The 144,179-nt window shown below is 40.9% G+C and overlaps 2 protein-coding genes across 2 annotated transcripts in view; both read left to right on the top strand.

Moving 5' to 3' along the window:
* The window catches only part of CAV1 (caveolin 1), a 17,250-nt gene extending 14,570 nt beyond the window's left edge, over positions 1-2,680 (top strand). The window contains exon 3 of the mRNA XM_032197234.1: positions 299-2,680. Coding sequence (XP_032053125.1) covers positions 299-640 — 342 coding nt within the window. The 3' untranslated portion in view covers positions 641-2,680. The remainder of the gene's footprint in view (positions 1-298) is intronic.
* Positions 2,681-71,865: 69,185 nt separating this feature from the next.
* On the top strand, positions 71,866-143,324 carry MET (MET proto-oncogene, receptor tyrosine kinase). Its single transcript, XM_032182387.1, has 20 exons — positions 71,866-73,065; positions 87,266-87,457; positions 99,119-99,253; positions 100,664-100,837; positions 106,048-106,208; positions 107,444-107,546; positions 107,768-107,904; positions 110,390-110,554; positions 111,415-111,514; positions 120,314-120,532; positions 127,419-127,565; positions 129,596-129,752; positions 130,554-130,694; positions 132,589-132,819; positions 135,240-135,320; positions 135,982-136,163; positions 137,737-137,846; positions 140,404-140,569; positions 141,459-141,595; positions 141,773-143,324. The coding sequence occupies exons 1-20, from the start codon at positions 71,866-71,868 to the stop codon at positions 141,981-141,983; spliced, it is 4,149 nt and encodes a 1,382-aa protein (XP_032038278.1). The 3' UTR covers positions 141,984-143,324.
* The last annotated feature ends 855 nt before the right edge of the window (positions 143,325-144,179 follow it).

The raw sequence follows: 144,179 nt of genomic DNA, 5'->3' as shown, positions 1-144,179 counted from the left end.
AAAAGTTATTCAGTTTTGTGGGCAGTGCAGTTTTGTGGACAGTATCTAAAAGTTAGGTGTCTGGTTTTGAGCTAGTCATTGAGGCTTCCTGATAATCACTAGGGAAAAAAAAAATGCAAGCCTTATTCATATCATTATCATAGATGATATGTTAAGATGGGTTGAATCATGTTGGGATGTAGGGATTACATGTTTCAGAGTTTTGTGCAGGGGACCATTGCTTTCCAGGTGAGGGGTTTCTAGAATCCACACTTAATGGGGACACCTGACTGACCTGCTTTTGTGTTCTTTGATGCAGATTGATTTTGAAGATGTGATTGCTGAGCCAGAGGGAACACACAGCTTTGATGGGATTTGGAAGGCCAGTTTTACCACCTTCACTGTAACGAAATACTGGTTTTATCGTTTACTGTCAGCAATCTTTGGCATTCCTATGGCTCTCATCTGGGGCATCTACTTTGCCATCTTGTCATTCCTGCACATCTGGGCGGTGGTGCCATGCATAAGGAGCTACCTGATTGAGATCCAGTGCATTAGCCGTGTCTATTCCATCTGCATCCACACGTTCTGCGACCCACTCTTTGAGGCTATAGGCAAAGTGTTCAGCAGCATCCGAGCCACAGTACGGAAAGAGATTTGAGGGACATTTGAAGAAAAGCCATCAGCCTAGAGAGTGGGTGGGGGTTTTGTGTTGGTTGGGGTGTTTTGGTGCCAGTTTCGTTTTCCAAAGCAACATAACAGCAACTGGTGGATTTACTGGCCCAAAACAAAGAATCACTTGCTCAGTTTCTTTTTCTACTGTGTATTCCTACTGGACTACTTGCTTTTTTATTATTATTATTATTATTTTTCCCTCTCTTTTCAGCCTGCATTTCAAACTAACCATCAATGGCTATTTTTCCATGCCAGTTGCATATCATTTTGCTGGCTGTTCAATTCAGAGACAGAAGTGTTACATTGGGTGCCTTTTTATCTCACTGTTCATTCCTTGTAAGATAAATCCGTAGAGATACCAAAGAATGACAAAAATGTTTTCCAACACTGTAATGCCATTCATGTTATTGTGGCCAAAGAGTGTAGAGCTACTGTAGCAGAATGAACGTGACAAGCTGGCAGGTTTTAGCAGAATGTTCTTTTTCAATTGTATCGTCAGTTGACTACAGCTATTTGCAGTCGTGGTCAGGTATGGTGTACTATGAATACATTGGTTAAGTAAACAAATTACTTAATTAATACATGACCTGAAAAGCTAACGCTTCATCAGGCTGGAAACATAGACACGTGAAAGCTTTTCACGTCCATAAAAAAAGCTTCTGTCTGTGCCTTTTGCTCTCTCTCTTGGAAGTTTGCAGCCAGTTGTTTCTCAGCCTTCTGTGGAATTGTAGAAGCAAACTGCAGTTGAAAACTAAAACTGGTCATTATAGAAATGTTTTCCTAACTGTGACTTATGACACATCTCTTAGCTAGCATTTAGGTGCTTATCTCATAGGCTTCATTTTTTTTCCAGAGTATTCATATAACTACATATTTTAAGTATGCCAGAGATAACCCCGAGTTACGAGAAAAATGAAGGTGTGCCAAACACAAGCCACAAAATGCCAAGGAGGAGCTGCCTCTGAGAGAAACTTTCCTATCAGCTTTAAAAACTTTCCTATCAGCAGAAGTCAGCATGCCACTAGCACACAGAATATTTTCAGGAGAATTGATGCTTTGCTGAGTCTAAACTAATCCATCATGAGAGATGGGTTAGAGCTTCAAATCATGGATTTGTTCGTTTGTTTTTAGACAGGCTGCAACATCAGAAGTCTGAAATGGAGGGTGTTGTGTGAAGCTAGCCTATGTTGCAAGGTGCAAGGCCTACAAAATAGAGCCCTTGCAACATACTCTGATGCTGTGACCTACAGGATCCTACAGGAACTCCTGCAGGAGCTCCTGCAGGAGCTTTTTGCCCTCATGATAGTACTGTGTTGAGAGATACTGCCTGTATCCTCATGTGGTTTGTGTGAAGCTTTTGTAAAAATAGTTGTGAGGCTGATCAGCTTTATTGTAGCCCGACCTGGGGCCTGAGCCTGCTCCAGTTGGCACCTACAGCAAATCAGTTCTTGACCTCCAAGAGTGCAGGACTTGGCCCATGGGACTGAGCACGGAGCTGTCTGGTACACCTGCAGCTTTTTTATTTAGCGCTGATATTTCACTTACTGCTTTACCTAACATGGGAGTGCCTTCGGTTCTTTTTCTACCAAAGCATTGAAAACGTTAGGAGATGCTGCATTTTTTAAACGGGGTGGGAGGGAGAGAAGAGGGGAGAGGGTGCACAAAAAGTTACAAAGCTATTAACTACTATTGTTTGCATTTAAAACAGACACTGGTATGGATATAGTTTTATGTTTTTCTATGTACATAGTGGAGAGTGTACTATTATAGATTTTTTCAGAATTAAAAACAAGCAAGATTATAAACAAGAAATATTTTATCTTTTTATGAGGAAAATCACTCTGAAGAAAACCTTGATTTATCATATAAACTGTATATCCTGAAAGATGTCTGTTCACTTAGATTTATTAGTCCCTAATCCAAATACATTGCTGATCTGATACATTTACATTGTTGTTATGTGCTTACAGATATAACTGACACTTTTTTAATTCTGCATGTACATTAAAGACTACAATAAAACAATGTTTAATGGTAGCTACTGTCTGACTTCTTTTTCCTTAAAAGTCATGTGAATGAATCTCATGTTTTGAGGAAGAAAAAGAACAATATTGATAAAGAAACAGTAAGCAGTGCCATTTGTTTCTCAAGAAAGAACATGCAAAACATTTGTTATTTGTGTTCCAGGATCTAAATCAGGAAGGTTCTTCCCAACAGAAAATTCCATTTTTCTCCCAAAGAAATATTTTCTGCTGCTAAGTAGGCAGTGCATTCAGCATTGAATAGGGACCCCAAGCTTGCTTAAATGCTTAAAGATGACAAGTTCCTTTGCTTGTTGTTCCTCAATTTCCTCACATTTCAAATTAGGATAATGAAATTTACCTGCAGAGAATTTTAAGATCCAATAAACAAAACAGTATCATCATACAAGTTACTTATCCTTAATTTTACTCTGGCCATCCAAAATTCAGTCCTAGATTATCCCAATAGCTTTTCAGAATTGCTTAAAGCCTTCTTTTTGGGTCCAGTGGAAATGGGATAGTTCCTAATAAAAGCTCATTAGCCTAAGCATTTAGCGTATGAAAACAGGGGAATGACAGCTTATGTTGAGCTGTGTATAGACCTAGCTTGTGACAGGCAGTTCCTTTTTAAGTGGTTATTGCACAATATCTGCCTGTCACACCATTACCTAGTACACAGAAGTCCAACAAAACAGGCTATTACATTTTGGCCTGCAAATCTAGTAACCAGCTTTTAACAGTCCAATGGAAAATAACAGCCTGAAGTACTCTGTTATGTGTTTTCCAGTAGCAGGATGGTGTATTTAATGGTACTGATTAGTCCAATGGTAGCGAACAGTACATTAAAGTGGACTACAAATTGTGAAAAAATGTAAAAGGTATTAAATTTTTAAATGGGAAGTTGTAAGGTGAAAGTAAAGCATGCAAACATTCCAGTATTCAAAAACACTCTGAAAAGAGCCCAGTAGATTCAGCACAGACGCATTCACTCACCATAACCCTTTGCAATGTCATCTCTCCAGGACTGTTTGTCAGAGAGATGTGCAGGCTCACCTTGTGACCGTGCTGTCCAAGCGCTCTGCTAGGCAGCAGTCACAGGGGCGTGCTGGGGGGGAATCTCCTACCCGTGGTCCTGCCAGGCTCTCAGTGCAGTAATAACCATGATCTGTCATGATACAGCCCCTGGAAAGGTCCAGGTTTGTCTTTTACAGGATTAGATATCTGCTGTTAGGCAATGTCGTTGGACAATCACATATCATGTCTATAAATGTCATGGAGACAGACTTACAGTGCTAGATATGAAAGTCAGTGTCATAATATTGGGTGTTCAGGTGGGCTCAGCAGCACTTTTACCTCATAGCAGAAAACCTTATTGGCTGTCTCTGGTCACTTTTCTCAACCTCCATGACATCAACTCTTAAATTGTGCCAGTTAGCTTGAATTGCTTCCTTTTGAATTACCTGAGATGATGTTTGGAGAAGCAGGGCAGTCTAGCTGAAGCCAGATGGAGCACCCTAGTTTTGAGAAATGAGGGAGCATGAACTGTTTGGTTGTGTGATAGATCCTTCTGAATTTTCTTGTTTAAGAACAATGGATTATATGTAGAATATTTTTTGAAATGCATTTATTGAAATAATTTTGCAAGATGATAGAATGACAAACCAGAGTCTTTTATTAGCAGTGGAGAATTTCCAAAGCTGCACCCAAGGTGTCTTTTGACCATCTCTTACGTTAAACACAAACTGTTCTCAGTTCAGTCCTTTGATTTTATTGCCTCGTGTGTTTGCTGCATCCTCCTCACTTTTTTTTTTTACTTTTTTTTTTTTTTCCCCCTCACCACCTAAGGAAGAGGAAAAAGGTATAGAATGAATCACTACTAACTTATAATACCTTTGCTGTCTTCATTGGTGTCTTAGAAGCCTTAAAGTTTCCACTCATGCTGTCTGAAACTGGAGCACTGTGTGATACAGGATATGTTATTTTTATTTGGCATTCTTCTGTAGTATTTTAAATTAAAACTTCAGTTCTATAGTGCAGTTAGTGCACACTGTCTTCAATGGTAAAATGTTGTGTGTTGATATCTATGACAATACCTAGATGAACAGTATTCTCACTTGATTTGTAATTGTTTTTACTAAAGATAGTGGAAGTGGGAAGAGAACGATCAGACTCAGTGCCATATGGTCAAGGCACATTTTAGTGTTCAGTCAAGACACAATCCACAAAGGGCCCTAGGCTCAATACCAGTAAGTAATTTGCTTTTGGTTTAAGAACCTGAATCAACATAACTCTACAGACTCCTGAGTCTCCTTGGACATAACTGTCAGTAGAACTCAGTCTACAGGCATCCAGGTCACATTCACTCACTGCTGAGACCTACGAATGCGAAGTTCCTCTGGCTGCCAACTTCTCCTGCAGGAACTGGAGGTGATAGGCATTCTCAGGGGTTGCCAAAAAGAGCTGGGAAATGTGCTACAAAATGCTTTAAACCAGAGGATCAGCTCAGAGAAACCTTAAGGGACCACAGGACCTGTCGTTGTATAACTTTTTGGCAATTACCAGAATACAGGCATTCATCTATGACTATTACTCATCAAAACATGCAGCCTGCCCCTCTCCAGCAAACAGAGCTCTAGATGCAGCTTGCCAGGTGTACATGTTGCCAGAAATCCTACTGGCAGAAAAAAAAAAAAAAAGTGGTGCAGAAATAGCTGGTGTTAAGCAAATGAAAAAGTACATCAAAAGGAACAGACATGGTCTACAGAGAGAATGACGGGATGAAGGAATCTCAGGGGGTTTGTCTTTTATACTCGGGGAATAAGGTGAAACTGTATGGCAGACATACTTCCATCTGGTAGTGATGGATGGAGACTCAGAAGGAAAAAAAAAAGGGGGGGGGGGGGGGGGTTGACAATAAGTAATAGAGACAACAGTAGCCAAGGCACTAAAGTACCATCGGGATGTGCAAATTTCTACTTAACCATGATTCACCTTGAAGGGAAATGACCCTAGGTATGGTCACATAGAGCTAGGTTTAAATGTACTGACATGTCAGCTCAGAACTTACCTTGGACATGGTATGTATGACCAGACTCACATGTGAGCCAGGCTGGGTGAACATCTGAGCCTGAAAACTGCCTCCCATTTTTGAGGAGCACACTGGGGAGCTGGCTGGGGAACCTCCTAGTGCTGCCAGCAGCCAGCAGGCTCAGAAGATGCTAGAAAAACTCTGTTTGCAGTCCCAACACCCAACTCCAATGTGCTGGTGGGCAACAGTTAGACTGTGCTCCCTGCAATCAGCAGCATATGTCATCTTCCCAAATCACTTACTTTATATATATGATCTGTCTCATTGACAGAAATCCTCCAGTGTAGTCTACGTTTGTTGTAGGACTATAAATATCCCAGTAATTGGAACTGACAACTGAACAGAGCACAAGAGTCCCTTTAGGTTTAGACAAGCACCCTCAAGGTTTGTTCATGCTTTGTCATCTCATGACGCTTCATCTTCTGGCTTGTGCAGTGTTTTATCTCTTTATTTCATTATGTGTAGGCTCCAATTCAGCTGTTATGGGCTTCTGTCAATTCAGCTGTCTTCTTTCAACAGGAGTAGATGTTGTTACTCCCCTGCTAGACAATGATCCAACTACATTTGGAAACAAATAAAATTCTGCCTGTTTCATCTGTGCTGAGTTTCTGAAACAGTCCAAGGAATCCTGTGAAACAAAGATGTCTGGAGACAAAAAGCTGAAGCTGCTTTTGTCAGATTTTAGCAATACCGGGTCTTCTGGTCTGAATTTGAGTGTCTTTGGAGCATCATTCCTGTTGTTAAAACAAAATTCTTTTGTGTATTTCTAACTAGCATTCTTTGAGGAAAGCCATTTAAAATACAGATTTGTTCCTCTGGGTTGCAGAACTGCCTGACCAAATGCTAGTATTCAGCACAGAGAGGTTACAGCCAGCACTGCCCAGCTCCTCAGCAAAGACTTTCTGTGGTAGACGTCTTCAAAAAACTCGGACTTCACCATTCATCAGTTTACTTCTTGGCTGAGGCACTAAAACTTTTATCGTTGAAACCACACTGTGACTACTGTTGGTGGATAGCTATCCAAAATAAGGAAAAAAATAATCTTAATTTTCTGTGACCCGTTGCTTCATGGATTACTGAGGACTGAAACCCAAAACAAACCTGTTGCTAATGGCAACGAGAACAGGGCTCAAGCACAGAGGTATTCCTCTTAATATTACCACGCCTTCAGTTTGAACTCGCACCCTGAGTCATGGGGAAGTTGAATGTCGACTCTCTTGATAAGCAATATTTCTGATTTTCAAGATTCACCCTACAAAAATACAATAGTAAATTAAACAACACTGAGTTAATCATATATATGCACTAGCAATGGTTAAAGGCACATGCTGTATGTCTTTGCACTAAACCTTTTACTCAGCTTCACAGCTACAACCACACTTGTCTCAGCTATTGCCCTGTTGAGGTCATTACTGTCGTTCCAGCTGTTCAAGCCATTTCACCACCAGCAGTTACTTTGCCTTAATGTCCAGAAATTCCTTCATTTGTGCAGACGTCACTAGCTCATGAGGATGTTCATCTGTACCACACTTCTTTCAGTAGACTTGACAGGAGGTCACACAGAGCCCTGCTTCTCTGTTCAGCAGCTTCAACTTGAGGTATTTCTCTCCCTCTGAAGCCCCTTCCATGCTATCTCATCACCATGGCTGCAGAAGAAGGTCTACAATTTGCAGAAACCTTAAAGAAATCTTGCTTTGTTTCCATTCTGATCTCTTACTCAGAGTAAGTTCCCAACAAGTCATGTAGATGATTCTGGAAACAAATCTTACCCAGAAAAATCACTCTATAGCTGCCCTGATCAACCGTATTTAATAAACTTCTAGCTGGAGCCTACACTCATTTTTGCATTTATTTACAAACACCACCTAGAAGCAAAAAGCCTTAATTCCACTGACAGAAAACCACATCAGAATTAATAGATAGCCATATCATTGCTTTCTGCTGAGTCCTCGTACTATGTTTCTGAATGCCCATCAATAATGCCAGTTACTGGATCTGTTTTTTTCTGTGTGCTATGTTACTTGTGGTGGCCCTACAAAAACAGAGTGTGTCAAATGCAGATTTTGAGTTGCTCCCAACAGCTCAGCTGTCCTGCTGGGTTACCAAACACAACTATTGATGGAAGCATGTCAAGAAATACCACTTTTATCTTAAGAAATAATAGTTTATCTGACAAACAATTACATGAGGATAGTTGCAGTCCAGATCAGCAGCCATGTTGATCCCTTTTCATGGTACATGTGATCACATTTCACTACATATAAACACCAAATGATATTCAGAGGTGGAACATAACAACCTTAGGAGCTTTGCAAAAGAATCAGTGACTTAATTCTGCATAAGGAATGCAACAGGTGCAAATAATTGGCATAAGGCGTGTCTGAATATTTCTGAAGACAGTTCAATAGTTTCAAAAAGTGGCATGAAATGGAATAGTTCTCAGAAAACAAGTTCTCTGTTTCCAGAATAAATATTGGTACACGCAACACAAGTAAAAACACTTACATAATGCCCTGCAGAAATGTCTATTCTATGTCTCTTTAATGGACTGATTCTCAAACTAAAGAGATAAGCTAAAAGATTTTTAGTTTACACCTCTCCCAATATTGACACTATTTTTCTGGTAATTTCTGTGCTACACAGACCTAGGGCTGAAACTGGAACCACTTCTGCCTTAAAAACCCTTCTGTAGCCAGGGGGTAGTGAAGAGATCATAGGGAATCTGATGTGAATCTAATTTCTAAACACTGTTCCTCTACATTCGTGTGGCATTCGTCAAGAAAGTAAGCCCTATTTATCAAATTAAAGTGATTTTTGTATGTTTCTTTTACTAGAAACTTATTTACAATTGAACACAAAAACTGCACACACACACACAAAAAAAAAGTAATCAATCTAAAAAGAAAAGTTTGAAAAACTTGTGTCAATACTTCTAGTTCATGCTCACTAATCCATGTAGTTGCCAGAGCTATTGTTTAAAAATTGTGGTTTTGGTTCCTAACAAAAAATATTGTAGCAAGCCACAAAGTCACATAGAGGTTATACAGTGCAAGAATAAATCATCAGCTAACAAAATATCTCCCAAGCAAAATTGTAATCCAGCCTGAGCATAAGTCTGTCTTAATCAGGCATGTGCACAGTCTCATCTAATTTGCAGGGAAAATTTATGCATTTGACACTATGTAAATGTCTTGCTGCAAATGGGCCTTATTCGTAGATACCTTTGGTCACAGAGCTGTACTGTAATGAACTCTCGGTGGAGGCTGAAGGTGGAAACTGGGAACAAAGCTAATGTTTCCTCTTCACTGACGAATGCTAAAAGTTTTTACACAGCTCAGAAGAGCACTGAGGCAAATGGAGAAGGCAAAGCTGCTAAGGAAGTTGAAGCCCAGCCCTAAGTATGAGATCAGGCCCCATGCAACTCCCACCAGGTCCATAAAGCCCATGAGGAGGGGACGGGCTCCCTGGGACAGATGTGGGAAGGGAGTCAGCACCTCGCCAACAGTTGTGTAGCTGAGAGACCTCAGTAATTTGTGTTTGCCACTGCTCTTCCATGGCCACATGTGCTGACCAATCCTAAGCAGGGGTCAGACACCCTTACAAGAACCTAAATATGCCTTGGCTCACTGATTAACCTCCATGGTGAAACGTAGTATAATTTCAGACATATTTTTTCTGGCTCCCATGACATCAGAACTCTTCTGGCTGTTGTATATAATTATAAAAATGTCCCTCTGACTTCTTGTTGCTGAAAATATACAGGCTGTTCCGTTTGTTGTTTTGTTTTGTTAAAAAAAAAAAATGTTCTCTCCGTCTTGTTTTTCTATTTCTGGCAGGTTCTGCCATGGAAGCTGTGGCAATTACTACAGCTGAAGTTGGACTAAGACTTAAGGTGACACCCTCTAGAATGAAGCTCTATAAAGGTACCTGGGCTCTAGCTTCCCTCCAAGGTTTAATACTAGCTCTTTCTTTTATATAGTACTCTTCATCAGAACAAGAAACACTGCTTGTTTGTAACTGATGCTGTCTAAGATCTTACTAGCTTTAACCACAGAGTAAACTAACACTGCAGAAGGAGATGCAGAGTGGCAGAAAGGGAGTAGGCATCGAAGTACACCATGCAAGAGCCTGAGTAATGGGCAAAAAATGGGAGTATAACCCTATGACCATATTTAGTTTCCACATGTGAATCTTGGCTGGCTGAAAGCTGCCCCGAATGCCAGCAAAGCCTGAGAAGCTGGAAATCTTTCACTGTGCATACAAGCAGAGTCATGACTCACGCAGAAGAGAAATAGTTTTCTTTTGCAAGAGGAACATTTTTCGTTATTGACCAGGGAGACACCCAAAAATAGCTTTGCTTTCTGAGTGAGTCTGTCAATTCACAGCAACACTGTGGAGGTACAAAAACTGAAGAAACTCCAGGAATTTGCTAATAAGAAGTAGAAATCTGTGTTTAAAGAGAGTTAGCCAAATTCACTGAATATGTCAAATCCTTAAAGATGATGAATTAAAATTAAGGTAGCTTGGACTGTTCAATAAATTCCAAATGTCAGACAAAGAAATGAAATGAAATGAAATGACGGCCCAAAGAATATTAATGCAAGATATTTAAAATGCTGTGCAATTTAATCGCTTTGAGTAGGGAGCTCATTGTATAATCTCATTTACATTGTGTTTTATTTCTGATGTAATGCATTTTCAGCATCAAAAGTGAAGCAGCATTAAACTCCTGTGAAAGATAAAGCACTCTTGATGTTTCTTGGAAAGGAAGAGCACTTCCGAGAATCACAGATTTTTTGAGCCTGTTTCCACCAAAACCATTGGAATTTTCCAAATTATTTCAATGGAAACTGAAATAAGCCAAGGGAAATCCCACCCCACGGTGAGGGAGAACATCATTAAAAGGTATGAGTAATCAGAGAGAAAGGCAAACAGGACTTATTTCAATGCTTTTTAATTTTTTTTTTTCCTTCATGGTTTGCTCCAGTGACCCTCATCTTCTGATCTTAGAGTCCTTTTCCAACCTACATGATTCTGTGATTCTAACGTTTATGAATGATACTGATCTAAACCAGCTGAAAATTAGGCTCTCGTCAACCAAAATGAGCTCACTAAGCTTAACACATCTTCCATCATGTTTACCCTGCTGTGATCTGGCTTTCTCCAAAGCACCAAATTTCACCCACAACAGCAAGAGAGCACAACCAGCCCTGGGCAGAGGGCCCCGTTTGGTGAGGCACAGCACAGGGTGCTACGGGGGCAAACGTCTCAGCTAAAAGGAGCACTTTGGCTGTATTTATCTTTGCTTAATCCACGAGGACACGCGTTGTGCGGTCAGAAAGCGCCGCTCTTGGGTTTTAGTCTAAATTAGGGAGAAAATCCACGGCCAAGCAGGCAGCCAGCAGCAGGCCGCACCCCCGGGGCACGGAGCCTGGTGTAACCGCGGGCAGCTCCGCAAGGCGAGGCTGCCCTCTCCTGGCTAACCGCGGCGGCCTGCTCGGGAGAAAACACTCTGGAGCTCAGGAGGGAATGAGTTGGATCCAGCTTAATCCCATTTCTTTCTTTTTTTTCTATTTTTTTTTTAAATCGGAACACCTCAATATAAACCTAGCAACGGGGCTCGCTCTGGCTTACGGGGGGGGGGGGGGGTTCTTAACCCTGCTCTCGCAATGATGCATCTGCCTACGTGGTGTCTGGAATAAAAAGTACTGCCATGAATATGCTAAATCGAGAAATCAAAATAAACAGACTGTAACTCACTGGCTCCAGGAGAACAACCAACTTTGTAAAAGTGTATTAATGAAGTTGCTTGCACTTACATTTCATCTGCTAAAACAAATGTTTGTTGAGCACTCTGCTGGTGGAAATACACCCTCCGCTTTCATACTAATAGAAGTGTTTCTAAAAGTCATCTATTACTGTAAACATGGAGGAAGAAGTAATCTAATAAAGCACTCCCCCGAGGACAGCAAATATGGATCCAGCAAATTTCTGCTTTGACTTAAATCAGCACAAGGCTTCGTGCACAGTCAAAAACAAAAGGCAGCAAGCACAATGTTAAACAAGCCGATCTCCCACCTGCTAATAGCAGAGGAAACAAGCCAGAGCAAGACTGTGTGTTTGAAATTAGGTGTTTTGTTTTGTTTTTCTTTTTTCCTGCCTATCTCCCCTAGAAATTTTGGCTGAGAATGAGCTGAGCCAGAGTCTCCAGAAACACCAGGTAGTGCTGGAGTAATGCTCATGTACTAGGCAAACACAGTTTAGTCCTGTGTTGTGCTTGCCAGCCCAGCACAAAGGAGACTCCCCTGTGGGTCTTATGGCACAGATAAAAATAAATCCCCTGGGGAGATGATAGTTTGACCTGTAATCACTATTTATTTTTGCAAGAATAACTGATCCTCTGAGGGTGCCAGAGTGTTTTGAGAAGCCCAGTGCTCAGCATCAGGAGGTGCAGGAGTGAGGCTGCTGGCGGGCAAGCTTTAGGCAGTTGTACGTTTGCTCAAGTTTTAGAGGATAACAGGCAGGATAACACCAGGCTTGAATGGTTGCTGGTTAACATCTGGCTGTTTCGTGCTGTTCCTAATATCACAAAGCAGCCCTAGGCCTCAGCTCGCCGGCTGGGTTAAATCAGGCAGGCAGATTCTGTTTTCAGAGCAGCACTTAGGCATCAAGAGCAGATTGGTGACTCTGGCACAACATCTATTAATAAATAAAAGCATCAGGCTTTGCATTTGAATAGGCCCTTTTCTTTGGCAGATCTCAAAGTAATTTCTAAAGAAGGGCAAATGTTATTATCTCCATTATGGTGGTAGGTTATATGACAAGCTCACAGTCGGAGACTGGGCAACACTTGGCTCAACAACAAGCAGCAGCTGCTCTCCTTGGTTAAATGCCACACACCAACAGTCCCCAAAGTTGTGAGGTCCTGGCCAAGTGCACAAAACCCCTTAGCCAGATGGGCAAGAGCAAGTGCTGGAAAGCAGTTCCCACTACCCAGTCAGTTCTTGAGGTAACTAAAGCTTCATGGAGGACTTGTCCTGAATCACAAAGAGACAGTGGTATTTTTAACATGCCCTGCCTTTTATATAGTTTCTGTTGCTTACCCATGCTCAGCTTCAAAATAGTCCTCACTTTTCCTGAGGCAGGCATCCAAACTGACCTGTTCCTAGGATGAAATATTCTTTCATTTGAAAATATGCTGTCAGGGAAAGTTTTGAACGTTTCCATTTTGTGGGTTTGCTGCAGGCTTCCAGATATTTTTGCAGCTCTTGGAAACATGGCAACCTTGCAGAAAGACTACCCTGCAGGTAGTCTGCTTCATATGCAGGTAGTCATGCTTCATATGTAAACACTATATATAAACATCACGGCTGATGTTTTAGGTACTAGGTGATGTTATATCTTGAAGAAGAGACTTGTCACGGTCATTTCTGATTCTTAATCAAGATATCCAGCTGGCATCTCTCCCACATCCCTCTGCAAAATATAGATAAAATGTATTTCTAGCTATGTTGCTTAGTTCATTAAAATGCTTTGACACATACACATTAGCATGTAAGCCACAGCAATGAAAACTATGATTTGCAAGCTGCAGTACCCAGTAATATGCACTTTTATGGGAGCCGTTCAGGGCATTTGTTAGCAGAGAGAAGAAAGCTGCTGCCCAACACAGCGGCAATTCAGGAGGTGCACACGCATGACACAAACACGTACACACAACAGGCTCCTGCTGTTGGACACTGGCATTCATTACCATCCGCCAGCTGCTCTGAACCATATGGGAAGCAGGCATTCCAGTTCTGCTCTAAGCCACACCAGCATCGCCACTGACTCCCAGGCTGGCAGTCTCAAACAAAAAGGAAAGGGGCAAGGGGGCAAAGGAGCCAAATCCCACCCTGCTGCTGATGTGATCCCTCCAGAAAAGGGCTGAGGCATGTGTGATGCAGAAGAGAGGAAAGTAGGGAGCTGCGAGCTGTCAGATGCTGCATTTTGAAAGCTGTTACTACATCAGTCTGTACTCTGGGAACATCTGGATCCAGTGTTGACAACCTGGCAGCAGCTGAAAGCTGTCGAGTTAACTCAGACGTGATAAATGGAAGGAAAAAAAAGTAACAAGTCATCACCAAAAGCAGTAGTTACCAGCCTATGAGGCAAGCCTTCTGAGTGAGGCACGACAACATTAAAGATAAGATATAGAAGCAAAAGCAGAAGTATTGCTGAGACTGAAGAACAGAAGAGAGACAGCTGCTAAGTTTATTACGCTTCTTCATTCTCTTTTTTACTCCCAGGTTCAAACCTCAGAGAAAAAGAAGTTTGCTGCTTGGTGGTAAGGAAATATAGCACTATAGATCTCAGAAGGCAGGGGCACTGAGAAGTCATAGGTCATGGGATGATGGAAGAGAGGAGGAAAAGAAAGGATAACAAAAAGCTGCAGCTACGAAGCATGCCTAAAGCAGATTGGGTATTACTGCCCTAAAAATAAATGTTTTAATCTGAAACATTTCCATATTTAGAATAGAAAAATCAGCCAAATCCAAAACATTCCTATTAAAACATGGAGCTGGATTCAGCTCCACCCAAAGTCCAGTGCAATTCTCATAAAAATAAATAAATAAATAAATAAATAAATAAATATTCTCATCCCTTTAAAATAATTATTGGCAGGTATTTCACCCAGTTGTATAATTCTGGGACAAAATGATCTTCTGCACAAAGATAAATTGTAAGTTTATCACTTAGAAGAAGCTTAGAAGATAGTAACAGCCAACTTCTATAATTTTTGTGTATATCAGCAACTCATAAAAAACTTCCTGTCCTATAAATAAATGTGCTTCCCCAGATCCATAAAGTTACTGATTGTCTCAAGTGTATCAAGGACAAAAAAGGGAAAGCTCCTATCTCTTCTCTTCAGATTCCCTTCTCGTCAAGTTTGAGCATCCTGCTAGACTTTCTAAACCCTTTTGCTGAGGATGAAACTATTGAGATTCAGTTCCACTGGATATCATCTGGCTGTTTTATTTAGTCCAAATCTGTGTCTGTTTTATGTCTTAATAGTTACAAAATTAGCAAAATACACCAGGTTTTGTCTTGGACTGCTGCCTTTCCTTTCACAAATACTGCAGGGAATCAGAAGGCAAATGGGAGAAATCATCACAAATTGAACATTAATTCTTTATTTCCTAGGCCCTGTTGTTTTCACTCACCATCTTCTTACTCTGTAGGGGACAGCTGCTTTAAATTCCACATCAGGCTTATCAGTGCCGCAGCACTGTTGTCCTGTTTGCCTACACAGCAGTTCCAGCACAATGCAAACACAAGCCACTGGCCTTGCCCCTGTACTAAAGATCAGACGATGTCATCATTTGCAAGATAATCATCATTCACCTGCAGGATCAGATGCAAGCCCATGAATTCAAGGGGATTGGATTTCATTGGTCTTGTGTCCACAGTTGGTCTGCTGAAGCTTCCCTCCAGGATCTATGCCATTAAATGCCTGTGCCATTTATAGTTCATATATCCTAGTCCACTCCCTTGAATGCCTTTCATCCAGTCTGGGCCATGTCTAGGCTTGAAAAACCTGCTTGCAAGGCAAACTGTGGTCATGAAACAGACAGTTCATCTCCTTTTGCGTTGCTTGAGTCCCAGGACTCACTTCATCAGATAAAAAGGTGAGTAAAGCTCTCCTCCTACAATAACAAAGCAAAGCAAAAGCCAGCAAGCTTCAGGACCTACTACAAATACCTGTCGCTGGGCAGCAGTCCTCCCACGTGCTTTAGGCATCTACAGTAGGATGTCTACCATAGGGAGGGAGCCTCTGTATTATTTTCCACTGACTACAGCAAGATCCAGGATGACCAGCTTGGACTAACATGACATTAAGACAGCCAAAACCAGGTGAGATGGATCCCATGCACCAGATCCAGAAATGTTCTTAAGTGCTACGCATGACATTGCTCCCAATCTGAATAAATAGTTGAGTCAGGCAAAACATTTTTCTTTTCTTTCATAATAGCAGAGCATCATCTTGAATTCATTTCAGAAAATAAAACAAACAAAAAAAATGTTCTCCACTGGGAAACAGTGCTGCCTTCCTTACATAATGTATGATTCAAATGACAGGCTGCTGGGAAATACTGACATATGAATAGAGTCATGCTGCATGCAGAAGAGGAAAACACGTCAGCTTATCTTCATGTAACCTGGACAGGAACATATGGCTCATATATGAAGACATTAATATATTAACCCGTTTGCATGCATGCAGATGCACACCCTGTGCAAGAGCAAGTTATGTTACCCTCAATGTGAAAACACATACGCACAAACAAACTGACATGGAGCCCAGAGAGGAACGAACAATTAATAGAAATGAATGCATACTCATACACACAGGTTGCAAATTGAAAAAGAATAATCTATAAAGTCTAAGAACTCTAAAAAACTGTGTTCAGACTCAGAAAACAGCCAGTGAAATAGCCTGGTGACCAACGTAGCGACAGTTTGGTTCCCAGCAGGTGGAATTAGAAGGCAGAAATCAACAAATGGCATAGCAAAACGCACTTGCTGAAGGTATCACCTTGATATGTATTAGGCAAAATGAAACATGACAGCCATGCACTGACCGCAAACCTTGGAAAGCTTGTTCTGCCTCAGAAGCTGTAAGAGCAAAAAGGGCGCTGGAATCATGGCTTTCGCAGGGCAGAGGCACTGAGCAAACTTCATTGGGCCACGGCCAGGTCATGGCGCTGATGACAAGTATGAAAATTATTTATTTACTCTGCTGGAACTGTCAGATACAGAGACTAGAGATGTCAAGTAGCAGGCAGAAGGATGAAACTGAAAGGTTGTTAGCCATGATGTTGGCCCCACAATTTCTGGGGCAGGTCTCAGCTCCTCGGCACTGCAGAAGGATGCTCGTCCTAGGGGCTGCCATGGGGTCCCCAAGAGGGGTCAGGAACCTGCAGCCACCAAAGTCACAGGAAGATACCACCCCATTCTGAGATGAATGGCCACTGCAAGCCATATTAGTGCAAAATGAGGTTATTCAGAAATTAGACATGGAGAAAGTGCTGTAGTTAATTTCACTGTATGGAAACCCACCTGGATCCCACCAAGTAAACATGGATGGGATTTCTAGGCCCAGAACAAGGAATACTTAAGGGGATTTATCAAGGAGAATGTGACAAATGATTGTGGACTGAAAAACAATGGAGAAGTAATATTTTCTACATCAATAATAAAGACTTTTTTCTCTGCTTTTACCTGAGCAGATCAATGGAGGTTACAAATGTTCAGAATAAAGCAATACATCCTAACCTAAGTTCACTGTTCAAAATGGCAAGAGTTTAGGCAGAGAGCCAGGTTTAATAAAAATGAAATAGAAGCCATGGTTTGACTAAATCATTCTTCTGGATTTCTAGACAACATTATAAAGTGTTAGCAGCTACAATACAAAGCACACAGAGTGCATGATTCATGTCTGTTTTACTCCAGTTGTACACTGGCTGAACATCCCCAAACTCAATAAATACTCCAGTGAATCAGACACAAAACCTGTCAAGAAAAAAAGGAAATACAAAACACAACAATCTCTGTTAAAAATTTGATTATTATTGTAGTACGTGGATCCTGAGAGTGCAATGACGGATCTTTGTATCAGGCAAATTGCTACCAACCTTGAGGCTTGATTGTGATTTTGTTTTTCCTTGCTGCTCTTCCTAAAGCTCCCTGGTCCTTGAGTCATGTGAAGGTGGGGTTTTTAAAAAGGACTCTCTGCCCTTCATTGGGCTGCTGATTAAATCTGAATAGTAAAGTTTTGAACTCCGAGAAACAAATAAAATGAAACCATGTTTTTGTCATCATTGCTTTCAAACTCTTCTGATTTTAAGCCAATGTGAGCCTGGAAAGCCTTGATTCATCATTTTGTAGAGCCTAGAGCACACACTGACCTGGCGTGTCTGTGGTCAAGATTTAATATTTCAGAGTTAGATATTGCCTGTTAGACTCTGAAACAGTTAAAATTAAAGGAGCATGACCTAAATAAAGGCAGTAGAGGCCAACATGGAAAATAACAAGACAAACCAGTAGCACAGATCTACCTTGATGATTTAAAACCTCACTTTGCCGGATTTATTGCAGAGGCCATTAACTGCTATGCCCAACTACAAAAACTAATGAGACCATTAAGGGGAAAACTAAGGAAAGACAGAGACAACTTGACTTCTTTTGTAACTTGCTGCTTGTAACTTGATTGTTAAACTGTTAGCATTGCCATTTGTGGTGGTTTCCCACTGATGGGCAGCTGAACTCCACATTTGCTTTCTCATTTTCCCTCCTCAAAGCAAGAGGGGGAGAAAATATGGTGGAAAAGTGTTGAGATAAGAACAAGGAGATCGCTCACCAGTTACCATCATGGGCAAAACACACTCAGCATAGGGAGATTAATATAAGTTATTACCTACTAACAGAGTAGAACAGTGAAAAACTAAATGCAAACTAAAAACACCTTCCCCATACCCTCCCCCCCCCCCCCCCCCCCCAAAGTGTTGCAGAGGAACAGAGAATGGGGGCTGCGGTCAGTCCCTGATGTCCACCGCTCCTTCACAGTCCCTCTCTGCCCCTGCTCCCCATGGGGTCTCTCCCCCGGTATGCCGTCCTTCCCGAACTGAGCCTGTGGGGGCTGCCCACAGGCAGCAGCTCTTCAAGAACCACTCCCACATGGCTCCGTACCACGGGGTCCATCCCCCAGGAGCAAACTGCTCCAGCACAGGTCCCCCACGGGCATCAGCATCCCCCAGACCCCCTGCTCCTGCGTGGGCTCCTCTCCACGGGCTGCAGCTCTGGCCTGGGGCCTGCTCCTGCGGGGGCTCTCCATGGGCCGCAGCCTCCTCCAGGCCACAGCCACCTGCTCCACCGGGGGCTCCTCCACCCATGGGGGGGCTGCAGCGTGGAGATCTGCTCCATGTGGGACCCATGGGCTGCAGGGGGACAGCCTGCTCCACCAGGGGCCTCTCCATGGGCCGCAAGGGAACTGCTGCTGCGTGCCTGGAGCACCTCCTGCCCTCCTGCTGCACTGACCTCGGGGTCATATTTTCTCTCTCCCTCTCCCATTTTCTCACACCTCTCTTCCAGCTGCTGTTGCACAGCATTTTTTTTCTTAAATCTGCTCTCCCTGAGGCCCAACCAGTGTTGCTCACTGGCTCAGTTCTGGCCAGCAGCAGGTCCCTTTTGGAGCCATCTGGAGCTGGCTCTGATCTGACCTGGGACAGCTGCTGGGCTCTGCTGACAGAGGCCACTCCTGCAACTCCCGCACCACCAAAAGCTTATCAAGTAAACCCAATACACCTTTTAGTACATATTTGCTGGATTTTGGTAATCTTGTTGCCTGGACTTTGGAGCTATTAATACTTGGTCAGGGAACAATCTCCTCCGAGCCAATGCAACAGAGAGCTCAGTGTGCTGGGAAGAAATAAGGGCTGGATTCTCTTGATAAGAATCATGCTAAGGGCCATGATTCCTGTGTTGAAAGAAATGATAGGAAACATTTAGCTAACGAAATTCAGATTGGTGAGATATCAACAGAGAGTTTTTGAAGTTGCTTGTTGTTAAGTGTAAAACATATCTGACAAACAGCTGTCATCAGCACTGATTCATAAATCAGTCTGCAGCTTGCAGCTAACAATTCTGCTCATATTGTCCTCATTTTCCTGAAGTATAATATGTTCTGCAGTACTCTGAAACAGTCCAGTACAATTTGTAGATTATAGGATGGGTTTATGCTTGGAGGTTTTCTGATGATGTTGGCTCTAAGAGGTCTTCTTGGGACACCAGCAGCCCAGGGCCCTGAGGATTGCCTGAGCAGCTGCTTTAGGAGCCCAGTGATCCTAAAAAGACTCAAAATGGGTGCCACGGGGGGGGGTGGGAGGTGCAGGGGGGAAACACTCACCTATTGTTGATTCTGAACCTGAGCTTCTAATTTTAATCATTGCATTCAGTTTCACAACCAGAGGTCTGCTCTGTGTGCCCTAATATTCAGTGCACACACTGTGCACTCAGTACACACATTTCTAGGTGTGTGCAAATGAGGGCATCAGTATTCACACACAAGGCTAGATATCGGTTTTAACATCATCTTACTTTATTTTTCAGATGAATTTTAAAGCCAATCTTCAATCCAAAGTTGTATTCATATGCTTCAGATGAGATTCATTTTGGACTTGTGGGCAGCAGAAAGTGACAGTAAGTAGTTCTGTGCTGGGTTTTCTCTTTTGGTGATTATTTTGTAAGGTTTGGAAATGTTACAGTAGAGCTTCCAATTCAGCAGGTATATAATGACTGTTTTAAACTAAGCAGAAATAGGGGCTTTTGCTATAAAGACGTAATCATCTGCAAAAATGTAGATGTTGAAAATTGAAGGACCTATGGTAAGACTTCATTAGCATGTCAAAGTATTTATGGTTGTTCAGAGGAATGAAGTTTAGATGGTTTTCCACCAGCATAGCCATCAGTGTATGAGTGTGGGGTGATGATGGAAGCTGCACAGTTCTGGGTTCCTCCACAAAACTAAATCCATCCCTGCTCTTCTGGTTGTTAAGTGAGTACTGTAGGTCTAATAAAAACAAAATTCTTACCTGTACAACTTTAACCTCACATAGTACAGGCAAAACTTCCTCCATTAGCTTACAGGCTGCCAGCCTGATAGCTATTAGATTAGAATTAATATCACTTGGTGGCTTTCCATGTTTGAGAAGAACAAAGATCCCTGCCCTTTCTGAGTATGCCATCAAGAAAGATGCTAGTATCTTCTAGCAGTGAATGTATCTATCAGACACATTCACACTGTGACTCCTATTTTTTGAAAAAATTAGTTTAGTCTAAAAGCATAAAGGCCTTGTTTGTATCCTCTACAATGTGGAGAGAGAATAGCAATGAAATGGCAAGGCTCTGTCGGACACTCAGAAGACATCCTCTCCAGATCTTCTTTACAGCGAGTTTTTTACTTTTGGTCTTTGAGCTACAGAAAAGATAAGAGGTGACAGGAGCTGCTGTCACTTTCGGTTGACAGTGCTTTGCCAGGTCAGCGGCTTCAAGCTCAGGCTTTGCAGGTGCCAGGGGCAAAGTTGAGACCCTTTGCTGTCTCAACCTATTTCTTCAATGAAGCAGGGTTCACCTGCTCTCGTGGAGATTTTCCTGCACCTGGATTGCTGTTCTTATACCTTTAAGAGTATTTCCACCTCCAGGTGTTGGTGAGAACTGGAGACCTCCTGTAGCCAAAGGGAATACGTTTCGTTACAGCTATGCCACGGCTGTGTTACAAGGGTCAACAATGTGATCATGGTTTGTGGGATATGCATATCATATTTTTGACTTCTGTTACACACAATCCAGTGTTTTGCTGCTGTTACAGTTGGAAGACTTTCAAAAAATGTTGTGTAAAATGGAAAGCTTGCAAAAAAAACTTTCTTTCCAGCCTCATAAAGGAACATTTTGCTTCTGTGTTTCATTAGAAGGCAAAGCTTCAGAAAGTCACACAGATAGCTGGAAAAAGCCTTGTGTACTTTCAGGACAAGAGCAGGAGAACTTATGAAAAGAAGAGCCACCTTGTGAGTTGCTTTACACCTGTATCATTTTTTAACCGTTTTCTTTTGATGAGAGACAAAATCTGAGTGGGGAGCAGTGAGCCATTTGATCTTTAATGCTCCACAGATGATAATTTGTAGATCTTCCTTATGACCAGTTACCATCTTCTGTCCATAGCAGTAGGGATTCACAGTCAACAGTATTTCTAGGCCACCTCTGACCCACATTTTTAAATTTCATAGCATTCAGTAGGTCAGTAGTGAAGAAAGGGGCCTGCTTAGAGCCTCAGTATTTTCCATAAATCAGCAACATCAGTATTATTTATTAACTTCAGAATTCTTGAAAGGTATTTCAGAAATAATATAATATAATATAATATAATATAATATAATATAATATAATATAATATAATTCAGAAATAATATAACAGAAAACAAGCTTTTACATGAAGTTAGAAAAGCTCTGCACATTTGCCTAGCCAGGGCTATAGTTCTTCAGCAGAACTTCACATATGAACTCATGGCAAATGCAGCTTCCATTTCATTCTTAACAGGGGATAGACAGATCTATAGATAGATAAAAATCTATAGATAGATAAAAAATCTATAGGTAGATGAAAAGCTAGCTTTTTATTATCTCCCCTCCAGTGGATACCAAGCACCTATGCTTAAAATTGATATTTATTTTTTTTAATATTTTAAGCATGAGTACCCTGGGGCTCTGTGGCAACCCTATAAATCACAGCCTATTTGCATTCTTAAAGAACTTTTTTATTTTTTTCCATGCAATCAATGAAGGAAACGTCACTCAGAAATCAAGTTCTTTCTGCCAGACAATATCCTCTGCTACCTTGCTGATCACCTCATTCCTGCTACAGAAACAGACAATGTGGAGTTGAGGTGAGTCCATAGTGAAATATTTTATTTATATATAAGCAAGAGCCTTTGATCTCTTCAATTAGGTACCAGTGTTTGCAGTCTGTCTTTCCTAGACAACCTGCCAAAGGAGAAAAGTTTCACCAGAAGACAATGCCAATGTACCTAAGCTGAACTTTCCTTCTGAACTGCTCTATGCACATTACCTGCACCCGACAAAACTGCTTCAAAGAAGTTTGTTTTTTTTTTCTCAGAATGGAAGTTCAAAGCCAAATAGCCTCAAGAATCACTAGCCAGATTCGGTATTCCAATCGTTGCTGTTGTATTTTTTCCATCCAAAATAGCTTGAGATAAATCAAAATATTCTGCAGCAACTTTTTAATTTCATTGTAATTGTAAATTAAAAAGCTAGCTGCAAATTAGTTTCTACAGTATTGAAATAATTCACAATTATCATTTCAGCTTTTCTGCTTCATAAAACATGCATTTTCACATGCTTTGCTATAATCAGTTACCTAAAAATATGGGAATTCCTACAGAGCTGGAGTTCCCTTTTACAGCTTGCCTTGGGGCTGGCTCTTAAAATGTGAAGGATAAGAAGAAATCTTTGCACAGATCCCTCTCTCCAGAAGGCACTTCTTTGGGGAACCTTGTGCAAACAAAGCTAACACTGATCAGGCAGTCCTGGGATTGAAAAAAAAAGATAAAAAAAGCTTGCATTACAGAATGATGGAACCACAGAATGGCTGAGGTTGGCAGGGACCTCTGGAGGCCATCTGATCCAACCCCCTGCTCAAGCAGAGACACCCTGAGCTGACTGCCCAGGACCACATCTGTGTGGCATTTGAAGGTCTCCAAAGAGGGAGACTCCAGGACCTCTCTGGGCAGCCTGTGCCAGTGCTCAGTCAGCTGCACATAGCGCAGCAGTGCTTCTTGATGTTCAGAGGGAATCTCCTGTGTTCCAGTTTGTGCCTGTTACCTCTTGTCCTGACACTGGGCACCACTGAAAAGAGCATGGCTCTATCTTCCTTGCATCATCCCTTCAGGTATTTACATACAATGTATGATTTATGTATTTATGAAGTCCTGGTTGCCATAATTCCACTGACTTTAGCTGGAGCAGTTCTGAACTTTGTGTGAGTGTATGCAGTTCCTACCTCACATGTAGCTTTGGAGAACTGAGCATCCTCCACCAAGCACTAAGCACTATCGGCAGGGATCCTCTTCAAGAAAAGTCGAAGGCATTCCCTAACCTGCCAAACAGACTTGGACCTGCCTGGGACAGATTTAGACTTTCAAAATTGAGATATTTCTCTGGAAAACTTACGTAATGTAGCAAATCTTCTAAATCTCTATGATTCAGAAGAGGATAAATTCTACCTCCTGTGTGCATTTGTGCATTAGTAACTACGTGGGCTTTCACACTGTCTAGTGAAGGGATAGTGTGTGGCACAGCACATCTGCCATGCTGCGCCCTGCATCTCACCTTCACTTGAGGCACACTGCTGTCTGGTGTCCCATGCTTGCCAGGTCCAAGCCAAGCCACCTGGAGTTGCTGTAGGAGATGAGAATAAGGCCTTTCCCTCTCACGCCTCAATGTCAACCACTTCTGGTGAACAACTGACCCATACAGATAGCCTGTTTCGGGAGTCACTGGACATAGGCAATAACCCTCTTAACTAAGACTGTGCAGAGAATAAAATCCAGGCTTTACTGGTAGGAATGATGTATATCATGGAGCTTAGGGAGGGTGGCTTATAAATGAATAGCTGCTTTCTCAGAAAGTATTAAATTATTGTGGAGAGCTGCTGGCAGCACTGTGTACTGAGATGGATAAAAATCAGAGTCAGAGCTGGGATGTGTCATAAGGAATTTAATTACCAGAGTTCTGGCTATCAGTGTCAGAATTTTGATTGGCTTCTCAATGGAAAAAAAAAAAAAAAAAAAAAAAAAGAATAACTAATGTTATTGATGTAGAATTAATGTTGTTTTAATTAGAAATAACAGTTTAATTAAAAATGATGGCTAACTGTTCATTGTAAAAGTGCCATGATTGTTATACTCTAACAAAATATTTGTGCTTGAAAGTGGATAATACTAGAACAACACCTGCTTTTTACAAGGCACCTTTTATCAGTAGATCTCATTAGTATGACCCACTATGAATAGGATAATCTTACAAAAGCACTTGGAAATGTTTATTAAACATTAATGAGTTCTGTCCACAGCCCCTGGGGGGAAAAAACATGCTCATATAACAATTTGCCAGTTGGATAAACTGAGGCAGGTGGTTTATGCAAATTATTAGAGGTCAACACAGAAAAATAGCACCTCGTGCACCCCGAATGCACCTGTCCTCACCAAACAGTTTCCGCACACTTTGCGTATGTATTTTATTGAACTGAATTTACAAAGACTCTTCTAAAACGCTGCTGCCACAGCTGCAGGCAAGGTAGCATCTGGAAAAATATGCAATAATACACTTATTAAATATGAATACATTCAAAATACGAGGCAGGCATCATGGCTCTGTAGAAAGTCCATCTTCAGAGCCACTGGAGTTTGGACACAGGTTATGAAGTGGAAAGATGGATTAACTGCTGAGAACAGAAACTTCTGTTCCATATCCACCTCCTTATTTCATCCCATATTCCTCCTTTTGTTGTTTGTTTACAAAAAAAATCAACATATTAATGGAAAATAATAGTCTGTCACCCAAGCTTAAATGGGATTGGGTTAGCAACAATCCACTGCGCAATCTCTTACATCTGGAATCTGGTTATAAATCAGAGCCACTGGCGGTTATCCCATTTTACTGCAGTACAACAATGCGGGTAGAAAGTCTTTTCAGACTTATTTTTTCAATAAACAGCGAGAAGCAGGGCATGGGGATGCCTACGTGTGTGCCAATCTGGAAGGAGCCCTCCCTGAGGAGCAGCTTGTCTGAGCACTGCTGCTCACGGCGGGGATGCTGGTGGGGCCACAGCACGGGACCCGTGTGGGGCTCTTCTGCACGGCCCCACGGCCCTGCTGACTGCTCCACATGCATATCAGCAGGCAGATTGCTCAATGGTTTGCAAAACCATCCTGATGAGAATTTTAAAGTCTCTTCCAATCCATAAATTATGTTTTCAGAGGCGCTATTTAAGCAGAGCTAACAAGCCGTTAGCGATAGACTGCAATCGGCCAGTCTGCAAAAATGCTGCAGCGTTGTTTGACAAGCAGCAGTGGTGACATTTCTGAAAGATTGTCACAACATTAGTTATTTAATATTGTACAGAAGTCAAAGACTTTTCCCTGCACAGGGATATTTCTATCACAGATTCAGCATACTAAATAATGAATACCGACAGGAGTACTAGCAGCTAAAAGTGAGAACTAATTGACATTTTGGACACTATGGTAGGGGCCTAGTAAGCAAACCTTGTTGAAGTTTTGTTGAATATTCAGATACAGATGCTAAGCTGAGAACATAAGCAGCAAGTGATTAAAAAGGTAAATACTATTCAATTATAGTCTCAGTAGTTATGTTTTTCTGGTTATTTTTAAATCTACCCAAGGAGCAAATATTCATGATGTGATTTTTAAAACACAGTTCAATTAAACATAAATTGATTAATTTTAATCTTCTAGGAGCTTTCGGTAATTGTTTGAGATAATGAAATGAACATGCAAAATACCTAGAGGTTTGTAGTCACTGCAGTCCTCTTCTCCGGGAAGCAAAAATCAACGTTCTTGTCTATGTTGGACAGAACAGCCTAATAAATGAACACCACCCAAAAGGTTCATCTGTTCTCTCCAAGGCTGTACAGTAACTATGTTTGTTTGGGTTTTGGTTGGGATTTTGCTTTTCAGAAAATGTCATGCTCCTTTAATTAGTTTGACGTGTGTTTATTTTCTAGCTTCACTATGCATTTACTACTTTTTACTCCATGTGGTACTGCAGAACCACTGAGGCACCTTGAATGACACATAACTGCATCTGCTGCTGGCAGCCCAGCAGCTGCACTGCTGTCCAACAAGTCACAAATGCAGAACCCATGCAGGATCCAGAAAAAAACAAATCTGACTTGTCCATGCTGATGAAAGTCATCAAGGTTTTTAAAGCAATTTGCATCTTTGAACTTGAGATTTGACCACAACATGAAGGGTTAGCAAATGTGGGAGCTAGCACTGCAGTTTCTATTCTCACATTTCAGAGTAGGACTGCCAGTTTGTTTATCTTCAGTCAGCCAATTCTAGCTCTTTAATTCAAGGGGAGATCTTACATGATATAGTCATGTGTAACAAAGGAAGACAGACTGCCTTCATGATAGGTAAACCTGTTAGTATACCTATCAGAATAGCAATCAAAATGAACACGGTAGATGAGCAGCCTCCAGAAATATCCTGAAGGCATGACAAGGTTATTTTTTCCTGGGCACAATATAATTACATAATACTGCTATGAGAAAGACGATTGTTGTATTCAAATTATCCTGGCAGCTGTAGATTTGCTACAATAGCTTTATTAATGCAATCAGAGAATAATGCTCCAAGTCATCTTGAAAGCCCATAGCCCAATTCAGCCATGGCTTTCATCCTGTTGACATCAAAAGAATCAGTCAGTGAGTGTTGTCTGCTCCACCAGTCTCACAGGAGCAGAAGGGAGAGACAAAAGACATATGAGGTATCCTGGAAGACACAGTGGCTTGTTTTTAGGATAGTCAGGCTTCATCCCTAAACCCCACTGATCACTCCTTACTTGGCCCGAAACTTTGCAAATTTTGCTCTTGACGTCCCTTAACCAAATAATTCCTCTTTTGCCACTGGGTGTTTTTTAGAAAGGGGCTCAGATAGAAGTGAGCACAGGGACATTGGGAAGTGAGAATACCTCACCAAGCAACTCAGCTGAGATGGAAAACACAAGTTTGACAGAGATCATAAATGCATGAAGCATCTCAGACTATGACACAAGGCCCAGACAATCATTTTGTTACAGGTGGAAAATCTTTGATTCTTATCAAGGAAGCAAAACTGGAACCGAGCATGGTGTACATCAACACATTTTAAATTCACGATGTGGATAGAAGGAAATTTCTCCCCATTTTCATTTCTCTCCCCATTCTTGTTAGCTTAGGTAGCTGACTGGAAAGAAAAAAAAAAAAAAAAAACACAACAACAACAACAAAAAACACTCAGAGATGAACTCAAGCAAATCAGAGACTTATGCTAAAGAGTTCAAAAGCATGAGAGAGTCCCACTTGGGCAAACAGCGGCATGAGTGATCTGAAGAGCAGGCTGAACGTGGAAGAGGAAGGTAACTGGAAATGCAATGCTAGAACCTGCTGCTGCCGCAGGGCAACTGGAGCAATGCTGCAGGCTATGAGTTAATATATTTACTTATTTATCTATTAAAAAAAATAATCTAACAAAATATCACATGAACAAGAACAGAGGCAGAAAAATAGATAACATTCAAGAAGCAGTCAGGCTGAGCTGTAATAAAATAGTACCCAAGGAGTTAAGAAAAAAAACATCCTATGCAATACCTTTGGGTCCAAATACCTTGGAAAAATCAGTCTGAAGTTGTTTGAAAGCAACTGTGGATAGTGTGCAATGCTCAGTAGTTTCAAGCAATAAAGTATCCTGCAGGTTAACTACACAACAGAAGAGTCTGAGCACACAGAAGCAGGTGGTCAGTTCGTGTTTTTCAATTTCCACTGTGCTCAGCACTTTGTATATGCATATCTCAAGTGCAGTCATTTATAATGTCATAAGCATAACTTCTAAAAAACATTCTTCCACTGCAGCACCAAGCAGCTCTCTGACAGAATTAGCATGGCTTCTTGAAAGGGGAGACTAGTTGATGATATGCAAACTCTTCTTATTATAATGTTTTCTGACAGTTGTTTTTTTTTTATTATTATTATTTTTTTTAAATTTTTTGTGAGAACTGGCCATTTACCGGACAACATGTCATGTTTTTCAAAAAGCAGATTACCAGAAATCTAATTATTTTTTTTCCTTAAAGCAGATTACCAGAAATCTAAATCATCTTTTAATTTATTTTTTTTCCTAAAAAAAAAAAAAAAAAAAAAAAAAAAAACACAACACAAAACAGTTCAGGATTGTCCCTGTGGTGGTTCATGAAAGCTTTAGCTGTCTCCAGTCCCCTCTGTTGCCCAGGTTTTGTAGCTGGGCTAGATATTGTATAATGAGTCCTGCAGCAGGTCAGTAACAGGGAAAAAACCACCAAGGGAGGAGCGGTTTGTTTAAGAAGCCCACACAACTGAGGATTTTGGAGCGTGAAGCGTGCAGACTATTGCTCTCATGAGACACTTGAGGTATCAAAACAAAACCATTTTCAATTGAAAACATGAGCCTCATTTTTCATCATAAAGCAGAATTTTCATTAAGAAAAATTATTTCCGAGCAGCTCCAAAAACAACAGCCCAGTGGCAAACACAGTTCAATGGCTTATTAAAACTGAACCACGGAATTTGCATGTTATGAAACTGGGGCACGTCCAGGATCTTCTCGGAAAAAAAGGACCAGGGGACCTTTGCTAATCATTAACAGCCACGGATGCCAGTGATAACACCTCGTCCAAAACCTGTTACCTCCAAAACACTGCACCTCCCTAAGACCTGGTGAAGTAGGAAATCAGGAAGGGTTCAGGGGAATCTCAGCAACTAATAAATGTTTATTTTTGCTCAGACTCCTTTCCTTCACCCTCAAGCAAACAATTCAATGTTCATAGCTCCTTCTCTATCTGCGTTAAGATGGAGCAGCCCTTCCTACACCTGGCTGCCGCTGTTATCAGCACCACTGAATCACAGGCAAGGTGCATGTCAGCAAGGAAGGTGTCAGACATTTTCTGAACTGAAGCAACTCCCCAGAGCACGTGTTCGAAAACCCAAATGAGTGAGGGACAGCCAATCAAAGTACTTTAAGGTCATTAAAAAGCTCTTGTTCCTTAACACTGGGCAGCTGTGGTTGTTTACTGCCATCGGTTTATTGGCAGCTGTGAACTTGTAAAGGTTCTCAGAGAGCGGGCACTAGCTTAGGGTCATATTGAAGCATCTTAATGAAGATTTTCCTACAAAATCTTTGCCAGCCAAGGGCTGTAACATTCAGAACCTTTTTTTTCAGCACTCTCAGCGAGTATGTGAGGATGGCACGAAATGACACAGCCCCGAGTAGCACCACCAGAAGGTGGGTGAGCACCTCGAGAGCAAGCACACCGAGCTGGGTCTGGCCCCACCGGCTGGCACCCTGCCTGAGTGCTGCCGTCTGCAGAGGGCTGCGGACAGACAGGCGGCAGGAATGGACAAATGGACAAAACAGCTGGGAGTCTGTCTGTCATTGCTATGACGGACTGAATGTGTCAGCAGCCCCGGGACAGGGAAAGGCTGACCAAGAGCCTCAAGGAAGGGTCAGATAACAGGGATGGTGGCTTGCCAAGAGCAGAAGCTCGATCCAAAAAGGAAAGCTTCTAATAGCTGGTCAAATCTGCATAATAGCTCAAAAATCTGCAGGAAAAGTCCCCCATTAAAGGATTACAGTTGCAGAGCTGTCTAACAGGGGGAAATGTGAGCCTTACTACATTGCCATTCACTAAACTTCCTATTACTTTTTCTAGGCTTTTTCAAGCTTTCAAGACAGATGTTTGTACAGAAGTTCTGTACTTAAAGAAACAAAGGGGAAATGAAAGGAAATGAAAAAAAGGTGAAGAAAAAAATGTATATTAGTATATATAGCATACTAATAGTATTCTAGTATGTAGTATATAATATAATACATAGTTTATAGTGCTTAGCTCTATCGTTTTATATTCATTCTGCCTTAGACCTAAGATGATCTGTTACATTCAGGCACCTTTCACAGGAAGCCAGGCTGGGCAAGGGTGTGTAGCTGAAAGAGCAGGTTAGGCACTTAGGTAGCAATCCTCCTGCATGCCTCTGAAGCAGTGTGCTGCATGTCACTCAGCCATGCATGCCCTTACCTCCTCAGGGAAGAGCAGGGTTCTGGAAAATTCACTTTATTTGCAAAGGCGCATGGAGCAGATCAGCCAGGCACAGCACAGAGGAGTATTGGTCGGACACAGGCTGTCACGGCTCCTTGCATCTACCTATGACAACCATAATAAATACAACACTTAGGTGAAATTGCTGACTCCCTCGTCTTTTGGTTTTAAAATACAATAGTGATATCGACTTCAGATCCTGCCCGATTTACTTTAATTTGAGCCAGGCCTCTACAGAAAGCTGTTGCCCAGGTAACAAATGCCGCGCACCATAATAAGGCAAATTGCTGTTGAAATAAATAGTAATTACGGCCCTGGTTTCAAGAGTATTATCTTCCTCTTTATTTTAAGCTGGCCTCAGGCAAGGCTGCAGGCACTAGCTTTGCTGGAAGTGGGAGCAGGCACCCCCTTCCTTGCCCCTGCTGCACCTCTGGTCATGCGTGTATAGATGCCTTCAAAACGATATTTATTTCCTCAAGGGTGCCTCAGTACCAAGTGTAAATACCAGGAGCAGGAGCCGCTGCTATTTGGGCTCAGCATCTCTCAGCAGCATGCTCACAGAAGAGTTGCCAGCCTCAGCACACCCAGGACCTCGCAGGTTTTCTCCAGCACCCCGTGGAGCCGTGCCCTGCCCTTGGCCTTGTGCACCAGCTCCCTCCTGAGCGCGGGGCTTGCCCGGCGAATGTGGCTTTCCAGCCCATAGCTCTGTGACTCACAGACAAGTATGAGCTTGAAGGAGGGCAACGAGTGACTAATGCTGTCGTGCCTAGTACAGATGTATTTGCACTCAGAAGGTATTTGCACTGGAAAAGCAGACGTGGAAGGGAAACTGGGTAGCTGCTCTCATTTTTTCCCTTCTTCAACAGTTTTTGGTTGAGTGTGGCCCTCTCATCACATACCACAGCCAGCCCTGGACCAGCCACAGGAGCACCCCTGCAGGGACATGGGGAGGTCTGAGTGGGGCAGCACCAACCACAAGAAGCACAGCCCCTGGGATCCCCACAGCCCCACGTCCCACCTTGCTCTGTAGTCATCAGGGCCCCAAGCAAGGAGAAAAAACTGCAGAGTGGATGGGTGAGGAGAAAACTGCCATGAGACCACAAGAGAGATGCGATCACCCCGTCAGAGCTGGGAACTGTCAGCAAACACATGTGCTGGCAAGGGGTATACAGCCTCCCTGCTTGAACCTGCTGCCCACAGCATGTACGAAGGATGCTCAGGTTTGCACTCCACACTGCAGCTCCTCTGCCACCTGCAGATGGGAACTGATGCTCTTCATTGACCCTCTGCAGATAGTGGGGAGCAGAAGACAATCCTTCTGTTCAGCTATAGAAGGTGTCTGTCCAGAAAGAGCAATCGCAAGCCCTCCCCTAGATATACTTGCTAGCTTCTACTGGCACCAGATTTACTGGGCTGTAATGAATTTTAAAAAAACAAGCTGTGGTCCTCCAAGGCTGACAGAGCTCACAAGTGGTGGCACTGTCTTTAAACATTCTTCAACTTAATGATCTTCCTGTGATTTCCCTGGTGTTTCCACCTCTGTCATATGTTTGCTGCATAGACCTTACAGCCATTCTGCCTGATAAACTACCATACATCCCAAATTAATAACAGTGATGTGACAGCAGCCAGGGAAGTGAAAGGATATGGAAAATAAATTTTAAAAATGTCACTTTGTTTAGGAAGATATTTTCTTTCTGTTAGGAGAAGCTTAAGTGAGGGTGGACTTGGCTTGGGGTGGAAGGGGTAAGGCCAGTCCTCCCCTTGGCTTCTGCTCCAGCTTCGGAAGGAGCTGGAGTCCATGGGGAGACCCCTGAGCAATCATGTCCTTGCATCATCTTTCCAGCATGGCTCAGATTTGGTCCAGGCCCCTTTCAGATGGAGCCAGAAGCACATTGTGTGCATCCTCACACGCCTATTCCTGGTAAGGCCTGCACACCTCTTTGGAAATTGAATAGGAGCTTTGAAAGCAAACTGAGCTGCTGCAGTAGTCACTGTGGTGTAACCTCTGGGCTTCTTCCCAGGCAGTGTGTGCTCGGTCAGACTCTAAAAGCACACTGAAAATAAAAGGATCAGCCTTGGAAAGTGAATTTTCACCTACTTTGGCTACTTTTTGAGAGTTCCAAAAATGTGCAGAACACAGATTCATTGCTCCGTTGAGAAAGAATGACATTTTCTACAGCTATCAGCCCAGCTTGCTTAATGAGCCCTGAAAGTACTTAAAATGTGCGGGTGTGTGCATGCATACATGCATGTCCTGGAGGGCAGGGAGGCAGAGGGAACCAGAGACTTCTTATCAGAAAACACAGCCTGTTTTTTACGGAGTTTGACACACACAATCTTATCTAATTATTCAGAACATTTAACATCACCTAACTTCAGATAAGAATCTCTTTCCTCCTCCACTGCCCTCTCTTTGCTGAAACTTAATACACAGCGACTAACACGGCACGAAACCGGCACGAAACCGTCTCACTGAGCTCGGAGATGCAAGACGACAACTCGTGACCTTTGCCATTGATTGCCAGCCAAGTTGCATACGTCGAGGAGTCTCGGCAGGCCAACATTTGTCACCGCTCTGACAGTGAAATACAGCTCTGCCCATTGTTCTGCAGAAGTGCAGCAGCAGCCTCAGCCCCCGGCTGGTGGCAACAAGGGGCAGCTTGCTGGGTATCACCCGGAGTTCCCCGGGAGACCCTGATGTGCTGTGCTCCCTGGATAATCTGTTGGGCCTGGGAGAGGACACAGCCATCGGGGCGTAGGGAGAGCTTGGAACATCTCTGGAAACCAGGAGCTCCGGCACTGCCAACTCTGAAAGGGTGAACAAATGTCATGCTTTGAGAAAGGCTATTATAGCTTGGAAGAATAAAAATCCTTCCCCACCAGGGCCCTGTATTTCTGCACTAGGCTGCTGCTTATGAGTCCTGTGCTCTCCAAACTGGGGGTTGTTGACTCTCTCCTGTGCACATTTCGTTTAGCCAAGGGAAAGAAACTCTGAATCAGACTGTTTACTTGGGTGTAGCTGCTCTTCCACTGTGCTGGCCAAATTTGCCTTGTAGGCTTAGAAAAATAGCTAAAGGCCAACCAGGCTGCCAGACAGCTATTCCTCATCATTTGGTGGCCACAACTGAATGGGTACAATTGCAAGGACATTTTGCACCGTGTGAAATAGGCGTGCATGCAGACCAAGCAACTGGACGCTTAATCTCATTTCTGCTGTGTGGGAAAGCTTTTTGCCTACAATTACTGTCTTCACGATAGGATCTGAGTTTTCTGACTCCTAAATTAATGTCCTTAAAAGCATTTAATGATGGAGATGCAGCTAAAAAAACTCGTGCCTTTCCACATCTCTGCAGATGAGTATACCAGAACACCTACATTTTGACAGCACTGGACTCAAAGAGCACGCATCTCTCATTTAAATCTAGTAGCATTACTCCATACCTAGCACCAGAATATAATGATCCTTGCCCATCGAGAGCTGACTTGACAACTGAAAATACCACTGAAACCATGCTGTGATAAAGACATTGGGATGCCCCATTAGTTGATGGAGATACCCTATTAATTTTCTGATTTAAAAAGCATCTGCCACTATTTGGGATGGCAACAGTCCTTTTCTGTTAAGTGAAGTAAATCTGCGAGCCATATGGAGCCAGATCCCAACTTCACAAGGTTTCCAGGCTCCCAGGCCACCAGGCAGTACCCTGAAGTGGTGCCTTCCTATTTTTTAGCATCCTAGGCTGCCAGGTTTATCTCACTTCTGATTCCATATTTAAAAGTGTACAAGCTCTGGTAAAAGAATAAAGGCATTAATTCTAAGTACAAATATTTGTACTTCTGCTTCTAAGCACTGTGGTATTTGACACTGCTCAAATTAAAGCCCCGAGTGTTAATCCGAGACTCTCGTAGCAGCAATATGAATACAGGTTTTCTTCTTTGTTTTCACAGTAACCTTAACCATTCTCTATCTGGAAACAAAAATTCTTCCTTAGGATGCCTCCATGATTTCTGGTTCTTCAAAGGAGTATTGCTCTGGTAAATCCAGCAAGAATTCTCTTGTCACCTGTCTACGACTGACCATTTCTCTTTTTTGTGTTTAGCAATATATCATTGCAGAATGAGCAAGAAGGGGGTTGGTTCGAAGGTGTATTTTTCTATTTGGTCATTGATCTTAAAAAATATATATATTAATTACTATTTTTTTTAAGTAATGTTATTATTTGTAAGCTCTAAAATTAGTTCAGTAGATTTGTACCCCTAAAAATTTGACTGTAGAGCAGCAACCAGAAGAATATAATGAATACTGTGTTGTGTAGACTGTTGGGTCCACCCAGCCCAATACTTCGTCTGATAACAGGCTACAGCAGAGGCCTAGGAAAGGGCATAAAACAAGGTTGGCACGTAGTAATGCATCCTCAGCCCCAGCAATTTGAAGGTGCTGAGCTTCAGTTTGCATATCACAGACCTTGGTGGGTTTTTCTTGCTTGTTATTTTTTTTTTTCAGGAGGGAAAAGTCATGCATAAGACTAGAAAATACACTGAGGAAATGAGATAAATATCAGAACTCTGCTAAAGTCAATAGATTTACATTTGAATAAAACCGGTAGAAGGAGAAAAATAAAGGTACATTTTCAAACGGACTGTGGGTAGGCAGAAAAAAATTGTCTTGACTGAAATCAACAGGAATACGTCATGGTAATGTTTTATCCATCTCTGAGCCAATTCCCAACTTCAGAATGTAAACTCTAATTATACTTTTCCTACACACCACTGAACTGCACTCTTCCATTTCATGTCATTTCAGCACTTTAGGGGTGTTTTATCACACAAACAGTAAGACTTTAGCAGTGCAGTTTATGTTTTCATTTCTGTTTGAAAGCAAGCTAATATATCTTGGATATAAGGCACATTCTATGAGAAATAAATAGTATTTCTATTCATGTGCTTTGTGGGTAGGGGCTATGGTAGGGAAGTCAAACCATCTCAGAGAAGTTAGTCAGCCTACTCCATCCTTCCCCAGCCATGGAGATGCCCTGGTGATGTGTAACACCGCTTACCAGGCAAGCTGGCCAGTTCTGAAGAGTGGGTGCAATGGCCCCAACACTTCCACCCAGCGTGTTCTGGATGCTCATGAGAAGTCAGGGAAGTAGTGAGTGCACGTAGCTTATAACTCAGTCTTGGGTCCTTTGAAAAGGTTCAGAGGGGATGGCAAGAAGCCTGGGAGCTTCTTGCTGGGAGATGGGACAGTCTGGAAGGTGGTCATGCAGATGGGACCTGATTGAGAGACCTCTACCATCTCCTGCACCAGGAGACTCTGGACTACCTGCGATCCACTTCTCACAAATGGATATTTTTACTGTCACAGTACAAAATCAAATTGTACTGACCTCCTAAAACTCCATGTATATCGTGTGATTAGATTAAAAAAAAAATCCTGAAGAAGGAGAATACATGATTTCTGAATGTCTTGGGGATGCTGTAAGCACAGGGTACATCCCCACTGTCTTCATTGAGAATGTTTAATTTAATTATGTTGAATACTGACAACAGAGCTAAGTGAAAAGGGCTAAAACAGGTCAAAATCCCTAAGGTTCTTGCCCATTCATGATGAGGCTCATCACAAGGGCAGTCCCCTGTTGCTGAGGACACTGATCATTAATCTGTGTTTTGTAAAGCATGAAGAGGTTTAGTCCTGAGTACAACCAACCACCAGCTGCTGCCTCCTGAAATTATTTCAAGAGCCTTAGCTCAGTTTTTAGTGGATGTGTTCAGACCAGAGAAACAGTCACACCTTGTACCTTCTCGTATCTACTTTGAGCACTTCCAGGTGGGACAGCTCTTTGCACTGAGGTGTGGTTCCTCTGCCTGAGCACCGCAGGTCAGTGGTGCAAATTAGGGAGAGTGTAATTACGTTCTTCAGAAAGAAAAATTCGTACTTACAGTGACATTGCTTCAGGGAGTACAATCTTCAACAGCCCCTCCCTGTTTCAAGGCTATAAATAACTCAAATCTCAAAACTTTTTATGCTATCACTACCTAAAACTGCATTTCTCAGAGTAACAAGAACATTTTTTCTGTGAAAAGCAAGACGGGATAACCAGTAGCGGACAAAATCTTATCCATGAACTTAATTGCATCCTAACAGCTGAAATGTAATCAGAACTTCAGCGATACAAAAAGCCATTAAATAATAACTGCAGGATTAGATTATGTGCCTACATAACAGCTTCTCTGGTCTTCACATTCAAACAACACCAGAGTGCATAAGGAACCATGCAGTGAGATCCATTCCTTCCATCAGAATAACAAACATATATAAGTATTTGGAGAACTAAACATAAAGATAATTTCAAGTAAAGAAACGCTGGCATGTAAACAGGCTGATGACACTCCGTCTAGTCCCAGGCTATGTCTTATGACATCCTCTGTGAGCCTTGTTATGGAATATATATGTGGAGGTTTCTTGGTGCTGTTTCAAAGAAACTCAGAAAAATAAGAGCTTCTCCTTAAACTGAGATGTCTTGCTTGTGATAAACAAGCAAGATGCTGAAATCTTTTTTCTAATTTACTTCCAAAATGATTTCCAAGTCTCAGATTTCTCCAAAATATTGTTTAAAGCCCAGTTCTCCAACATTAATAAATAAATAAATAAATAAATAAATAATTGAACTCTGGGAAAAAAAAAAAAAAAAAAAAAAAAAAAAAGCTTTTTTTAGTTCTAACAGTTATTTCAGTTTGTTTTGGCTTTCATTTTTATCTGCAGTCTTGCATTTATTTTGTTAGGGTTTTTGTTTGTTTGTTTTTGTATTTTTGCCCCATAAGGTTCTTTCTGGAATTTATGGTGTCATCCTGCCTCCAAACAGACTTTTATATAGTCCATGGTAGTTCCTTCAGCTCATGTGAAGCGTTGCACACACCGGCTTGTTTCTGTCTTGCAGTGCTGGCAGTCTGCCTTGAGCTGAGAGCTGATGTCCCACGACAAAGTCATCAAGGAGCCCCTGAACCCTGCTGGGGGACAGGTGAGGTGTGACCCAGGGGCAGGTAATGAAGGCAAAGAGATAGAGCTTTTGGGGGATGCTGCTTGCAGCACCTCACTTCATCCTGCCTCTGAACTAGCCATGCCAATGCACATGTACAGACATCCATGCACTGAGTCTCAGGGAAATATATCCTGGTTTTGCAAAATGCCAAAGGAAAAGTGAAGCTGCAGGACTGTAGAGCCATGTACTGTGTTTGGTGTCTGCTCTCTGAGAATCATGGCTGATTTATCTTTTTAATTTTCATCTTTCTGGCTTGGACCTTTTTTTAAGCCTGAGTTATGACCATCCTTCCCCTCCTCGATTGTGCACTTCGACTGAAGAGTGCACTTAAGAGCTGACTCCAGCTGCCTCAAGGAGAATAATGTGACTGGCAAGGTTGACTCAGGTTTCCCCTTAGGCTTCTCATTTGTTGAAGTAGCCTTTATAAGTGAGTTTGTTTTCCATCTGAATATTATTCCACAATGGCATTCAGGATGGGATTCAACTGGCATCAATTCTAACTTTCTAAAAAGTCAACTCTACAGCTGCTGTCCAGGCTGCTGAGAGCATAAGGAAAGACTAAATTAGGCAGAGGTTGCTCTCAAGATGCATACACCTTCCTTCATTGACTACAGATAGGATGTCACTAGTTTACATTACATACCAGGCTTTTGCACTCTTTAAGATTAGGTGAAGAGAATCTCATTTTCAGCAATTACAGAAGCTTGAGCTTTATGTTTTGCATTCTGAGGTGATGAGCTCTATGAAAAACAGCTCATCAACTGAATGGGGGGCCTCTGGCAGCTTAACAGCTCTGGTGGGTGTCAACAGAAGGTGGACCCAAGCACTTGGTTTCTTCTGAGCCCCCTGCTTCATACAGAGATGTTGACCAGCACATTCTGTCTTTACTCCACGCTCTAATCCAAGTGTTCTCTGGGCAGTCTTCCTGCTGTTACTATTTTGACAAATACCAAGCACAGCAAGGGTAATAATAGCAACATTTTCCAAAAGTTAGTAAAAATCTTCACCAAAATGCCCTCTAAAGACACAGAAGAATAAAGCAAAGCTCTCATTCAGTTTTTAGCCCTACCTTCCACCTACACACACAAACAAACAAAAATAGTTTACCTTACTTTAGTCTTACCTTTAGAGCAAATAAATTATTTCACTGCAGACTACAGTTAGACCCATATTTTCCTTTAACTAGTACTTAGCAGCAAGGATGCTGACTAACTCAGGAGAAAGCTGATAGTCTGCCAGTACTTTCCCATAATTTCCCTTGAGGGATAAACAGATTCTCCCCAAATTGACTGAGAAAGCACAGGGCTTGGAATTATGCAGCCAGATCCATGCACAAGTTGTAAAAACAATGAAGAAACAGTTATGCACATGTGAGTGTGCAGTTCACACCCAGCTTGCATTAATTTGCGCTCTGAGACCTGAGTGACAAACTCTGGAGCTAATGTTGAAATGAAAATAACCTGTAAAAGAAGCATACATATCCTCAATATCTGAAACACTATTATTAAGGAAAACTTATTGGTTCTCAATATGTTTCCTTTCAGAGACTTCTGGGACTCTCATTAAAACAGAGCAGCACTAGAGAAGGTTTTGAATACAGTGACAAAGATGATGCTCAAAAAAAGAGACTAAATTGACTAGGATTTGCCAGACTAGAAAAAGGACAATGAGGGCAAAATACAAGAGGTACAAACAAGTGTAAGCATCACAGAGGAAAAAAAAAAAAAAAGAAAGAAAAAAAAAAAGAGAGAGAGAGAAAAATGTTCATTATTTTTCAAAATGCAGGAATCAGAAAAAAAAAATGAAATCAAGAGGCAGAGGGAATAAAACAGGAGTACATGGGCTTTTTTTTTTTTTTTTTTTTTTTTTTTTTTTTTCCACACAGATTCTAGTTAAACAGTGGAATTCATTGGCAGTGGACACTGTGAAAAATACAGAAAGTGATAAGAAAGGTTCATGGAAGGAATGTCCATCAAGAATGAAAGCCTGAGGAATCAACAGCTGGCTCAGGAAGTTTGGGCAGGAAAAGTAGGGAAAACATCCCTGCTTGTTTGCCTTGTCTTTCTTCTTCTTCCCCAAACGTGCACTCTGGGTGACTTAGAAGTTTGATAAGTTTTGAGAGGTTTTGTCCTGATCCAGTATGGAGCTTTTTATATATTTAGGCAGTTGGTATCTCACCTTGGATCTCTCTTTCATTGCTCTGTTCATAAATACTTTCTGAAATTTTCCAGTGTAACCTTACTTGGAAGTGCATTTTCATCAAAGCTAGTGATTTTTCTAATATTTCACAGGTCCATTTTTTCTTGAGTTATCTGTTGGGCCTTTGTCTCTACAAATTCACTAACTTTGTCACATTGAGGACTCTGATCTATATTTCTTGATACAAGCGTTCGGATACAATGAGACTTCCTCTTCATCTGTGTTTTTTCTTAAACCTAATCAAAACAAAATGAATATTTTTTTTGTGAGAGAAATAGGAAAAAATATATTTAGTGATATTCTTGCCAATATTAAACAATCAAACTACAGTAATGAGTAAGCACGTTATGAATACTAAGTAAGGCTACAGCAATGATTAAAATAAATAAACAGAAAACTCCTTTCAGCAATTTGAGGACCATATTTGATGCAATGCATTTTTGAAACTAGCCAGCAGAAGTGTGAGTATGAGTAAGATGCAAGAGCTAAAAACAAAACAATAGGCCAGTGTTCAGACTTACAGAAGAAGGAAGTATGAGCAACTTAAAAAGCAACAGAGAACTGGTAAATAGAGAAAATAATAAATGCAAATAAATCACAGCTGCAGAGGGAATTACAGAAAGTTAAATGTTTGATGATGTGAAATCTAAGTAGTTTAATTCTAAGTGTTAATTATTTCAAGTGCCGTTTGCAGCATGCTGAGTCTAGTGAAACAGTATGAATCACTGTCTAGTCTTAAATATGAACCATAATGGAGTTTATGCCAGTGATGGTGTCTGTTTTCCCATTTTAGTACTAAACCAGTCTTCAGGCATTGTTTATTTGAGGGGTTTACAGCCCTTCCCCTTGCTTCTGCTTTGTCTTTGTGCAGCACAACAGTTCTTTTTTTTTTTTCACAGATGTTTCCATATCTGATTTTCAAACATGCAGAAGGGCTATTTTTTCATTCCCCTAAAGAGACAAGCTGTCTCAATACAAATATTGATATCACTGGCTTGTTACAGCTGCCAATAGTTTGGTCTCAGAATGGGTTTGTGCTGCACATTACTCTGCAGCAATGTTTTGTGAGAAACTCTGCATCATATAATGGCACACACAGGTACAGGATTTTGTCATACTGGTGCAGCTCTCACCAAACTCAAAACCCAAGGACAGCACTGAAGCTCCTATAATATATTTTGAAGGTTTTATTTATTTTTTTCCTTGTGTCATAATTTAGTAGGCAGTCACCTATGATGTGTTGAAAGAACAATTCAGACCCTTCAGAATAAAAGAGATTCTGTTGGTTTTTGCTTTTTTTTCCCCCTTTTTGATGATTCATTTGCTCCAGTATGATCGAGCACTTCTTAGACCATGTTATTTATATACTAATACATCAGAAGTGAAAAGATTCCCCAAGTGTGTATACCCCAGACATTTTTAGGGGTGACCTGTGAAATTCAGTTTAAATTACAATAAGCAATTATACATGGACAACTTCAGAAGAATTTAATCCCAAGCACAACTTGTAGGAGTCACTACATCTCAGTATAGCATTAACTTTCAGTGCTGGTATAGTGGAACTGTGTCAGGCATATTTAGACCCATATTGCTTTTAAAGCACTGCTTATGTGAGAATATGCCTCTTAAACAGAAAGAAAGTATTAGCAACTTAACTTACAAAGGTGCTTACATATATCATAGTAGGATGCCCATCTATATCATTAGGTACCTAAATATTTACAAAAATTTGGATGCTATATTTCAAAATTCTGTGGGAAAGAAAAGAGCTCTTATTTGACCAAGACGTGCCACGCATGTTTATGCCAATACACAAATATGATGTAGATATTATCTCGAAATCCACGAGGTGGCAGTGTCATAGTTTTCTTGGTACTGGGTCCTGAAATGCATTTTCTTTTAAAATATCTAAATGTCATTGGGATATTTATCACCTCAGTTTTGAAAAATCTGGGGAAGTTGTTGAGACATCTGCTTTATTTCCAAAAGCTGACAATGAAAAATTATTTTCCTAAGAAAAGGCAGAAACTGTTGCGTAAAGACGAGAAGCCCATCTTGTTGTGAGGCATCTGTCATGTTCCTGTGTGCACAGTGCTGGGGTGTCTGCACAGGCTTGTGCAGGATGCTGAATTCAGGCATGATCATATCCTGCACAGAAATCAGAACATAATGCCCTGAAAACAGCCAGTCCTCAGAATCCATTTTCATTTTCAGTAATAAAAGAAAAATAAGAAAGGAATGACAATTTATCCCTATTTCACTTTTATTTGGAAAACCTTATCACTCCCCAGCTTTGTTATTTAGCAAATCTACCCAGTCTATGTTAATTTATATCAGCTCTCTCTAATAAAAAGTATCTTACTGGGAAACCGGAATACAAAATATGACCACAAACATGCTCATGAAAATATATCTACACTCTATTTTTTAAAACGTTAAGACTGCAGAACTACTAAGAATATCTGAGGAAAGACACATTATTGTCCTACTCTTGCCTTCCCAGGGAAACACAACATCCCTATTGCAAATTAAGGAAGAGGTCATGCAGAATTTATCAAGTGGTTTCACTTGGATTCCCTGGCTCCCGTCGCCTTCGCAAATGCCATGAGGCTGCTGTATTGAGACGTGAGCTCTGTCGTGAGGGCTGTGCTCTCTCATGAGGGCTGTACTCTGTCGTGAGGGCTGTGCTTTGTCGTGAGGGCCATGCTCTGTCATGAGGGCTGGAGCTGCTGGCCATGTGCCAAGGTGGAGCCGTGCGGCCCACGCAGGGCTACCGTCACAGGGGGAAGACTGATGCCCTTGGGTAGATCCCATCTGTCAGGACCTGTCAGTTTTCCTAAGAGGACGATTAATTAATGTAATCTTATTCAAACACAATATATCAGTTCCAGATTTTTGTATGCCCAGTGTGAGCTTTCCTCCCTTATTCCAGCAAGCCCTGCAGTGTACGCCAGGGATTCACAAATGGAGTTGTTCTCAGCAAAGCCTGTGCTGCACTGTCAGCTGGCTCAACCCATCAGCTCCCTTCCAAGTGACCAGTTAGGCTCCGTGGCAGCTACAGCCCTCTTCTTGCAAACTTACTTTAGTTTCATGTCTGGGGTTGCAGCTTTTCCTTCTCCTCTGATTCCTGCTCTGTGCAATCTGCCCCTCTTCCCTTTTTCAGCTCTCCATGTGGCTCTACCTCTGAATCTCCTGCTCTTTTCTCTCTCCCATAGCAATCTCACCCACATATGACATCTCTGCTCTTTTTCTGCTCCAGACCCCGTGGGCAGAGCTCAGCTGGGTGATGAGGACACCCTCACAGTGGTGCCTACTTGCGGGTGTCTCAGGCCACATGGTGTGGAGGTCCACTTGATACTGTCACCCTGCTCAGGAAATCTGCAGACATCCAAGGTGAGTCTCATTGTCCACAAGACACACTCCACCCCCTCTGTTCAAACTGGCATTTCTGTTTCCCTGCAGACATCTCCCATCTCCAGCAGCTCATGCTACACCTGACGCACCTCTAAGCCTCCCTCAGAGCTTCGCCACCTGTGTCCTGCAGCAGGCCCCATGTACGCCACCACCACATGCAGGTCCCTTGTGTGCCCTGCCAGGGGTCCAGTCTCACCTCAGCCCTGCCTCCAGATGCCCGTGCTTGGCCTGGCTCTGAATTGCAGATTCAGCCTCTGCAGCCTTTATAATTCATCTGCACATATTCAAAGTAGTGGGTCTGCTCTGAGACCGGGCAGCAGTGGCAGGGCAAGTAGAACCAGCTCTGAATCCCTCTAAAAGGCCACTTGCCTGGACTTCCTACCCAGGAAAGACTTATGTGCAGTTTACACTCAAGACAGAAGAAAGATAAAAAGTTTCAATTTCAAAAATGGTAATTTTCAATGCTCCATGTAGGTTTTAAATGCTCTACATAGATAAATGTTTATCAGACTGTTGGAACTACCAAGATAGTCACAGCAAATAGAAACAAGATAGTCCTTGAGCCAGGTGTCCATTTAACAAATATCTCCTACAATGCCATCTCAGATATAGATCAGTAGTCCAAATGTTTCTCATTAGCCCTGCCTTTAATGACACTTTAATGAAGCTGATAACTATCACAGCTAGTGAAATTATCCATATAAACTTTGCAGCACCTTTATTCTGAAGAAAGAGAGAGAACTACACAGTGATGGCTTTAATGTTACCTTTAATAATGGGGAAAAGGATCAGCAGTCTTGAGCCAAGAAATTTAGGAGAAAATGAGGAGCTGCATAAGGGTTGGGCTTTCATATTTTTATCTGTGTATTTTGTCTGCATTCTCTCTTGAAATAAAAATGAACTACTTCAAAGTCTCTCAGACAAAGCTGCAGGTACCAACATTTAGCAGGAATATTTCCATTGAGATTTAATCCAAATTAATTGGTTTGAAGCCTCTCTCTTGCACTTGCCTTGGTGTTTCCCTCACAAGACTCAGGCAAAAAGGTGGGTTCTTCTTGTTCTTCTTGTCAAACTACCAGTATTCAGCTGACAGACCCAGGGAAGAAGCATTTATGCCATGCATCTCATATGCAATATATGAAGGAAAAGGAAATGTTTCATGTCTTAGATGAGCTGGATTACATTTTCAGATGTTTTCCTCTGTACTGCCATTAACTATAAGAGGAGGCCAGGCTGAGGATTCCTGGATCGGGCATCTCCAAGTGCACATGAAGTGAAGTGAGCTGGGTCTTGCCCAGGTGCGGGGGGAGGCTGGGAGCAGAGGTGAGCCCACGCCTAGCAAGAGGCCAGCCCGGCTGGGGTGAGGGGCTGGAGACCTTCCTTTCCTTCCTAAAAAGGAGCAGCCTTTCCTTTTCATCTCCAGCCACACCTCCATCCCTGACATGTTTGTGTTGGGATAGGCCTCTTCCCTGATTAATGCCAATAGGATGTGTGCAGTGAGACACATTGCAGTCTTCTAAGATAAATAATGTTAACGGTTATTACATCATTACTGTCATTAAAGCGTATACCAGCAAAACATTTGCAATACATTTTAGCTCTGAGAAAAGCAGTAAAAACTAATTTGAGATTTAAAAGGCCTGCCTAAGCTTGCACATTCAGAGGAAACTGCAAGCACCCAACCTATGGAGAACCTTTCTGCACCACTTCCAGTGTCCCTTCTAGGAGCCTCATGGCACTGGTCCTTTATGTCTCAGGGCTCTGAGGTGCCAGACTTGGTGACCTGGGTGCCTCCAAGTGTCTGATTAAGTTCACAGCCAAACTTGTCTGAGGTGACCGAGCTGACCTGCTGCATTTGGTGACCAGGATGGCCAAGATGTGATGGCCAAATAACTCCAATTTCTTCCCTGAATTGCAAGTAACCTTTACAAGCAGGTTATGTGAGCAGCTAGCAATGCAAACAAGCTACTGATGTACCACTTAGCATGAAAACGTAGGCAAAAGTATTTTCAGAATCAGTTTCATAACTCAATGTCCCAATTTAAAACCTGTGGATTTAATTTTATTTTCATGTGAGGGTTGCTTCTGTGACCTATTTAGACAAAAAATAAAATAAAATCCTTTAGGATTTTTGGACCTTCAGAAAAAGAATTCCATACTAGACCTACTTTCTTCCCTCTGCTTCTCTAGAGGTTTCCTCCTTGTCTTACCTTAGACAAGGCAGTCGTTTTCTCCGTTCCTTGGTCCCTCGTCAGTAAAGTGAAGATAATAGTGCTTCCTATTTCAACAGTGGCTTTTGGGGCAGATTAAGACAGCTGGAGTTTGAGACATTCTTCAGGGTATTAACATGGGAGGCAGATATCAGAGGAAGAACGTACGTAAGAAAGAAGAAAGAAAGGGTAAAATCTTTCTTGTCTCTTACTTGGGAGTCAAACTTTGGGAGCTAACGTGGGAGTCAATCAAGCTGGATTTGTCCTGATGGTAATTGCAGCTTTTATAGGATCATTTAAATTGTCTGTCAAATGAAAATATTTCTGTATAATGAGTATGCTATTAAAAACACCCCTGCCAGACCGAGGGCAGACACAGTCACCATATCTATGAGGGGCTGGCACAGGCTCATGGCTACGACCAAATTGGAGCCTGGGCCACTGCCACTGGCCTTGCCTGGTCCTCCACAAGTGGGATGGGCATGCAGGCAGGGCAAGTACCACTACTTAACCTGAAACAAAAGCACTGCCTTCCAGTCCCTCTCTTCTGATGTGCTCATCACGGGTCTGACAGGCTCTGTCCCATTGCTCCCCTCTTTCCTGCTGCCCTCTGGGTCCAGTTCTTGATGCAGCATTTCTGGTCCTAATAAGGACCTTAGGGGTTAACTAAATCCAACAGAACTGACCAAAATCAGAAGGCATACTTACAAAAACCACATTTTAACTTTGTATTTTGCCTTGAGACCACATGCTGAAAAGACTCTTAGGCACCAGGTAGAGGAAAGTGAAGCACAAAACTACATCACTGGAGTAATTACTTTTAGTTTGGCTCAGCACCTAGACACTTCTTGTTTGATTTGATTTGAACATGTTCCTAAACTCAGACTTTAAACTCACCTGAGTCCTTGCTGGTATGTTAAAGTTGCCTTCTGTCTGGATGTTACACAGCACTGTTAATAGCTCCCGTTGGAATACAACAGGTAAATTTTAAGTAATAGTACAAAGACACTTTGATTTTGTCTGTGTGTACAAAGAAATATATTTCTGTCAGCACAGACGTATTGTTATGTGTGCAAATATTTCCTGGCTACACAGTATGGGTGTGCTCCTGCCTCGTTTAAAATAATAGGATTTTAACGTTGACTTCATTCTCCATAGTATTAAATTCACAATCAGCACATGAGTCTAATTAAATTATGAAAGTTATTGAAAGGAATAATCTCCTATCAAAATTCTTATGAGTTGGGCTGTATCCTAAAGCAGCCTTATGAAATATAGCTTTTGGCAAATATCATATACTTACATCATTACAGAATCAACAATGTTATTCTAAAGTTAACTTAAAAATGCAGATTCTTTAGTGATAATGAGCCAAATCCAGCCCTGATTTACAACTGGCTTTGTCGCAGAATATTTTTCTTTGTCTTTAAAAATGTACTAAAACAAGTATTGTGCATAAAATGCAACACATTCTAAACCACATCTGGGGAATAGCTCATATTTAATGACATTAACTAAAAAGTGTTTTAGAACTGTGCTCTTCTTCTTCATGGCCACGTAGACGTCACTTGATACAATTTGATGCAGTCATATGTGCGTAAAGGACCAGGTTTTGCAAACCAGTAAGTAATTCTGTGTATAAGCCCCTAGAGAGGGTAAAAAGATGCTGGTGGAACCTAAATCCAGCTCCCCAAAACTGAGCATGCCAGGCAAATTCCCACTATAAACCAAATCAGTCGAAGTTTTGCCAAAGACATCTATTTGGGTCATTATCGACAGATAAACTGCAAGCTCCCATGTCTGCAAGTACTTATGTATGCGATTAATTTCACTACTAAATGTTCTGTAATGCTTCTCTTTTCTTTTCACTTGAAGCCTGGTCAACTTGTGGATTGGAGCAAATGGTGGAGCTGTGTGGCGAGCACAGAAACCAGTCTGCAGGTGCCCGTGGCAGCACCAGACCTAGGTATGTGCTTCACTTTAGGCATGTGAGTGTCTCCAGTGAAGCTTACATCCTTCAAAAGTGGGCTGAATTAGGGCGATGTTTGTTCACGCGTGCTCACTCGTGTGTTGGTGCGGGCACTCCCTTCCCCTGATCACCAGGTGTACACATAGCTGGAGGCAGGATCTGTCCCTCTGCTTTTAAATAGGCAGATTTTCTATTTCCAGCCTGGGCAGCGATCTGTCTGCTGTGACCTTTGTAAATACAAACAGCAAACTGAAGGAAAAATAACGCTGTACCTGAGTCACAGCAATCAGGCTGAAAAGAGACATATGGAAACTTTCTAGCAGTTAGTCCAAAGATAATCCTGCAAGACTGGAAATGTCATAGCTAGTAATTTTACTGCAAGAGCAACATGCTTGCAGTCAAAATAAGGAGGGAAATTAAAAATGTACTGAAAAGGATGCTCAGAAACAGTTACAGCTATCAGACCATTTTAAGGCAGCTGAATGAATAACACCACTGAAAATATGAACCTAATATATAGCGAATTCCTCAAGGTGTGAACATCTTTCTTTTTTACTGTCATAGGGTTTGTTTCCAGTTACACAAACAAACAAACTGACCATGTCAGAGTGGCACATATATGATATCGGTTTGGCGTTTTGCTACTGTGCTTTGTCTAAAGCAGTTCATGTGCCAGATTTTTTCCACGGTGTGTGCTTGAAAGCCTTTGCTTCTGCTGTTTGAGCTCACCAAACGCACCAAGGGCTACTGCAGCTGAATCTATTTCAGGGATGTGAGCACAGAATCATAAAGGATATAGTTTTTCATCCATTAAATGATTTCTTGGTTTTGTACACTGAGAGATACTCATTCAGGGATTTAGCTCATTTCAACACAGCTTGGAAAGGAGGCACGGTGGAGGTGGGGAGCAGGGCTGCAATCCACACCATCTCCTCCCAGTTCCCTGCTGCTTTCCAGAGGGTGAGGAGCCTCCACGGTTTAAACTAATATAAATCTCGTTTGCTGCGAGCCCACCCTCCTCCTCGGTCTCTGACCTCGTCCTTCTGCAGGCACTAGCACTCATGTTACTGCATAGCAGATGCATGTAAGGAGCTGATCTGCCTGTAAACTAATCTTTGTTCTTTCAAGTGATTAATTTTTTCCTGGATTCCTGAACTTCATGTGCCAGCTGCCCACGTGGTCATTGAGTCCCTGAGGCTGGCACAGCAGGGGCACAGACCCCTGTCAATCTGGACTTCAGATGCTGAAGCCACGTCCATATTTTCCTCTTTTCTCTAGCAATCCAGTTAACCGATGCCTACACATTAAGATTTCAGATTCACTCCATTGTGGTGTTCAGTAGCGATATTAAAACCAGAAAGACAAACAAGGAGGAAAACGCCGTCAGGTTAAACAAAGGAATTCCCTTTGCGCAGTCAATAAATACAGAAATCACCTGTGATACACAGCGCAATTAACGAAACACGTTCAGCTATGATCTTACAATCAGCCTGGTGTTGCCATATAAATCAGAACTGCCCAGGGCAGCTCAGTGCTCAGAGATTAGGATTTCTACCAGGGGACTTCTATTTCTGGCTTTGCAGGGGACTTTTGCAACCTTCAGCCTCAAGCTGAAATTTTTTCTGGTGCCACTGTTGACCCTCTCACAAACAAACACGAAGTACTTATTAAGCTTTCAGAATTTACAAGCCTAGTTAATAAATGCCTATGTAATTAAGAAATAGCCATAAAGTGCAGTGATGATCAAATCTTAGGAGCCTACATTTCTAAGTGTCTACTGTGATGTTTTGTTTGTTCTGCGTCCCTGTCTTGGGCAGGGAGAATAACAGCTGTGGTTGCGCTTCCCCTAGAGCCCAGACCACCAGTCAGAACCGTCCTTGCCCATCATGTGGGTTTTGAGCCCAGGAAGGACAGAAGTGAAAGATGGAATATATCAGAGTGACTTGAAGGGGCAGAGTAATCTGAGGGAAAGGTGCCTCAGGCACAGCCCCTTCCCAGAACTGCCCCTGGCACTCGCAGCCTTCCTGTAAGGAAGGGTCGGAGCAGCTGCAGTTACACATTACCCCAGCAGGATGCTGCACTGATGCTTTCTTACCCTTGGATCACTGGTCTGTAAAGCAGTTGGGTTGGGTGGAGCTACCTAGGGCTCTTTTTTTTGCATATCACCCCCTAGGGAGGCTCAGACCGAGCTACTCACAGGCCACCTGGAAGGGTGCTGCTGCAGAAGGCTTGTCGGATACCCACCAGCACTCAGCTCAGCTCCAGGGATCTTCTTCCCCCGTGTCCTTAAGCTTTAAATTAATTCATTCTCACCGCCTTGCTCCTGGTGAAATCATTTACTCATGAGCAAGCCCCACTAAGTCAGAAGTCTCTAGAGTCTCACAACGACATTTGCATTTTATATTCACTTCCAGAGGTGTGAATGACGGCAGCAGAGGGCAAAGATCAAAACCACTGATGGTGCTGCGTAGCTATGGTGCCTTACGGTGTGGTCCTCCAGAAATGCATTTCATTTTTGGTACTGCAGGCTTTAAAAAGGCAGTTAGATCCAGATTCACAGAGACAGTAAAATATCTCCTCCCTGTTGATATTGAATAGAAACTGGGTACCAAGGTAAATCTGGTCTTAAGACTCCATTTTTCTACTTGTCCTCACAGTACTTAATATCTTAGGTTCTCAACACAGGTCACAATCAAGCCTGTAGGACTGCGTTGGTCCCCGTAGTAAGTTCTGGGTGCACTACTGCTGATGCATAGAAGAGTAATTTGTGCTGTGTTTTCGTTCCTCTTTACATTTGAAAGCTCAACTTAAGCATAGCCCCGCGATTCATTTTTCTAACTGCATGCCCGTATTCTTGGACAAGTGATATGTTTGCTCATCAGCTCCCTATCTCAAAACACGTCAGGGCTGCGTGTGCCAGTGCTCTCCTCTCCCCTGTGCATTCCAGTTCTCTTGCCGAACAGATCACTCCGACAGACTCTCCTCTACACTTCTGATTTTTTTATTTTTTTTTTCCAGTGCCGTCAGCTTTCTAAAATGTGCCACACTGTGCTATTTATGCCAGCCCTCTTAACAAAGTGCAGATGACCAGCGCCTTTTGGACGGGAGGCAGAAGTGAGGGGAAGTTAGTAGAAAAGCAGGATAATAAATAGGTAACAGAGTATTTCACCCAAAACTTAAAGGTGCATCAAGCCCCCGAGAAGCTGCTCACAGAGCACCCGTATCGTGGCACAAACAGTGAGGGGAGGGTTATCAAAGCCCTGCTGCAGTGTAGTTGTCTCATATGGCTAACCTAAAATAACATGGCATCAGCACGGTCAAAATGGAAAGGAAACATCTGTTTCTCCTTTTTATGTTAGTGACAATCCATTTGTTAGCTTTAGAATAGCACAGACTGTCCCACTGATAACAGCTCGGGGGCTGGCTGTGCAGCCCAGGCAGGTGCATCGGGATCTGAAGAGCAGACTGAGACCAGATAATACGTGGGGCTGTCCGTAAGAGGATAAACACCAGGTTGAAAACTATTTCTTTATCGTTTTCTTTCAAAAGCAACAAGGAAGATGCTTCCCAAGCTGGTGGAACTGCGCAGATGCACCCTAATTAACCGACAGGGGATTGAAGCCTGGTGAAGAGCGCAATTTAACTGTGACCATGCCTTTCCCTCTAGGGGCTGGCACTGCATCTCAGTCTCCCTTTTCTAACTACTACTGAGTATTAATGGAGGTAAAGGTCATCGAAGTAAATGGACAGATTCCCAGTGACTTCAAACAAATGCGATCAGATCAGTCAGAACATTTGCATTGCTGGTTCCTTTTTAGCAATTTCAGCTCTCAGGGCACAGGAGAAGGGGCTGGTTTTATTTTCACTTTGTGTAATTTTTAGTGTGTTGCTGACATACACCAAGGGAGGAGGCAGCAAGTAGAACCTCTCCCGTAGCCATTGTGCACTTTTTATTGAAACGGGCTGACTTTTTTTGCTATCTGTTGTCAGTAAAACACCCTGCCGAGCAAGAATTTCACAAGTTAAGCACATAAAAGGTTGCACGCTGTCTCAATTATACATTTGTTTTTTTTGCGGAGAATTAGTTTATAGCTAGGTTAGATGCCTTTATCACCAGTGCCAAGAAGCCCATAGGAAAGAGAGACAGATAAACAAATTGTGAAAGCGCTGCTGATGCAGATTAGTGGCAGGCTGGCTGGCTGCTCCTTAAAAGCCCCCTGTCCTGATGTACGGCTCTGTCCACAGACCCATCGCGCTGACACCCCAGGCCTAAAGCAAGTGCATACACTCCTTTATTTAATTTTCCTTTCAAAACGGTTGGATGCTGACATTTTTGCCATGCTTAATCACGAAGCTGGGCAGTGTTTCTTCCAGCTCCTCTCACTTTACTCATGCAAAACATCCAACGGTTTAAACGGTATGATTAAGGGGAGCAGAACCGGGGCCAAAAAAGGAAACATGCCGAGGGAAAAGAGATGTCTCCAATAACTCCTATTGGAACGTGGGGCCTTTCACTTAAAATCTGGTTTAAATCAGTAGCTGCTGAAACTCATTAGCACAAGGAGATGGCTCCTCTGGTGCGGGCCCCGGTGCTGAGGCAGCTCCAGGAGTGCTCGGTGCCTCAGTTTCCCCATGCCTCTGGAAGATGAAGGCACTGCCTGCTGTAGGAACCTGGTGGGGCAGAGACCCAGCTCCTGGCATCCTGCACCCCAAAAAGGAGTGGAGTGGAGGCAGGCGGGTGTCTGCTGCTCTGTTCCAGGCAGCATCCCTTAATCCAAATTACACCTGTCCCTTAATCCGAATTACACCTTCAGCCAGACAAGACGTGGCAGGCACTGGGGCTAAATCCATCGGCCACTTCGCATCCCGGGGAAGGGGCAGGGACAGACCTGCGGGTGCCACGTCCCTGCCCTGCCTCTCGGGCTGAGCTTTTCCCACCTCTGGGGCGCAGGCACCTGACCTCACTCCGCCCGAAAACGCCTCCCCCGAGCTTGGGGCGAAGGCTGGGCGAGAGGAGAGGCGTGGGGGGGGGGGGGGGGTTCTCCATCAGCCAGCCCCCTACCCCAAGGGCTGGGGATCCCGACCGGGAGGCTCGGAGGCTACACACACCCGATATGCGGTGAGTCACGGGCAGGTCGGGACCGCGCCGGAGGGGCGGAGGGAGCCGAGGGGACCGGCTGATTTACCGCTGGGAGCCGCCAGCAGCGCGCCGGAGGCGCCGGAGGGAAGAAGCCGCCCCGCAGCCCAGGTGCCGGCCGGGAGGGAGGGAGGGAGGGAAGAAGGGAGGGAAGGAGGGAAAGAGGGAGGGAGGGAGGGAGGCGGCTGCAGCAGCCCCCCAAAAGGCACGGGCGGCATCGCGGGGCAGCCCGGGGGCGCGGAGGTGTGTGCGGGCTGCGCCCTGCTCCGCTCCGCCCCGCCGGGCCGGCAGCCGAGAGCCGGGAGCTGGGAACCGGGAACCGGGAGCAGGGAACCGAGAACCTGGAGCTGGGAACCGGGAACGGGGAGCCGGGAGCCGGCAGCAGCCCGCCCCGCACCGGTAAGGATGGGGCGAGCCGCGGGGAAGGACGGGGAGGGGGCCGGGGGGAGCCCTCCCGGAGCCCCGGGGCAGGTGGGCGCCCCCCGAGCCGTGCTCCCCGCTGCACCCCCGCGATCCCCGGGTCCTCCCCCAAAATGCCCCCGTCCCCCCAGGTGCCCCCCGCCCCGCTGCGAGCCCGGGGGGTGCCCCAGGAGGGGCTGGGGAGGGCTCGGTGCGACCCCAGGGGTTTCCCCAAGTGCTGGGTCCTTGGCTTTCCCGCAGCCCTCTTGCGGGCTCGATGCATGCGTGCCCTTATTGCTTCATTTCTGACAGCAGGGTTTTTTGCTGGAAACGGGGCACAGTTCCGCGCTCCAGCAGCATTCCGCCACTCCTCGCCTGTCGGCGGTAGCTCGGCTGGCTCTGTGCTCGCCGGCGGTGCCCCGTGCAGGCTGCGGGTCGCCCTCCTCCATCCCAGCGCGGGGATTCACGCCGGGTGCCGGCGGCGTCCAGCAAACTGCGCGCCTGCAACCCGCAGGAGGCTGCTCGGGCTGCAGTGCGTGCCTCTTCCAAAGAACCTGTGCCGTGTGTGGTGGCTCGGCTGCTTTCATCTCTCAGCCTAAAAGCGCCTCTTTGCATTGTCCGCCAGCAAAAATAGGATTGTGCCTTTTTATTTATTTATATTTTTTTTTCTCTCGGAGATCTGAGCAGTTTGGGTTCACAGCCGGGCAAGAGAAAGTCCCTCACATGTTTCTCTAAGAGCTGGTTAAATGTTTACAGATCATACACTGCCAGAGCAAAAAGCTAGCCTTTGGCAGGAGCTGCATGTTGAAAACAAAGTAACTTGGAGAATGACTGTATCACTTGTTCTTTGTGTGCCCTAATCCTGCCTCAGCACTCTGATTCCTCGTCTGACTCGTCTCCTAATGCAAACTGAATCATTTGGAAGAAGGAATACTTTATAAAACATTCATCTCTCTATTTACAGAAAACACTCAGCTTCTTTCCCTTTCTGGTGAGGAGGGGATGAATTGCCTTTATTACCCTGTAGGGCTCTTCTTTTCCCCTTTCTTTTCCATTTCTCCTGTCTCTAAGGATGACCGCAGGTGGTTATCTGTGCACAGCACTGCACGTGTTGTGGCTGAAGTGGGGCTGCTGGATGAGCTGGTGCCCAGGGGTGGACAGGGCACGCTGATCCTGCGAGCCCGCCAGGAAGCCAGAGCTCAGCAGAGGTCCAGTGAGCAGTTCATGAATGCAAAACCGAGTGGCACACATCGTCCTCCCAGAAACGCCTTTCCCATGCTGATTCTCCCGCGTTTATGGCTCTCTGGAGCCTCAGCTGGGGAGCTGTAACCTCCTCCCACTGGCCCAGTGCAACCAAAGGGGCCAGCCCACCTATTCTCCCCCCTTCTTCTATCACCTGCAAGGGGCTGCTCTGTATTTTTCAACTCAGCGCAGAAACCCAAAGCCTGCTGCTTCCCAGATCCGGCTTCCCGGACCCCAGAGAGCAGCTCGCACAGCTGGCTGCAGCGCAGGAGCAGCAGCCCTGCCTTCACGGCTGCAAAGGGAACCTGATGCCGGCAACGTGCCGGGCTGGGCTGGGCTGGCCGAGCCGGAGAGCCTGGGATGGGAGTCCCAGACCTCCAGCTGATGTGCTTTATGCCACGGCTGCCTTGCTGTGCTGATGTGTCTAGACTTCATTCGGCTCAGACTGAAAGTGAGGGGAGGGACTGCATCTCCATGTGTGCCTGTGCTATGTGTAGCAGAAGGGAAATCCTGCCCGGGCTCTCCCTGCGCTGCGGAAGCAGCACACATCATTTCTTGAGTGGGAGAGGGATCGAGTAGCTGAGCGGTGTCCCCTGAAACAAGCCAGGCAGGAAGATGAAACCCAGAAGGGAGCCATGGGATCTGCTTGGTGCATCAGAGAGGGAATGGGTTACAGTGCCGTGCTTCAGACCCTTCCTGAGATTATGCCTTGCAGCTGCACCTCCGGGGCTGGTTCCTGCGATACCCCTGTGACCAAGCTCCCCGCATCTGGCTGGCGCTCAAGCCACTGACACAATTCCACATTTTGCAGTCTACTACCAGCAGCGGAGCTGTCAACCCATGCGTCTTGCCTACTGTGGCCACAGCCTGCGATCGCCTCCCATGCAAGGGTTGGCAGCCAGCAATCACATCCACGGAGCTCGCTGATGACGTTTGCACCGTGGTGGTCCCTGCGTGCTGCCGTGGTGGAGCAGGACCTCAGCTCTGTGGAGGACTCCACAAGTGGCACCTCCCTGCCTGGTTTGCCTGTCCTTCCCCACACGGCCGTGCCAGGAGGCTTGCTGTTGTTCTCGCCTGGTAAAAGTGCTGTGTTTCTCTTGGCGATCGTTTTAACGAATCTGTATCTCCTACATGGCGAGTGATGCAAGCATGTTAGCAGAAGACATTTTTAAATCAGTTTCCTTGCCTAGGGGAAATGCAGTATAGACAGGGCCTTCAGGAAACGAATAATTAGGTGACCTTTTTCCCCCCAGAATATCAGGTCTGTTTTATGTAGAGCTGTTTGAAGTCACACAAATTCTCATTACTCTCCAAATCTCTAACCTTGCCTTGTTTAAGATACCTTTTAGGAAATCAAATCAGTGTTTCAATCTAATTTCCAAAGGCATTCAAATACATGGTATGTGCGCTAACTTGTTTCCTCTAGCATTAACAAATCTAGCAAATTGCCAAGCTATTTGCCTTCAGGAAAACTATGATGTTGTACAAGAAGATAAAGTATTTTTTCCTCCAATTTCAAACATTTAAAAAAAAAAAAGTTATCAGACCAATTTGGTTGAGGATGTAACTCTTTGAAGGAAACAGTGCTAGCAAGTGTTCTTTTCAGGTGTCTGCTTTCTGATCTGTTCTGAGACTTTTTATTTGCTCCACAATCCCTTTCAGTCACTTGATGCAACCAGATGGTGACCGAGTCTCCTGGCTCAGATGGGCCTTCCTTCAGTTTTTTAGGATCAAGCACCCCAAATATCAAAGTGGGCAGTAGAAGTGGAGAGAGAGAGACCAGGAGGGTTTTGTAACCAGGGCCGGGGCAGCATGGATGGAGGGTGAAGGAGCAGAGGCTGAATGCGCCTGCGTAACCCTGGGGCATTTCATTTTTCAGGCAGGTGTCGATAGCAGATTTTCTGTAATGCTGAGGAGTTTAATAAGCTCAAAATACTTAAGTGAAACGCTCCCTTTGTGCGTCCTGCAGCTCTTTGATACCCGTCTGCTTGTCCCAAGAAAATTAACATGAAATTGCCCTTTTCTATGGAAGGCAGTGGTAGGGGTCTTGTTTGAATTCAGGATCAATTCGGTTGCAAATGGATGTGAAAGGAAAATTGCCTAATGCTTTCAGAAGATTTTCATTTTGCTCAAGTGTTCACACCATGGTCATCGCCATGGTATTTGATAGCTATCCATTTTGTTGTGTGTGCTGTGGCTTTAACCTCTGTTTGAAGGGTCACATCAGCCTATCTTTTTTCCTTATAGTCACGGGGAAATAATAATTCCTACGTAAGTTGCTTTCCTCTACCATAGCTCCTTCATTTTGACGTTTATCCAACTAAACAGTATCAGAGTCTTTTTGACATGTACTGGTATCAATTCTGCAAAGGATCAGTGACCCAGCTTGGCAAGTTTAAAAAATCAGCAATGTAACTAAATATGCGACATTTATTGAAATTCGTTCTTTGCCATGGAGCTACGTTCTTTCAAAAACATTGAGAATAGCGAGGAACTGTGCCTGCAATTTGATTAAATCTACTGTTGTTCCCATTCGCCTCTTGCAAATTGATTCCCCTCCCCGCCTGCTCCCCAGCTCGACACGTGTATTGATTAAACCCTCTGCCCTGGCCCAAGCCAGCGCACATCTGATGTTTGTGTGCCTGTTCCTCCTATGCAAGTTGTGACAGGCTCCAAGCCCTGCGAGCTGACTGCTCATGAGCTATCGGAGTGGGAAGGTTACTTGGCAATTGTTTTACACCATATGATGACACATCTTTGAACCCCATTGTATGAAGGAAAAATACCTTCTGACTGGAGAGAGGTTTCCTGTTTATGTGTGTGTTTGCTGGAATTAAGGCTTCCCCTGTGTGTTGGCCGAGTATTTTTTGTGATCCAAAATGGCAACATGGCAAGGCACCTACGGAGTTTATTTTTTGGACAGGATACAGGTCTTTTATATTTCAAAATAGCATGGCTCTGGAGTTGGTGGTGAAGCATAGGGGCCTCTCAGTTACACTTCTACGAGCAGACTCGGTTAATTGAGGCTGCACAGTTATAAAGACAGATAGATTTAGGCAATAAGTAATTAACTTTTATTGACATTTTTATACAATGTAAGTTGTTCGCTTCCCACACAGGAAGTTTTTGACTTCAGGCAGATGTTCTTTCAACATAAGGATATGATATTTGCCAAATGTATAATTTATTTTATGAAATGGGTAGAATCATAGCTTTGGTTGTGTCTGAAGGGAGTCCTCTTAGATCTTCTGCTTCTCTGTATGGAGCAAAGGGCAGTTCAACTGGTGGCCTCTGGGCAAGAGCTGCAGGAGGGTTGCAGGCAGTACCTAAAAGGCTTTCAGCTGTGCAGACATCGGGGTGACCAGAAAACAAAGCCACTCCTGCCCTAGGTTTGTGACCTTGCAGCACGCCTCTGCACCCTTTGTGCCATAGCTGAACCCCCTCGAGAGGGGAGAGCTGTTGTTGCAAGACTCAAACCAGGCATTTTGCCTATAACAGTAACAGGGCTGGACCACCCTGAACTTCGGCAGTAAAGTTATAGTTATTTATTAAATACAGTTCTAAGGTTTCTGGTTTCCCTCAAATGATGCTCATTTTAAACAACTGTCTGGGCCTGGGAGAAACCTGGACTAATGGACTGATTACACAGAGCATTTCTTAGGGCTGAGAGCCGCACGGCCCCCGGTGTGGGATGTCCCAGCCCCAGTTGCGCTGGTCGCTGCCCCCCTGCCCACATCTGGCAGAACATCTTCCTCAGCACAACTCCAGCCCCTCTGCCTCCTGCCACAGGGGCTTGGACCCACAGCACAAGCAGATCTCCAGCAACTTGCTCTTTGCATTTATATCTTGGGGTTGTGCTGCTTGCCTGGTAGCCACCAGCAAGATGGTGGCCCCAGAGCTGTCATCATGTGTCATGACATTGACTTCTTCAGGGATGCTGGGTTTTGCTCTGCCTTTGAGTGTGTTTGCACAGTATCTGCAAAGTGCATATCCTCTCCTTCAATTTGTGTAGAAGATTGAGGTATCTTTTGCCGCATGAAATTCTTTTAGTTAATATTTGTACAGATTGATAATTCTCACAGGAGTGATTTATATTAGTCTAGATTCTGTGGAAACAGAAATCCTTTCTGAGCGTGTCTAATGAGCAGATGAAAATAATTGCAAGCTATGCTTAGAATTGCAAACTTCCTTATTTCCCCCTTATTTGAGAAAAAGAAAAAAGAAATGTTAAATCCTTTTATTTATTTTATTTAGCTTGTTTGAGCTGGGTGCTGAACCTCACCTTTCATTACCTTTGTTTTTCCATATTATAAGTGTATTAACTAAGATGATCTCAAGCTTGCTGTAGATCTATAGTACTGTGAATGCCTGGTAGCATACTTATTTTTTTTACTACTTTGTATTTAGCTTTATCATGAATAGTAATGCTTTTCGGTCTGGTTGACCCAAGCTAAATAACCTAAGTTTCAAGACCATTAGAAATATTTATTTGAATTTACTTGCCCCTCCTCCCCACCCAGATGATCCTATGAAGATAAAGGTAGCAGGTTTCCATGTAACTTCATACTTTGAGAAAATTCCCAAATCTGTGGGTTGTCCCCAATGCATGACTGGAAAAGAACATGGTTTGCTCTATAAAACCAGAATAACTTTACAAGCTTCATCTGTCTTCAGATATACGCTGGCATAACTGAGGCTTGGATTTCTCTCTATCTTTAAGGTTGTTACACAGCCAAAATTGTATTAGGCCTTCTGTTATGGGAATTATATATCCTTTTACGTGTCATTATATATCCTAATATCTGTTATCGTTTTATTATATCAGTTTCTTATGTGTCTACATGACATGTGTCTTCTCATCCAAAAATACCAGTTTCTATTAGCAGGATAAAGAACAGGGAGGCAGTTTTGTTGAAGACAATGAAAGGTGTTGGTAGTTGAATTCATGTCAAAAGTTGATTAATTCCTCTTTCCTAATGTCATTGAAAATGTTAAATGAATTACTGGAGTTATATTCAGTTTTCTTGTCTACTTCTGGAAAGTGGATACTGATTTTAAATGTTATATATTACTGTCCTGCAAAACCTTTGGTTAAAGTCTTTAGGCTTATTGCTTTTGTTCTTTGGATTAGAGGCCAATATTTTTCTCAGGGAAAAATGTTTCTCGTTGCTACTCAGTATTTGATATCATTCTTACAAATGTCCAAAGCTGCAGTAAAAATATAAATGCAATCACAATATTAATGGTGCTTTAAAAAATAGGTAGAATGCAAACAGTATTGGACTCCAGTGAAGCAGTGAGCCAGTGTGGAGCTCACTATGCGATTAAGCACTTCCACATCAGAGAATTTAATTCAAATTCCACCCTGAAAAATGTGCTTACCACCCATTCAAATGACTGGAAAATGTTGAGCATGTTGGAGGATGCAATTTAGCTCACAGTAGCTGATCGAAAACTTTATCTTAACTGTTGTTTAACCCTTGTGATGAAGGGAAGCTTTGGCACACGCTTTGTTGTTGCCTTCCCGTAGATGTTCAAGGACAGAGTGTTGCATGGTATGAGTTTTATCCTTGTTTGTGTTTGCAGGGCTTCCAAATTGTAAACGAGAGTGTTCCTCTAGCCTAGGGGAGGTTCTAGTGTAGGTTCTTGGTTAAACTAAGGGTGTCAGGATACAAGTAAATGGGAGCCTTCAGTGGAAAATATGCAAGTGCTGAGAACAGGTAGAGGACCCACAGCTGTACTACAATTTTATTTCTTTGCATTGTGTTGTTTTCCCCATTTCCTAGTATTTAGTGTTTATTAAGCACAGTGTGGTTTTAATCTGAAATTCCCAAATGTCTGTTTTTCCTGGTATTGCAAACACTGCCCTTACACGTGAATCACAGAGAGCATGGCACAGTGGCAACATTTCACTGTGCCCTTTTACCTTCCCAGAGGATTAAATAGCTCCTTGCCTGGGGATGTCCTCTTCTGTCACATTCTCCAGACCCTGCCAGGTCTGCACCTTGGCTCATCAGTCAGATCACGACAATGGGAAAATCCTATTGAATCTGCTCAACATGGGAACCTTACTGTAAGTCTTTGAGCCATCATATAAAACTTAATACTGGTTCTGTCCTTGCTTTAGGATTGTAAGATGTTAAAGCCCTGTTACACTTCATGTTCCATTCAATCCTATAGAATTCAGCTACTCTTCTTTGTATCATATTCCTTTAGATTTTGTCCTTGTTGTCCCAAACTTACATACGCAAGGGAGAGGGATTGCAAGGCATGCCAATTTGTGAGAAAAATGATGTTTGCCCCTCCTCTTCTGGTTAAATTCAGAAAGACCTGCCCAAACATAGCTGTCATTTTCCTGGATAACTCTGGCAGCCTACGCAAGAGGAGGGGTTCTGAATGTAGAGCATGTTAACAGAAATTGAGAGAGCTGAGAGCCAGGCAGGAGGTGTGTGAAGCCAGCACACTGTGCATAAAATCACAAAATTCATAAATGACCTCCTAATTGCAGAATTGAACCCCATGTTTTTCCTGCAGGGCTTAAAAATAAGAAGGGAAAAACAGTGCATGGTCATTATCAGTCAGAAGGACTGTTTGCTATTTCTCTGGAGTTTTCTCTCGTTCTGAAAACACATTTACAAAAATAAGTACATGTTTGTTCTTCTTCAGTTGTAAGCGGCCATGATAAAATCAGCTTGTGGATAGCTCAGAGACATCTTTGCTGCTTCCTGAAAATTACTGCATGTTTTTTTGTTTGTTTTCAAATTGAGAGGTTTTCAGACAACATGCTTTGAAAGAACTCCTTTTATGCAAATAATACCACACTCTTGTAAATTAAATACAAGCTGGGCCAAACTCTGCCTGCAGATAAGCACGCATGGCTTCCAAAGTTCCCTTGACTTCAGTGGGAGTGCTTCTTGCTTATCTGGGAGTATTAGCCTAAAATCCCTTCAGGGCACCAAATAAAAGTAACAACCAGTGAATTGTTTTCACAGTACAAAAAGCCTTTCAGGAAGCAGCACTGAGCAATAAGAGGTGGGTAAGGAATAAGACAGTACCCATTTCCCTGCTAGAATATGGGTGTATCTTCTGTCTTCTTTAAAGGTGAATCTGAATATGGTTATTTACCATTGCATGCTATTAATAGGGGTAAAAACCTATCAGTCCACTGACTGTCCACTGGCGTTATTTATAGGGATTTCAAAGACATATGAAAAGGTAATGCCCGTGTCCATTAGCTACTTACTTGGAAATGCAGTGTAGGTTAATTCAATTTTTCTTTAAAGCATAACGATTTTCTTCATTAACAATATATAAGATTTTTAAAGATTTACTCTTCTGCACCTATCATCCCTGTTAAGTTATGCCTTCTGCATCTCAGTATTTATCCCGTGTCATCTGTTGCTCATTTTAAATGAGGTAATATTGAGATTCTGTCATGTCAACAGATCTTCTGCCTTTCAGGCTGTTTTAAGCACCCTGTTTTCTAGTCCTTACTCAGCTAAACTATCGCAGGAATCGATGAGAATATTGTTTGCATAAAGACTGTGGAGTCCAGTCTTGGAAAAGGTGGCAGCTTCACAGTAAAGGAATGTAACTTAGCCAGACAAACCTTAGGACTAAAACCAGGTTTTGTACAAAAATCCAGGTGTGTAACAAGTTATTTGTCTCATTGTCACCCCCAGGAGCTGTATCCTGTTCAAATTTCAATTGCTTGATCGAGTAATTATTAATCACATGAGTAGTCTGGCTTTTACATAGCATTAAATAAGCACAACAACATAATTTGAATATTGTAAGTAGGAACAGGAATGCAAAATAAAGTGTTCTTATTATGACAGTGGCCTTTGTTCAGTGCCTGAAGTGCTGAACTCAGTTGTGTCAACTACTTAAGAAAACCTCATGCTCAGGAATAATTGTTATAATATTAAGTCTTAAATTAAAAACATGCATTAACTGACGTTTCCAATTTTACCACTGCCATTTTACTTTTCTTTTGGAGAAGCAGATCAAGCTTAAAATTATGGGAAAGATCCAGAGAGGCTACTTTGGCATCTCAAATGGGGTTTAGAGTGAGTTCAGGGCACAAGTCCAAGGAAGGCATCCAGAAACCTAATACTCTGTGGCCACAAAGGCTCTCAGGTGCTCAGATTAGCTGGCGTCTGCACTTGGTTCTGAATATTCCCTGGATCTCACCTGAGCTCAAGCTCCACAGGAGGAAAAACCACGTGGAGCAGTGGAGGCCCTGGGGCCTGCCCAGGCCACAGCTCCTGGCTGAGCCCTCATGAAATCCCGAGACAAGACGGAGCCCAACAGGCATCGAGTCACACACAGTCCCGGCCTGCTCAGCTACAAAGTGCGAGCGCTGCTTTTAAACCACGTCCTCTGCCAGGGAGGACCCACATCCATGCCTTCCTCTTCAGGAAAGGAGGAGGAGAGGGAGCAGCAGCCATCGTGGTGGCACCCTGGCTGCCCCTCATGGCCAAAGGGCAGGAGGGTGAAGGCAGAGGGCGGCAGATCCAGGGCTTGGTCCTGAGTTTAGACCTTTGACCAGCCTGTTTGTGAGGGAATGAAGGTTGTGGTTTTAAATCAAACCCCTTGCAGCAGGCACCGTCCTGCAGCTCAGCACTGCTGCCAGCTCTGCCACAAGTAGCTGTGTTGTGCCTGTTGGAGGCACCACCACCAAGTCCTTCATATTTCAGAGGCATTCTGCAAGAATGAGCTAATTTATCCTCGTGTCACCCTTGTGAGAAAGGTAAATACTCTCTGAAGTTGGGGAATAGGCTCTCTGCTTATCTCACAAACTCCTTGACTCTGGCTCCAGCTTTCCAAAAGAGACACTCTGGGGTCCAAACAAGGCGCCTGAACACGTCTGAGAGCTGTTAGCAGCCGTGTGTACATGAGAAGCCCCAAGAGCTGTGCATGCACATTTAAGCTCTCTAGCTTCCCCCAAAATAAGGAGAAGACAGGGAGGAGGGGAGGGAAGGGGGGATGATGAAAGGAGGTAAATGAAGCACCCAGGAAATCCATTCAGCCAAAAAAGAAAAAAAAAAAAAAAAAAAAAAAAAAAAAAAAAAAAAGACTCCATTAGCATGAAAAAATTCAGCTATCCCAGCATACCTTCTTCAAGCCACTGAGCTTTTCACCATCTTCTTTCTGAAGGTCAGCGCAATATTTCAGAATGAAAGCTGGGGCTGACGGACCCTTGCTGAGGGAGATCTGCCAGAAAAGGAGCCCAGGCTGCTCCAGATCAGCCACTCTGCTGATTGCAGCTGTGACACCGTTGCCTCTGGTGAGAGCCGGTATGTCAGATAGGCTGGTCCCAGGCCATTTCGGGATTTATGAATACCAATACTGTAAAGTCCTTGGAAGCAGATCATGAATCACAGGTTCACAGCAAGGCAGCAGTCTAGCCAATGAGCCATCATTAACTCACTTTCTAAACTGAGTGAAAGTAGGGCATCAGTTAAAGTGCATTGCAATAACATAATCTTGCAGTGACAAAAGCGAGGTCAGCATTAAAAAGAAAAGGTCATAACCTCCTAACCAAACACAGACGTGAAGTGAACGCTATCCTTGACATTGCTCCTGTTTGATTATCAGAAAACTGCTACGAAGCTAGGTAGACCATCAAATTATTAACTTTGGTATCAGATAAAGGATGTGTTCTGTTAAGCTAAGACATAAATATAGACTTCATTGCTTCCACTAGCTGGTTTACAAACACAGCCAGTTCATTTTTTTCTGTAGCCATTCTGAGGGTTTGCACCACGTTTTTCCATGGGGCAAAGAGCACCAAGCTTGTTTTGCTCAGGGGCAGTTTGTGTTTGACAGGGCTAGTTATTTCCAATACATTATATTATTGTGATTATACTGCCTGTGGAGCCAGCTTGGACATGGAAGGAGCACAGTCTGCTTTCTAGCACTATGCTAAATATAATAATGTGGACAAATCACAGTGTCAGCACAACAAGGCTGTGCCAGGCCAGATCGGCTCTGCAGCCTCCCAAAAGTTCCTAGATGCAAGGAGTAGGCTTGGGGGCAACCTGAAAATCTCTGTGCAGTGCTCCACAAGCGGTGCTTTTTCCACATCTCCACTACTTGCATAATCCAGCAGGCTGAGCAGAGGGGAGGCAAGTGCCTCATTTCAGGCCTGGGGTGAGTTCTTCAAACCTGGGAGCTCAGTTAATCCCTGAGATGTGCTGATCTCATGGGGACCCCGCACAAAATTTGACCTCAACATCTTGGCTTGATGAGGTATCTATCAAGCAGGGTGTCAGCAACATATTGGACATCCCTGACCCTAGGTTTTGTCACTGTGCTCTCAGAGACACAGTGACACTGAGCAGGGATAAGTCATGGCACCCAGTGGCATGCTTTATGTGCGTCGTGGAGCAGAAAAGCCACTGCTTGACACTACCCTACCAGCCCTTTCAGAGAAAAGAACAGAGCCAGCACAATTTCTTTTGCTTGGTATCCTAGATATTTGTTCCACACCTTGGAGGAATTCGGGGACTTGTTGGGTTTTTGTTGCTATTAATATTATATTTACTATAACATCAAAAGAAAATATGATAACTTGATAGATATTGTGTAGATATTTTGGTACTAATTTTATATAATATACTTTATCATCACTTTCTATTGATGTGAATAAGTATTATTTCTTTTTAAGATTAATGTTTGGCTATAAAGAGTTATTGTCTCAGGGACTCCTGAGGACCATTAGCACCAAATGACAATTAAACTGCAGGAAATGCCCTGCATCAAGATCATTCATAATTGCTGTTAGAACATTTAGATCAGATCTGTATGCTGTCTTGGTTACTCATTGCTATCTGCCTTTTAATCTTTTTCATTTTATGACCCATGCCATTCCTTTAATTATCACAGTATGGAAGGCTGTTAGTTTTACTACAAGACAGGAAAGGCTTCCAAAATTCATTCTGCATTTCAATACAAGAATTCAGGTAGAGAGATGTTGTAACCATAAAGCATAAAGTAGAAAATCTAAGTGAGTGCTGAGAGTAGTCAAGGGAATGGATCTAAAGCTGTGCTTACAGCCAGGTTTGCCAACTTGGCTCTTTAAGAAAGGCGGAACTACATTCCAAGAAAATTACACTGTCCCCATTCTTTACAGACAACCACAAAATGCTTAGACTCATGCAAAAAGTTGATCAACAGGATCAGCTCAGAAAAACTGCTTCCTCCTACTGTAAGGTACTTTTATACTCACTGAAAAGGACTTGTATTTCTTCCTGAAGTTGTATGACATCCTCAGTCAACCAGGACACATGTCTGTATTTGTCTCAGCTGGCTAGAGTCAGTAAAGATCTTTGTTTTTCATATGCAGTAAAAATACAATGAGATGTATTAGTCTATCCAAACACAAGAAAATGGGAGTGAAACCCAAATATCTCCATATTCACTCACCTGAAACAGAAAACCAGCCTACTATGTATTATTGGTTGTGACATGTACAACAACAAGCATAGCATATTATTCTGCAACCACAAATCTCCTTTTCTACTTGGACTGAACATATGGACTAAAATGTTTACACGTCAGTTGTCATACTGGATTATTTGCTGCAGATGTAGAGTTTAGGTCTGTGCTAGTACTGGATTTATTTTACTGCCAATGGTAGTGGTAAAGAACCACAATAACATCACAGGTATTTTGTTAATGAAGCTCCACAATTGCTGCCTTGCATTTCAGATAAACAGAGTGGATCAATAATGTTGTGTTGTTCAAAGTCTACTTTCTGTTTTCCCACTATTGCCAAACAATATCACTATTTAAAAAAAAATAAAAAAATCCTTCCATCTTTATGCTTCCACATGTGGAAATCAGTCCTCCTGTATTTAAAGCTCCAGATATATCTGGAAATATAAGCATGGACAAACAATTAAGGACTTACCTTACTGTGGATTTTTCCTCAATGTTTTTCAATTAGTCTTCATATATACTGAACTTCTTTTTTTTGGTTCCCATTCTTTGTAGATTTGATTTCTCAGCCCTTAGAGTAAGTACCACTTTCTCACACAAGAAATTTCACTGAATTCCAACAAATGCTGTATTCCACCTTTTCAATTAGTCCTCCTGGACAAGGAATAGCTCTTGATCTGCTCCACTCACTTGTAATATATCAGTGAGTGTTTGCTGAGGTTCATTATGAAACAACCTGTAGTGCCATTGTACCTTATCACAACAAAAAGTGATTAAATAAATCCAGTTGTGCTACAGACCCAAGAGATGAGTTGGTATTAGGATGTTAAGATCTGCTGCAAGTTTCAAAGCAAACACTACACTTTATTGCACTGCAGGACACCTATAGAAAATTAATGATAAATAAGTATAGCATTTTCTCCATAGCAAAGGGTACATTAGGTTTTTTTGTGTGTGTTTTAATACTTGTTAAAAATAAACCTAGTAGACAACAAAAACACTTCTGTTATAAGCTGCTGTGAATTACAATGGTATATTGGACCCAGTAATGGATATTAAAGAGTATATTTTATGCAATGAGATTTTGGATTGTTTCTTCGTATTTGAATACTGTAAGAAAGAGCTTACAGATCAGTTGAACATGTTAATGAAAGCAATTTCTTCTGACACACACCAATGCACTGGAGATGTAAAAGGTTTATTTAATGGTAGATTCCCCAGCAATTGCCTGCCTACCAGTTCTTCATCGTAAGCCCTCTGCATGCATGCACACACTATAGCTACCTCTTAGCATACCATGGAAACCTCCCAGCTACATTATGAATGACTTTGTGACCTAAATCACTGATACTAAGTCCCATGACTCTTTGCAGTGGGGAAATGAATCATGTTAGTGTACATGCAGAAAAGTTATGTTCCTGTCCTAGTCAGAATGAGCAACCTAAATCAGGGAAGTAGGGTGAAAATAGTGCTTAGGGCAAAGAAATATGGATTTTAACTCAGATTAGCCATTTGAATTCAACTCAAGGATAATTTGTATGTTTGATGCTGAGTTATTGACTCCAATTTCCTTGTTCCCTGTGTTATTTTAATTCAAGGTAGCTAATTCAGGTTAGCAGCTCTATGTTAAGAACATTTTTAGTCTGTGGACATACAAAATAGAAAATCAACTTCAATAAATGTTTTACGTATAACCCATCCTGTCTTCAGATGCAATAGGTTAATTGAAAAGTCTGTTGAGGACATGTCCACTGTGAGCTTACTCTGCGGAAGCTGGTGCCAGCATTGTGACAGATTTGTAACAAAAGATTAAAGTTGGATGGATGGAGCTGTTATCATCTCCCTCTCTTATTTGCCCTGTCCTGTTAAGTGATGGTGCTGTCTCCATGGCAGGGCATCTGATCCATGGGGAATCAGGTCCTGAACTGGCACAGTTTTCAGTCCAGGACAGTAAAGTAAACTGAACTCTCAGGAGCAGTAATCATGGTGGTTATCCTATATAAATCTGTCATCATGAGTCTGTCAGAGCCTATAGTAACAAGATGTACGATCCCATTGGGGAAAAAAAAAAAAAAAAAAAAAAAAAAAAAAAAAAAAAAAAGGTAGAACTGTATTACCAAATACTTCCTAAATATGGGAAAACATTGCCATTTGTTGTATATTAGCTGACAATAGGGTTTGTGAAATAAAAATTAGCGTGGCTCTGCTGTACCTAACCTGAAACGACCTGAGGAGCCAATGTATTCTTGTATAATCATGCCATTGCACACCATGCGTAGGATCAGCAGGACCCCAGTGTTTCCTTTTCTGTAATGCAGTAAGGAAAGATGAGGTACACCAACTAAGCTATGGAAACCTTTCTTTTGCGTCAGCATGCTGTCTTAGCTTGTGCAGATCCATGGAGTGCCTTGCGATCAGACTTAATGGGACCTGTGTTGTTGAAATGAGGCTAGGAAGACAAGCACAATGCTGTTTTCTGGCTTCCTTGTATAGGAGAGCGTGAACGTTATTCAATAGTCAGGCCAGGCCTGACTAGTCAGTGCAGTGGCAACCAACAGTATGAAGGAGAGACATAATGTTCAATGTTCAGAAGTTATCATCTAAGCCCTAGTTAGGGAGAACGAGGCTTGTAGGAAGATGATTGCCATTGGGAAGCCATTACTGGCACACAAACACTCAAGCCAAGCCTGGTGGAAAGCATCATCCATAACACTTGGAGTTGCTAGGCACACTAATATGACACATCATTACTAGCCACTTGCAAGGGTTGACCAAAATGCTTTTTCTCATGAGTTATACAAGCTAGTGCCTGCTGAGGGATGGAAAAATAAGCACATCATGACATAGGCTTTGAAAATACCTCTTACAAAAGGCATAATCCATCCACAGCTATTGCTTGCTGATAGTTATCACAGGCCAAAGCTTTCGAGTCTTCTGAAGACACATGAAAGAGTCACTGACACAGAAGTCACAGGAAGGTCACGAAAGAATGAACAGCATCCATCATTCAAATAAAGCAGAGAAACAAAGGGATTACTTGTTTTCCTTTTGCAACTGATAGACAGCAAATAGTTCTTTGACCTGTATTGAAAAAGTGTTTCTATAGCCTCAGTATTTTGGTTGTAATTCAGCAAAACTCTAAGTGCTTAATTTCAACAGAAATTGCATTTGTGTATGTGTTTAGGAAAAGTGGGACTATTGGACTTTTGAAGTAAGTGGGACTGAGTTTTTAATTTTCCAAAGTTTTCCTGCTTCTTCAGGATGTATTCAAGTGAAGTGTGTTTGCAATGACCTGGTTTGAAGGTTACAAAAAGCAACTCTGTGCTGGAGTCTGCAGCTATGGAGCAGAGAAAGACTCTGGGTCAAATGCAAATGAAAAGAGGAACTGAAGTCACAGGAGTCTCACTGAGTACCAGCTTCTATGAATTGAGGACTGTGAAAAAACAAATACCTAAAAAAAGGAGTTGCACATTGTACTCTTCACAAAACTTCTGTGTCCTCCCTAAGCTATATCTGTCTCAGAAGAGAACCCATGCCTTCTGATTTCAGAAACCTTGAGGAAAGATTCACAGTCTGCTGGAGATACACACTGTGGGGAACCATCTTCCCTAAAGCTGTCCATGCCTACTGAGCCTGAGGTTCCTGTAAGTGAGAGTCCACAGATTTCTGCCTAGGAGGATGCTTGAAACACCTCACAAGCATACAAAGGAAGACACAATGATAGAGCTCAGATATAAGAGCAAAGATGCTTTGGTTGCCATTTATCACTCACATTTTCCTTCCCCTTGTGGTGAAATACAATACCTAATATTCCTGGCATCTGTTGCTTTGTACTGAATCCCACCCTTGTTCTTGCTACGAAGCTCTTTGTTTTGAATCTCCTTTGCTAAAGGAGTCTGAGGAGGAATTTTTCTGACTCCAGAGCACAGACTCAAACCAGTGCTCTTTCACCAACTGGATATAAGCTGAGGATACTGGCCTCACATCCCAAGATGTGGTTTGAGGGAAAGAATAAGTCAGTCTGTATTTATGGCTCCGAATCCCTCTGAAGCACACACTGGGGTTTACTGTCAGACAGCTAGGGATCCTCTATTTCTGAGGCTAGAAGAACAGCGAGGATTGTGAGCAGGAGACTGAGGGGGTATATTTGGGCACACTGGGAGGGAAATTATTTGGGAACATATTAAAACAAGAACATAATACTGAATACACTGAAACAAAGTCAGTGCCTGGCTGACAAGTAACCTTGGGTCTTTATTCCTGTAATTGTGGACAATCATCTTCATCCTCATCCTACTCTTGTCCCACCTATTGTTTTTCTTTTCATGTTCAGACCCACCGCTGTCACTGGGCTTCAAAATTGTTGATGTAAAGAATATATCTGCCTCTGTGTTGTGTCAGAAATTGAGCACTTTTGGAATTTTCTGCTTAATCTAGTATTTGTCAGAACATGTTGACTTGTCAGAACGAAATCTGCAGGAATGTATCAGTTTTAACAGAGTTTCTCAGGGTGGAAATGCTGGCTAAAAGGAGACAGACAGTTGGACCAGTCTCCCATTCCTCCCAGCTCAGCACTGTTGATGCAGGGACGTGAACACGGTTGTTCTTGGATTGCTTGTGACTTTTGGGTGTTCCACACAAACTTCAAAAGCTCTTGGTTTCATCCCAGTACAGAGCAGGAAAAAATCTGTAAGAGCAAGAAGTTTCACGGGATGAGAAAACAGTTTCCTGCCCCATAAAATATGAAGTCAGCATTCCCTGTACTGTGCTTATTTTCTAATTATAATAATATTCCTGTTCTTTTTTATTATTATTATTTCTTTATTTTGAACATAAACACATGTTTGGTTAATTTCCAGCGTTCTGTTATCACTAATTAATATCTGAAAATGTTGATTTGAAAGAAGATCTTCATTTCTCAGTACCAGAAGTGTGAATTGTTCTTACCAGCTAGTACTTGCAAACAGCCTGTTTCTGATTTTTACCCCCAGCTCTCAATCATGACTCCTATCAGATAACAGGGAAAAAGAACAAGTCTTAGTTTCCAAAACCTATTATTTTGTGTAATTAATGAGGTAAGCCAGAAAAAGAATTCAGTAGATGCTGAAATAGAATGTCACAAAGAGTGCAAGAGAATTATTGATGGATTGTTTTAATCAATCAAGTAAAGACACTGAATTTATATACAGCTGAGATGGGTCTGGTCTATAGTCATCTTTTCATTTTGCTTAAAGTCTTAATGAAATAAAAAGTCAATATAGAGCTCCTGATTTGTCCTGTTATTTTGTAATTTTCAAGGTTGTCTGTTTTGAAACCTTTAAGCATTTCCCTATTAGCAACAGTTGCTTTAACTGTAGCCAAACTATAAGCATTTTCCAAAAGTTACATGATCATATTGCTGTTAGAATGCAGAATTGTGTTCTCCATGAAGCAGCTAAATTTAGCTTAACAACTGTGTCATGACATTAGCAGAAAATGTCTGGTGTGACGGGGCATGGTGTGGACACTGCACCAAAATGCTCATAACCACAGTCTATTTAATTGATCTTTCAGGGGGGTGAAATATCACACTAGTCATCTGTCTTTGTTTTTTAAAGCCACATCAAACAATTGTGTGGAAAAGTTAAAAAAGAAAAGTGCTAGTTTTTTTTATTTCATCCGTTAATGGCTCTAGGTCACTTGATACCCTTTTGTTTACGATACAGTGATATGCCTTTATCTTCTAAGGGTTCACCAGAGTGACTTATTGCTGTGGTACAAGGCCTAAAATAAAACTTGCACATGCCAGGCACCACATGATGCATAAAATATTCTAACAATATATTACAAAACCTTGTCAACACTGGGGAAAATTACTATTCCAAGAAGTAGAGCTGGCTGAAAAAAAACATTCTTTTTCCAAAATGGGCACTTATGAAAGACAGCGATCTGGGGAGCTGGAAGGGGAGAGACAGGGGTTTCTTCCTCTATTCTTTTGGAGAAAAGCCTCTTCCATGGTTACTCAAAAATGCCAACAGAATAAAAGAGAAGCCCACTACCAGCTCAGTTCTGCACATTATTTAACCTCTTTTGTTTCTTATTTTTGAGCAGCTGTGTTAAGAACCATTTCAGCCCTTTAGGGTACTTGCCAAGTGCCTTATATCCACACACCAAAGTGCTATATCTGCTTTGTGTGCATTGTGAGAGTGTCCTGAGTGCATTTGCTTTCAGCTACCTATAAACCATCTTGTTTTAAACCTTATCAGTCAGCTGTTTTAATGCCGATGTGGAAGTAGTCGTCTCTCTTCTATCATTGTAAAATACACCAAGGGGTCTTGCAAAATTTATCATAATAAAATCCTGCTGTGAGTTGTTCTGAAAGCAGTAAAACGGGTACCCACTAAGAACAGTAATCATAGCAGTTTTTAGCACAAGGCTATTAAGGACACTAAGTAAGATTATGACACTTCTTACACTGAAATAGTTCAGCTAATACGTGCAGCCTAGAAACAGATTTCTGATGACTGATAAACTCATGTTTTACTTTAAGAAATATAACGACTCTTCCCTTTAAATATGTTTTGACAGATTAAACCTCTGACAATGAAGCCTGTTACTGCCTATCCTTCTGGGATTATCCTATTCCTGTTTGCGTTGCTGCAGAGAAGCTATGGACAATGCAAAGAAGCAGCTAAAAAATCAGAGATGAACTTGAATGTAAAATATGATCTTCCTAACTTCGTCACAGAGACACCAATTCAGAATGTAGTTTTATACAAGCATCATGTTTATATTGGAGCCATCAACAAGATTTATGTACTAAATGAAACTCTCCAGAACATTTCTGTGTACAAGACTGGGCCCGTTTTGGAGAATCCTGACTGTACGCCATGTGAGGACTGCAAAGATAAAGCCAATTTATCTAGCAGTGTATGGAAGGATAACGTCAACATGGCACTGCTCTTAGAAACCTATTACGATGATCAGCTCATCAGCTGTGGTAGCGTGTCCGGAGGCATCTGTCACCGTCACATCATTCCCCCTGACAACCCCGCTGACATAGAAAGCGAGGTGCACTGCATGTATTCACCACAGGTGGACGGAGAACCAGATAATTGTCCTGATTGTGTTGTAAGCACATTAGGAACCAAAGTTCTGGTGACTGAAAAGGACAGGTTTGTCAACTTCTTTGTTGGAAACACTGTGACATCTGCATTTCAACCCCCCCATGTACTGCATTCAATATCAGTTAGAAGGCTAAAAGAAACACAGGATGGGTTTGAATTTCTGACAGATCAGTCTTACATAGACATACTCCCTCAGTTCCGCGACTCGTATCCCATTAGGTATGTCCATGCCTTTGAAAATGACCACTTTGTCTATTTTCTGACTGTCCAGAGAGAATCTCTCGACTCCCAGGCTTTCCACACTAGAATTATCCGCTTCTGCACTTTAGATTCAGAGATGCGTTCTTACATGGAAATGCCTCTTGAGTGTATTTTTACCGAAAAGCGGAGGAAGAGGTCCATTCGAAAGGAGGTATTCAACATTTTGCAAGCTGCATATGTAAGCAAGCCAGGTGCAGCTCTAGCCCATGAAATGGGCCTTGGGTTGAACGACGATATTCTCTATGGCGTTTTTGCACAAAGTAAACCCGATTCCTCAGAACCAACAAACAGGTCTGCTGTCTGTGCCGTCTCTGTGAGAACAATCAACGAGTTCTTCAACAAAATTGTCGACAAGCAGAACATGAAATGTCTCCAACACTTTTATGGGAAAGACAGCAAATACTGCTTGAACAGGGTAAGTGACGATTAATTTTTTACATTTTAGGACTCTTGTTCTCTCTTTGATTATGTTATTGTCATATAGCTGTCCTTTCAGCTTCGGTTGCAAAATGTGAAACCCTGATAATTTCAGATTACTTAGCATTGTTGATGATTCATCTTTGTAAGAACAAGTTCCTGTAAATTGACTATGAAAATTATCGAAGTCCTTATGGTGCTAAGTATTAGTTGAACTGGAAAAAAAAAAAAAAAAAAAAAAAAAAAAAAAGCCTTTTTATTTGTAAGTAATTGTTATTCTGTGTTCTCAAGAGTCTGTGCTGCAGATAAATGGAACATTAAGGGAATTACTTCTTTCACTATTTTAAAGAAGTCTTCATTAACATTCATCTCCTTGTGCACTGAGGAGTCCCTGAAAATATCACTCATATTTTAAACCATGTTAATGCTGAATCACTGCCCTCCTTAGAAAAAAAAAAATAAAATAATAATGAAAGAGCTGGTTTGGAACATGCCATGAAGAGCCAGATTGTAATACAATTACTCATGCTTGATACATAAACGGTCCCACTGAAATCAGTTTTCTTAATGAAAGAAGTGTCTATTAAAAGCGTGTCTGAATGAGGATACCAGTAGTCCTGGATAGGAAAGGTGGCCTCTCTGTGCACCGTGTGTTCAGGTGTCTGCTGCTTTCCAACCCCCTGAAATACCGAGGTGAAAGAATCAGAGGAATGATTTCTTTCTTTCTAGTCAATGTCTGTGCCCATGGCAGCACTTGTAAAGAAAATACAGGATCTGGAATTGGGTACTTTTAAAATTTATTCTGGAACATAAAACATTCTCACCTGGAATTATGCAGCAGGGCCTTATAGGTGCTCCCTGTGGAGCTTTCTTTTCTCAAATAAAAGAAACGTGGAGCTCCGAGGTGGCATGCTGCCCTCTGCCACAGTGCAGGGCCAGAAGGGTTACAAAGAGGCTGCTCAGCCCCATGAGCAGGGATAGGGCTGGGCCAGGACAGCAACAGCTCAGCATGCATTTGGGGAAGGCTTGGGGTGAGGGTGGGAACCGCAGGCCTTCATCGCTGCAATGCCACCAGCATTCTCCTCAGCCTGGCTGCCCAGCCCAGGCCATCGGGAGCAGGTGGTGGAGCTGGGAACTTCTTGAATGTAAAAAGCGAGGGCAGGTCTTCACTGCCAGAGGTGGGAGTGGGGCATCTCTGCAGAAGCATCCATTGCAGAAGCATCCAAGGTACTGTGGCTCTTCCCCAGTAGTGAGAGTGTGCCCAGATGTGGGGTCCAACCCAGGCAGAGCATCATCAGCATCATCACAGCAGCCTCCACATTCAGGGATCAACTGCTTGTTGCAGGCACCTGATGCTCAGCCCAGACCTAGGCACTGCCAGTGAATGCTGATACAGCAACCACAGCAGATGTAGCATCTCATTTCCTTTTTAAGGAGGGGGGAACAATTTTCAGGTACTAAAACAAGATAGAAAACACGCAGTACAGTAACTTCTTGTCTTTGTTCATGGCTTTATTGCTGTCCTGATGTTTCATTCCAGTTCTTAATATCCTTTTATTTTCATTTTTCAGTTCATTTTTCACAATGAACATAGTTCTTCTCTGAAAGTGCTTTTTTTTTTTCATTTCTTTTTTTCCTTTTTCTCTTTTTTCTTTTTTTCTCTTTTTCTTTTTTTCTTTTTTTTTATTTTTTTATTTTTTTATTTTTTATTATTCCTAGCATATTTTATTTGTGAGTGACTATCTTTAAAGCTTGTGGCCTTTAACTTATCTCATTCTGTTCTTGCCTATGCACCTGTTTCATAAGGTGAGCTTTTCATTGCAAAGTATACCATTAAAATATTGACAGAATAATTTGTCACTTTACACATGCTGGGAAGTACTTTCTTGTTTCAAAAGCTTTTCCAGAGTCTGCTGCTGCTTTGCATATCAGAACTGAATGTCTTATACTGCAGACGGTTTATTATAGTTGCCCATTTTCAAGAAATGTCATCAGAACTCTGATTTCTGCTACATTAAATTGATAAAGGGAAAAACGTTGCTCTGATTTCTTGTGGTTTGTTTAAATGACATAAAGGCAGTCTGATTTTTTTTAGTCCTGATTGTTTGCTTAACCCAGAGATATCAAGGCTGTCAAGCCTTGACATTCATTTTCATTACTTTATTCCAGATGAATCACTAGGGCTCCAATGAAAAGAGTCCTGTGAGTTTTTTCAGGTTTCAGTTAGCCAAACATAAGTCACGAGAATTTGCCAGGCATCCTTTATGAACCCACTTTTCTCAGGCATGCAAAACAGACCTGCAAGGTTAGAGGGCAAAAGAAGTGAAGGAGAAGGCAGAAGAAGGAATCTACATTATTGTCAGATTTGACCTCCCCTGATTTTGCTAGAGGTAAAAACAAAACTAAATATCCCAAACTTCTCAACTCTTCTTATGCCCTTTTTTGTACATTATAAAAACTCACATAAGGACATAACACAATTTCCCCTTTATAAGTCACCTTCAACTTAAAAGAAAGCTTTTATAAACTGTGAAAGTTTGTCACAGTTTATTTTGGCAAAATTAAAAACTTGCTTTTTGTAATGCAGCCAAGATGATTTTTCTTTTTAACGTTGACAGAATGAAACCACAGACCACTGATGCAAGTGAAAGGCACTGACCACTGTGACATTTAGTCATATGACAGTGAAAACAGTACGGCAGTGAATATGGTATACCACTAACTTCAAAATTAAAAAGAATAAAAGTGCCTTCAGCAATGCTTGCAAGGGAGTGCAATGATATCTGATAATTTACAGTTGCAGTCTGATTGATGAGGGCCATTCCATATTACCAAAAAAGTCCCAGAAGAAAATTGTACATAATTTGGTTGGACTTTGGGGTAGTCCATCTTTTTAAGAGGCTGTCCCACAGTACTGTTTAGTCTAAGGCTGCTAAAAGCTGCTAAGGCTACAAAATAAACCAGAATAAATCATCCAAAACATTTCCTCAACCCTTTCTTCTCAGATTTTCAACATTTATACAAAAAACACTTCGACTAATTTTGATGTGGATGACAAAGTTCATTAGCTTTTAGCCTCTTTGTTTTAAAAAGCAACGAAGTTTATGTCTTTGTGCTATGGTGTGCCTGTCTTTCTTTTAGTTGCCCTCAACAATAAGAAGTTTTAAATATGCGAATCCGGGTGTGAATCTAGAGAAAGATCCGTTATATGTGGAAACTGATGAAGTGTAAGAAGCCTCTTTATAAACATGAGAGGGACTAACAGGGACCAAAGCAGGTATTGCTCACTCATGGAAAAACTCTCCATCAGAACAAAGTCAACTAACCACAAGATACATATCCAGACACAACTATGCTTCACTTATTCCAATGTTCATGGAAAGCATTTTAAAATCAAAATAAAACATTTCCAGTTGCGTTTAAGTGAAATACTTGCAAAGGCAAAGCCTGGACTCGTTGAGGTCAGGGTTAGGAAAAGTGAATGGGATGGTGCATCTGGCTGCTATCAGATGTACTTCTGTGGAGCTGTGACCAGTTAATGCTTCCTGAGGTTTTCCCTCAGTGAAGAGCTGGCTGTCACTTCAATGACAGAAAGGAGGTGATAGAAGTGGCTTCAAATTAAAAGAAAAATGTGGAGTCATGGTAAAGGAGTTTTATTGCCCAAGTCAGGACAAAGATAGCTGAGAGGTAGCTGCTGTGGAGGGTTTTGAATCACTGTTCAGGAATCTCTTCACCCACAATGAAGAGGAAACTGGATGTAGGTTTTTAGCAAATTATATTTGGTCACACTTAGTCACTTTCGGTCATGGTGCTAGAATGGAGGAGTACTTAGCTAAGGAGAGAGATATATACTGCTTACTTCATCTGGAAACATAGTCCAGTAGTCTGCACTTCTATCACAGATTAAATGGGATTCTCCGTGTGAGGAAGATGGGTTGAGTTTAGCCTTGACAATCTCATCTGTACATTTCAACTATCATTAGTTAGATCTTAATTTTACGGGCTTCATTCAGACTTTCTGTCTGTTATTACTAAACAGTTGTGAGACCATTTCTCCTCTGATACCTTCCGATAGCTTCAGTCCCTACTGACTTCCACGGAGAAGCACCTCTAAAAATGAAACCAAAAATCAGCTCTGTAAAGTTCCTTCAGCAGGTAAGTTCAGGTGAAAGGCTGACATACTCCATTTACTGCCCAGGAAAAGGGAAACCGCAGACAGGCTTTTGCTACTGCATTTCCCACAAGTGTCATAAAGCAAAACAAGCTGGTCGCCACTCCTTGTCAAATGGAAGGCACAAAGAGAGAGAAATCGTGTTGGAAGAACATGAAATGAAAACAGAAGATCACCAAAACAAAAGATAAAATGACAGGAAAATGAACACATGCTGATGCTTCTTTATTACCATTACACGTCATGATAGATGAGTAAAATTGGGTTATGCTTATATTGTAATGGAAGAAAATAATTGCTGCCTTCTATCAGGAAACCACAAAGGCACTTATTGATCTGTCATCCTTAGGGTATGTCTAGGAATATTTAATAAAATAAACAGAGACAAATAACTCTTCTGAGGTCCCGAAACTCTAATATCCCACACCATTTGGCTTTAAAAATAAAAATCAAAAACTGGCAGGTTTAAAAATAACACCACATCTCTCTGATTAGGAAGGGCTGATGTGGCTTATTTGGATAATCTCACAGCATGGAGGAAATGTGTTTTTATATTTCAAGTAGAATTTGCCTGAATATTTTCCCTCAAAGTCAGGCACCAGGATCCCTCTGGTTGGTTGTCATTTATTCCTCTGGAAATGTTATATCAAATGGCATACAGCACTCTGCCTGGGCATGGACCCTGCTCCCATCCGTACAGATTTTGTGCAAGCTTCTCAGTGGGTTCTGACATCTCAGGCAGATAAATGAAGAGCAAGTTGGTGATGAACGATGTGCTCTAACATCCTTTAAAACAGGTTTAAATCTTAGTACTAAAGTGATGGGCTGCATCCACATTTCTGTTCTGCACTCGCTGCCTGTCTGCAGAAAGTCCAGGAAACACCCCAAGGGTGTCCATTGTGTCCTGTAGGACACAGGGTGCCAGGCACCACCCTGAGTCCCTCCGGCATTAGGTACACAGCCATCTACCTACTTAGCCTTGCAAGGCCTGCAAATATCACAGCCTGAAGGGTCACAGAAACAGTCTGAGCTCCTGCTAAGCAGTAATGAAAGAAGCAGTATGGGTGTGTGCATGGGTATGATATGAGCTATGGCTGTCGTTAAGGTTAGCTCAGGCTGGGCCAGATTCATCAGAGGCATAAACTGTAAAGGTGAAGGGCTGTTCTGTATCTGGGAATAACCAGGGACACCATCACAAGGAAGTTCCCAAGAAAAAATCATGACAAAGAAAAAGGCAGGTCAGGGACCTTCTCTGGAAAGTACTGCGCTGCCCTGAGCTGTAGGTATCTTTGCAGAGTCTTCCAAGCCCCAGCAGCAATGGGGTTTGAGAGCTGACCTGTTAGTCTGAGTGTTGCAAAAGCTACAGTTTTCCTTCCCCTGATCTCCTGTTAAGGACCTGTCTCTGTTTGCCTCCCAGTGTTTCTGCTTGGTATTTTATCATCTTCTCGATGAAAGCTGGATTTCTCTGTGAAAAAGTAGTACCCGTTAACCTACCATTTTCTGCAAAGGGCACTGCTTTATCATCCAGAGTTACTAATAATGTTCCATTTCCAGAGTTTTTAATCAAATTCTTCCACTGAAGGCAGGGTTCCCTGGTTATTACTGTGGGAGAGTGACTGCTGTGTTTCTCTGGAATCGCACACAATCATTTCAAGCAGAAAGCAATTTTTATTTTTTCACATGGATGCTTGGATTCTCTGGTCATGTGTTTTTTATGTCTCAGAGTTTCTGAAGCCCCTTAATTTACTCTAAAGATTAGAATTGGACAGAGAATAATTTTCTCATCCCGTGTAACTTTGAAAAAATTTGAAACGCTTTGCAACCCCACAAGAAGAGGTCTCCAAAAAGTAGACTAGCAGGTGTGCAGCATTAAGGACACTCACTAAAGATGTAAAGTTCAGATCTAAGTCTGTTTTCCTGTGTGTGAAGCAAATTCTAGTTCTCCTTTGCCCCAGTCTAAGTTCTTTGTGACATCTGATGGATGTACTGTAATGGGACTGTGTCAGCCCTGCCTGAGAGAGCTGCTTGGGTTTCTGTGGATGCAAATCCATGTCCCAGAGAAAGAGAAGCTGATGCTGCAGTGCATCGCATGCAGATCTACTGACTCCTGGATTCATCCCACCTGGCTTTGGAAGCTAGCTGAGATATCTAAATTAGGAATGAATTTCCCTCAGCTTCTGCTGCCAAATGATGAAGGGGCATATCCAGAGGGCACCCATCTCAGATATTATGCTGTCGTAAGAGTCTAACAAGCTTCCAGCTTTCCATTTCTGTCTGTCTATGAACAACACTTTTTTATCCTGTCTGCAGTTAGGATGAAAATCCTGACAAAGCAGACATCTGCCTTTCATCTCCCTCAGCACCAACCTTACCTCAGCATTTCTCTGCTCACAGTTTGATCTGACTCAGGACCCCACATCACCTTCACTATTGCTCACTAAAGCAACAGTGAGCAATTAGTATCCAGGAGACTGCTGTGTTACGCGGACTTTCTAGGTGGTATGTGGGTTTCTGAACTCAGACAGATTTTACATCAGAATGGAATTACTCCTGATTTCCATAGACACAAGTAAAACCAGAGTCAAATCCCATACTGAATAATAATAATAATAAAAAAATACAGCTAATGAAGAAAAAACATTGTGCAAATGGTTCAGAAAGCAAGTGCAGGTCACAAAGAAATACTACTTGCCCTGGATATGCAGTAGATGAATACAATGAACCATTAGAGGAAGAATGATCTTGGGGAAAGTGATAATGAGAGCTTCATTTTCTCAAGGAAGATGTGACTCTGCTTTAATGTTCTGACTGTGTGAATTAGGGCAAACCGCATGATTTTCTCCTACTTTCTGGACTCCTTTCTATCCCAGGAGTCTCTCGTACCACTGTTTTGGCTAGATGTGCAGTTGTTGTGCAATGTTATCTTGGAATAAAAGTCTCCATGCTCAAAATTATCTTAGGATCGCTGGTCTAGATGGAATTCACAGTTTATCCATTTCATCACAGCTTCCATGTAAATAAGGACTTCTGTGAAAAATGTACCTGATGCACTATATCAGTGTACAGCAAAACTGTTTATATTGACAGCTCTTATACCTTGTTTTATTTCTTCAAAATCTGTAATGATTCAACACCTCTCCTTTGATAATCTGTATGCTGAGTTAAATGTTAAATTAATATAAGGGAAATAAGCAAAATGCAAAGATTACTCAGGTCCATTTTATCTGCTGAATCAATAGGATTGACTTAGTGCTAATGCACTAACCAGATTATGAAAACTTACGCAGCACTGTTCAATGACAAAAGCAAATAACTCTTTGAATGATCTTGACAATAGAACATGTAATCATCTTAATTTGTATTAACTAATTACATTTAACATGGATGTCTTTTTACCTTATTACCTTAAGTGGAGCATCACTACATTAACCGTCTCCCCCCCCCCCATTTGAGCACTGAAGTAGATCAAAGCAACAAGTATAGGAGATAGTGGAATGATACTATGTAAGATGCATCAATAGAGTTGTTAAAAACATATTTTTTTTTTTTCTGGGAGTCATAAACTTTTATATGATCTTTCCATTGACTTTAGTGAATTCTAGATCAAGTCCTGGAAGCTGAAAGTGTAGCTGAAAGATCTTTCAGTAATTCCCTTTAAATTTCTCCTTATTTTGCAACAAGTATTATTTTGAAGGGTTGGTTTCCTTTGTAACTTAGATTATCTGCAGGCAATGGCAACACATAGTAGTGGCCACTGTATAATTAAGGTTGATTGAAAGTTGTTTCCATTTTAAAGTATTGTTTCCAGTTGCTTTTTCTTCAAGTCTCTTACTTTGCAATTGAGATTTGAAGGTTTATTCTCAGAAAGGGAACATACCCCTCCTGTATTTTATAAAAATAAAAATAAAAAAATGAATTGCTTTCAAATACATGAGGAATAATGGGAAGAAGAGGAAGGAAGAGGGAAACAACTCTTTGTTTAAAATAAACAGAGGAAAAAACTCTTTTCCCATTTAAAGCAAAGCTTCAGTGCCCCAGCAGAAGTTCTTAGAAACAGGAGAACCCAGTCCCCTGCCTCAGATGTGTTCAGTTCTCAGTGAACACTGGACTGAGCTCACAGTACCTACAGTCTAGGTTTGTCTTTCAGACATCATGAAGAAATCAGAAACACAATAGGTCTGCTTTGTGGGAATTTTTTAGTGCAGAAATGTGTGTCCCTTTGGCAAAATTGGCCCACTCCATGCTTTATTGTTTTGCCCCTCCTTAGTATTACAAAAAGTGCTTGGTAATGATGTCTGTTGATATTTTGCAAAAATCTGTTTTAAAAGTCGCATTGCATTTTCATGCATTTGGGTTTTCTCTTGTGATTTGACTTCTGAGTAATTTCTGAAATCCAGGTAGTTTTTTGATAGAATACAGCTTCAAAAAGGCAAGCTTACATCATATCAATACCTAATGCTGCCACTTCCACATGAACATTATCTGTCTTTCTGTGCTGTGAGAGCAGCAGGTGGGCTATGCACGGCATATCTCCAACATACTGTTCTAGTCTGGCTTCCCTACTGCAAATAATAGCTGATTTGTCCCCTTGGAATACCTCTTTCCAATGATATACTGAGCCCACCACCATAAATGTGTGCAATAGTTCAAAATGAAAGACCCAAGCTCTTCATTAGTAATATTGGATAAAGGAAATGAAGTGGGAGAATAAGAAGGTAATGTAATCTTGGTGCCAATAAAGAACACTGTTTTACATTTAGCCTGCTGTTGGACAGTACATACGGCTAGTACTGGCCATCCCTGTTTAGTTACGCATAGTTGCTTCTCTTGGAAATGCAGCAGCAAGTTTTGGGAACTCATTCTGCCATTGTGCTGATCCAACAGATGACAAGTCTGGCTGTGGAACTGCAGTTGATCTTGTTGGCAAAAGCCAACACACTGCATCCAAAGAACTTCTGTTTCTCATGCTCCTCCATTCTGGCTGGTTTCACTCCTGCCTGTTGTACAGCACTGGAGTTCGTTCACAAGAGATTCTTTTCTGCTCAATTACTTCCAAAAAATAAGTGTGTCCATAATTTTTCATTGTATGATCATTGATTGTGCCCATAACTATAAAGAATTCAGATAGTCTGTGACAGTTATGTATAGTGAGAAAAACAAATGTGACTGTGGCTTTTTAGAATTGCTAGTAGTAAAATTGGGTCCATTTCATTAATTTTCCTTCTTTCAAATTGCAGAGAAAATATTCTTCCATGGGACTGGAGTAGAAAGCTACTTATATTTATCTCCTCTTCTCCCTTGTGCTTTATTCATTCTGACCAGCTAAGGCATGAAACTACAGGGGACAGGAGAAAGGAGTTTGTCCCTTTGCCAAGGGAACCGACAGAAGAAGGCATGAGGTGAATAGAGTCCATAAATGGGCCAGAGGCCAGAAAGTTTGTCCTGGTTATTTTTCTCCTCACCTTGTCTTGGAGCTATAAGAATAAGGATTTTAGTAGTCTTCTCTAACTGAGCATAGAATGAAAGAGACTGGTATGTGACAGCTGGGAAGATTTATGAATTTTATGAAATCCAAGGAGTAATTCCTTTCAGAGATAACAACAATAGGCAGGAGATCTTTATAATGTACTTCACATTTTTAAACTTGGCACTGGAAAAGAGATGGTACAGGGTCTAACTCCAGTACGATGCTGATCAAGTCACTCATCCCTTTCAGGCAATATCCTGGCTTCACTGACATTACTGGAGCCAAAATTTCACCTCTCGTATTTCACTTGAGAAGACAGAGTGATCAAATGCATTGCTTACCTGAAGAGAAATAGTGCAAACTATCCAGGAAATTTGAACGCATTACAGAACAGCAAAACTTTATTGGCTAAAAATACTCAAGCAAATTGAGAGAGAAAAGTCTGATAAGGTCCTTCTGTCTTCCCCACAGTTACTCTTGCTGTTCAGAGTCTGTTATATAAGTTTTACATCATTATGTATTTGAATCCAGCAGGACACAGTCCTGAAAATTGCAGTTTATTTATCTTGACTCACTGACCTCCACAACAGGAGATAAGAAACTATTCAGGAGATTTCCTAAATGTCTTCCTACACTGTTTCCATTTTAAATCAGATTGGGAGCCAATTTGTTATGTAGAATCATCTATTCATTCCCACTACAGCAGTTATTCGTTGAAAATGGACTTTTGCTATTTGCAGATATCAGACTCCATCTCCTCCAGCTGCAGCACATTTCCACCATGTTATGCCATAGAAATGCTCAAAGGAGAAATGCTGTAGGCACTTCTGGGTGCCCATTTCTCTTGAGGGAGACTCCCAAGATCCATAGAAGAAAACAAAAGCTGATCATTAGGCATTTGATTCCTGACAGCTAACAAGTTAAAAGTCACATAAACTAACCAGTAGGAAATAAGACTCCTACATATTCCCGATGTACTTGAATTATCCTTCATAAGTGTAGCATTTTACAATTCACACTAGTAAATCTTGTTAATTTCAGCATACTTCTTCAATTTGTCAAATTAAATTTTAATTTTAATGATGTCTTCCAAATTGTTTGCAAGACAGCATGAGATGCTCTGCAGTGATTAAGTCATTAATTTCTAGTTTATTCAAGACATTAAGCATCAGATCAAGACATAATATCACTATCTAATTGAGCACTGCACTTAAATAAGAAGAGCGGTTTTGGCCAGCTGTAGCAAGACAGGTCTGGAGGAATGCTTACTGAACTGTTTCTCCAAACAGCAGTCACTGCAAATATCAGAAAATCTCAGAAAAAATCCCTGGTTAAACTTTTTTTTTTTTTGGACCCTGAGTCTATTCAGACCAAAGGACAGGAGACTAAATACTGACACTGACCTACCTGGGTATTTTTTTGAGATTTCCATTAGCAACTTTAAAACTTTAAGTTTTCCTCCCTGCTTTGCACTTTTAGTTTCAAATATGCAACTCTGTCCAAAATAATATTTTTAAGTCCACTGAACATGAGGTGTAAATCATCAGTTAACCACCAAGCAGCAACAGCTCTTGATAGCCCAGCTTGATGTCTAGGGACTTCTTTGGTATGTTTGTCCTCCATGGACGGAGTCCAGGGAAAATTCCAAAACACCAAAACTTCCCCTATGAACAAATAAGGTAGTGTGTTATCTCCTACCTTCTGGATACAGAAAAAAGGCAGGGCTTTCCCGCACCTCTTTGCATTCCAGTGGCACACCTACACCAGTTTCACAAAGCCCTCGCTGTGAATCACACCCAACTGGCACCTCTCATCACACAAGAGAGGCAATATAGCCCAACCCACGCACTTACCAGTGCTCTAATCGTCCATTTCAATATTTGTGTGATTTGTCACTGCAACTTGGCGTAATATCCAGAGTGCATCATCTGACATCAGTTATTTTTCCACATTGACAGCCAAGAGGATACTTATGTGTACACTGAGAGAAAGAGAGAGGGAGGCAGAGATTCAATCTTCAAAGAGTTAATTTAAAGCAGCTTCTTTGCTGAAGTTTTCTGTGCTATCAATCTTCCTTTAGTTTTCTAAGTAGCCTTTTAATCTCTGTATTTCTACTCAAAGATCAAAGCATTCGTATTTCTTGAACAGCTAACCTTATGTTATGGTTGATCCATGAAGCGCCAGGTTTTGTAAGAGAGCCATATGTGGAACACTCTGCAGGTCTTTGGGCAGATACCCAAAATTACGACATCTCTGAGGAAGGCTGAAATGACTTTGTGGCTGAAATGACTTCAGGAAAGCTAGGAAAGGTATTGGGGCAAACAGGAAAATGCAGCCATATTAAAAAAAAAAAAAAAAACAAAACAAAACAAAAAAAAAAAAAAACCAAAAAAAACTTGAACAGAGTTTCACAAGGAGCATCAGGATGCTCAAAACGTGTTAAGATAAGCACACAGGAGGAGGTACTTTTTTAGGTTTAGCACTGAAACATTCTCCCTAAAGTTGTTTGCTCATGGAAGGAAAGGAATTATAGCAAAGAGCAGAGGTCCCAAGCTGGGGGAGGGTAAACTCAGAAATCTGCCTTATTTCAAAAAGCATGAGAACTGTACATCTTTCTGCACTTGAACTATTCATACTCATTGTATGAGTAATCTTTGCACAGATGTTTCAGAAATATTTTTCAACTGGATAGGATATGAGTGCAAAAGAATAACGCTTTTCGCTTGTTTGTTGGCCAAAACAAAGAAAAATTAAATTTGTCTCCTGTTGATGACTTAACCCAGTCAAGTACTGGGTTAAAAATATGTAAAGTTTATTCAATGACTGTTTGGTGTGCCTAGTGCAAAGTTCCTAGGTCAGTTCCTACCATACGTTAACAGTTAATATCAAAACTAATAGAGCAAACACTTTAGCATGTAGGTAACCAAACCAGTAAGTCACTTCTGTGTCAGATCTAATATGGAAGCCCTCTTCCTGTATCGTTAGGCTATGATTAGGCATAAAGATTTCAATTGCACTTGTTTGGTAAAATCCTTATACAGGATTTTACATAAATGATACAACAAATTGACAGAACACCTGGAGAGAAAAGCTGTCACAACTGCTGGTAGCAACTTCCAAGGATCATAAGAAACCTCACCTGCCAGTGCTATTGCTGGGCACAGTTCAGAAACATAACAATTTGACAGCAAAGGATGGAGCTATTACGTTAAACAGTTTGCTAGTAGCATTTCCAATGCCTTGGGGTTTTTCCAGAATTCAACGGAGTTAAGCAAACAAGAAATCCTTGATTCATTATTTTCTTTCTAATAGTACTCTAAGTAGCAGAAGGAAAACCACCCAAATCAAGAAAATATGAAAATAAAATTTTACTTGTCCCTAACTGCATGATCCAGGCCTATCGACTTTAGTAGAAAGACTCTGACTGTCTTTAAAAGGCTTAATTCAAGCTTTTAAAAGGATTTTTTAAACATGTTTGTAACAACAACAAATCAATAAGAAAAAAAAATAGGGAAAACCTAGCTCTGTATTGATTTCAACAGAGGGGACTATCCTAAAATCCTTTATAATCCTCCTACATGTTTATTCATAAAGGATGCTACAGTGGGAACACAGTAGATGACTTCCAAATTTAAACTGGTTAGAGATCCTTTAGGGGGTTCCTGGTTATTATCTGTACAATTTCACCAAAACAGATGAAGTAGTATCAATAGTAATGGAATTTTCAGTTAATAGATTACAATTGAATTATCAGAACTGAAGGTTATATTCTTCTCTAGAGATATCTTAAAGTGAATTGTTCAAGAATTTTTCCAATGAAAATTAAAAACCTGTATTCTCGATTACCAAACTGAAAGAGAAAATCCTGCAAAAGCAGCAACTACTACAGTGCGCTTGAGACATAGTGATTGGACGAAATAGCACAAAGGCAATAAATGATCAATATAACAGCCTAAGTAATTATAAAAAGCTGGCTTCACTATATACAATCAGAAACATATTTTTCCTGCTTTATTTCCTCCTCTTTCTCCACCTCTTTCTCCACCTTTTTCTGCATATCACTGAAAAAAAAAATGTAGGGAAAGAAAAGAGAACAGAAAAAGAAAAATGCTGGAAAATCTTATTTTAATAAAAAAAAAAAAAGTGAAAATGCAAAGTTTTTAGAGAATCGTTTTCTAGGAATCACTGTTCTAGAAGCAGGTGAGTCATTGATCAAGCTTTGCAATCAAAGAATTCTGAGACCCTTGGAGACGGAGCATTATGAAATTCACCTAGAGAAAGAAAACCTTGATATATATGCTTACACATATATCATCCGGTTAAATAAAGACCTTACAGTCTTTTTCCTTACAAAGGGAATAAAAAAGTTGAAAGAAGCATTCCCATAATGTTAAGAAGTCATTGCCTTCCTCAAAGAACATCATAACTGATGAAGCAATTAAGTTTGAAACATTTTAAAATACTTTTGGTCAAATGCATTTGTGCTAAATGACTTCACTCTGACAAAGATCTATTCCTACTCATAAAGACAGTACTCATCTGTACTTCATTTTCTAACAGGCTTTTTCAAGAAATGCTTCATACTGCAGAGCACAAGATGATGAATATCGCTTAGAAGTTACAACTCCTTTGCAGAGGGTTGACTTGTTCATGGGCCAGTTCAACAACGTCCTGTTAACTTCAATATCTGTCTTCACCAAAGGGAACCTTACCGTTGCTAATCTGGGAACTTTGGAGGGACGCTTCATGCAGGTAAATATCACCTTCACAGTAAAAAACACTGGAGTTAAACAGAATAGTGAAAAACAAGGAGCGGTATTATCAAGTTTAACGGGGTGTTAGAAAATTCAAATTGCTGAGTAAAATAGAGCCTCTGGAACATAGACAAAGCATCTAATAGAGCATTCAGCATTTTAAATGTTTCACATGGGCTTTGTGGTTTGGAGCAATGGTTTTGGAGCAAAATCCGCCATATCTCCACTTTGGCTGGTTCAGTCCAGAGATCTTTTTTGGTCTGCACAAACTACATTTCTTTGAAAGGAATATAAACTGAATTTTTTGTCCTAGATACATATCAAGCATTCTCCAACCCCAGCTGGGGGCAAAAAGCTCTAAAGCAATGACTGATTCTCTGAACAGTTTCAGATGCATGCTTCATATGGTCAATTGATCTAGAAGATCAGATTATATCTAGTTTAAAGTAAAATGCCCAGACAGTTTACAGTGTACAAGAAAGAGCATTAGTTGTTTCTATATACTGATCCACTTCTATGGCAGCAAACTACTTGCTTCATACCCATGTGAGTTTACGACTCACAGCTGAATAATTGAGATTAACTGCTCTGTCATCTAGTTGCAAGTCTCGCTGAGTACATCTCAGTTTTTAGGACTCATTGTCTTCTCACTATTCTTTTGGACAGCAATTTTTCCTGTCTTAAACCAGGTTTTCCATAGTGAGTGGTAAATCACCCTCCTGAGAAGTCTGTCTCCCTCCACTGAGTACATAACTAATCTAGGCAGGTAGATTAGCCTGCATACCTTCTTTGTAGGTGAATAACAAAATAAATCTAACCCATACAGCCAGTCTTTTAAAAATTTGGCAGTCAAACATGAGAAGACAAAATACTTTGAAAACAATGAGGGCTTCCTCTACTTACGCACCTTCTTTCAATCACTGTCAACCCACAATGACCACTTTGGAGAGCTTGTCTTCTCCAGCCACCACAGGGTCCAGCCTGGGTGTGTATCTCAGCCTGGATCCCACCTGCACCCAGGGATCTATGTTCTTTTTACTCTGCCAGTATTATCCGTCCTCTAGTGGACTTCCAAATGTATTGGCAGTCTTTGACGCTTTAGAGAGTCTTTGCTCTGTAGGCCGCAGTCATCAAATTTAGCAGTTGTCCCTCAACCGTCATTAACTGACTCCTGATAAGAAGGCCATCATGTGCTGCTGTGCCCTTCCAACTTTCCCACATCTGGTAATCTTCCACTAGAAACCACTTGGGCACGTACACCTTTTCATAAATTCTTGATGTAGCATGAGTCATCAGAGAAGACTAAATAATATGCCTTCTCTTTTTTCTCTCTTCCTCTCATTCTCAGTCCCTACCACATCCAGTGGGGCTACATACTGTCCCCAGTATTTGCTAATCCCCAATTGGCACCCTTTTTGGACAAAGGGTATCCAACATCCCCACTACTGCCTTCTGCACAGACTGGGTGCAGAACCTGCCCTGGGTTGCACAACCCATAGTGCTCCTGAAAAGAGGGGGGTGAAAGTAATTTACCATATAGGACAGGTGGAAAACAGGAGAAAATCAGAGAAAATTACATTTCTCCTTTCCCCCTAAAAGACAGGAATTTAACAAAATGTTCAGTGACAACCCTGCCAGTTTTACCTGAACTTGCTTTGACGACCTCGTTATCTTTAAGCTGCAGCTAGTCTTCAGCACAGGAAAGGCAAATGCTAAGAGCTACACGCTGAGCACAGGAGCAACCTACGCTCTGTTATTAAACATAGATACTGGTTCACACAGTGAACATGAGCAATTTGTTTAACCTTTCTGAAGCCATTTCCTTATCTAAAATATACAGTTAATAACAGCCACTGTCTTATTCACTGCACTTGTTTTGGGCTGCCATAAAGCTTTTAGGGAGCTGTGGTGGAAAGCACAAGGCAGCATTATTTTTATTTGTAATGTTCCTTAAATTATTCATTCAAGTCCTGCACCATACATCTCATTCAGACATTTACCCACTCATGGAACAATTAAAATATTTCCAGGACACATTTCCCATTCCAGGTTCAGTTACAGATCAAAAGAAAGGCTATTGTGTACACTGCATATTGCCATTAGCAGAAATATTCTCATCATTGAATTAGATTGGCTAGAGTTACAGAGGGAAGTTAGCATTGGGCTCATACTGTAGTAAGTAGGAGCTCTTTCTTTGAGGATTTGGTGCAACCAGCAGGAGAATAAGCATACCAACTAGCTTTAATGACACTACCTCCAGATAAAATGTTTAGTATTTTTTTTGCCTTTAGATGGTTTTGGAAGGAATACTATGTCTCTAGAATACAGAAGACATCACTTTTTCCAGAATTCAATGTACACTTACATTAAGTCTTTTTTTTTTTTTTTTTTTTTTTTTTTTTTTTTTTTACACTAATAGTTATCTAGGAAGTGCTTTCAAACATGTTCATTAGCAAATGTCCAACTAAAGCAGATTTGCAGTGTTTCTATGGAAATATAGCTATTAACTGCAATGAGATGGAGATCATTAAAAATTGAGCTATTAAACTAACATTACTGAAGTAAAATGGATTAAAAAAGAATCAGGATAATCTAACAATGATTTAATTTATCAAAACAATATCCCTAATCACTTCCCCATATTTTATAGCAAAGAAATGTAACTATTTTCTTTTTTTGTTTCATTCACAAATATACTGGAACATATTGCAAAAAATCCTCCTCTTTTTCCTTATTGTACACCTACCTGTTGCACAGTTTGTCATTTGCACTAATATTTTCACTCTTTGTACATGCAAATATTGAATTTTCCTGTGCAACCTATTTGTAACTCATAGCTATTCAGAGCTGACTATATCTGTTCAGAGAGAGATTTGCTTTCAGAGAAAATGACTTGCAGAATTTCTAGAAAATTCTATGTATCAACAAACCTGTTTTACATCTGGTTTCATTGTATTAATATATTTATAATATATTTTCATCAAAACTATTTAAAAGAAAAAGAAAAAATACATACTCATATATAGACTTGTAGTGAACACAGTGCACCTGGTACTTAGATCCTTTTTGAAGTATCAAATCTTAAGTCTGTGTTTAGACAATTTAGTTTGTGACATAAACTTCTCTGGCAACACAATGCCCAAATCTGACACATATTGGTGATAATTAAGGGTGAAATTAATGGTTTTTTAATCAAAATTTTGTTATATTAAATTAGGGTTCATTTTAATTATTACAAACATTTTGTGGGGAAAAAATAGATGTTTAAAACACAGTATCATATCATGTAAATTCAACTGAAGCTCCAAGCCTGTGCTGTGGCAGCCAGTAGGTGTCGAATCAAGCTCCTGATGTTCAAACCAAAAAAAATTTATTTGAAAATGTATCTCACATTCTCCTGTTATACCTGCTTACACATGATCAGCAGCCAACCATTTGATTCTTCTTCTCTTCTTTCTTTCATGTTTCTTGCTCTCTTTCCAGATCCTTTTGCACTTTCTTCTGCCCATCACTGTCTTCCTTCCTACCGATGCCTCATCTCTGTTTCCAGCCATATTTTTCTGTTTACCACACAATTACAGCACAGCATTTCTGCAAAAGTCAAGAGAAGGTTTAATATGTAGTTTCTGAGAACACGATTTTTCCTTCTGTAAATGATGGCTAGCTGAGTCTAGGTTTTTGATGTATTTAGAGCCAGATCACACTGAATAGCTCCTGTCTTTACAAGTGATTCCACTGAAGCTGATGGCTGTGCTAATGACCCAACTGTTATCAGAGTACAGCCTGTATTTTGCTCCTTTAAAAAAAGCATCAGAGGAGCCAATAATATTTGGAATGCAGAAGCAGGTATGCCTTACCCAACCAGTGAATAGTCACCTGTTGTTTTCTACTTGTCCTCTTAGTTAGATTAAATAGAATTTTTCACTTTCACAGCTCTGAAAAGCACTGATACACTAATACAGGAATGGAAATACTGCCTCCTTTGCTAAATGTTTATTTTTTTTCAGCCAAAATCTAAAACTAAACTCAAATCAATCTAGATTGTCCAAGCACAGAAGATTCATGAGCTCTTTTAAGGAGGATAATTGGGGCCGGGAGGTGAATTCCAGAGTTCTCCTGGAGAATAATTGCAGCCCATTGACATACTGAGCATGTTTTGGCTGCATCAGAAATGTTAAATTTGTATTTGGCCATGAATAGATTGGAGTTTGTAGTTTACTAAATATTGTGGAGTTTCTGTTACAAAACAGAGCAGTAATAATTTTTCTAAGACAGCTGACATGCATGAGACAGAAAAGAAAAATGGTTTTACTTCCTTCCTAAGCTGGAGCCTGACAACAAGCCTTTTTCCCCCCTTCTTTTTTTTTTTTTTTTTTTTTCTGTTGAGAAGTTGCAGCTGTTTCGGCCTTTCTTATTGTGCTTGTTTTCAGAGTGTGACTGGGAACATGGGCTGAAAGTACAGCTGTTGGGTGCAAAGTGAATCAGGTATTTCACAGTGGTTATTTGATTAGAAAACAGCACACAGTCACACTGCCGTAGCTGTGGAATCAGATTTACAGCTGGTGTAAACCAGTCTTACTCCCCTCAAGTCAAAGAAACTACACTAAGGATACAACTCATAACTGGAAAAGACACGTTCATTACCAGCCAGTATTTTGGGGATATTTGAGTTTGTCACAAAATAAAAATAAAAAATAAAAAAAAGTCCATGCTGTATTGAGATTAAATATCTTCTATTTTGCTCAGTTCCAAGGTGAAGCTTTTCTTTCTTTGCCTGAAATTACCTCATAGAGTGAGTTTTAAGTGACGAAGAGAAAAGTTCTTCAGGAAGGGGAAGTCTTTCTGATAGCTCTGGGCAGAGTGGGATACGGGAAAGTTTTATAAGATTTATTCCGAAAAGCTCACACTTGGTTTGGCCTTAACAATGGACAAGAGACCAATGCCTTTGATGTCTGCAGAGGCTGGCTTTCAGCATAACACTGTGTTTGGAAGCAGAGCCTTGCACATGCTCCCTGTGCCTAAAGCTGGCCTCCCTGCTCGTTGGTTACCTGCTTCAGGAAGAGAGGGATGAGAAACTTTTCCCTGTAAGCTTTACACATACTACAGGTAACCACTCTTGTGGGGCAGCACCAGGCTATAAGCATGGTAAGGACCCCCTGCAGATGTCCTCTCATCTTTTTGGAGTAGTAGGATGTCCATCCTGTTTCTCCTGGAGGTAAGGAGAGGGTCTTCCCATACGTATACATACACCCTGAGATGCAGTCAGCCACACGCTGGCTGCAGTCCTGTCTGATCTGGCTGGATAAGAGCCAGCTCTAGCTGAGAAGCCAAGCATTAGCAAAACATGGTCACGCAATGTCATGTCTGAGCAGCTTCTGGACTGAATATGGCTTGGGGCACGAGAACCAAAGCATGATAGCATATATAGTCCTCGTTGGCATAGAGTGCATCGTGCACAACAAGCCACTCACCCTCCTCAGGGCCTCCCTGCACACCCTGGCACAGAACAATAACGAACAGCAAGCTTTGTTCTAGGGACACATTGCACCCCAGCAATTTTAACCAGATTTTTCAGCTAAGAAAGGAAGTACAGGGTTAGAATGAAGGTTTCAGGATGGATAGTAAAAGCACATACTGATCCTTCTCCCAGTACCCTCCTGTGTCTGGTACTTTGTGGCCCAGAGATTTCCTGAGCCAGAAAATGCACCTGTGTCTAGTGTTTAGTAGCCCTTAATAGCCCTTTAATAGTCCATAAAGGAATTCCTTTCCATTATGTTTTTTTTTTGCCCTCCACACTATGCTGTGACAATTACATCCAGAAATTAATCATGCTTTGAGTGATGAAGAGATTCCTTCACCTGCTGCCTCATCTTTTCGTTTGGTGCACCCCATTCTGTATGATGAGGAACAGGGACTCAGCTCTCACAGATCAATTGTTTGGGAGATTTTCACATGCAGAACAGAAATCTGTTAGCTTTCCTATCCAAGTACAGAATATTTGACAGTCACAGTCATTTCCCAGGAATACTTATGATTAAAAACAATCAACAACAACACCAAACTATAACACTCACATCTCGTTTCCCTGAAAAGAGAAAAATTAGCATGTGTCATAGCTGCTTTCATAGATTACATGCCAGGCAACACAATGCATGTTACAGAAATGAGTATAGACAAAAATAATCACATCTGCTTTTTATTTGTAACTGCACTCAGAGAGAGCTTGGAAAATCATGTCCCAGAATGCAAAAAGAAGAGAGCTAGGCATTCAGCATTGCTCTCCTCTTGCAAACAGCAAAATAGCAAGGCCTCGCTGCTTTGGGAATCAAGGCTCAAAGCCATGGTGCCCATTGGCAAAATGAGTTGACACAGAGCAAGGAAGTACAGAGCTTTGCTTTTTCTTTTTTTCTTTTTTTTTTTTTTCTTTTTTTTTTCAGCATAGTCATTCAGCTCCAGTTTGTATCACAGCACAGTGAAAGCTATTTCCACCTATGGACTGATCAAACTTCTTTTGTCATAGTTCCTTTCCCACTGGATAAATAAGATTGTAACAAAACCCACTCATGCAAGTGGAAAGCCATGTTGGGAGCAAGTGTGAGGAGGTCACAAAATACATGAGCACAGACCTTAAACCTGGCAGTGTTGGGAGGAGGAAATCATGGCGGGATATAAGCAGTCATTGCAAAACTGTCCTACCCAGTGCCCACTCCTGTCCTGCTGCTGTGGGCACTTGGCTTCCCAATACTGTGTGATGTGTTTAAATGCAAAACGTGCACACATGCATATGTAGGAATGTGAATTGTTGCAATCCTTCCCACTTCACATTTTTTTCAACTAGCAGAAATCTGTGGGAAAAACTATGTAAATGATGTTTTCATACATATACTCAACTTTTAACAGTTTTATCATAGCAGCTCTTTCTGTGGTAAAGAAAGTATCCTGATGCTCCCCCCAAAACTATGAAATAGTGCATAATGCAAAATCCGTAGAGCCAAATTAAAATTAACACCTGCTGCTAAATAACTGTTTTGAGAGCACACATGTTTTAATATTCAGTTCAAGTAGAGAAGCTTACACCCTTCAGAGCATTATACTCTGCATGGATTAGAGTGATATACAGCATCTAGAGAGCTACATATGTGCCCTCCCTAAGATTTTGCTGCATATCCCGAGGCATTTAAGGCGTTACACAATAAAGTTAACCCTGAGCCTATCTCTGCTGGGTAATGGCCTCCACCTGCCAGACATCTAGGGAAAAAATAACAATGTGATACTTAGATGGGATTGCTTTAAGAAGGCCTCTCATTTTTGCAGAAGATATTTCACCATACACTCAGTAACATATGTAATTCAATCCTGCTGACTAGCAGAACTGAGCATCAGAACGTTTTTTAAAAGAAGCTGTTGTATGCACTTTTTCAACTCAAGTTATTACAGTCTTCATTTGCCATATTATCCTTAAATTAACCTAGATTTGAGGCTTCTCACTTACAATTAATACTAACCGATGGTAAAGTAAGTGTGTATAAATGAATTACTTTGATCTTTATCAACGTAAGTGATCACTGGCTTCCAGTACTAAAGATATATTAAATAATATATTAATTAATTAATTGTTGGCCCTTTATCAAAGTACTTTGAGCCACAGTGAAAGATTGCATACCTTTTTGTGTTTCTCTTAAACAGAGGGAAATAAATGTTGTGTTTGATTTAAGAAGGATGTCTGGGGCTGTAGCTATGATTAGGAATGTGCTTCTTGGGAGGGTTATTTGAAAGAGCATGAGAACAGCTGCCTGGGTTCATCAAACCAAAGGTCCATCTAGCTCAGTCTTCTGTCTCCAGACTCCTGACAAGTGGATGCCTAGGGAGCAGGGCAACATAGGCAATACCTTCTAGTTCAATACTTTCTAGTTCTTCAGTTCTTGGGATTTCCTGAGCAACTGTGTTTTGTTTTTTCAGTTCTTTCCACGTACATTGCATTTACATCCTCTGGCAAGGAGTCACACATGTTCATCGCATAGAGACAGGAAGTCTTGCTCTTTTGTTTGTTTTAAACCTGCCTATTACTTTTGCTTTTTGATGGTATTTAGTACTTTTATTGGAAGACAGTAAATGGTCAACCACTAGCCACTCTCTCCATGTCACTTATGGTCCTGTATGCCTTTTCCATATCCCACCCACAAAGTCAGTGCTTCCACTCTAGCCCAGTCATTGCTTGTTTCAGCCTTTTGATTGCCTTTGTTACCCTTCCCTGAACCTTTTTCCCATTTTAACATATTATTTTTGTCATGAGGCAACCAGAACTGCACAGAGAATTCAAGGACTGGACAAGCTGTGAGTTCTTATGGCATAAGGATCTTTTCTGATTTGTTGTCTAATCCTTTTCTATAATTCCTAACTTTGTTTTTGCACTGCTGCTGAACAATGAGGTGATATTTTCCTGGAACTATCTATCATGTTATCACTTTACATTTATCTTCTTTGTCATATTTCACCTGCCATTTTATTGCCTTGACACACTGTCTTGTAAAGTCCTCTTGCCATCCTTCATCGTCTCTCCTCATCCTTATCACCTTGAATACTTTCAGACCTTCAGCAAACTTTGTCACTGGACTGCTCACCCACTTTTCAAACTCATTTATGGATACATTAAACAGTATGGATCCCAGCACAGGCCCTTGCAGAACACCACTGGTGTTCTGACTTATTATTGCAACAGCTGCCCATTTACAGCCAGCATCTGTTTGTTCTCTTTCAGTCAATTATTTGTCTGCACAAGCCCTACCTCTCTCCTAACTGCTTGAGTGCAGGCACACAGATATACTTTAATTTCTTGTGTGTCCTGGAGAAATATTTGATAATCTCATTAAGATCACACACAGAATCACACAGAATTTCTAGGTTGGAAGAGACCTCAAGATCATCGAGTCCAACCTCTGACCTAAGATGTTTAAAAACAAAGCAAAACAAAAAGAAACACCAGTACTTGGATAATCATAATAATGTTTCTAGTCTTTGTATAGATAAATCCTTCTGTAGCACTGAAATATTTCCATTGCAGAAGTAGCACATGTATGGTAGTGTGGGCAAAATACAGCAATGCCAAAAGGTACACACATACCAGCGCAGTCCCAAGCAATAAAAATCAGAGGTATCTGAGAACAACACTGGAGTCCTAAGTAGCCTCATCTTCATGCTGTAGCAACTGTCTTAAAATTGCCTTTCTCTTCAGGATTATGTTGGATAAGGGTAAGATAGAATTTCAAGGACTAGGCTGATGCGTGCAGAAATGGCACAGTTATAGGGACCAGAAAGAGCATTTTTTGCATCTTGAGTCTGTTACTGCAACTCTGTAGGCTGGTGGATTAGTTCTAGGAAAACTGCAAACTTTTATTCCATAGTTCCAAATGAGTTAGGAAGTGTAATTTGAGCTCCCTGTATGTCATGAGGCCAAAGTCTGTCCACCTGGGCTTTGAGCAGGTGATTTGACTATCAGCCCCAGTACAATAAAGGTCGCTTGGTTTTTAATGTACCACGTAATTTTCCAAGACTATTGAGAGATGGGATCCAAATTTTCATGTATCATCTGAGGTTGCAACACAGATGTGTTTAAGGGGTTAACACTGTGGCTCAATCAGAAAGAATGCTTGGCAATAAGAGGAAGCCTGGATTAATGATAGAAAAGAATTCTTAGCATTTTATAGCAGTGGGTATCCGAGATGAGACATGGCTAATGATCAACTAAAAAGGTATTTGCAGCTGTGGTGCTACCTCTCCCCATAATGCCAACATTAATCAAGCTTTTCCATGCAGCTTTGCAGTCCATTCTATTTTTCATTGTCCTGAATAAAAAAACAGAGCTCATGCCCTAATACACTGAGTCAGACACCATACTTCTGTGTCACTGAAAATGATCAGACCTTATCGATTTATAAAAGCTGTACTTTCTGTACTGTGAAACAAACTTATAACAAATTCTTTAACAAAGCCAGTTTCATTTTAAGGAGAAAAAAGCCTCTTGTAACCCCAAACTGTAAATATCTTTGAGATGTGAAACAGTTATCACCATGAATTTACTGCTCATATATTTTATTTAAGTCTTGAATTACAACAAAACATCAGCTGTAATTACAGCATCTCTAAGTCGAGTCTTGGAGTCAGCCCTCTTGCTGAAAGACCTTGGCAATGCAAAATGCCAGTGAAATCATGTAAGTCAATGTCCTGGCTGTTCTGGTGCTGCCTTAGGAGTCAGGAGAAAAGCTTCATTATAGGAAAAAATGAAACTTTTGACATACAAGTTATTTCCAAAATGGCTTCAATCTTTTTAAATAATGAACTCCATTGAATCTCAACTTCTCAACAAACGCTGATTATCTAAATTCCTTAAGTAAACTACACGTGATGCAGCTTTTGAAACATGAACATGATCTTCCCTTATGTAAACAATCCTCTGCCTTTGTTGCCTGATGCTATCGCACTGGGTGCACATCCTTCTGGATTGCAGGCCCAAGCCTATAAAATCTTGCTATCAAATATCCACCCCAATCTGCAGATGCTTTATGCCTGTGCTTAACAACCATGACTCATCCCATTAAAGTCAACAAAGTTACAGTAGTAAAGTTAAGCATGTGTTTGCAGGAATAAGCCCAAATTCTCAGAAGTATTTAGGTAACTTAAGACGAAGAGAGATGACTAGTGGGGGAATTTCATACTGGTGTGACTAATCTTCCTAAGATCTTCTGAAATCAAGAGAGAAAGTGCTCTTGCAAAGGGGCTTCAGGACAGCTAAATTAGGCTCCTGTTTTGGAACATCTTCCAGAGAGCTTCCTGCTTTCCCTGTTGCTTAAGAGGTGCCAAGACTGTCCTGGACACCCAGCTCCCACAGAAATTAGCAGGAGTTAGACCTCACAGTGTCCAGCCTGATCTGGTGGGTGGCATCCCTGCCCATGGCAGGGGGCTTGAAACTGGATGATATTTAAGGTCCCTTCCAACCCAAGCCATTCTGTGATTCTATGATTCTATGATTTTGCCAAGCACTTGTCTGCAGTAACAACCATTTCAGCAGCTCTGGGAATTGAGCTCTGACTGCTTGTGGTGGCTTCGTAGCCATGCTCACAGCAACAATCTGCCTGCCATAGTTTTGGACTCCAGCAGCCCCACATACACCATGACCAGATAGTAACAACACAGGCTACAGTGCACTGTTCAAGCTGAAGGACCAAGGTGAAAATAAATGGAAACATGTCAAAGGCCTGAAGTTTCCTCTAAATAGACATTGTAGATAAAATTCTTTTTTTTTTTTTTTTTCTCACATGTACTCTTAAATCTACAAGGCTAAGTGACCCATCTTCACTTTTTATGGTTGATTTATAAATACTCGAAATTAAAGACCAAAAAGCAAGCAATGACTCCTTGGTATTTTAGTAAACATGATGCATTTTGAGGATCCTCCAAGAGCCATGATTTGCTGTGTTAAATAAAGTGGATTTTATAGAGGTTTAATCAGATCATGATGGAACATTATGCAAAACATTATGCAATGTAATGCAAAGTAATTAATGCAAGCAGAAAAGTGGCAGGGATGTGAGACTGTTGAGCAGCATTTGTGTCACAAATTGCCTGCTGATTTTCTGAATTTCTGAATTTCTATCTTTCATAGATCGTGGTCTCCCGTTCAGAGCCCACAGCTCCCCATGTCAGCTTTCAGCTGGACTCCCACCCCATCTCTCCTCAGGTTGTTGTTGAGAACTCAGTAGCAGCAGATGGCTATATCCTGGTAGTGACTGGAAAAAAGGTGAGCAGTACATAATCTAATCATTCCTCACCCTGTGCAAACCTGCATACAGAGCAGTAACATTCATTAAGGACTACTATTCACACTTCTGTTTTATGTTTTGCATCCTCCCAGCCCTTCCATTCCCTTGGGAACGCTGGAGGGGCAAGTTTCCTCCAAGACTTTTTTTTTTCCCCACTAAACAAACCAACAGACTAAGATTGAGAAATGTTTAAATAATGTAAGAACTGTGATATAAACCAACAAAAGCCAGGAAATGCAAATTTAAAGCTGAAAGTCTGTCCTTAATTCAAGTGCTTGCAAAGAAAAACACACAATGGCTTAAGAAAAGAATGGTGTTCAGAATTTCCTGGCTTTTGTTGGTTTGTGTCATAACTTTATAACTTTTTAAGAGGGGTGTGTGTGCAAGTGTTAGGTGGGTGTGTTTAAAATTGGAGATGCTGTTCTTGGTAAGGTTTGAAGATTATTTTATCAGGCAGTTTACAAAGGGTTAATAAAAGATGAAGAGTTATCGTAAATATGCTATTGTCATAATTATTATAACTAGGATGTGCATTGTCAGGTGGATTTAGAACATCATCGTATTAGCAGATAATATTACAGATAATCCTAAACCTTAATCATAAGCAATAATTTGACCTCTTGAGTTCTATAAGAATTTAAAGAAATTAATCAGCCATTACTAAAGATGGTTATTAATCATTTGCTAGAAACTAAGAGATATTTACAAGAGTAATCTTCAAAGAAAATGTCCCAAAAATGTTGAAGAAAGGTACTGAAGTATAAATTATAGAGTGATGTAATTAAATGATAGTGTTAATACTTTGATCAAAGATAACTTCTGATATTTAGAGTGACTATTATCATACCTATTTTTGATATTTTGAAAATTATCATAAATTTTAATTCATGTTTTTGATATAGGTTAGGTTTTTTTATGGTATGTGTTAAACACCAAGTACTTGGTCAGTCGTGTGCCCAGTGTGTCACAGAAATTAATGTATCCTAACCAAAGTTGAAATAGCCATCATGCCTATTTTTATAAACATATGAACTAAGACATACTGAGACACACTGTTTTTTCCAAGAATTGCTACAGAACTGGGAGGAGCACACTGCTGTTTTCTTTTTCCATCAGCAAAAAAATGCTATCTTGCTGTAAACACCAGATGCTGGTAGTAACTGTATATAACATTAAGATGCCTTTAGGGTTTCTCCCAAGTGAATTTAAAATCATGTCACTTAAATTACTTATAAGATCCTATAATTACCGAGCTAAAGAGAAGCCGAACCACGACTTGCACAGCTGAAATCTGAGTAGTGCCACAGCACGCTGCATAAATTGAGACTCTCCTCGCCGGTAAGTGTGTACATTCAAAGGCTCTATGCACCATCTCTTTCCATCAACAGATAACCAAGGTGCCCCTGAATGGGCCGGGCTGCCACCATTTCCAGTCCTGCAGCCAGTGCCTGCTGGCGCCTGCCTTCATGCAGTGCGGCTGGTGCGGCGAGCGCTGCCTGAGGTCTCCAGAGTGTGCTGGAGGGACCTGGACCCAGGAGACCTGCTTGCCGAGAGTCTACGAGGTAAAATACATGTTTCTGGTATTCACATCTGCATTGTTTCAGATACATGGCATCCAGGGGACCGTACCGGTGGTTGGGGTGGTGTGTGGGGTGAAGGGCAGCCTGCCTACCACCCCTCAGAAACCCTGAGCTGGCAGAGCCCTCCAGGCACAGCAGCACCCACCACATGGCCTGTGGTGCAGCCACTGCTGCTTTGACACTGCATCGTGAGCTGAAAAGGTTGGATGAGTCTTTAGGATAAACACATAGGAAGAGATGCCCTCAGATGCCCTGTTGGTGAGCATGAGAAGCAAACAGAGGAGTTCCCATGCTCGTTCCACTTCTTATTTTTATGCACTTATGGCAAATGAAGCGCCTGCTCTCTCTCACAACGGAGGTGGCAGCTGGAGGGGAGCAAGCCAGCAGCTTCGCCCTGGCAGAGGGGACAGCCAGAGGCTGCTCTCCGTGGGCTCCTGTGAAGAGCATACAGGGACAACGCTGCACAGATGAGCACAGAGCCCTGCTGGCTCGCCCCTGTTTTCATTTAGCTATGGTTGGTGTGAGATTTGCACGGGCAGACTGTACGTTTAACCGCATCGTTTGAGTGAGGTGCGACACGGCTGTGAAGGCCAAGGCTCAGGGAGCAGCAGATGGACTGATACACCAAGGGAGGAACAAGCGGAGAGCCTTCTGGTAGCACTTGCACCTACTTACTTTTAACACATTTAAACTATACTGTATGGCCAAAAAGTACATTTTCCTCTGGGTATACAGCTTGCAAACAGAAATGAAACTTTGACATGCTAAACTCTCAGGGAGAAAGGGAAGCAATAGTTCTTCCTTAGCAAAGAGTGTTTTCTTTCAACTGGGCAGATGATTTCATGGACAACAGCTTTTTTACGAGTAGCCAGGCAAAACTGCTGTAAAAGCTTGGATTCGCTAGTAATCTAGCAACATGTTTACAGGGGTGGTATTTGTCATGTTTCAGATACAAAATTTAGGGCTAAGTCAGAAATAATTCAGTGAACAGACAATGAAGCACTCTAAGAATCATACCCAAAATGGATGGAGAGATGTGTGTGTGTGTGAGCATGCGTGTAAGTGTGTTTGCCTTGCCTTCAGTTACCATTTACCTTTGGGTGAAGGAGATATAAAAAAGCTGCTATTCCAAATGTGAATCATTTATTTTCACTTTACACAAGAACTCAGCCATTTCAGAAAAGCTGTGGTAGATGATCAAATTGTCCTTTCTGTCCACAACTTTTAAGAGACTATGAATCACTGATACAAAGGCATGCACTGGGGATTAGTCCTGGCCCATTTTTATATACCTCTGCAGAACCAAACTGCTCACACCTGCCCTGCATAGCTTGTTTTGTCTTTCCTAGAGCTCAGGCATAAGCAGCAACCCTTAACGTTTTTTCTCAGCAAAAATTTCCGACAGCTGCTGTGGCTTGCCATGCATCCAAAAAGATTTCAAAGGTTCAGAACTGCCTCATTTCTGGCTTTCAGAGGTGCTGAGCTCACACAGCCCTCTCTGGTTTCAACCCGGAGTGCGTGTGCTCGGCAGCTTCAAGAAGCAAGCACCTGGAGCCTATGCAGAGACGCACAGACCAAGAGGTGCTTCCCCAGAGCCACCTCTCGAGTCCCTCTGGAGTTGCTGGGAGGATTCATCCAATGGATCAAGCCATTGATGTGGGCAGCAGGAGCAGGCATGGGGCTGGCCATGTGCTGCCCTTCCCCACAGACAGCTCAAGCCCTGCCCACTCAGCACAAGTCCAGTCTGCCCCTGTAATGAACATGGATCTGTGGCACTGATGGGTCTTGAAAGGAATCTTGAATTCCTGTAAGCCCACATCGGTGGAAGTTGCTTCTAGAAGGCTTGTAAAGAAAAAAAAAATGCAGCTGAGTTACTCAAATCCCGTTGGATTGCTAGCTGTTAAGACAGATTTCATGCTCTGCTGGACCATGACATTTAACATTATTACTGAAAAAAAATATAAAACAGATTATTCATCATCTTCTGATCTGTCTTTAAACCCATATGCATAAAATATGAGAAACAAGCTTGTTTTGTTCCTAACAAATAGAGGATGACCTGCTTTGCGTAGTATTTGAAATTCTGTCCTACTCCCCTTAATATTTTGCAGATTTCAGAGAGACAGACTGCTTAGAATAGGTCATATGAGCATTTTAACCTGAGGGTAACACAGAGGGTCTGATCCAAAGGATGCTAGTAAAGTCTTCAAAAGTTTTCCCATGTTATTACACAGACCAGTGCACGGTGGAAAAAAAAAAAAAAAAAAAATATTAATCTCAGGAGGAATGTCCAAGGGGAAGCACAAGGTTCTTCCCTTGGTCCTGCTGACCCTTCAGGTCTCTGCCGTGCTTTAAGCACTTTTCCTTGGAGCCATTGGGCGGTGGGGAGCAGCTCTGCATCCCAGCCTGGCTCAGCCCCAAACACAGCTGGGCACCGTACCCCACGGACCTGCCTCCACCTGCTGCCCCTGCTAGCACTGGAGTGCGTTTTGTCAGCCCAAACTGAAGAAACGCTGAGGGAGTCGGAGGAGTCGCACTGGGGATAACTCCGTAATGAAACAAATTGCAGGCATCTGCATGCGGAGTCCAGGTCACGTTGAGAGGTGAACTGCATAAAAGGAAAAATAAACTGGTCTCCCTTTGGATTCTTTGTTGTGGTTAAAGACCTGGGATGGTTTGTTGTTGTTTTTAAAGTGAGTCATTTTAGTTAGCTTTTATCTCAGAAGTATCAAGAACATCAAGCCCTCCTGCTGCCTGTTTAGATTGGAGGTTCTGCTGGAAATTTCAAATGTGGCCTGTGCATGTTCTTGCCTCGTAATTAAAATGAAAGAGGTGTTGAAACTTTAATAAATAGATAATTTCTTCCAACAATTTATAAGGTATGTGAGTGGATATTAGCATAATGGCTGTTAACATAAACAAAAGAAAAACACAATCTTTAACATTTTTAGAAAAAGCCTTCTCCCCCATAATCCAAAGCCCAGGGAGCAGCAGGGACATGCAGAATTTCAGGCCTCACAGCAGGACTTACTCCAGGTTGTCAGTGGGATTTCCTGGCCAGAGAGAATTTTCAACAATATTCAAGTCCTGAATTTCATAGCATTTATAAATGATTTGGGCTTTGCTTATTTTCTGTTACAACCTGCACAATGCAAGTGTGAAGACGATGCCTCCAAATGCCTCAGTTCAAAGTCCAGGAGGTTCACTGCTCATTCCTATCATCTCTCCCAAGGAAAAGTCTTGGAAACCACTCTTGACATGCAGTAATTTCAACATACAAAACAAATTAAGTAAAAATAAAGGAGTGCATAAAAACACTTTAGGGGAATTTTTTGAGAGCTCAAATACAAATGTACAGGTTTAGGGGTGGGTTCTTTTTTGTATTTGCTTTTAGTTTTTGCTCTACTTTGAAGTCATACCTCCTAAATTTGCTAGTAGAGCACAGTAAATACTTTCATTTTCCCTTAGTTAAGGCACATGGGCTGCTATCACAAGTCTCTTTTGGCAGGTAAGATCACTCAAAGCAGCTAAGTGCCTTAGTTTTTGATTCTGTATGGCTTTGTGAAGCCTGGTTTTAACCCCCTTATTTTGCTAACTTAATGGATTACATTTCAGTCTCCTCAAATGCCAGAAGTCTATGCATTATTGCACAAAACATGAGACATTCTGTACCCCCACAGAGCAATTTTAGTTTTGTAATTCAAAAAATAGATAGTGTGCTGAGATATTAAGTGGAGTGGAAAAATATTATCTGAAGTCAATCCAGATTCTGAAGAGGAAAAAGAAAAAAAAAAAAAAAAAGAAAAAAAAAAGAGAAGGGAAACTTAAATTTGGGAATGGCACAGGCTCCACAGGATGCTCCCCACACTGAGCTACAGCATTCGTCGACAGAGGTCTGTGTGAGCGTCACTCCTTTTTTATAGGATTTGTGCAAAAGCACTGTTCCTGCATAGGTTCCCTCTCCTGTGCTCACTGAGAGCTGATCCAAACCTCATTAAAGTAGAAAAGATTCCTACTGACTTCAGTGCATTTTAGATCAGACTCTTTGTCTGCTTTCTAATGGGGGCAGTAAATTTCCCCATATAGAATATATGGTTTAATTCTTTTGAAGTATTCTTCAGCTGCCTTTCCATCTACAATAGTTCATTTGTGAGAGTCTGGAAGTATAGCTACAAGAGAGTTGAAAAGAAATGTGCTGTCTTACTGGATTTCCAGATGAAATAATAGCCAAGTATCTCTCAAACACTTTCTTTTCAGCTTGAAAATGAAGTCAGGTCCTTTGAAAGCCACAGCTGTATTACATTTTAGGGGCAAAATTACTATCACTAAAGCCTTAAGTCTAAGACATTCAGGCACTATGACCATAAGTATAAATTCAGTCTTTTTTCTCTGTTGTTTGTCCAGTAGTACTGATACGTTTGCAAAATTATGCAGTATTGTTAAAAGTCCCCATAAACCCTAAACCAATGTCTTTTTTATTCTTTTACTGGCAGTACTGACCAGCACTTTTACTGAGTTTCTGCAAGACCTCTATAGTGTTCCTACATTTTTCCCACCATTGTTATATTTTACAGGACAATTTACAATATACAGAAGAAAAAAAAAAAAAAAAAAAAAAAAAGCATTTCCTTTGTAGATTGTCTCTATGTTGCTGAGAGGTAGTTTATTTTTAACTCGGAATTAGAGGTGACCAAATGTAAGAGATTTAAGGGAAGAATAGCAGAAGTCACGTTAACTTTATCACAGCCAATGCAATATCGGATTTTGGTGTCTTTGAAGCTACTTCGCTCTGAACCTGACTTTCATCAAGCTAACAAAAAATGGTCATTTGGGGACTCTTTTGTGTTCAGCATTCAGCTTCTAACAAAATAAGTACATTGTATGTTTAACATGCCAGAAATAAGATGTGAAAGACAAGAACGGCAGGATTTAAAAGACTGTTACAATGCACAGCTTGTTCAGTGCCCCTAAACACTATCCTTCAAAGCTTTCTAGTATAGGTTTTGTTATTTATTGCTACTGTCAGAGAAAGCTCATAATGTGACAAATGAAAGGTGAAGAACAATTAAGATGAATGGTAGGACATAGTCTACCAGAAGAAATGCTTTTCTAAAATTATTCCTTTGCACATTCTTTAACTTCATTTGAAGTTGGAGAAAATCTGATGTAAGTAATGAAATATTTTTTAACAGATTCTCCCGAGCAGCGCTCCCTTAGAAGGCGGGACAAAGCTGACACTGTGTGGATGGGACTTTGGATTCAGCAAAAATAATAGATTTGAATTAAAAAATACAGTAGTCCATATTGGAGGACAAATTTGTGCTCTGGAAGCAAAATCTAGCAACAAAAACAAGTAAGAAACCTAAAATATGAAGTTTCCTTTATAGAAATGTTCTTTATGTGGTATAGATTATGCAATGATACAAACATTCAGTCAAAAAGTATCATCCTTCAATTCTGAAGTTTCAACAGAAAATTTAGGTGTTAAAGAATCCCCTGATTTGATAAATTCCCCATGAAAACAGTGCTCCAAAGAGAGAGCCAGTATATCTAGTTACTGCTGATAGCTCTTGCAGTAGCTTATTCTGGTTTGCCTGCAAAATGCTCTTCAACACTTGTGAGACCCAGCAAAAATGAAACTATTCAAAGGTATGAAAAGGTGGCAGGTTCCTTCAGCCAGGATCCTGTAGGGCTCAGGTACGTCACCTCCATCTTCCTGATCTGTGAGGATCTGTGAGCTGGAAAGGAATGTGAGAAGATGCAAGTATTTGGTCATCAAGAGGCTCGTGACCCTCTGCAGCACCTCTCCTCCTCCTCAGGAATGTGTATTCAAGACAGTGGAATAATTGCTTAAATTCAAGACGGAGGTTATTCTGGTTGTTATCTCAGAGAAATAGTAAGTTCAATGAATATCCTCTCTCAATTCAGAGCATTCAGCTGTGTCCTAACAAAGCTGTGTGCAAAGCACAGCATGGCTTCCCTATCCACGTTTATAGCAGCAGAGAGGTCATCCTCCAGCAGTCTTGAGCTCTCTCCTAACTGCTGTTCTAAACAGTCTCAATGCAAACTAAATATTATAAGGTGAATAGCTCATATACAAGACACTGTAAATGTAATGTAGTTCATTGGCATATACTGCTAAAAAAGTTCAAGTTTTGGTAATATTTAAATTTAGACAGCAAATCAGTATGGGAAGCATTTTTCCTAATCCTGTGTCTGCCAAAATCTAACACAAAAGGAAAACTCCAAAACTCAAATCAACCATTGAATAGGAGGTATTAGTTTTCCCCAGCATGCTTTTTTCAGAAACCCATTTCATATACTAAAATCAGTTTCTCTGGCTATGGTTAAACACCATAATTCTTTTAGCTGTATTTTTTGTTGTTGGTTTTGTTTGGTTTTGGTTAGTTGGTTGATTGTTTTTTTCTGAAAAGATCCTGACACACATAGATTGATGAATTGTTCAGTATGGATCCTGGATTATTATGAGTTTGATGTGGTTCAATTTTAATACAAAATGATCAAGCCAGGAAAAAAAAAAAAAAAAAAAAAAAAAAGTAACCCCATTTTTTTCTTTGCTTTCCAAAGGCTGGAATGCACAGTTCCTGCTGCAAAAAATGCAAGTTTTAATATATCCAGTAGTGTTTCTGTTGGACATGGAAAAACATTATTCAATACATTTTCTTACGTGGTAAGTGCTATAATTAAAAACTTTACTGTCTAATTAACTTCAATTTGAACTGCAAGAAGACTCCTCATGAGTCCTATCCAGTATGGCAATTCTGTATTCTGTTTGCTTTATTATTACTTCTTGGAAGTGCTAAGAAATGTATGAAGATCCTTCCTCTTCACATTTTGAAAATATGGAAACATAATTTAACAGTCCTCTCTTCTTGCTTTTACTCCCCTCAGAATCCTATCATAACAAGTATCTCTCCCACCTACGGCCCCAAATCTGGAGGAACATTGCTAACAGTAGCTGGCAAATACCTAAACAGTGGAAAATCCAGAAAGATTTTTGTTGGTGAGAAACCATGCATCTTGAAAAGGTAATGTGTTTACAAAGAAGTGATGGCTTTAATATTGAAATGTCTTGATTAAAATGTTTTGGAATACAAAACACTGCTCTCCTCTCTTAACACTACATATCACAGTATAGAGACTGCACTAAGTATTCAGTTCAGGACTAGGTCCTGAATTTAGGATGTCTTGATTCTTCCTAGAAAGGACTACGGTTCCCTGGAAGATTTGTTTATTCTGTAATGCCTAATTACCCTCATTAAAACATTGCACTGAGAAACAGTAAATCAGCTTCTAAGCGACTGGAATTTACCCATTTTTTTATCATTTTTGACATTCCAACTCCCACATGCTCAGTCCCCTCCTCTACAGCCAGAGCTACTGTTTGTGCAGCAGCACCCAGTGTACGTCCCATGAGCATGGGGTGCAGGTTGCCATTTCTTCCTGGCCAACATGAGACCTATGTAGAACTGTGTATCCTATGCATCTGAGCAGGTATTTCTGTGCTACTGTCTGCTTCCTAACTGAGGATAGCATCAGTTTGGGACACTTCCTGGTACATATCAAGTAGTTTTGAGGACTAAACCAGAATTTCGGTATGGCTCTGAACTGGATCCAGTAGGAGCTCAGTCAAGAACCTTCAACATGCTATGTGTGGAAATGCCTTGAATCTTATCAGAATATAAAGGTTAAATAATAAACACAGATTCTCTGCAATGGGCTGTCAAGTATTCTGAATTCAATAGCCGTTCTACCATGATACAAATCCTGCTTTGTCCTCTTGTTGGGTACTGTAGGGTGTCTCCCATTGGAGTGAACAAAATGGTCACTTTCACAGCCGAGGGCAGAATCAGGCCCACCATGTTCCAGAAACAGGGTGTCCTGCAATTTGTCTAAATTTTGGGTCTCTCCTAATGATTATGGAATGTCATAGTGGTGAAACATCACACTTGCAGAGGATGCAGAGAAGCAGCAGCCTATTAGTTAACGTCAGACTTAAAGTCAGGAGAGATGAATTTTATTCCTTGCTGCTAAATGATTTATTGTATGTTCTTGATCAAATCAGCCAAGTCTCCTGACTAAATCAACAAAGGGATTTAGGTATGCAAGACTGATATTTAATCACTACCAAGATGTTCAGCTGCTACTTAATACTTTAGGATGGGATTTATTGATATCATCTCAGCTGGTCAGCTAATGGACAAATATATGAACCTTTGGGGAATGATTCATCTGATCCATTTGAGACACCTAACTGTGGGGATGCGATGACTGCCGGCTCAGAGTCAGACATCTGCTTCAGTCAGGGGGACCTCTAGGTATCAAACCTTCCCTGGGGCTTACCCAGTAAGCATTCCCAGCTCCCCCCTTCTCAGTAGCAAAATTGTCTGGAGACATCTATGCTCTATGCATCTATTGCGTACTTTTTCAGGATACGTTTCTCTACCTGAACTGACTGTGATGTTTGCTCTTGGGAGTGTTACCCAGTTCTGAGCATAGCTAGAACAAGTTGGGCTTTTTTCCTTTAAAAGACGGTGAAACTTCTAGATACTTGTGGATGAACCACTAACCCCTAAGCACACAGTGAACACAGCCTTCCTGGAAAGCTTTAGGAGTGGCAACAAATGCCCCTCTTGTCTGATTTGGAAACAGTCGCTCACATCCTTTGAGAATGGCCTCACCTGAAAGGCTCCTGGATATGGGTTGGCCCAAATCACTGAAACCAGCCACTGGAATTACATTTTCTTCTCCAGTCAGTTGTTACCCTTGCCTCTGATGTGTCCTGCTCCCTGTGGCCACAATCCATGTGCTCCAAGCCCCAGGATCCTTCATCCCTCTGCTGTTCACTCACCCCATGAGCTCAGCATAGGAGAAGGACTTCCAGGAGAAGTGAGAGAAACAGGGAAAGGCAAATATCCCTGAGACTCTGCTGCTGTGCCGTATCTGGCCAGCCCTTCATGAATTTTCACCCTCTCCTCTCTTCTTCTTATCCTCTCCTGCCTGTCCCTCAGCAGTCTCTGGAGCCAGCGTGCACCCAGTGCAGCACACCTCTGAAAAGACAGTGTATACCCTGCCAGCCCTTTTTGCTGAGATTTTTTTTTTTAAGACAGAGTAAAGCCCGTGGATTGGAAGGAGAAAGACATAACCTTTCAGTTACAGCAGAACAAGTCATTCTCCTTAAACCTGGAGTATGCTCTCATTTTCCAGGCTGGAAGCTGCCTTTGCACAGTGCAGGGTTTGACATGGCTGTCACAGGCACTGGGGAAATGCCTTCCACCAGGCAAGGTGTGAGTCAGTCAAACTGAGGTGAATATGGAACCTAAGAAGTGTTGCTCTTGTTTCTACACCACACCTTGCTTATTTTCTGCAATGTGACCATCCAATGCAGTAATCAATGACTTTTTTTTTTCAAATGTGGATCGTTAGGTGGGTTTGCTGCTTAAAAATGATAATGATTTAAACAGCATCTGTGTTTTACAGTGCTGACAAGCAAGCACTTTTCTGTCCTTCCAGCATATCAGCAAGCACCGTGCAGTGCTACACTCCAGCACAACGAATCCCCCAGGACTACCGTGTGAGGGTGGGGATCGACGAAGCTAGCCGAGACGCGAAAGGTCATTTCACCTACAGAGAAGACCCCGTTGTTTTAAACATTCATCCAGCCAAATCTTTTCTTAGGTGAGCAAAAGTTTCTCTTAGAAATAAGAGAAGTAATGAATGAAAGAAGAATGGCTGCGCTGTGCAGCAATCTATCAAAAGAAATTGCATTTTTATCTCTATCTGCCATGCCAATTGCTTCTATTATGGTGCAGTTGCAGAGGGCAGATCATTTCCTTTCAGAGGTGAAGGAGAAGGGGGAAGGGCACCTCTGTTCTTTATGTGATTTAACTCCTAGCTGCTGCCGACTGTACCTGTGATGTCCTGCTGAGATACCTACTATACAGCTAAGTGGGTCTCCTACACTGTGTCTGGACATTACACTGATTAGTGAGAAAAATCATTTAATGTGACAAGTCAGCAGTGCTCAGGAGAGCAAATGGATTTTAAAATAGTCTAAATCCAGCAATACATAAATATTATGAATATATATGTATGATAGTATATGTGTGTTTTTAAGTGACATATTTATGGTCTCAGTAGCTTTAATCCAAGCCATCTGCCTTTGCCAAAAAAATGTCAGCAGTAAAAAAGACACTTTTTTCAGCACCACTGAAAGCAACAAGTAAGTTAGAAAATATTAAATGCACTCTCTTTTAAATGCACACACATTTGTTTTATATCCTGGCATACCACAGTATTTAAAATTAATTTTCTTTTCCTGTATATGGTTAGTTGTTATAACAAGTGTAAATTTTGTTTCACAGAAAAATAATCTTACTGCTCAGAGCTATGCATTTGCATCACCCTGTATACCCCTAATTTTGGTTTTATGTTGTCATTTACTCTAAAATATAATTTGTAATTAAGTTTATCATAGCAGATGTATCATTATCCTACTTATCTTTTTTTTTTTCTTCTTCTTCTTTAATTTTCCCTAGTGGTGGAAGTACAATCACAGCTCAGGGAATCAACTTGAACTCAGTGTGCTTTCCTCAGATGGTGATTACTGTACCTAAACTGGGAATGAACTTCTCTGTGGTGAGTCAGTCTTGGAGAAGACAATCTGTTATCTTGTCATCTTCATGTTGTGAATGGCACAGAATTTTCAGTTGAAACACTTCAATTTTTGCCTTGAAACTTCAGGGCTTCCACCAATTTTTTGATGTTTTCTTCAAAAAACATTTCAGTGGAAACATAGTTTTGCATAGACACAACTCAACAATAAATTGGAAATTAGAGGGGGAGGAGAACAACAGTTTCTAATAAAATTGGTGCAAATAAATTAGGCTTTCACAGTACCCAATAACAAGATTTTTATATCACAATTTAAATTCAGTGATTAAACACAAAGCAATACAATACAGATATGCCAGATTCACTTCCTATTAAGACATAGCAAGTTCAAGTGTTACTGTGATAGGCAGGAAATGTATTGAAATGGTGACTGTGAATATAAAAGGAAAATGGAACAAACATCAAATAAATAGCAAAATTAAATATGTAAAATCAAGAGTAAGCATTGTTTTCAAAAAAATGCTGATTAACAAATTACCTGTTGGGGTAAATGTTTCCTAACTTGCCAAAATTCAGTAACTAAATATTAAGAAAGGTTTGGGCATCTGCAATTGGGAATCTCTTCGTGAAGATAAATTCAAAACCGTCTTTTGTTACCTGAGTTAATATTGTGCAGTATCTTAAATAAGGTGATCAGATATGGTCATGTGATGTACTTTAATTTTTATAAGGCAAAGATGACATTTATTGGCTACTTGGACTGGAACTGTTTCCTGTAACCTTTTGCCTACACATTCGTCTTTTGTCTCTGACATTTTCTCATCCTGTATGGTCTGTTTAGCCTAATTGAAGCTAAATTGACCTACACGCTTTATGACATGCTACACTACTGTTCATATTCTTAGCTTGCTTCTAATGATCATCATACAATATTTCCTGTACTGAATTCTAAGTATTAGATCTAGGTTTGCTCAAAGCATTTTAAATGGTATGTTAGCAAATTTGCAGTCTTTTATAGTTTCAAGGTCACAATATTCTTCATGATCCTGATTTGTATAATATTATGAGTGTCAAGACCTGAATTTGAGCTGGATGTAATCATGGCTTGTAATTTAATGGGTACAGAGTTTAATCTGAAAATTAGTGCCCCTGCAAAGAAACGCAGTGTTCAGTGTTACCAGAAAGACACTTTAGCTATGAGTTGGGAAATAAAATATTTTGGTGAAATCAACCAAACTCAGAATTTCATAGATTTTCAGCATTGTGAGTACAATTATTTCTAAGTGCAAAAGATTTACAAAGTAAAAGATCATTGCTGAAATCATCTCTTTAGATTTTGCTTTGATTTTGCTTTGCATGGATATGAGCTTTCTTTTTAATTTACCTGTTTTCTCTATTCTCTGTTCTGGGAGAATATGCAAAATTGCTACTCTTCAGCACTTGATTCTGCACATCTTGCTTGTCAGATTCCCAGTCAATGAGAGTAGATAGTATTTGGAACTCACGGGAGTTCCTACTCTGACTTAGATATTTTTTTATATATTTATTGATAAAATTCTCACTCTAACAATGTATTCTTCAAAATCCATGAAGACTGTGTTTGGAGACTGTTAGAATTAGTACAGATTTGAAGGCATCTAATGTAAAGAAGTATATCCATTGTCTTAAAAGTAACTGGGAAGTCTAGATAATGAATGCTGTAGAGTTTCTTCTTTTCTTCAATTATTGAGAGCACACTTTCCTTTGAGTACTGGTTTCTTCCCATCCTGCCATTTAACCTGCTGCTGAAAAAAACAACAGGGATGTAGATAGTCAGAATTATGTCCCTTATTCTTTTTCTTTCATACCTTGCAGTGTCCATGATATTTGCCAACATACAAGAAGAGGCAGGTCTCAGCCTCCTTTTGCATGAGGATATCTGTCCCCTACCACTGTTTATCTCTTTACGTAACTCTAAAAATCTGCCCCAGAATAAAAGAAGCTGTGCATGTGGTCATTCCCCCTGTATTAAGGGATGGACTATAACCTCAAACAAATTGTAATCAAGAGTGTATTATGCTTTGACAGTGCCCAAGTATTTTGCTCTGTTGAAATGAAAGGCCTCTAGCACTCAGTGGCTTCCCTCTGTGGCAGCCCAGCTCTGCTTGTCATTTGTTCTGCCACCAGTCTTTACCTCAAGCCTATCTCTCAAGGAAATATATTTGTTCTCAGGGAGAAGGAGAAGATTTAAAAGTAACAAAACCAGGTTGCACTATGCAAGTGAGGAAATTGCTGGTGAAGGATGCCTAATGCTGCAACCTGTCTCATTCTGTGTGGGAGGTTCTGAACCCTATGCAAAAAAAAACAAACTTTCTTACAGTCATTACAAAAACAAATAATGATGAGGGACTCTTTCCAGCAGGGATTTAGAGCAATGCAATAAGCAGCTATCACGTTAACAAATGAGAAAACAGGTTGTGGTCCTGAATAGACCAAACCCAGACAAACAGTGAAATACAAAACAAAATGATCAAGAAGTCCTTTAGCTGAGGTTAAATTGCCTTTTTGTTTCCTTATTTTGAGAGAGGAGAGTTAACTGAGTCATTTTTTTTAATTGTTCTTTTAGCCCCTTTTCTTTTCAGTTTTCTCTCACCAGCCTCCTCCAAGAAGCTGCTTTTGTCAGCATTCAGAAATTCTGGCTCTTGGGAAAACCAAACCCAGCAGTGAAACACATCCCAGAGCATCAAAGGAAAGTGCAGCTGGGAGGGACCACAAAGACCTAGCCTGGCCTACTTCCCTGCAGCAGGAGCAAATGTACCCAGACCACTGCCTGACAGATATTTGTATAGGATGTTATTAAAGCTCCTCGTGAAGGAAATTTCACAACCTCGCTTAAACAAGTTTGAGAGAGAGCTGCTCTACCTGCTTACCTAGTGGTTTGGAAAGACTTGTTTCCAATAATTAACCCAAATCCCAGCTGTTAATGTTCTGTCTTCTTGTTTAACCCTCAGTGGACATGAACAACAGATTACCAGTCCCTCCTGCTAATTTTACTTAACTTGCACCATGGTCTGATTCAGCCTTTCTCTTTTCCAGTTTAAACAAACCAAGCTGCTCCAACCTTGCCTGATAATTGTTCTTTCTTAGAGCTCTGCTCATTCTTTCTCATTCTCCTACTCATTTCTCATTCACCTCCCAGATACCCTCTCATTTGCCTAAAACTGGTAGCATCTGAATTAAAAGAGCTCTCTCCTTTTGCTGCCATCTCTTTGTCCCCAAACCCTTAATTCACTCCACCAGGCTAAACTGTAGCCTGGATCCCCAGTGGAGTCACAGTGTGAGTGGAGGGTTACTGCTATGAGCAGCAGGAGCTGTAAGGGGTGCTCTGCATCCCAAAGCCTGAAGGGGCAGAGCCGAGTTGCATGCCTTGGGGCATTTGCTCTCTGCCTCTTTCTTTCCATCAAAGTGTGAGAGATGAGCTGGTAAATGAGTTTCTATAAAACAACTCCCTGTAAGAAATGCAATTTCACTGGAATTGAAAAGTTTGGGCTGTAATATGCCAGCCAGTAGAAGAAACATTTAAGTTTGGGGCTGGTTGTTGCTTAACTATTCTGCTGTTCACAGGCCACACAGGTCTGAGCAGAAGTGACTGTGGTTGCTTCCAATCCAACCCACTCTATAATTCTTTAACAATTCTAAGTTGACTATATCAGCTGTCATGCTTGCAGTTCAGTATTTCTGAAATTTCCTGTTCTATAAGGTAAAAAGTCCTTGCTTCAATTTTATCATTTTCTTTTCATATTTATTTAAATTTCATTGAAATTATTCAATACTGTGTTCACACTAATTGTGTTTATATTACATTCCACTAACACTATCAAAATAATATGTCTTGCCTTCTTCAAATTTGGTATTTCAACATGAGTGAAAAAAATGTTCTACAGTTATTGAACCATATGTTTCAGCACTTGCAATGTGTTCTTTTTAATTTCTGTTTCATTAGTTCTTTTGACCATTTGTTCGGATTAGGAACAAAAAAATACGAATCTGGGGAGTTCTGCATAAATTATTCTTCCCAAGAGCTATAGATAATGAATAAGGATGCCCTAACCCTCTCACTTATGCTCATGTGTTCAGCTCCAGTGTGAGGTGCACAAGGAAGGAAGCAGCTTATTCCTGCCACTCTCTTTGTAATGTGCCTGTATAAAAGCCTGGCATGGTTTGGGATGATATTTGATCAGGAGCCTATTTACAAAATAAGTACCTTCTAACTTCTGCTATAAGTCCTGCTAGAAGCTCTTGAGGCCAGTATTTTCTCTTTGACAGCCTGTACTTTGCACTGGTTTCCCAGTAACAAATCAGTTGTCATTTGGGGATCCTTTGCTGCATGTTCCATCCATTAATTAATTCAGATATATATTCCCACTGCTTAATCCCTTCTATGAATCTACCAAGATGTCCAAGGTTGCAAACCTAGGGAAAAGCACCTTTTAATGAATGATCTCCAACAACAACTAACCTTGTAACTATGCAAGATCAACTCTTTTCCACAGACTTTTAATTATCTCTTCAGCAAGTAGCCTCTTGAATAATCTTTAGTATTTCTTAATTACTCCCTGCTAGATGCCATTTCCTTTTGTGCTACAGGAGAATTTTAAAATACCCTGAAGTTTTTTCTACATTTAAAGTCCCTTAACAATCTCTATTCATAATACCCATCAAATTGCCCAGAATTCACCTGAGAGTATCTAGCTTAGATCTGTTAAATAATGAGAGAAGAAATTCCCTGGGAACTGTGGATGGTGAGCATGTGCTTATTGAAGCTATTCCTGATTATGTATCCAAACATGCTCAGGGTCAGATCTTCCAGTTATGTTGACTCTGTGTCATGAAGCTGCCCCAGAAGCCCAGAAAAGATTTCCTTCATGAAGGGAAACCATGGCCTTTCTGTGCTGAATCTGTATCTCATGTACACCTCTCGCAAAGGAAACAGTCCAGTGACAGGTGTCAGTTAAGAGTCTAAGTTGCGAGTTCGTCAGGGTCCCTGGGATGCACTGCTGTCAGGCATGTTAACCATCCTAAACCCACAGAGGAGACTGGGCTCCCAGTCAGTATCGGTCATGTTGTGTGAAGGGCTGGCCCTCATACTCAGTAGAAAGGAAGGGTTTACTCTACCTTCTGGTCCAGTGATCTCACAGACTGGAAGTACCATTTCCCTTGCTTTCATCCAGCAACACAACTAGGATAAAAATGGTACTGAACCATTAGTACCATTTCTTGCACAACCTGAAATGACAGCAAAAGCCCATGAGTCCTCTGAAAAATCTTCAAGACATCCTGATTGAGTGTCACTGCTCAGTCTCTCACCTACACATAAAACCTTTCTGAATGGGTTTTCCTCAAGCTGGACTTGACTTCCCATCTCTCTTCTGAGAAATCATCCTTTGGCAGAGACATCTGGACAGTCTCCCAGTCTGACTTTAACCTCATTCATCTTTCATTTCTCACTGGAACTCCAAAAGTTTAGATTTTTTTATAAAAGGACAAATTGGTCCTTTTCTCCTGTCTGACTGCTACAGATCCTGTAATACACATCTGACTGCCCCTCTCTTATCTGGGTCAGTTGCTGGGAGACCTTTGGAGCTCTGAGATCCTCCCTCATATTTTTCCTGTTGTTGTGTCAGATGAAAAAAAATTGAATTGGGCACTGAAGTTCAGATTCTGTAGGTCAGGTTTGAATTAATTGCCTCAAGGGTCATATTTTACAAATGAAGCAAGAATACATACCTTTAAGTGATGAGTCATATGCATTGTGCAATGGATTATTATTCCCCTTGGGGTATAGTATTTACTTATGCTTGTGAAATGTTCCATAATTTTTACATCTTTTCTTCCTTATTGTCCTTCGATGTAGATTATGTTCACAGGAAGAGCACAGCTTTAGCTTTTAAAGGGAATGTACTTTAAAGTCTAATTAAATAAAAGTTAAAGGTGCTGGGTGATAGGCAGTATCTTAATTGAGTAGGCAATAGATTGAGTTAGTTTTTTTCTTATAGATCCTCAATCCAATATTTCTTGAAAACTAAACCATCATATTCTTCAATTGCTAAAACCAATTTCAAGGTAAAAATGTCATGTCAAATCACGTACCAATAAGGGCATTGTAAATAAGATTTTTCTTGACCTTACCAATCAGTCACATTGCATCCCCTCCAAAGAGTATTATTAGATTTTTATCATTCTCTGAAAGCATCCTCTTCAGAGACCAGCCTGATAAAGTAAAGTATCTGGTTCTAATGGATAGCCACAAACAAAGTTATGAATACCACTGCTATTCATTTAACGGACATCACTACTCTACAGTAGATAAAAAGACTAATGAATTTACATTAATCAAATAAATATAATGATTTCCTAGGACATATTTGGTTTTATAATCATATATTTTAGCAATATCTTTTTAGAATCGACACAATATGATAGATAACTTTACAGATATTCATATATCATGGGAAAACATGACTTGATCATACATTATACTAATGATGCACCTTACTATTACCATACCGATTCAAATGGAGTTCTAGATCCATGGCATCTCATAACAAAGCATGAGATATGGTAAATGGTGCACATCAAGGAATGACAAAAATACTCTAATACTGTAAGCAAATGGAGGAAAAATCTGCCTTGACTTGTGTCCCACAGATTACCTTGTTTTTATGGGAGGGTGCACATATATTTCAGAATTTGTGCTAGGAATCTAACCAGTTTCATGGGTGCAAGTCCCCCTAGTGTCATTGAGAGCTACACCAAGTTATTTAACTGAGCACAGAACTCATGGTTAACAGATATGTAGACCTTGCAGTAGAGCTTTAAAAGACTAATGCTCAGTTTCAGAGCCTTAAAAATGTTTTTCTGGACAGATTTAAGATTTCATAATATTATGCAAAGAAACATGAATTGCTATGGTGAAAAAGTGCTGATATCTAATTTAATTCTATTTTCAAGTTAATGTGAATATATAACTGATCCACCTTGAACTGTTATGTCACACAGTAAAATTACATTGCATTAATCTAGCATATTACAGACAAATGTAAGCTAATTTCACAGCTTCTTCAGGCAGCATTTTAAAATGAGAACCAATTTAATTTGCAAAACAAAACATAAAAAAAATAATATATATATATATATTGTCCCTCTATAGAGGTACAAAAGTATTCAACAGCACTGTTGGGTTTCCAGGGAAATTTCTTGTAGAACAAATGTAAGATTTATGATGACTAGGTTATAAACCCCATTGTCACTGGGCCACGTCAGCCACTCTGTTTAAAAAAAAAAAAAAAAAGTGTAATGTCTGGGACAGTGTACAGGGAACTACCTGCACAAGGCCTATACAACACAAAAGCAAAAGAGCCACTCTGCAGCATGTGTGGTGCTGCCCAGCACCCACCATGCCTCCCATCATTGCTTGTAGATGTGCTGTTGATATTATAATCCAATTAGTCATCTAGAAACCTCTACAGTAAGGAGAGAAAAGTTGACCCTTCTGGAGTGCTGTTCATCTAATTAAAGCTGTTGTCCAAAACAGATCAGATGAACTTCCCTCGAGGTGAGCCTGTTTCCCTCTGTTGACTGTAAGGGAGTTTAGACAAGTGACTCTAGTGCAGGTGACTGGATGCAGGCTGGATGAATCCCACCTGCAAGGATTCTTGCTGTCCCTATAAACTGACCAAACTCAGCTTCAGATCAAGCTGCCTTGCTTGCAGCACGGGAATCCTTTTGGGGAGGACCAGGGCCCATCCCATCTGTCTCAAGAGACCTGTGTCAAAGTGGTAGAGCATGGATAGAAGCACCCTGGCCAGATATTTGGCTCTGGATCACAGCTCCAGGGCACAAAGCACTTCCTGACAGGTCCTCTGAAGCATGCAGCATACCAGCATCTTTTCCCTGGGAAGCACTGCTTGGTCCAGAGCATGCCTTCAGTCACAATAAATGCAAGCATGGGGAAAAAGTGGCTTCATACCTGTTTACAGCCAGGTTCAGCATGGCACTGAGGTGCAAACATCTCATCCCCACTCTTGTGGGGAGATACAGAGGGAAGCATGTCCTGCAGTCCCAGGAGGGACTTGTATTACACCAGCGCACCTAAGCACCAAATGCCACACTTCCAGAGTCTTACACGTACTTTTTTAGAAAGAAGATGTGCTTTGTTGAACTTTCATGGCCCAAATTCCCACAGTAGTGTTGGCTTTAAAGCACTTTCTCACACAGTCCATAGTTCCCTTCAGGTGGAAACACAGCAGCTCAGCTGCACCGTGAGTAAACAGCGCTTTACTTTTGTTTTCCACTATTTCAATCAGACGCATTGGGCCTATTTTTACCTTCTCCTCTGGTCCCTTGCTATTGTAGTATAAAAGGAAGAGAAGTCCATGTTGTAGTCACTCTTACATAGGCTGGATAAGCTGAGTTATGGCTGCTTTGTGTCCCAGTACAGCCCAGTGAAGGGGTAGCCTCCTGATGGTCCTTGGCATTGGAAATCATTTTCCACTAATTATCTTCAAAATATTTACTTTAAAAGCACTGTGAACAATCAGGCCAGGAAGCTTGTTTACTTGAACATTTCCTCAACAAGAGTGCAAACACCATTGAGTTTTTACACTTTTCTCCCAACTCTAAACAAACACTGTGGAGCCCTGCTCAGGATTTTGCTATGGTTAAAGAAGAACAAGACCTCTGGTGTTTATTTTTTCAACATATGTATATTGTTAAAGAACAGCTATGTTCATCAGTTACTTCCTATGCACTTACTTACTCCAATTCTTTCTTTCTTTCTTATAGGCATGTAGCCACCGCTCTAGCTCAGAGATAATCTGCTGCACAACTCCTTCCCTGAAAGCCTTCAACCTTCAACCACCCTTCGTAACCAAAGTGTTTTTTATTTTTGATGGAGTCAGCTCTTTGTACTTTGATTTTGATTATGTAAATAATCCTGTATTTAAGCATTTTGAAAAGCCATTGTTCATATCAAGAGGCAACCCAAATGTTCTGGAAATTAAGGTAAGACATGTTGAAGTGAGTTTTTAAATTATTATGTTTTACACAATAGAAGTATTCATAAATGCCCTGAAAGTTGTGAAGCACACATCAGCAGTGTTCTGTGGAACAGACATTTTGTTGAAGTAGAGGAAACCCCAAGGAAATAAAGGCAGGGAAGGACTGAGAACAGTGTGTTCAGGGCCGCGTTCATCCAATCCCCCAGCTGTCACAACCTAAAAAATAAAGAGGTGAAATCAAAGAGATTCCAGGGCTGTTACTGCTATCAGGTAGGGAGGGAGAGGGGCTTTCATTGTCCTCTGGGCCCCAAGTGGGGCAACCAGGCTGCATCAGCTTCTGACTACTATAAGCTGCACCAACAGTCCAAAATTAAACATGGCCAGCAGCCCAGAACCTGAAGTGTGTGGTCTGTGTTTCAGTCCTGGCTCTTACTGTCACATGTTTTTTCATCCTTCCCCATGGAAGATATGGAGTTACCTTTGAGAAGTGCCCCAGCAACTTTGGTTCTCTAGAGCTAAGGGAAATTCCAGTCTGTGCACAAAGTTATTCAAGAAGATCAGTCACCACTGTAGCCTAAATATTTATGGATCCATGAAAAATGCAAAGTTGATGCTGAGTGCCAGTTAAAAGAAAACTCAGAATAGCCTAGGCAGCACTGAGAAACATCTCTCAGAAATCTGGGGCCCTTAGAGGCAGTTTGATTTGTATAAGAGTGCTGCAGACTCACAAATCCATTTGTGAGCTGATTTCCTGAAATGTAGTGTGTTTCTGATTTAGTGTCAAATAGAAACAGGACAAATACAGGTATTTCTAATTTATTATGAATATGGATAAAAAATGTTATTATGTACATTTCATTTCTATAGAATATTTACAATTTATATGGCATACAATGTATAAAAATCTTTAAAGAACACAATCCGCCTTAATGGTGGGGTCATCTCTTCATGAGCTCTGTAAGCCAACACTTTTTCCAAGATGGAATCTGTGAGGCCTGTGGTCTTTGACTCCAAGATGATCCAGTGACCCAATTCTGGGCTGCAGATAATTGGGCAGTTAGCTGAGAGTCTCTGTCTGTTATGCTGGGTTTCAGTCAAACCCTCTGAATATTGATCTGACACAACAAAAGGTTTTGGGCAAATTCCGAAGAATGATCAGTGTGGGATCTAAACTTAGAAGCACAGAAATAAAATGCTAGTTCTCAATCCAAAGACGAGGAGAACCACATGGAGAAAACCAGGAAACTATAATGGAGCAGGTTTACTTAGGAGCTCACAGGTCCTTTTTTTCAGCTAAATCACTCAATGCAGAGTGAACTTTTGCCTGTTCATGGAGAAATACTAGAAAGAGTTCTGGTGTGCAGATTAACAGAGAGCTGGGAATACATAGCTTTGGTATGGCTCAATGCCTCTGTGCAGTGACAGCAGTGGTTTCCAGTGGTTTCCAGGTCATGTATTTCAACCAATTGGAAAGAAGGGATATAATTTGAGAAGAATCATGGAATAAATCAGATTGGAAGAAACCTTTGGAGGTCTTCATAGTCTAACCCCAATGCTCAAAGCAGGGCAAAGTTAAAAATTTGGTCATCTTGCCTATGGCCTTGTCCAGATGAGTTTTGAAAACCTCGAAGCATACAGCTCAAAAAAAAAAAAAAAACAAAACAAAAAAAAAAAAAAAACAGCTCCTCTCTCTTTGCCTTATGCACCTTGTGTTTCAGCCTCTTTCCCATCTCAGTGGCCCTCTGCTGTTCTTTGCTCACTTTGTCTTTATCTCCCTTTTACTGTGGGGCCCAAAACTCAGCAAAATTCTCCAGATGTGGCTGAGTGAAGAACAATAATCATCTTTTTCCATCTCATGGTTACGTTGCTGCTATAAGCACATGTTGAGCCTTCATCACTACAACAGCACATTGCCACCTTATTTCACCATGTGGTCCACCAGGACTCCCAGGTCTTTTTCTGCAAAGTATCTTTCTGCCCTTCTGTCCCTACATGTCCTGGTACATGGGCTTATTCCATCCCAGGTGCAGAACTGTGTATCTGTATTTGTTGAATTTATGAGGTTCCTGCTGGCACATTCCTCCGGCATGCTGCAGACCCTCTGAGCAGTGATTCTGCTCTCCAGTGTCAGTCATTTGCCTACGTTTAATGTCATCTGAAACCTAAAAAGACAGTGCATTCTGTCACTGTTCAGATTGTTGATGAAGATTTTAAACAGTATTGGTCCCAGCATCCCCCCGTGAGAAATGCCACTTGTCAGATTAGTAAACTTTCAGCTGATGGTCCAGTCAGTTTTTTATCCAATTTATAGTCCACTCATCCAGTCCACATCATGCCAATTTGTTTTCAATACTGGGACAGACGGTGTTGCAAACCTTGCTAAAAGCAAGGTAGACATTGTCAAGTGCCTTCTCCTCATCTACAGAGCCCGTCATCTCCTTACAGAAAGCACTCGGGTAAAATCCACTTTTGGGAATCCTGTTCTGGCTGTTGCCAATTGCCTTCTTGTCCTTCCTCTGCCTGGAAATGCTTCCATGAGAACTTGCTCCATAATCTTCCCCAGGCACTTAGGTTAAAAATTAGGTGTTTTTTTTAACTCTCGTCTTTCTTTACTTTTGAACATTTTATTCTCCCTTAAGGAGAAGTCCCTAGTGCTATTTATTGTAAAGAAGAGAATGAGATAGAAAGTCTGGTTGAGGACTGTCCCACTGAAAACTGACCAAAGTAACAATTTTGTAGGATTGATGTCACCTTGTAGCCATGGCACCCAAGGCAGATGTCTACCTAAGCCTGATGCCCCGATTATTTCCTGGCAACCAACTGGAGAATGACATTAGTGAAAGCTGGTCTCCTAGAACAAAGCATGAACAAGCACCAATTTAACATCCTCTTCTAAATAGAATTAGTTATAGTGGGATGCTTCCATCAAAACAGTGAGGCAGCTTTCAGAAATTATTGTAGGGAGCCAAAAGATCATTACAAGCCATATTGGCAACACTTTTCTCTAGCCCCGTACTCCCATACAAAAATATACACACACAAGTTTACATGCCTCATGGTCATATTTTGTGTGGTAATTAAGCAAGCTCAGCATGAAATTAAATGGCAGCTTGCTTCAGTGAACAGACTGTTCTACCAAACCAAAGTTCTTTTATCTTTTTCTTAATTAGTTTCAGAGAGGTGGAGGGAGCTTTTATCACAAGTTTTTCAATCAAACTAATCTACTGTGACATATTTAGCTTTCATCAAATGATGGTGGGTACCGATTGAAAGGTGCTGTTTGGTTTCCTCTGATGACCACAAGTTGTTTTTGTAAGAAAATGTTAAATGCAAAGAAACATTAAGTCTTCTATCTAAACACAGTCAGGGCACTGTGTGCCATGACTGCCAGCCTTTCTAGTCTTCAGTGCCAGCCCTTTTGTCTTCCACACTACCAAGTCTCTCAAGGACCGACATCATCATTGCCTTCCTCTGCCAAGTATGTGACTCTTTGAAGTCTCTTGCTGCCCACCATTCCCCGGTCAGAGTGGTCACGGCAGAGTGGCTTGAGGCACTTCCCTGCTTCAACACCACAAAGACACTACTTCAGAAGTGCTCCCATCTCCTGCCAACATGGGAAGCTCACAGGATGGGAGAAATTCTGGCATTTCTCTGCTGGGGATGACTGCAGAAATGAGACTGCTAAAGAGAACAGAATCTGCTCACCACCTCCCACAGGAGCCACTGACCTGGGCCAGAAAGAACTGGACAGTTTGTACAGAGGATTAAGTCCTGTGCTGATTTCCTCTGTGCCTCTGCTCATAAGACTATCCCCCACACTTGGCAAAAGGCATTTGATCTCTCTGCAAGCGCCATTGGGGTATGAACAAAGAAACTCATAGTCCAGTCATTTTCCCTTTAAAGCCTCAGGTTGCTTTGCACAGTTGGAAACTTCCACCTGAGGTCAGGGCAGGAAAGCAACCTGTCCTTAGATATTACAAGTGATAACACACTGCAGAGACAAGATAACCCCTATCAGCATTGCTTGGCAGCCTGTATTTGCTACAGGGGAACGTGACCTAACTCTGCCATGGCATCACTTTGGGGGTTCTTGAAAATGTCCTTTAATGACTTCTTGATGAAAGGCAGCTCTTGGAAGTGCTGCAGCAGACCCAAGGTTTTCAAGGTTTTGGGTCTGTGTGTCAGGTTGCTACCCTCACCCTCTGAGGGCTGCAGTTGCTCTTCCATTGCTTCCCTCCACCCAAGCCTGGAGCACTAGTGTGAGCAGGGCTCACACTGGTGGGGAAGGGGCCTTGCCTTTCCCCGTGTGTCACTTTTTTGTTTGTTTGTTTTACTTCTAGTAATTGCCTGAGCTGCCCGGCCTGCAGAGGTCTGGTGTGGTCAGGAGTGGTACTGTAACAGGTTACCCAGGGAGGTGGTTGAATCACTGTCCCTGGGGGTGTTAAGGAAAGGTTGGACGTGGTGCTTAGGGACATGGTTTAGTGGGTGACATTGGTGGTAGGGGGATGGTTGGACCAGATGATCTTGGAGGTCTCTTCCAACCTTAATGATTCCATGATCCTATGCACCAAGCCAGAGGTGGAGCTCTGCATGCTTCCTAAAAGGCCAATGCCTAGGTGACTAACATCTATTTATAAATATAAAACCTTTGACAAGGAAATAAGTAGCACAATTTGTTATGTTACACATCACATTAGAGATCCTGAGATCTGTTCTGTGCCACATCTGTCCTAAAACAACCGGTCAAGATTTAATCCCCTAGTCTATTGCTAAACCAGCCCAACACATTCTTTGTGAGATAATCTTAAGAAACTCTTCTTGTTCATTTACAGGTCAGTCTATTTTTCATCTTCTTACACATCATAGAAAATTATGTTTCTGATAATGTCCAGTCTGAGAGTGCAATGGAAATATTTCTGAGCAAGCTTAAGTGGAAGCTCTACTGCAGTAACTCCTCATTCTTCCCTATTTAATCTGCTCTGTTTAGGAATCTCAAAAATTCTTCTGATACTGATATCAAAATTTCCACAGCTCAGTTTTCAGTTTTTATACTGCTTCTAGACATTCATCCACATTGTTCTTCTGTCTCTGAAGTTGTAAGGTAGTTAGCTAGTCTATCAGATTGGTTTGTGACAGCTACACAGTATAATAACTGTATTCTTCAGCTTGCATGTAAGGACATTACTCAGCAAGTAGGGGGTTATATGCATTTTAAAATAGGAAATACTGCTTCCTGGTTCTCATTGGAGTCAATTTCCTTATTTTCTTAAAACCATATGTAAATTCTTTGGTCCTTAGAAGAATAAATCAACTTCTTGAAAGAGGTCTGAAACTTTTGATATAGACAGATATTGTACTGAATATTTTTGAAACTATAATGTATTAATGGTAATATAATGGTAATGGTAATAAATAAAAACTACTGCCTTCATTATAACTAACTAATGACCACACTAGAAAATGCCAGTATGTTTTTTCCTTTGAGTAAGCCAACAGTTTTGGTGGGAACAATTTTCTAAGATGCAGTGCAGAAGAAAAAGAGAGGCCACTCATCCACACTCTTTAGGACAATACATTTATGCTGAAGATAGAAGACCCAAGTTCAGTTCTTTTGAGGTACATGTTTCAAAAGAAAGATTTGAACTTGAATGGCTCACAGTCTGCAGTAAGTTTCCAGACTAATAAGCACTAAACAGTCAATCAGTGCTCCCTGGTCCACTGAATATTCAACACCAAAAAGAATGCCTCCAAGAATGGCTTAGATAGACAAAAGTGAGCAAAATGGACTTTTTCTGCCAGCAGTTAAAAAGCACTCACCTGGGGTGTGGCTTCACTGGTCAAAATAGAACATTAAACCAGCTCTCCTATATTTTTATTACAATTTCTCCTGAACTCTTTCTGATTTTGTAGTAGACATAAAAAATATATTCCAAAATACCATTTATTTTACCCTTCAGAACGGGTTTCTTGTTTTCATTTCAGTAGACGAAGCCTCACAGCAGAGTCAGGCATGATGCCTTCCTCCCTTCCCGTGAAAAACTCCCAGTTCAGCCCACATCAATAGACCATATTACTGTTACTCCCCATCCTCCCTTTTCCCCTTTTACTCCCTCATAATATGCCTGTTCTTTAATCTTATCTAAGCTGAACTGTACACGGGTCAGGGCAGAACTGCAGCTTCCTAAATACCGATGTAGTCCTGAGCACAAAAGATCCTGACCTTGGCCTTTGGACACTACTATATCACAATACCAAGAGGGATAATATTTCATCCAAGTCTAGGATCTGAAGGCAGGTTTTCTGAGTAGGGAGTGCACTTTTCATGTAATTTTTACCAGGGTTTGTTCCACTTTCGGTCTATGGAACGTGATTTTGACAGATTTGTGCATTTTTATGATTACAATTCGCTCGCACTTTTTTGAAAGCTTCACTCCCTCAACCATAACTAGTTGCAAAACAAAATATTTGGGATGCCTTTAGTTTGTGGATAATATAATGACAGTTTTGTATTAACAACAGGATCACATAATGCTTTCTTTCTTGTGCAAATTATGCAAAAATCTAAACAGGACCATCAGAAATTATTCCTCAAACATTTGCATTTTTATAAGTCCTTATGGGCTGTATGAGTATTAGTGACAGGAGATTTTATCCTTAAACATTATCATCTCCCCCTCTCTGGCCTGTCAGTCAAACTCCCGTTTACATGAATAAACCTGGTATATGCACATCGACAGGGCAATGTAAACTTGTGTTAGTCTGTTTTATTTCACAATTGTTTTTCCATTAAAAACATTGTACAAGTTAATGAAAGGCCTTCTCCTTAACTTTCATGAGGTGGTTATGTAATACTAAATTGATTTTTTCTTTTTTTTTTTTTTCTTTCCAAGGGAAATTATATTGATTCAGAAGCTGTTAAAGGAGAGGTGCTAAAAGTTGGAAATAAAAGCTGCGAAAACCTCCTCCTACAGTCAGAATCAATTCTATGTACGGTTCCAAGTGATCTCCTGAAATCCAACAGTGAGCTAAATATAGAGGTGAGGCAGCTACACCGCACATGCAATATTCATGTCACTTTTATTATCAATGCCAATGACACTGTTGAACCTACAAACTTCAAATATAGGCATAAGCCTGTGTTTACAGAGGTATCTCCATCCCTGTTTGTTTGGGATGGAAATTCAAATAATATTGATTTTTTAAATAAATGTTATCATCATTGCTGTTATTACCTATCTGTACAGAGACTTTCTGGAGCCTTAGGCACAAAACAGGACCTAAACTAAGAAGCACAGAAACAAAATGCTAGTTCTTAGTCCAAAGATGAAAAGAACCATATGGGGAAGAACAGGAAACTGTAATGGAATAAATTTACTTTTGAGCTCCAATTCCTTTTTCAGAAAAATACTCTGATACAGTCAATAGGATCAGACCCTTTCTGAAGGGTTTTTCTATGTTATAAATATACATTATAAATATACATTTATAAATATTCTATATTATAAATATACATAATTTAGTTTCGTTAGTTCTGTAAGATGCAAACACTGAGGAGAAATGTTTTGAGTTTCACCTTTGTTGTAAATGTGGTCTCACTAGAATCATTCAGAGTTCTACAGCAGATTTAAACCATAGGCAGTTTTTACCAACTGACTCAGAATAAGACACAAATCCTTCTGAATCTTTTTTTTTCTTTTTCTTTTTTTTTTAAATATAAAAATGTAAAAGCATGGGGAGGGGGTTACATTTGAACAAATGAATTTGCTGAGCATGGACTCTGATTCATTGAAAACAGTAGAAACTTTGGAAGTCAGCTAAGTGTGACCAGGATCAAAGTCTATGTAAACTCAGTGAAATCCTGATATTTTATGTGTTACTACAATCTAAGTAAATAGTAATCATTAAATTATTTTATTAATACAGCTTTCAACTTATTAATCAACTTTCTATTTTAACTTTCAACTTATTTTAATATGAATTTGTTTTGAAATGTACAAATCCAGTTTCTTGGCAACTTCAGAATGAGCTCCCCTTTTGGCAAATCTGTTTCTCCTATTTGTAAATGCCTAGTTTCATACAATATTTGGGCATATTTAACATTCTGCACCTTTTGTATTTTTACATATTCAACTTCATTCAGTCTATTCTACAATGTGACAGTAGGCCATAACCTCTAGGAAAGAGATATGTGTGACATATTCCATATGTAGAAAAGGATACAGCATAAAGGGGTTAAATAAGGTTTCTGCTTGTTTACTGGCAAGGAGCCTCAGAAATTGAAGTCTGCCCAGCGAAGAAGAAAATTTGCTCTTTTGACGGGCAAATCCATCATTACAGTACCCAGAGGAATGAATTCCACGGGAGGAAGAGAAAAGATGGCCAAATACATTCCAACTGACTGAGCTAGTGCCGTGTGATTTAAAACAGTTTTTCCCTGTTAGCTGCTCGGTGTTTGTTCGGTTGTTGATTTTGGGGGATGTTTTTTTGTTTTGTTTTGTTTCTTTAAACTGTCAACAAGTCAGAAGCTGGCAAGGGACAGGCTCACGTGACCTTGGGAACTAAAATGCAGGCACACTGTCAACAGAAAGAGAGTATGATGTTACAGAGTGGTTATGCCAGAAGGACACATATCAAAGACATTTGGGCTTTTTTCTGACATACATCTCAGCCCATGTATCCACAGACCCATTCACTTCCCTGCACCATTTGAGTAAAGGTGTGAATTTAGTATTTTGAATTAACATCTGGCAGCAGTGGAATCCTGTTATCCAGAGTGCGTGTGCCATTTGTGTGGTGTAGCACATACACAGCCATGTCCCTCTTGAAAGCACATAATGAATCATAAAAATGTAGAACTGATTTCACATCTAATAATATATTTTTAATAATTTTTATAATATAATAATTTCTTCACTCCCAGTATCTTATCTCAGTAGAGCATCATCAAGTCAAGATTTAATTCTTATGGGACGTATCAGCTTTACTTCAGTAATAATAATCTACTTCTTACTTGTCTTTTAATATCATCACACTATCTACATTTTTTTTCTTTGTTTTTCTTTTTCAGTGGAAGCAAGAAGTTTTGTCAACAGTTATTGGAAAAGTTCTCATCAAGCAAGATCAAAATTTCACAGGACTAATTGCTGGAGTTGTTTCAACATCAGTTTTAATTTTTATCATTTTGGTATTTTTTTTCTGGAGAAGGAAGAACAAACAAATTAAAGGTCCATCATAGTCAATTCCATCAAATAATTTAGTTTTTATATCTTAGATTTTAAGTATACTTCAGTTTATGATCTGCTTAAGTGCCACACACTGCCCTTCTGTAACCTGTCAGCCAAACTTTCACAATCTAGTCCAACGTTCAGTTGCATTTCAGCCCTTGGCTGTTGCCTGAGCTGGGTGAAGGGCCATGCTATGCCTACGGAAGGATTTCGGGGAAATTCTAAGCTATTAGGGAAACTTAGTAACTTCTTTTTCCCTGTCATCCTTAGAAGAGGAGACAAGTAAATGACACACTTGCAACCACGTGTATTTCAGCTTCATCCAATGGCCTTGTAGTCCTTCAGGCTGTGCCTATGTTGTGCAAGACAGAGCACTGCAGTATCCTGGTGTCCTGTTCACCTAAATCAGGAACTTGATCAAACTGTGCCTTCTTTCTGTCCTGTGTGTCTGAGTTTCCTTCCAGTAGGAAATACTGTGCTATGCAAATGGGAAGGAAGAGGGAGCTACTATATAATGATGTACCTGATGTGGTATCACAGTCAGGTCACGAAGCTGGCCCCGGAGGCTTCAAAGCTCCTTTGGATCTTTCAGCATGGCCAACAACGGGGCTTTAATACAAGTTACAGCAATTCTCGTATTACTGAAATAGCTGAAGTTCAGGTCCTGCCCATCATTGCCTCCACAACAACCTGACCCTCTTCCCAGCAGAGCAGAACATCTAAATTTAAATATACCTACATGAAAGTTGCCATACAGTAAACATGCGGGTCTTCCAATATTTCTTTCTCCTCCCCTTTCAGATCTGGGAAGCGATCTAGTGCGCTATGATGGCAGAGTTCACACTCCTCATCTGGACAGGCTGGTGAGCGCAAGGAGTGTAAGTCCAACAACGGAAATGGTCTCAAGTGAATCTGTAGATTACAGATCAACTTTTCTGGAAGGTACATCTCTACTGTAAATCCATACAGATAATGACATTTTATACATCTTGCTTTTCATCTGTCTTCAGGTTATAGCTATTTTGACTAATATCTCAATTTCAAATTTTGATCTGGTTTGCCTGTGTCTTTGTTGTATAGGGACTAGCATGGTTTACTATTCCCAGGTTTACTATTTGAACTGATTTTCTATGGTGCTTCCAAAGATTGAGGTGCAGAGGATGCATGAATATGAAGATGTTTAATATGTGTGGAACACATGATATTGATTACCACTAGACAGTCCTTAACTATTAGGAGTTACCATACTAAGATATTTGAGATATCACAGATGTGTATTAGTCTTTGTGTAGGCACACTATTGTACTATTCCAGGTAGAAGACTGCTCTATGTATCTTAAGAGAAATCACTCCAAAACCTTATTCCACCTTTGTAATTCCCAACCATGGAGCTGTCTGAGAGCCGGGCCAGTTCCCAGCTTCCTCTATGATTCTTTAATTGTTGCCATCAGCTGGCACAGGAAGCTGCTTAATTGAAAGATTCCTGAAGGAAAGGAAAGCCTGTGCCAGTGTTCAGAAGGGAAAGAGGTACAAGGGACAAAACAGTGGAAAGATCTTTGTTGGGAGGTAAATCATCAGTGATCCTGGGGCCACTATTCACTGGCAAAGCACTGCAGAGAACACCCCAAAGAAGGAGGTTTGTTCACAGAATATTGCCATAGGAACGATCATTTCAATTACTGTAAAATAATAAAATGACAGGAACATTAGAAAACATGTAGCAGCTATAAAAATGATTTCATAATTTTAGCTAATTTTATCATTCCTGTTAAATAGATACCTGCTTTTCGTGATATAAACATGGTTTTGTAAATGGAATAGTTTTTATTTTTGCTTCTAGGTAAAGCAACACTGAGTCTTTCTCTGCACCTAGTGTGATAACAATATGTGAAAATCTCTCAGGTTTTATACATAAATATATAAAATATGTCTGTGCAATAAGGTAACTGATAATTTCTGTTGTCAAATTTATTCCCTTTTTTCCTTCTTGACCTTGGGCTGATTCCTGCTCACAGACTCCACTGGAATCATTCCAGACCAAAATTGGTGTAAATTAAACTTGGTTCCTTGATTCTATCACTTAAAATGCCATGAAAAATCATTTAAACAAAAGCAAATTAACATACATGAACATGATATTGACAAAAATAATTCTCTCAAATAAATGCTCCTTGCTTGACTGAAGCATTTTAATTTCTGCTCTTTTAAATCAGCTGGCTCATGTTATTTTCATGAGTAGCACCAACTGTATTATCTTCAGTAGTTACAGGATATGAATCACCTCTAGGCATTTCCCTGGTTGAATATTTACCATTGGATAAATATAGCTAGTCACCAGCAGTTTGGAAACCTTCATGAAAAGTAGAGCTACCTACCAAATTAGAACATGACAGTAATACAAGGTTTCATGTTTTTAATTGTTCACTACTTCCTCCTCCCATATTATTGTCATTTTTCCATTTTACTCTTGTTACTCCCAATTACTAGAAATGCCATAAACTACACTTGGCAAGAAGTGACAAGACCTCATCTGATCCCTCAGAAAAGTGGAAGTTTTTCCATTTACCTTCAAATTTCCATTTACTTTATTTATTTACTTATTTATTTTTAAATAGAGTTGAGACGAGGATAAGTTTTTAGTGACATGGTTTTCCTGGAGTTTGGCAGACTAGCAATGCATATTTTCATTTTCCTTTTGTGAGCAAAATTTTTGCAAATCTAAGCTACTTCCAAACCAATAAACTCAAACCCTAGCTCACCAACGAAATAAAGTTCTTCATTTTCTGAGGAGAAGCCTAAAAGGATTATAACAATTCGTGTTTTGTTCATCTTGCAGATCAGTTTCCAAGCATGTCTCAGAATGGATCGTGCAGACCTGCCCAGTATCCTCACTCTGACCTCTCCCCAATTCTGTCCAGTGGGGATTCAGATTTAGCCAGTCCACTTCTTCAAACCAACGTCCACATTGATATCAGTGCCTTAAATCCTGACCTGGTCAAAGAAGTCCAGCATGTGGTTATTGGTGCTGACAGCCTGATTGTGCATTTCAATGAAGTAATAGGAAGAGGTAGGTACTGTGACTTTTGCCTTGCAGTCTGGTATTCTTTTTGCATATCCATTCATCGTAAAACATTCTGAACAAGGTATCTATATGGAGGTTTTTCAGGCTTTTTGCCTCTTACAGAACTGCATCCCATGCACTGAATCAAGGGGAGAACCGAGGAGGTTCTCCTTTGAAGTCAGATGAGGGGTTGTGCGATGAGTTGAAGAAGACAGCAGAAAAGGGAAGGAGTCTGACATTTAATGAGGTTCTTTTGAACTCAAGAGATTTGCTGATCCTGTTCAGCTGCCTCACTCTTATCCTCTTCCAGGCCACCAGAAATCTTAGTCTGATCCATGAGGCTGCAAAGCAGGAGTGAGGCTACAGCAGAGCATTGCACAAGCTGAAGGCAAACACCTAAATAGCAGGAGATGCTAAGGAGGAAGCACTAGTGAGTCCTAAACTCCTACCCTGAGAACTGGCAGGATTGCTGTATGACACTGAAATCCCTGCAGTGACTAAATGCATTCAGTAAAAGTCCCCATGGGTCAGGTGAATGCACACACCCATTTGTCCTTCATGAGTTTCCCCCAGCTCTGAAGAGTTCACTGTTTCCTCCTGTTGAAGGCTCTCTCTTCCCCTTCATTCCTCTTTCATCCCAAGAGCAGTTCTCTGTAGCTCCTGATTCCCATCCCTTTATTTTTGTCCCTGATAGAGTAAGTCTCCTATTTGTTCTGAGTTTTTCCAGTCACCCCTATTCCTCTTCAACTTCTTAAGTGTGTTCTCTCCCAGTTTCATACCCCGAGTCAGTATTTCTGTTAGTGGTATTTATTAAAATCCATACTATTGAGTACATACTAGTAACCCAAGTGGAAACTGGATTTTCAGTACTTCTTCAGATCATGCATAAGAGGTCTCCCATTGAGTATCAGAATCCTGATAAAAAATAGCTACATATGATATTCCTAATGTCTCTTCTGCAGGAAAATAGCCAGAAGTCAGACACAGTCAATGTGTTTCCCTTCCATGTATTACACTTCATCATCCCCAAAGTAAGGGTGGGCCTTTTGCTTTTTATTTTTGTTTCAAAGAAGGCCAAGTAATTTCCCATTTTTAAATGCTGAAAAATATCAGGAATGACAACAAATAAATTAAGCCTTTTTTAATTTTCACCTCCATAACGAGAAATGGGCCAAACCCAAAAATATTTCAGACACACCCAATCTAAGCTTTAGGATTTGTGCCTAGGCTCCTAATGATCTTTGTCTGGTGGGATTTGAGTTGCTTTTATAAAACAAACTTTGCATTCATTTTACCCCAAGCCAAAATCAAAGCCAACAAGGCTCTGACCAGGGCTTATGACTGGAACCTAGCAGTATTATTCAAATAGTCTTGTGGTCTCTGCAGAGCTCACACCTGACAAAAACTAAAAACTAAAAAAATGAACAAACAACAACAACAACAAAACTTATTTTACTTTCTAACTGAAAATATTAATATTTTAAAAGTGCCTACTAAGTAGTACACCTGTGAAGGAAATTCACCATTTTCACCAATTCACCATACATCATTTGATCTGGTTGAATTAGTGCATGTGCCTTGAGCTCAAAGTTCTCTGTGTTTTCCAAAACAGGTCAAGCTGACTTCTCATATGAGGGCTCCCCAGTCTTCACACTACCCCATTTTTTTGACAGTAAAGAACAGGTTCAGGAAGGCATTATGTGTCCCTTCCAGTTTACTTCACTGTTTAGACTGTCAGCAGGAAGGCAATTTGGGCTCATCATTTTTCAGTGATACTTTGCATCAGGAACTAGGCCGTGACAGGAACCATAGACTACCAGTGACGTGGTTAATCTGTGATCAGTAGAGCAACTTCCAAACCTTTAATAGACAACTCACCACTCATAACACTCAACATTTTCTATAAAATAGTAAGATCTGAAAGATAGTAAGCCCACAGTGCCTCCTTATTCAAATTACAACTGAGGACACATAGAGGCTGTACAATTTGCTGGACCAGTTAGCATGGGATAACAAACCACTGGGAACAACTGATGCAGTTGGGCACATCAGCTCCTTCTAACTGCTGCTGCCTTGTACTTTCCAGTGCCCTTCTCCATAATTCCAACAGGAGAGTATGGTAGCAATGGGCTGACATGGTTTTTGTGTGCATAGTCATTGCAAGAATAAGAAGCAGTTGTGGCGCCAGCCTTGTCATTATTTATATACTTCATCTAGGTAAAGAAATATCAATTATGCTGCAAATAGAGTTTTCATTTTATGTAATGACAGTTTTATGTGTTAGTTCTGAAGCGCACATTACAAGTGTTGGGAATTAGACAGAAATGGAGTGTGATTGCTTTCTTAAAGCATAATTGCTATCCAGTGGAAAATAACAGAAAGTTAATTTTACTTATTAAAGCTAATCTTTTTCATTTTTTACACAGGACATTTTGGGTGTGTGTACCATGGGACGTTGCTGGATAACGATGGCAGGAAAATTCACTGTGCTGTGAAGTCACTGAATAGTGAGTTAACTGTTTTATAGTGAGATATTACCTCAATTCCAAAGAAAACTGAAGAGAACTAATCAATTACAGTGAAGTGCACTTTCACAAATAAAAATTCTTAGCTGCAGCTGGATCAAATTTATCTATGGAGCAACTCCAATGACTTTAGATACCATGAGGTATCTAAAGTATATGGTATATAAGATTGGTATATACTTGTTCATCAAATGAAATGTTCATTACATTCTTTCTATAAATAACAGGACATATCAATAAGGGAAAGACGGTATCATTTTTTATTCTACTGACTATTTAAGATTTGTTTTTGGAAATTAAATTGCTAAGCAGCAGGCAAAGCTGCTGGAAAAACAAGAAGATACTGTAAAAAAATTTATTAAAGGCTTTATTCAAGTGCTGTTATTCCATTCATACCAAGAAGAGGAAGAGAAATGTAATTAAAATGAATTTTAAAATAATTAAAAAAATTAAAAATAGTGCATTTGGTCACTGTAAGAAAAACTATGCACATAGCCTAGTTGTAATGTGGGAGGTGAGGAGCACATTTGTAGCTTCTCATTATCAGTTTCAGTTGTGCAAAGACATGCTGTACAGAAATGAACCATAGTTCAATATGGTTTTTTTTTTTATATTTGTTTCATTTTGTTACTGGATTTTTCAGGGATCACAGACCTGGAAGAAGTAGCTCAGTTTCTGAAGGAAGGAATAATCATGAAAGATTTCACTCATCCCAATGTTCTGTCGCTCCTGGGAATCTGTTTGCCTAATGAAGGATCCCCCTTAGTCGTCCTTCCATACATGAAACATGGAGACCTTCGAAACTTCATTAGGAACGAGACTCATGTAAGTAAACGGTGAGGTCAATGAAACAATAATGCAAGTCTAGCCGCACCCTGCTCCGACACCACATGTTATAAGCTCTGATAATTACATTACGTATATAGCTTGCTGCTGTTGTTACACCTTAACCTTTGGCACTTGCCTAGGCTGGCACCGAGCCCAACCACAGCATTGCCACTCCTTCCCTTCCCCCTCGAATTCCCTTTCTACAATGTTTCCCAGAAATTATCAGCAATAAGTATTTCTCATTTCCCATCCATAAGCCTTTTTATAAACAAATGTGGTTATGAGATTTAAGTCAAGGGGCCCAACCATCTGCTGGTTTAAAGTGGCATATCTCCGTTGATTTAAGTAACAGCTGTGCCAGTTGTCACCATCTGCACTTCCAGCTCCTAGGTAAGGGATCTTCACATCCTGCTAGAGAGTGTCACAGTCCTGTTATCAATATTTTTAATTCTTATCTTAAAAGATTAAACCAGTAATTGTTATTTTTTAATTGTTATACAAACTACTTTCTCATCAGAGATTTTCTTAATTTTCATTGAAAGGCTACAGATTTCTCATACAGGCCTCACTTTTTTCTCTCAAGTATGAGACTACAGGTACACTTTATACTGTACTATTCACTCATTTCACAATGGTAGGTCACTATAAAATAACTTCTGAGCCAACGGGATTTTGCCATTGATAACAATCAACAATAGCCAATAATTTATTTTTTTTTAAAATCATTTTGAAAAATTGTTGGTGGCATTAAGCTTTCTAAGGTAGGTACCTCTTCCCTTTTGAGCTTATTTCATTCTGCAAGCACCAGAGACCTTATCTGTGCATAGTGTCATGGGCTTCCCTGAAATAAATAGAACAATAACCACAGTAGAACAGGATTGTTGCACAGAAGGAAAGGATATGGAACAATGTCAACACAGCAATAATCTGGTGGACCTTACTGTTACATAACAGGTCGTGTTGTTGGATAAAAGAATTACAGGTTTATTTTTATAGTTATTTCTATATTTAACATTTTCTGTAAGGTCTCACCAGTGTGTTGTAGACCAGCAGGATTACCAGTCTTTCCCTGGTAACTGCTAAGGTCTCGTTTGCCTTTTCCATGGCATCATACTGATGATAGCTTGCACTTATTTTGTCACCGATATTTTGCCTTCCTTTCTGGCCATTTCTAGCTGATGAGCTGCAAGTTCACAGTTAGCAACTTCTACTGAGTTACATGCTCTAAGTTCACAAATGTGAATTCTGTATATCAGCTGTGATGTTGAAGTTTCAGAATATTGTTCAGCTTCCCAGCCCAGGTAATGCTGCTTATGCTGCAAACTCCACTCTTCTGGAGTCTTTCAGTTCTGTTGATTTCTTTAAGTGTTTCCTCACTGGATATAAGAACCTGACTAAACTTAGGCCAGTTTTACTATGAGCACCAACTTGTCTCGATCATTCTGTTGACAAGATAGGCGAGTCAAAAACTGAAAGTTACAGAAAAAATAAAAATAAAAAAAGAAATAAAAAAAAAGCCTGCTCTTTGGGTTTCTGCATTCATTATATCATGAATGTTTATATTTTACAGAACCCAACGGTAAAAGATTTAATTGGATTTGGCCTTCAGGTTGCAAAAGGGATGAAATACCTTGCAAGCAAAAAGTTTGTGCACAGAGACTTGGCAGCAAGAAACTGTATGTAAGTATAAACATCTATTTCTAGCTACATTATCACACTCTTTTGTGTAAAACAGTGAGATGAGGTAAATAAAAGTTTCCAGGATTCTTCTTTTTTAGTCAAACCAGAGTTTTTTCATTGTTCCACAATTACACTGATGTTTGTCTTGCATGCTGATGAGCTACTCAGCTTGCTAAAGGCTCACTTGTTGCACATAAGCTTTTTGAGTGTGGGAAATAAGAAAAGCTGAGGTGAAAGTGGAGTCTCTCAAAACCATTGGTTAGAGAATTTAAAAGGCATCTCCTTAGGGAAGTTAAACTGCTGTTGTCTCAACTTGCTGTGCTTCCACCCAACCTCTTCAGAAGCAGCAAGTCTCTGCTGCCGCGCCTAGCAGTAGGGAACTTTGTGAGAAAAACAGGAATACAAAGAAACAATGGTGAGACTTCTTGACAGTAATTTTTCATTACATAAGTATGAGTTTACTTTGTCTCAACTGTGCACACAAATTTACATTAAAAAATAAGAGTATGCAAAGAATCTTACTAGTCTCTGGGTAGCCAGACAGTTCAGTTCACAAAAAGACTAACTGATACAGCAGTTGCAAAGAGTATTATGCTGATTCATCACCTATGTTGTGAACTAATGAGATACAGTACTAAATGATGGAGTTTATTTTTAACATGATAATTTGGAACTCTGACTGCAAAAAGGTTTTTCACTCGCAACATTAGGCTTCTTATGCTTTTTCAAAGTGTGCACACGCAGTTGAACAGCTTCTGGAAAAGAAAATTTCCTTGCAGCTGCTGTTGTTTGTTTTTTTTTTTTTTTCAGGGAACGAAAAAATAGCAACCAACATGATTTTCAGGTTTCCTAAGAACAAAGAACAAATGAGGTTACTGAATAAGAGTCCTGTTTCATCTCAACTAAGTCCAAGGAGTAGCAACAGGACACTTCCCTCTCACATACTGTCTCTTCCTTGCAGGAAAAAGTAACAGCTATCAGCTATCAGCTATCAGGATATCTCATATTGACTACTGAATGGCTGCCTTTATATGGCTCAGTACTTCAGAGACTGGATAGATGCTACCACATGAGAGGAAAATGTGCTCAGAAGCACAGCCCCTGTTACAAGAGTGATATCCATCAGAAAGAAAACCAGGATGCAAATACAGTCCCCATGGACTATATTCCACTATCCTAGAAGAAGCGCAGGAAGCAGCTATGTCATAAACTGCCCTCCCAATAACCCATAAGGGTTCCCTCCTACTCCCTTCAGGAGCTGGACTTGGTAATCCTTGTGGGTCCCTCCTAAGTTGGGATATTCCATGATTCTATGATTCATTGGTATTGGTTTTGTTATTATATCAATAAATACAAAAAAAAAAAAATGTTGTGTGCCATTCAGAGGAATCTCAACAGGCCAGAGAACTGGCCAAACAGAAACCTCATAAAGTTCAAGACAGGGAAAGGTTAAATGGAAAAGCCAAAACAGTAGCATTGTTTAGCCTGGAGAAGAGAAGGCTTGGATGGTGTTTGGGGGGATTATTCATATGTGTAAATATTTGATATAGTGGCGTAAAGAAGCTGGAGCCAGATTCTTCTAACTCTTTTTCTCTGAGATTGGTTGAAGACATGCACAGGCTACCCGGAAAGGTTTTGGAGTCTCTATCCTTGGAGATATTCAAAGCCCAACTGGACATGATCCTGGTCAAACTGCAGCAGCTGACCCTGCTTTGAGGAGGGGTTTTGGACTAGGTGATCTTCACAGGTCCCTTACAACCTCACCCATTCTGTGGTTGTGTGATTCTGTAAAGACCAAAACAGGTGGTTGTGGTAGCTACCACCTAAACTTATGATGAAGCATAAGTCTAAATAAGATGAATGATAAGTCTAAACTTATGATGAAGGATAGGTTTAAGCATGCTAACACCCATGCTCTTTTCTGTCAATGATGCTCCTTATCAGAACAAACACTGAGCTTAGGAAGACCAATGCTAGGAACATGTTGCAGCATGGCTAAGTTGTAACCCAAGCAGAATTTGCTTTATGCCATCATTCTTTCCCAGTACCCATTTCAGTACAGACAACAAACATGTCCTTAGTGACAGGACCACATTATTAGATGTGGGCAGTCACTGAGATAATGATATGTCCTTCCTTATCCAAAATGAAAGTGAATAGGAAAGGCGATACTTTGATTTGGAAATAAAAATGAGAGTTTTCTAAGCATACAGGAGAAGAAACAGCTGTGGAAGAAATGATGTAGCACTTAAACAGGATGTATAGGCTATTAGCAAAGATCTTTTTCTACGGAACAATTGTTTCAAAAGACCTGTAATTTGAATTGTGTTATCAAAACAGTATCAGTAATTTCCCAAGTTCATTCACTGTTGTTAAATGGGTATCAAATATACTTTGCTGCACTTTTTGTTTTACTGTAATATTAGTTAATAGTTCCAAGACAACATACTGCCTTCCAAAGTCACGGTATCAAAAATGCAAGTCAGTCTTTATAATCTGCCATCATTGTAAATACTGTCTGCTCAGCTGAAGATAATACTTTTTGTCATTTCTCCAGGTTGGATGAAAAATTCACTGTCAAGGTTGCTGATTTTGGTCTTGCTAGAGATGTCTATGATAAAGAATACTACAGTGTGCACAATAAAACAGGAGCTAAACTGCCAGTGAAATGGATGGCTTTAGAAAGTTTACAAACTCAGAAGTTCACAACAAAGTCAGATGTGGTAATGTACAAACATATTTGTATCACCTATTAATTTCTCTCATATTGCCTTCTAGCATTTAAAGAATGGACTAACTCCAAACCAGAACTTCTATTTGAATTTAACTTTAGTTCATGTAACAATAAGCGACTGTTTTTATAACCAGAAAAGGCATTTGTCCCAATCACAAAGCAACAAGATGTTGACCTAATTATCTGTTACTACTCGGGAAAGAATTAGGAGTTTAATCGCACTCCAAGGGAAACTAAGGACATTCCCAGGAGCCAAGTTGGAGCTGAACCTTGTTATAGGAGGGGCTCTGGAAAGCTTGACAAAACAGCAGGTTAACTTTGACACTCTTAGAATGTAAAAGTTCTCAAAAAGTCCTTAGTTGCTTTATAAATGCTATTGACTCCCTACAGCAATCTCAAGTATTACCTGTCCATTTATGAAGAAAAAATTATAAGCTGAAGTCATTAGTTGGCTGGATCACTTTGTATTTTAGCTCTCCTTTCAATCCAGATTCAAATTAGCCTGTGATGCATAGAATTTTCACCACATATACTCTCCTCAGTATGTATTTGCACAGGTTTAGTCAGATCATCAGATCATGTAAATTGGCAGCACTCCACTAACCTCAAAAGAGGTCTGCCAATTTATACCAGCTAAGTAGGCCTATAGGCTTTTCTTTTCTTTTATTTGGTTGAGTTTCTCTGGCTATAATTTAAGTGGCTCCTCAAGTCCCTACAGCATTTATTAGCCCACTTAAAAGAAAGCTGAATGCAGTAAAATAACTTCTCAAAGGAAAACCAACGCACTTGAATACTTAAATCTGTCAAACTATGTTCTAAAACTGGAATGTAAAGCTCTCCAACCCTATCACTTATTACTTATTTCTTTGTTTTCTTAGTGGTCCTTTGGGGTGTTGTTATGGGAACTTATGACAAGAGGGGCACCACCTTATCCTGATGTAAATTCTTTCGATATAACTGTTTACTTATTGCAAGGAAGAAGGCTGCTACAACCTGAATACTGCCCTGATCCACTGTAAGTAGTTTGCAAAACCTTCTGCAACTGCTGCTGATTCTGATGTTAGAGAAACTGAGACTGTGGGGGGAAAAAAAAAAAAAAAAAAAAGGAAAAAAAAAAGTGTTTTTTGTTTTGTTTTGTTTTTCTTTTTTTACATAATTTCATAATTGAACACTTCTTTTATTTGAATGGCAGGTATGAAGTCATGCTGAAGTGTTGGCATCCAAAACCTGAGATGCGTCCAGCATTTTCTGAACTTGTTTCAAAAATATCAACAATCTTCTCCACTTTTATTGGGGAACACTACGTTCATGTCAATGCTACTTATGTCAACGTGAAGTGCATTGCTCCCTATCCTTCTCTTTTATCATCACAAGACAATACAGACATGGATGTAGACACATGACGGGTATGTCTAAAATAGAGGAAAATCCATTCATAGTTGTATGAACGAAAAAATGAAACCTTTTGTCCACGAGTTTTTACTGCCCGGTCTTTGTGAGAACACTGTTGCACATGTTTATGTTGTTGCCCAAGTTGCACTAGTACAAGGACGTGATATCGTATTGTTTAAGGCTATGGGATTCTGTAAACCATCACAGTAATTTCCAAGTATTTGGACAACTGCATCAATTTACCAAATGGAAACATTGTTTGCTACCATCCAGAGCTAGTTCTCACTAGTTCTCATTAATGTGTGCTCGGACCCAAGAACAAAGATTCCTCATTAATGCCATGAAGAAGAATGTAGAATACCAATCAGTAAGGCTGGAAGGACTATTACTGTTGCATGTACTTTAGGATAATGAGCAGTGCAGAAATGGTTTTCACACAAAAGGCTAAGACAAACAATGATACTTAGAAGAGTTTTAAAATATATTTTCCACCCACACAGTCCAAACTTTGGAATTTTGCACTATATTAACTAGGTTTCTTAGAAGATAAACAGCCAATAGAGCCAGCTTCATGGTAAATGTCTTCAACAGCAGAAATTAATATCAAAGAATTTGTGCACAGTAAAATAAGCATGTCAGCCTTGCCAGTCCTCTTATGTAGTCAGACGGTACATAAAATGAGCAGAAAAGCATCTAGCTTAAAGCATTCCTAGTGTCAACTTTATTCCAACGTTCAACCACTTGAACAACAGCCTATATTGATGGATCACTCACTGAAAAAAATGCAAAGCCTCCAACTCTTTCAGTAAAGAAGTAACTATTCTCAGAGACTAAAAACTTGAAGACATCCATATTAAATGCCAGGATAATCCCTGGGATGTAGTAACATGGGCTGCATTATTCTAGAGAGGTAGAGGAGACAGGCAGGCTGGCTACTATACGGAGCTGCTGTCTGGTGAGTCACACAGCAAAGGAGCTGAAGGTGTGCCACCTACCCTTGGGTGGAGCTGCTGCCAAAGGTGAGTAAAGAGTGGAGGTGTTGCAGCCAGCCCTGACCTAAGAAGACTGTGCCATAGCAGGCATGTTGAAAATTTTTTCATGCCAGCCCTAAGAAGCTAGAAGACTGATCAAAAGAAGGAAACAGCTTTAGGCCCCCTAACCTCTTCTTGGATCACACAACTGAGTGAATTATGATACCTACTTTTATTTCTACATTTTAACAAGAAAAAGAAAATGAAGAGAGAGAGAGTAAATGAAACTTTCATTCATTAGAGGGGAGTACTATAGCTTTAGGGCAAGCATCACATGTCATTTCTGTTCCTGTGGAATTCTGTGCATACTACTGTATAGCTTGTTTAGTATAGGATAGAACTGGGTTTGTTGGTGTAAACACATAAAGTATTCTATTTTTATATTAAAAAAAAAAAAGTTTATTTTTAATGACATTTACAAGGTTTGGTTAGGCCACAAAATACTGCACTGTGAACATTTCAGAAAATGTATGTCAACGTACATGATTCATAAATTGTAGCAACCTTAAAATACTGTGTAAATATTAAAAAGGAAGATAACTGACTGCAAACACACTCCACCCTAAGTATAATATCTCTGTTGCTTCAAGCCAACCATTTTAAGATCTTCAAAGAGAGGTAGTGTGGATAAAGAACTGATATAAGGGAGATATGTTGTTCTTGGGAGACAGTGTTATAACAGAAAGATTTATAATGAGGCCAGAGTGTGTAGGCAAACTACGAGCAGATAGTATTGTACTGTGTTTCATCACTACTTTCATTTCAGAAACAAACTTTCATGTCTGCTGAGAGCAATACTAATTGTAGATTGCTCAAGGACAAAAGGCTTTGCTGCAGGCAAAAAAATCATCTCTATGGTTGTTAAAACAGCTAAGGAAGTTTATGACACATAGATTTGGAGAAGATACTCCAGACTTGTACATACATGCTTGAGGAACGCTGCAATGTGAAACAGAGGACATTTTTACTATTTATGAACTTTTGCTTAATAAAGTTAATGTTGTGTCTGGGACACCTGTAAGAATACGTGATTCTGGTTAAGATTTGATGTTAGTAAGTTCATGTATCTGCAGAAGAGCTGAATGGTACTTATGTTCATAGTTGTTGTTATGACCTAATAAACAAGTTATTAAAATGAATTATTGTAATACTTTATGCTCTGAGTGCTGTTATTAC

This window comes from Aythya fuligula, chromosome 1 (genome assembly GCF_009819795.1).
Source record: "Aythya fuligula isolate bAytFul2 chromosome 1, bAytFul2.pri, whole genome shotgun sequence".
Classification (NCBI taxonomy): domain Eukaryota; kingdom Metazoa; phylum Chordata; class Aves; order Anseriformes; family Anatidae; genus Aythya; species Aythya fuligula.
The sequence above is the reverse complement of the archived record's forward strand: the minus strand, read 5'-3'. Positions and strand labels throughout refer to the sequence as shown.

Excerpts from the sequence above, each read along its gene's own strand:
- MET (XM_032182387.1), top strand. The coding sequence starts at position 71,866 with ATGAAGCCTGTTACTGCCTATCCTTCTGGGATTATCCTATTCCTGTTT. Across the intron at positions 110,555-111,414 it reads CCAGCCAAATCTTTTCTTAG|TGGTGGAAGTACAATCACAG; the intron begins GTGAGCAAAAGT and ends AATTTTCCCTAG. Across the intron at positions 137,847-140,403 it reads TTGGCAGCAAGAAACTGTAT|GTTGGATGAAAAATTCACTG; the intron begins GTAAGTATAAAC and ends TCATTTCTCCAG.